Source organism: Oncorhynchus masou, chromosome 32, assembly GCF_036934945.1.
Source record: "Oncorhynchus masou masou isolate Uvic2021 chromosome 32, UVic_Omas_1.1, whole genome shotgun sequence".
Lineage (NCBI taxonomy): Eukaryota > Metazoa > Chordata > Actinopteri > Salmoniformes > Salmonidae > Oncorhynchus > Oncorhynchus masou.
This window is the reverse complement of record NC_088243.1, coordinates 34,172,894-34,285,335: the sequence shown is the minus strand read 5'-3', so window position 1 is coordinate 34,285,335 and position 112,442 is coordinate 34,172,894. Positions and strand designations below refer to the sequence as shown.

The 112,442-nt window shown below is 43.0% G+C and overlaps 3 protein-coding genes across 8 annotated transcripts; 2 read left to right on the top strand and 1 right to left on the bottom strand.

Moving 5' to 3' along the window:
• Positions 1-6,279: 6,279 nt before the first annotated feature.
• LOC135525994 (glutaminyl-peptide cyclotransferase-like) lies at positions 6,280-14,479 on the bottom strand. The gene is made up of 7 exons (XM_064953997.1): positions 14,307-14,479; positions 11,745-11,891; positions 11,276-11,557; positions 10,584-10,751; positions 7,615-7,714; positions 7,382-7,498; positions 6,280-7,298 (listed from the first exon to the last, which is right to left on the bottom strand). The coding sequence occupies exons 1-7, from the start codon at positions 14,421-14,423 to the stop codon at positions 7,120-7,122; spliced, it is 1,110 nt and encodes a 369-aa protein (XP_064810069.1). The 5' UTR covers positions 14,424-14,479; the 3' UTR covers positions 6,280-7,119.
• Positions 13,727-25,999, top strand: LOC135525995 (adenylyltransferase and sulfurtransferase MOCS3-like). Its single transcript, XM_064953998.1, has 6 exons — positions 13,727-13,941; positions 15,833-15,888; positions 24,447-24,817; positions 24,972-25,080; positions 25,161-25,226; positions 25,570-25,999. Exons 3-6 carry the CDS (start codon positions 24,698-24,700, stop codon positions 25,701-25,703), a joined length of 429 nt encoding a protein of 142 aa, XP_064810070.1. The 5' UTR covers positions 13,727-13,941; positions 15,833-15,888; positions 24,447-24,697; the 3' UTR covers positions 25,704-25,999.
• Positions 26,000-27,011: 1,012 nt separating this feature from the next.
• On the top strand, positions 27,012-97,363 carry LOC135525993 (serine/threonine-protein kinase D3-like). 6 transcript variants are annotated; one of them, XR_010453233.1, is made up of 21 exons: positions 27,012-27,103; positions 27,322-27,429; positions 28,093-29,446; positions 30,022-30,784; positions 71,039-71,177; positions 74,962-75,093; positions 77,971-78,134; positions 78,906-79,098; positions 79,234-79,311; positions 79,412-79,592; positions 81,526-81,727; positions 87,796-88,072; positions 90,340-90,395; positions 90,824-90,896; positions 91,064-91,170; positions 91,301-91,462; positions 92,177-92,275; positions 92,396-92,663; positions 93,104-93,189; positions 93,369-95,471; positions 95,732-97,363. XR_010453233.1 is itself a non-coding variant. In XM_064953994.1 (20 exons), exons 4-20 carry the CDS (start codon positions 30,476-30,478, stop codon positions 93,540-93,542), a joined length of 2,700 nt encoding a protein of 899 aa, XP_064810066.1. In that variant the 5' UTR covers positions 27,012-27,103; positions 27,322-27,429; positions 28,093-28,432; positions 30,022-30,475; the 3' UTR covers positions 93,543-97,363. The 6 variants fall into 6 exon arrangements, 5 of the variants coding, with proteins under 5 accessions (XP_064810066.1, XP_064810067.1, XP_064810063.1 ...); XM_064953994.1 differs by having other exon boundaries at positions 28,093-28,432; positions 93,369-97,363; XM_064953995.1 differs by having other exon boundaries at positions 78,909-79,098; positions 93,369-97,363.
• The last annotated feature ends 15,079 nt before the right edge of the window (positions 97,364-112,442 follow it).

Here is a 112,442-nt window from a genome sequence, read left to right as displayed (position 1 = left end):
GGGCACTGTTTTCCCACAATTCTATTAACGATGGTGAGGGCAGGTGTTCGGCAGGCAGGAGCGAAGGACACTGTCTACCGATGTTGCTCCCGTTAGCTAGCAAGAGGCCTCCGGTGGAGAGGGGTGAAAGAAAACTCAGAAAATACTATTATTTATTTTGATTTATTATTTTATTTATTTTTATTGGGGGGGGGGTGTTCATGCAGGAACCAATGGGGTGCTCGAGGAGAGGGGGGTTATTCCCACATGCAGGAACACCCCGAATTGCGGGCTGCGGTTGTACATTATTGAATAATGTTGGCAAGGGCCATGTCTGGGACATAGGTATCAAATCCATAAGGGATTGTGGGTAATTGATGACTGATTGATTGATTGATTTACAAATAATAATGAGTAGTTATTTTTGGTGCAAGGTGATTTGTAGTCGGCAGCTGCCTGCTCTTTCGGCTTGCTAAGCCCACAGACAGTAGCAGGCCTATGCTATAATAAAGTGTTGCATTCACAAAAGTTTGAAAATAATAACATTCTTGAATTTTGTTTACCGTGTGTTTCTGTCTCTGCAGATTCATATATTATGAGTGATGTCGTCTATGTTATTTTTTTAACAAGATAAATATTATAGACTATGTTTCATCACACCACAACTATTCGGCTGCGTCCCAATTCTGATATTTTCTTCACTAATTGGTCTTTTGACCAATCAGATCAACTCCGATAAAGATCTGTTGTGAAAAGATCTGATGTGATTGGTCAAAAGACCAATTAGTGGGACAAAATATCAGTGTTAGGTTGCCTGTGTAAACACAGCCTTCGTAGCCTACACTTTAACCTAACTAGCAGGCTAAAAGAAAATGCCTGAGTGGAGTTCCCACATCTGGTTTTCAGTGGAAAATGAAGCTAGATTGAATTAGCTGTATCCCTGAAAACATTATACTCCTGGTTGTGCCTACACTTTGATCAGATTCATTCTTATCAGGCCTATCATTGGTTACAACTCATGGCTGCGCTCTGTTGGTGAGCTATTACTCTGCAGGCAATTATAAGCCACTCACTTCTGAATTGTCCTACAAGTTATGCTTTGCTTATTATAACAATGAGGACTTCTTGTCACATTGGAAAGCTACTTTTATAATAGCAAAGTTGTGATTGGATCTGGGATGTTTGTGATTGGATCTGTGGCAGTGTAACGGATGTGAAACGGCTAGCTAGTTAGCGTTGCGCGCTAAATAGCGTTTCAATCGGTGACATCACTTGCTCTGGGACCTTGAAGTAGTAGTTCCCCTTGCTCTGCAAGGGCCGCGGCTTTTGTGGAGCGATGGGTAACGATGCTTCGTGGTTGACTGTTGTTGATGTGTGCAGAGAGTTCCATGTTCGAGCGAGTGGACGGTCTAAAGTTATACTGTTACATTGATGCTGTTGACCCGGATCACTGGTTGCTGTGGAAAAGGAGGAAGGTCAAAAGGGGGGTGAGTGTAACGGATGTGAAACGGCTGGCTTAGTTAGCGGTGCACGCTAAATAGCGTTTCAATCGGTGACGTCACTTGCTCTGAGACCTTGAAGTAGTAGTTCCCCTTGCTCTGCAAGGGCCGCGGCTTTTGTGGAGCGATGGGTAACGAGGCTTCGTGGGTGACTGTTGTTGATGTGTGCAGAGGGTCCCTGGTTCGCGCCCGGGTATGGGCGAGGGGACGGTCTAAAGTTATACTGTTACAGCAGCTTCATTAGATAGTATCCGCAAAACACCAGTCTCATCGTCAACAGTGAAGAGGCGACCCCGGGATGCTGGCCTTCTAGGCAGAGTTGCAAAGAAAAAGCCATATCTCAGACTGGCCAATAAAAATAAAAGAGTAAGATGGGCAAAAGAACACAGACACTGGATAGAGGAACTCTGCCTAGAAGGCCAGCATCACAGAGTCGCCTCGTCACTGTTGATGTTGAGACTGGTGTTTTGCAGGTACCATTTAATGAAGCTGCCAGTTGAGGATTTGTGAAGCGACTGTTTCTCAAACTATACAGTCTAATGTACTTGTCCAGTTGTGCACCGGGGCCTCCCACTCCTCTTTCTATTCTGGTTAGCGACAGTTTGCGCTGTTCTGTGAAGGGAGTAGAACACAGCGTTGTACGAGATCTTCAGTTTCTTGGCAATTTCTCGCATGGAATTGCCTTCATTTCTCAGAACATAGATTAGACTGACGAGTTTCAGAAGAAAGGTCTTTGTTTCTGGCCATTTTGAGTCTGTAATCGAACCCACAAATGCTATTCCTCCAGATACACAACGAGTCTAAAGAAGGACAGTTTTATTGCTTCTTTAATCAGAACATCTGTTTTTAGCTGTGCTAACATAATTGCAAAAGGGTTTTCTAATGCCTTTTAAAATGATAAACTTGGATTAGCTAACACAATGTGCCATTGGAACACAGGAGTGATGGTTGCTGATAATGGGCCTCTGTATGCCTATGTAGATATTCCATTGGGAATCAGCCGTTTCCAGCTACAATAGTCATTTACAACATTAGCAATGTCTACACTGTATTTTTGATCAATTTGATGTTTTTTTTTTTTTTTTTAAATGTGCTTTTATCTCAGCACATGAAACCAACACTTTACGTGTTGCGTTTTAATTTTTGTTCAGTATATTTCAGGTTCAGAGTGAAGACCCAAAGCTGACTACGTTAGGTTAAACTATGCTTGGTGTGACAGTTTACAAAGACAACTGTATTATATTGTGTATTTCCTGACCGTTTTTGACCTGTTTTGTGAAATGCCAGAACTTCATGTCACTCTATTTTCCATAGGGGTGAAAATGTTGTACCATTCAGTAATTCATAAAGTATGGTGTGGTATCTGTGTTTTCAGTAAATGGTCTTTGTTCCTACAGGTAGCCATAGTGAGTAACCAATAGCAATAAGGCCTAAGCAACAGATGGCTTCTCATACAAACCCAATATATTTTCCTTAACCCCCTCCCTCTCTCTAAAACACATTTTGCTAGGGAGAGTCTCCTACTAACCCTCCTCTGCACAGCTGGAAGGTACAAGCTACACTTTAATCATCAGCTTAAATTACACCTGAGCACATATCACTTTGCTGCCGGGCAATAAAATACTAAAAACCACAATACTATTCTACTGTATTATTCTGCTTTTTCTCCTCCTTCCTGTTTGAACATGCTGCTCATTATGCCTGCTAAACTGAACAACAGGGACTAGAGAAGCAAGGGTGCGTGTCAATGCTCTTCCCTCAAGTTAGAGGGAATGAAAGATGGAGGCTCCCGGGTGACGCAGCGGTCTAAGACACTGCATCTCAGTGCTAGAGGTGTCACTACAGACCCCGGTTTGATTCCAAGCTGTATCACAACCTGCCGTGATTGGGAGTCCCATAGGGCTGTGCACAATTGGTCCAGTTTCGTCCAGGTTAGGATTTGGCCGGGAAAGGCCGTCATTATAAATAAGAATTTGTTCTTAACTGACTTGCCTAGTTAAATAAAATAGAAAATAAATAAAGGTCTGGATCACAGATTTAAACACACTATTCTGACCACCTGCACAACATACCAGGAAAGGGTTTGTTTATGACTAGGAGATACAAAGACAGAGACAGGATTTTGGAGGAATTTGAGAGGTTACCCAGACCTAGTCTGGTGATTTTGACCTGTTTGACTGTAACTACCTGTAAACTTGCCTGGCAGGGAGTTCTCTGTTTGATCAGGGCACTAACAAGTGAGGGGGAGGGGACAAAGACAAAGAAAATATGAAAACAATAGGGACCAGAGAAAGAATCCTGATATACGGATCCCTTTGAATAACCCCACCGCCCCCCCACCCACCACAAACAGGAATCATTCATTCACAATAACAAGGCTAAGTTGGGCTGTGATGAGGAGGTGGATCAAGGGAGCAATCAGTCACATCACGGCATGCTAGTTATATTTGTGGACACCCCACACCCACGGTAAACAAAGCCACTGTGGGGGTGTTGTGGAGTATAACTTGCTGAGACATGATGGGAACAATTAGTGTGTGAGAGAACACAGGCACGAATCTCCAAGGGAGGCCAAGGAGAGTGAATTCTGTAATATCACAGGAATAGGATGAAGGCCAGGAGATGTTGAAGAAGGGTGAACTCTTCATTCAAGGTGTCTGGGGTGAGAGTGAGGCATCCACAAATGAAAGTGTTTGTACTGTATTATGTTGCTAAGTAAAAAATAATATCACAAACTATTGTATAACAAAACTATGTTAAGATCCAGAGACGGGGATAATACTTCACTTCAGAATGTAAAGTAGAGTTTATGTTTGATGATATTTAGGTTATGATGACAACATGCCACAGATAGTGATATGAGTGCTTGACAAATGGGGTCTTAACAGTTAGTACACCATTTAATCTCTCCCATGGCACAGTATATGTCCTCTAGTGTTGCTAGGCATCATAAATATGTCTGAATGCACTGAAAGGGGGAGTCTGTAGCCTACTGCAGCTCCACATTCCTTCCCAAGGGAATGTGGTAAATCCAGAGGATTTGGGAAGCGTGGAATTCAGGAGAGGTCCTGATGGGATTACTGCATTATGGGATTGTTGTATGGAGGAGGCCTGGGGGGAGAGCAGGCCCCTCGGCTACATTGTAGTGGCTGAGGGAGGTGAAGGGGGACATGGGGTGAGGAGGTGGGGATGAGGAACGGTGAGGGGGGGGGGACGCACGATTCACACGGAGCACAAAGCTAATCTGAGAGTTGGACCGAACTGAGGAGAAAAAAGAGTTGTCATCTCTTCCTGTTTGTGAACAGGATTTCAATAGGAGCGTGTGCTTCGTCCTGTACAGCATAGGCCACCTACAGTTGAAGCCGGAAGTTTACATACACCTTTGCCAAATACATTTAAACTCAGTTTTTCACAATTCCTGACATTTCATTTAACCACTTTATTTTAAGAATGTGAAATGTCAGAATAATAGTAAAGAGTGATTTATTTCAGCTTTTATTTCATTCATCACATTCCCAGTGGGTCAGAAGTTTACATACACTCAATTACTATTTGGCAGCATTGCCTTTAAATTGTTTAACTTGGGTCAAACGTTTCGGGAAACCTTCCACAAGCTTCCCACAATAAGTTGGGTGAATTTTGTCCCATTCCTCCTGACAGAGCTGGTGTAACTGAGTTAGGTTTGTGGGCCTCCTTGTTTGCACACACTTTTTCAGTTCTTCCCACATATTTTCTATAGGATTGAGGTCAGGGCTTTGTGATGGCCACTCCAATACCTTGACTTTGTTGTCCTTAAGCCATTTTGCCACAACTTTGGAAGTATGCTTGGGGTCATTGTCCATTTGGAAGACCCATTTGCAACCAAGCTTTAACTTCTTGACTGATGTCTTGAGATATTGCTTCAATATATCCACATAATTTTCCCCTCTAATGATGCCATCTATTTTGTGAAGTGCACCAGTCTCTCCTGCAGCAAAGCACCCCCACAACATGATGCTGCCACCCCCATGGTTCACTGTTGGGATGGTGTTCTTCGGCTTGCAAGCCACCCCCTTTTTCCTCCAAACATAATGATGGGTCATTATGGCCAAACAGTTCTATTTTTGTTTCATCAGACCAGAGGACATTTCTTCAAAAGTACGATCTTTGTCCCCATGTGCAGTTGCAAACCATAGTCTGGCTTTTTTATGGCAGTTTTGGAGCAGTGGCTTCTTCATTGATGAGTAGCCTTTCAGATTTTGTCGATATAGGACTCGTTTTATTGTGGATATAGATACTTTTGTACCTGCTTCCTCCAGCATCTTCACAAGGTCATTTGCTGTTGTCCTGGAATTGATTTGCACTTTTTGCACCAAAGTACGTTGATCTCTAGGAGACAAAACACATCTCCTTCCTGAGAGGTATGACGGCTGCATGGTCCCATGGTGTTTATACTTGCGCACTATTGTTTGTACAGATGAACTTGGTACTTGAAGGCATTTCAAAATTGCTCCCAAGGATGAACCAGACCAAATAATCTGTCTATAAACAATTGTTGGAAAAATTACTTGTCATGTACAAAGTAGATGTCCGAACTGACTTGCCAAAACTATAGTTAACAAGAAATTTGTGAAGAGGTTGAAAAAAGAGTTTTAATGACTCCAACCTAAGTGTATGTAAACTTCCGACTTCAACTGTCTGCTCACTGCTCTGACCTGCTGTCACACAAACAATGTCAACCGCTTTCGTTTCACTCTACTGGCAGCGACGACCAAAGCAAAAAACAAGATCTTCAAAGGTCAACAGGACGTGTGGAGAGGCATTATTCTTATTTTTTGGATCAACATTTATTTCTGACTCTCTAAGGTAGTATACATTTGGCAGTGTGTATTATTCCAAGATTAGCATCAACATGTGGTGAATATTGTCATAAAAACACAGCAGGCTTTTCAACTTAAATTTCCATCTGACTGAGTAGGGTATAAGGATCACGTATTAACAATACAAATATAGATAATATCTCCTGACCTCAGCAAGTTTTTCTATGCTAATATAAAGTGGACAGTGTAATGCCATGTACGTTCAGATACAGAGAGCGAGGGCCCCATCAGTTGTTTGTGTGATATAGAATTACAAGGCTTCTAGGAATGACGTCAGGCTCTGTACATTAATGCACCGACATGAGCCACTGTCTCCTGCCACAGCTGTTCCAAACCCCCTCCAATTAATATCGAAATGATCACCATCCCTCTGGAATGCAGGGGTAGAGGCCTCTTTGTATTGCCTATTATCAGCTTGGATTATCAGATAGAAGGCAGACTGTAATGTACCAGTATTAAAACAGAAATAACACAATAGCAAGTCATAAGCCACAAGGTATGGAGCTAGTAATCAATGTTTATCTTGTTAATCTATCTGCATCTCTCTCTCTCTTCCTCCTGGCTAGTGGGGCACATACATTAGCACAAAGCATGGCTCCTCAGAAAGAGAAGGGGAAGTAGGGACATAGAGAGAGCACTGTGGAAGCAGACACACAGAAGATCCTTTAGGGAAGTCTGCAGGCAAGGGACAGAGTATTGATAGGGCTGTGTGTGTGTGTGTTTGTGTGTGAAGAGAGAGCTGTGTTAAGGGGCCCCAATAGAACCAGGGAAGCCCTAACATTTTAGGGGGCATTTTGGGGATTCAGGGCTTGAGGTGTCATGTTGAGGTACTCCAGCACGAACACCTGCAGGATCTTGTTGAGGTTCTCGATGGTGGAGCGGTCCAGGTTCTGCTCGTTGTCATCAAATGTGTGCCACACAGAGGGGAAAGGGGTGGGGATGAGATGGAGGACACGCACACCTGAGAAGAAACCAGAATACAAAGCTCATTAGTACCCTACAGAACACAGCCAAGCTTATGTCAGACCCAGTGTGTTAGTTTACCTCTGTTGAGGAATGGCATGTGGTCATCCTGCACTGGACCCACAGGCATACCGGGCCAGAAGTACTGTACATCGTTTGGATGGTCCTTCAGGTGGCCCGTGTTGTGCAAACGACGCTCTGAAAAGAGAAGGAACATTCAATATAGTGCAAAGGGCTTAGCTAATATAAGAGAGCGAGAGACAGCCAGAGCGAGCGAGGCTGATAGAATAACAGAGAACAGAGTGAGTGCTCACCGATGTTCTGCATTCTGGTGAGCCACCGGGCAGTGTTGGGGAACTGGTTGCCAAAGCGTGGGCTGGGGCCTCCAATCAAGTCTAAGAGCAAAAACAGGTCCTGGAGGAGAGGGAGAAAGAAGGGAAGAGGATGGTGAGGAGAGGAAGAAATTGAAGACAAAGGATCCCCTCAGGTCAGTGTGTGAGAGGGTCCACCAGCCAGGTCTCATGGGAAAGTAATTCTCCAAAGCCTGGAGATAACTCCCTAAAAGTCCACTACCTCGAAGCTTTGAAATGAAGGATGACATCATGCTTTCCACCACGTGAAACACTACCAGGACCGGTATTATGGGTGGGCTTAGGGGGCCGGCCCTCTAGTACCTCCTTGCCTGTCCAAATTAATTATTGATAATTTATTTGACCAAGACGAGCTCTGATAGAAAGACTCATCAATCTCTGATAAAACATCCGAGCGAGCAAAAACAGTGCCCCTCTCTGTATTAGTCTGATATTTCTTAATTTCTTCCTTTTTACTTTTTGGATTATGTGTGTATTGTTTTGTATTGCTAGGTATTTTTGTATTGCTAGGTATTGCTGTATTGCTAGGTATTGCTGTATTGTTTTGTATTACTGTATTGTTTTGTATTATTAGGTATTGCTATATGGTTTTGTATTGCTGTATTGCTGTATTGTTTTGTATTCCTGTATTGCTGTTTTGTATTGCTGTATTGTTTTGTATCGCTAGGTATTGCTGTATTGTTTTGTATTGCTAGATATTACTGTATTGTTTTTTATTCCTAGGTATTGCTGTATTGTTTTGCTAGGGATTGCTGTATTTCTAGGTATTACTGTTTTTGTTTTGTATTACTGTATTGCTATGTGTTACTGTATTGTTTTGTATTGCTGTATTGCTAGGTATTACTGTATTGCTGTATTGCTGTATTGTTTTGTATTGCTGTATTGCTGTATTGTTTTGTATTACTGTATTGTTTTGTATTGCTAGGTATTGCTGTATTATTGTATTGCTGTATTGCTATTTTGTATTGCTAGGTATTGCTGTATTGTTTTTTTATTGCTAGGTATTGTTGTATTGTATTACTGTATTGTATTGCTAGGGTTTGCTGTGCTGTATTGTTTTGTATTGCTAGGTATTACTGTATTGTTTTGTATTACTGTATTGTTTTGTATTATTAGGTATTGCTATATGGTTTTGTATTGCTGTATTGCTAGGTATTGATGTTTTGTATTGCTAGGTATTGCTGTATTGTTTTGTATTCCTATATTGCTAGGTATTGCTGTTTTGTATTGCTGTATTGTTTTGTATCGCTAGGTATTGCTGTATTGTTTTGTATTGCTAGATATTACTGTATTGTTTTTTATTCCTAGGTATTGCTGTATTGTTTTGTATTGCTGTATTGTATTGCTAGGGATTTCTGTATTTCTAGGTATTACTGTTTTTGTTTTGTATTACTGTATTGCTATGTGTTACTGTATTGTTTTGTATTGCTGTATTGCTGTATTGTTTTGTATTGCTGTATTGTTTTGTATTACTGTATTGTTTTGTATTGCTAGGTATTGCTGTATTGTTTTTTATTGCTAGGTATTGCTGTTTTGTATTGCTAGGTATTGTTGTATTGTCTTGTATTACTGTATTGTATTGCTAGGGTTTGCTGTGCTGTATTGTTTTGTATTGCTAGTTATTACTGTATTGCTGTATTATTTTTTATTAATAGGTATTGCTGTTTTGTATTGCTAGGTATTGCTGTATTGTTTTGTATTGCTAGGTATTATTGTATTGCTGTATTGTTTTGTATTGCTAGCTATTGCTGTTTTTTATTGCTAGGTATTGCTGTATTGTTTTGTATTGCTGTATTTTTTATTAATAGGTATTGCTGTATTGTTTTGTATTGCTGTATTGCTAGGTATTACAGTATTGTTTTGTATTGCAGTATTGTTTTTTATTGCTAGGTATTACTGTTTTGTATTGCAGTATTGTTTTCTATTGCTGTATTGCTAGGTAATGCCATATTGTTTTGTATTACTGTATTACTGTATTGCTAGGTATCGCTGTATTGTTGGAGCTAGAAACACAAGCATTTCGTTGCACCTGCGATAACATCAGCAAATCTGTGTTTGACCACTAGTCTGTGTATTTGATTTGTATGTGTAGCCCATGTATCCGGCATGTTGTACTCTTTTTGGCCAGACAGCATCAGATACATGGGCTACATACAGTAAGACTCAGGGAACTGTTTTTCTCGCTTGGATGCTTCTCCAGTGAGATTGTTTCAGCCACTTGTGAATTTAAGGAAAGTTGGTGAGTTCAGTGTCACTGTCTGTAGTGTCAGATGAACATGTTCTCTGTTATGGAATTATTTTGGAAGAACGTGCGAAGGTAACCTAGTGAAGTGATTGAAGTGATTTGTTTGACAGTCAGACGAATACATCATGACTGGTTGTGTTCATGCCACATTAAAAGGTAATATATTTGTATAGTTAAATTATGTCTTTACCCCCCCCCCCCCAAGTCAGAAAATGCCCATCCAACTGACTCATTCTGGCGCTAGTCCTGAACACTGGCACCATGCCAAATTCATGGCCCCTCTCTAAAACACACACATACCTCACTGCGGGACTATGAGCCTCTCTGAGACAGTCTCCTTTATCTCTTCCCTGACAGGAAAGGTGCTCTACTTGTTTAAACAACAGTAGTACTAGCTCTCCATAGCTAGGATACGGCAAGAATACCGAATAACACATCTTATATTTCTTTGACATAATGTTATTGTAGATGGCATGATAAATGTCCGAATATATTCCACTACTCAAGCCTCCCTAATGGTTGCTTGTCAAGGCTGAAAGATGTTTATGAATCAAACATATGAAGGACAGATGCTTTAAGATGGCACTGCAACTGGGTGAATATTAGGTCCCCATGTGCTGAATTGGCTGAATTGGTGCTTAGTTGTTTGAATATATGCCTGACATACAATGCCATGCAGTTGGTTGGTGTCTGTGGCTCCAGGTGGGTGTGCTGTGTTCTCCATCGTCTGGGCCAGGTGGCGGGAGCCGTACAGGGAGTCTGTAGAGGTCCACTGGAACAGAGCCTCCTCTCCATCAAAGAACAACAGCTGGAGAGACAGATTGGGATTGGATCCCTGGTAGGGGATGAGCAGGAGAGAGACAGAGAGAGAAAAGAGAAGTGGTGGCCAGAAAGTGAAAGAGATGTTTATTAGTCACTGCAAACAGTACTTGGGGAACTACTGGTTTGAACTTTTAGCTTTGCTGCCACCTATTGGTTTAAACAAAACAATGCTATGAAGAAATCGGTATTCAGTTTGTCAATTCAGGGTGGCCTTTGTCACTGTCTGTAGTGTCAGATAAACAGGTCCCCTAGCCTGACCCTATGGCTGCCCCTGTCACTCAGGACCCATCCCCTCAGATTGAGGTCAGCTGACCCATGGAGCAGGACAGCACAAACAGCAATGTGAGGAGGCTCTGTGACGGCTATGTCCATCTCTTTTCATCTCTCATCTCTCAATTCTTTGTTGATCTTGGCTACAGGTGTGTAAAAACTTTGAGTGGGTTTTTACAAACTTTTCTGATCTAATATTGCTTATCAAACATAAATTATTGTACAGACTAAAGTGGACACATGAGAAAATTGTAAACCTTTCCCCACCTTCAGAGTCTTCAGCTCCTGGTCCAGAGCCCGTACCAGCTCCAACATCATGGCACAGGGCACAGCTGAGTCCGTGGCACCCAGGAACTCACGCCCATGCCACTGGGGAGGGTAGTACTTGGAGTCATAGTGGCACGCCAGCACCAGATGACGCTTGGCGGAAGGGTTGAGGGTAGCGATGATGTTGTTGAAGGTCATGGGACCGTAAGGGGTGTGTGACTCAAACTTGTCCTCCTTAACATCCCAGCCTGCCCTCAGAGAACCCAGAGTGCTCTTGATGTGCTAGTGGGAGACAGACATGTTGCACAATTAAATAGACAAAGCATTGGGAAACGTTTATCCTGGTAACTGACTAAAAAGAAGTGACTAAACCCCTCTCCTACATACACTGACGAGTCTAATCACGCCAATGACATAAGTAGACCGCACACAGTCGATTGTTCATGCTGTCAGCCATGGGGATACCGACCTGTTGCGCTGCCAGGCTGCCTGCAGAGTTGGGGTACCGTGTCACTAGCAGAGGCCTGAGGTCCCTCTGCCACATCTGGTTCAGGTCTGTGTGTGACAGGACCCTGGTGATGTCACTGGAGCTGAGGGTGCTGGGCTTGTGGCTGATCTAGACAGACAAGTGGAGAAGAGAGAAGAAAGCACAAGATAATCAGGATTAGGGGTGCTCTGACAACCATGAGGACAGGAACAAGTGGCTTTTCTTCATTACCACCTGTTTAGTTGAGACAGAGGCCCTGGCAGAGAGGCTGTCATTGAAAGAGGCACCAAGGATGCTCCTCATTAATCACAATCAGTTCAGCCGAGGTAGATTAGTTCAACCTCTCAGAAAGCGATTAACAAAGACAGCCATGCAGGGAAAATAAGACCATGGCTAATCACTACGACCTTGTTCCAATATCTACAGTGTGCAAATGGAAATATACAGTTTAAAACACTGTGAAAGAACATTGAGCTACAGTTGCAACTTGCACATCTTTAAAATAGAGAAAGGGAAACTCTCTAGTGATGCATTCAAATTGAGGAACAGGCTAGGCAGGAAATACACATGACGCATAGATCATCACAGTCTCTTAATATACTGTCGCTTTCTAGAGTTCAGGATATAGGCTACTGTATGGTTTCAAACTCTCGGTTTACACCTTGCTATACAATCATTTGTATAGTTTGTCTGGCTGATGTCTACCAAGACAAGCTACAATACAACACAATATTTGCTTTATTGGTCCATTTCAACAGAGATTGTTTTTTGTTTTTTGTTGCTGTCACAGTACCCAAGTTACATCATTAGACAAGGTTAACCAATCGTTGAAAACCCCAAGGTTACCCAACAATTGAAAAATCCAAAGTGATGCAAGTGAGCTAGTTTATTCTTGTTTCCATATAGGAATGATACACTCTGTGTCTCTGTGTACATTTATGGTTTGACAAGACTGTTCATGACTGATTTGACCAGATTGTGTATGCCTGTAGTGAACTCAAGCTCCTTTGCCGCGAGACATTTCAGGAGACGAGAAGCAATCACAGATCCAGGAAACATGATTGAAGCTTTAAAATAAACTGGCAGGTTACTACAGCTGCAGCTTGTGTGAAAGGTATGCTAGCAGGCAGCTCAGAAATATGAAGGGTGCTTGTTAATACATTTCCCCTGCCTCTCACAGGTAGCCTCCCATAGATAAATGAAAGATCTTTATACCTTGGAAGAGAAAGCATATCACAATTATTTTGTAAGCTTGATGATGAGGGAGAAAAACAAACAAGTCCACAAAATAAGCCTTCATAGCATTCTAGGAAGAAACCCATGGACACAAGGTATTGATCATATTCCGTTCCACCTGCCCCGATCGCTTTTGTTTGGTCTCAAAGTTCACCTGCCTCTTGTGCAGTGATCCTCTGTTGTCCTGGTAACTGGGACTGAGCGCCAGGACAGTAAGTGGTAGAAAAGATGGGGAATAAGAGAATAACACCACCATTTCAACAGCCTTCCCCTGTAGCCTGAACTGTGCTATGAAGATCAGCAGCTCTCTATGGTTTCACTGTATAATTTGCATGTGGTGATCTGGCTGAGGAGATGGATCTGTGTTATGAAACTGATGTCTGGGTTCTCTGGGGCTCAGACTGAAAGGTCAACATCAACATGAACAGAGCATGGTCTTTCTTCTCTCTCCATTTAGCAGGTTCCATTGCAAAAGGTAATAACAGTGTGGGCTAATAACATATTAACACATGGTCTATTAACCAATGAAAAACAGTAATACACTGGTTATGAACCTGGTGATAATATTTCAATTGGTCACAATCATGTTTTGTTATAGGATTACCTGTTGAAACATGCCCTGCATAGGCCTACTCTTGTCATTTCTCTGCCAACCATCCCCATGGTTTGATCACAGAGACCTAAAGACAACACTGTGGGGATACAGTATTGCAATATCTCTTTCTGAGAAAGGGTTAAAAGGGGCTCCACTTTAGATCTATAAATATCAAGATCTACAATTGGTGGATCAATGATGACTGTGCTGCTATAGCAACAAGACAAAGAGAAGCGAGGATGAACAACATGGGACCTGAATGGCCAAGCACCCTTTATATCAAAGGAATTACACATCTCTTGGAAATGAAGTGTAGGCCTCTTAAGGATGCATTAAATGCCATTTGAGGTGAGAGTTGTAAAAAGCAAACTGTGGTTTATTGTTATTTTTGAATGGATTCTATTATTTAAATTACAAACCTGTGAAAATAAATGCTTTACAATATTATTTAATATATATAAATTGAAATGCAAACATTCTAAAGACTGCCTGTCTACTACCATCTCTCCTTAGTCATTCATTGCCTTTTTGCCCACCTGTCTCTTTAGAAAATTACAACTTTGTGACATATTCTAAATAAATGTAGGCTATATCAATCATATATGTTATGCAATAGAAAGGAGGAATTTAGTAATAACTTTTTTTGTTTTAATAAAAGCAACAAGAACATGCACACAATCGTTGAACCGTGTACTGTAATATTTTTAGCCTACCTTATCTTGTGTCCATGGGACCTGTGCTCTCTGTCCATTGATATTATCGATAAATGTTGCACAAATGCTCACTACATAAAATAAATGTATACGCAGACTGGAGCGACGTTCAGTCATCGCGGCGGTTTCTCTCACTGAACATTCAAAGCTTCTCCTCAGTGTAATCTCGGATCATGTGAAAAACATGAGGGAGGACCAGAGGCATTTTACAGGCGTCACTGTTTTTTTGTGTTTTTTTTATCCCAAGGCGCCACAGAGCAGAGGGTCTATTTATGTGAAATTGCCTTTTTGGTTACATGTTTGATTTGTTGTGAAGGCTTCAATTCGATTTAGCTGATAACATATTAGATCAGAAAAGCTTGCATCTATAAATGTATCTGCATTTTATGAGGCATGGTAATCAAGCAATACAAGTAAACGATTGTAAGTTCAAATGTAAGCATAGCCTTTCCAAGTGAATTCATAATTTACATTTGAGATATTTCAATTAGCCTACTTTCCTATAGTAAAGTAATCAAACTGTGGGAACTGAACTGCGCAGCGACAACAGCGTAATGCAGTGCCTTGATCTCCCGCTTGATTTGATGTGGCGCGGGAATAGACTACTGTCATTGGGAAAGCATCCCCAACTGGTCTCATCTCAAGTGGGTCTCTTCTGTAGACCGGGAAGTGCCGAGTCCCGACTTCTACAAATGACAACAAACATTAATCATTAAAACAGTTGCAATCAGTACGATTGTGGCGTTATTTCGCTAATTGTGTAACAGTTTTGTATCTCACGTGTCTTATCGTATTGCAGCTATTTTGGAAGAGATTTATGGAAAAACAGATCGTTGCATTGAAGGATAAATTGGCACAATTAGGAAAGGTATGTCTCTCTTTACATTGATTGAATACCAGTACGCTAGTTAGCTGTTGCCTAGTGCTTGCTGTGGCTATCAGCAGACAAAGTTACAATGTGGGGTTGGGTTTGAGCATAGAGATAGATGGAGGACTCTAGTGCAAAAAAAATCGTTTTAGCATGGGCAGCGCCTTTGAGGACTTACTCAATTTTAAAGTAGTCAACTGGGTGGGTAGTAAGGATGTGACAAATGGAAAATGTTGCGTAATGTTGAAACAGCTGTTTTTTTAAATAATTGTTTTCCTGTTAAGGAAAAGATTTCCACAAATTTACATTACAGAATAATAGTCCTATAACATATGTATGACCGCTAGGGCTGGGCAATGGGCTGGGCAATGAAGTTATATCTACCGCAACCCATTACAGATATAGACCGCAGCTACAGTAACATGTTTATAGTGACAATTGGTAACTTTTTTTTAAAGTAACAGAATTCTGCTAGGGCAAAACATTTAGTTTTTTTTCCTAACAACAATAAACATCGCTGATTGATGTGTTGCTGTGCTTTTTTTATGGTATGGTAGCTAGATATGTTTTATTTCTACTAAATGTCTTGGTAAGTCACAGTATTTAACTAACTTTAAAGTACACTGAACAAAACATAAACACAACCATTTTGCAACAGCAGATTTCTTCATCTGAAGAGGAGGTGTGGCATGGATCGGACCAAAACGCAGCGTGGTAAGTGTCCATATCGTTTATTAAAAACATAAACTGAACACTAAGAACTACAAAACAATAAATGTGAACATGAACGAAAACCAAACCGAAACAGTCCCGTGTGGTGACAAACACAGACATGGAAACAAACACCTGAAAACCAACATTAAAACCCAGGCTACCTAAATATGGTTCTCAATCAGGGACAATGATAAACAGCTGCCTCTGATTGAGAACCATATCAGGCCAAACATACAATTGGAAAAACATAGAAACACACACAGACTGCCCACCCCAACTCACGAACTGACCATACTAAATAAAGACAAAACAAAGGAAATAAAGGTCAGAATGTGACAGTACCCCCCCCCCCCCCCCCCAATGGTGCGGACTCCGGCCGCAAAACCTGAACCTATAGGGTAGGGTCTGGGTTGGCATCTGTCCGCGATGGCGGTTCTGGCGCGGGACGTGGACCCCACTTCACCAAAGTTCTGGTGCGCCTCTTTGCCTGCCTACGTGGCCTCTTTAAAGCGGCGGCCCTCGCCACCGAACTAGGACTGGCAACCCTACTAAAGGGCCCACTGGACTAAGGGGCAGCTCCGGACTGAGGGGCAGCTCAGGACTGGCTGGCGGCTCTGGCTGGCTGGCGGCTCTGGCAGGTCCTGGCCGGCTGACGGCTCAGGACAGACTGGCGGCTCTGGCAGCTCAGGACAGACTGGCGGCTCTGGCAGCTCAGGACAGACTGGCGGCTCTGGCAGCTCAGGACAGACTGGCCGCTCTGGCAGCGCAGGATAGACGGGAGACTCTGGCAGCGCAGGACAGACGGGAGACTCTGGCAGCGCAGGACAGACGGGAGACTCTGGCAGCGCTGGACAGACGGGAGACTCTGGCAGCGCTGGAGAGGAGGAAGGCTCTGGCAGCGCTGGACAGGCGGGAGACCCTGTAGGCAGAAGACGGAGAGACAGCCTGGTGCGGGGGGCTGCCACCGGAGTGCTGGTGCGTGGAGGTGGCACTGGATAGACCGGAACGTGCAGGCGCAGTGGAGCTCTTGAGCACCAAGCCTGCCCAACCTTACCTGGTTGAATGCTCCCCGTAGCCTGACCAGTGCGGCGAGGTGGAATAGGCCGCACTGGGCTGTGCTGGCGAACCGGGGACACCATGCGTAAGGCTGGTGCCATGTATGCCGGCCCAAGGAGACACACTGGAGACCAGTTTCGTAGAGCCGGCTTCATGGCACCTGGCTCGTTGCCCACTCGACCCGGCCGATACGAGGAGCTGGAATGTACCGTACCGGGCTATGCACCCGCACCGGGGACACCGTGCGCTCCACAGCATAACACGGTGCCTGCCCGTTCTCTCTCGCTTTCCGGTAAGCACAGGAAGTTGGCGCAGGTCTCCTACCTGGCTTCGCCACACTCCCCGTGTGCCCACCCCCCAAATACATTTTTGGGGCTGCCTCTCGGGCTTCCTACCGCGCCGCCGTGCTGACTCCATTCGCCAGTATCCCTCCTCACACTGCTCCAGAGAATCCCAGGCGGGCTCCGGCGCTCTCCCTGGGTCGACTGCCCACCTGTCTATCTCCTCCCAAGTAGTGAAACAGTCCAGATCTCGCTCCCATGTCCAGAAATCCTGACATCGCTGCTGCTGCTGCCCATCACCACACCGCTTGGTCCTTTTGTGGTGGGTGTTTCTGTAACGGCAGATTTCCTCCTCTTCGTCTGAAGTGACAGATGGAAACAAACCCCCACAAACCAACATTGAAACCCAGGCTACCTAAATATGGTTCTCAATCAGGGACAACGATAAACAGCTGCCTCTGAGAACCATATCAGGCCAAACATAGAAATGGAAAAACATAGAATACACAGACTGCCCACCCCAACTCACGCCCTGACCATACTAAATAAAGACAAATCAAAGGAAATAAAGGTCAGAACGTGACAAATTTTAAGGTTTCTTCTGAGTTACAGTTCATATAAGAATATATGAATTTCACATAACTGTGAATACAAATATGCATCTGTTGGTCACAGATACCTTAACAAAAAGCTTGGTATGTGTATCTGAAAACCAGTCAGTATCTGATGTGACAACCATTTGCCTCATGCAGCGCGTCATCTACTTCACATAGAGTTGATCAAGCTGTTGATTATGGCATGTGGAATGTTGTTCCACTCCTCTTCAATGGCTGTGCGAAGTTGCTGGATATTGGCGGGAACTGGAACACGCTGTCGATCATGTCGATCCAGAGCATCCCAAACATGCGCAATGGGTGACATGTCTGGTGAGTTGGCCTCTAAAATGACGTTACAGGCGGCTTATGGTAGAGAAATAAACATTAAATTATCTGGCAACAGTTCTGGTGAACATTTCTACAGTCAGCATACCAATTGCACACTCCCTTAAACATGAGACATCTGTGGCGTTGTGTGACACAACTGCACATTTTAGTGTCCTTCACATTCAATTCCATTATGTCTGAAAGGCGTAATCGATAAAGGCTACCGGTAGTCTACTGTGATTTAATATTATGAGGAAAAAATGAAGATTAGGCTACCCCGTGCTCGCAAGACTGACCCAAAGATGCCTCTGTGTCCCGGCGACATCGGTGCCATGAATAGGCTATTATAGCAGTAAATCGCCAGCCTTGGCTTTATACCTGTTGAAACAACACACTCCAGGTGGCAGTAAGCACACTGTCAGTTTGTTTTCCAAATCATAGAAGTAGTAGAAGAAAATTGACTACTAGATCGCCTTAAATTCGCTGCCCGTATTCAGATGCCACAAGGGATAGATAAAAAAAAAAGAGTCCTCTATCATTCTCTATGGATTAGAGTTAACAAAACCAGATTTGGAAGGAGAGCCTCGCAAGACTCGTTTACCTACAATTCAATTGACTTTATAGCACTTGTCAATTTAACATTTGGTTATGAAGTGACATTTCACATTGTCTATAATAACCACAACTATTATTCTGAACCACTAAATACACCATACATGCTCTCTCCATTCTTTCTCCACTAAAATCCGAGCCGTTTGACAGCAGTGGCGGAACAAGAGTTTTATACAGGGGGTGGCTAAGGCTACTTCGGGGGGTTCATAGACCATGACAGAAAATGTGTGTGTAACCCTAACCTGACATCTAAGGAGCATGAATGAATCCTATGATTCCTATGATTCACTTAACCTGGAGTTCTTCAATGTGGCAGATAGTGTGGTCCAAAAGGGTTACTTCACTGGAATTCTTTAACATACTATGAATAGTCAGTGTCTCTACCTCGGAACTGCAGCTCAATTTCTCACTCACTCACTCACTCACTCACTCACTCACTCACTCACTCACTCACTCACTCACTCACTCACTCACTCACACACTCACACACACACACTGTACTCACATACTGGAGAGACTTGGGTCACTCTGTTTTGATGAGTATATAATCTGGGTCTATAAGTGTTGAACGTCCAACATATTTTCAGAAAATAAAGCTCACGCACCAAGGAGATGAGATAGCATTTGTGTGTTACATAAATTTACAAAAAGTACATTTACCAAAAAAACACACTGCAATTTGACATACCAGGTATCAAGCAGAAATGGACTTGAAATGGACAAACTTACAGTATCATATTTATGCTCATATATATTATGTGAACTATTAGCAAAGAAACATTTTGGAATTGTCCTAAGGTGGGTTTTTAATCAGTTCCAAAGCTGAGAAGCTTCTCTCGCAAGAAACACTGCTGACTGGTGTAACAACAGAAATCTTACAAAGTCTAAATAGTTCATGGAAGACCTCTTTTTATAAGGTTCTAGAAACACAACAAAGTCAAGGAGAGTAGACGGTCAGTCCCTTCAACTTTTCTCTCCCCTATCAAGAAGCCGCCTGGTTTGATGAGCATCATGTTTGAGGTCATCTAAATCCGACTCAAAGGTCTGAGCAAAGGCAAGCAGAGACTCTTCATTCAAGAATGTTGTAGTCTTTGGGGTGAGAGACTGGACCCCTTGCATTATCTCGCAATTCTTCTTTGAAAAACGCCTCGGCAGCTCGGCTGTGAGACTGTCAAGCACCTGATAAAAGATAGCTCTTTGGAAGCTCTCACCATCACTTTGGTCACTATTTTTCTGTCCTACAGTGCTCATCAATGAGTCGTGAAATCTTACGCTTGTTTTAGGCTCTTTTACACACTGTTTGTACACTTATTTTGCAGTGCTCTGCAATCTCTTCAACCTCTTTCCATAGATCTCCAAAATAACCCTCACTTCTGTAGTCCTGTAATGTGTCTGTAAGGGCACCTACTAGGTCCACAGCCCTTGCTAGGTCAAGAGAGCTTGATTGGAGCATGTCAGAAAGACATTTGGCATCACCAAGCACTTTACAAAAAGCCCTATGAAATGTAAATCTATCTGAGAAAGAAGGCCCCTTGCCTCCACTGATCTATCACCACTATTTTCAAGTGTGATATCCTGTAGCACTCTCAAAACTTCTGGAAGCCTGTCCCTCAGATTACGGCATACCATGTATCTGCATGCCCACCTTACATCCGTAAGTCTCTGTAGTTCCCTGGGCTGCTGCTGTGGATACGGCTCTTTCTGAACTGCAAGCCACTTGAGATGAACGTACGAGCCAGATACAACGTTATAAAGCTTCTGCAGGAGAGCAAAACAATTAACTGCCTCAGGCACTGATTTTACAGATTCAAACAATGTGCATTACAGTGCATATAAAATGCAAATCTTGCACTGTTTTCAATCCGTGCAGACACACCAGAATGCTTTCCGCTCATGACGGATGCACCATCATAGCCTTGCCCCACAAGATTATTTCTGTAGTCCAGACCATGTTTTTCAAGGCAATCATTTTTGTGAGACCTGCTACATCTAAGCTTTCAGCTGACTGAAAGTGTAAAAAGCTTTTGTGGATGGCCCCGTTGTAATAGTACCTCACAACTAAATATATGTGTTCTTTTACTTCTCTTATTATTTCTCTTTGTACCATCTCAGCTAAGCCCCCAAGAACTTTGTTATTGTTTTGGTGGCTTGTGTACTTAGCATTGCCAAATGCATTCATCTTTTTCTCTATGAGAGGGTCATGCTTTGCTATTTCTTCTAAGATTGTCAAAAAATGACCCTTGCTGTGAGAGTCATCAGACTCTCGATGACCTGTCTGTGCTATGTTTTGACTGGCAGTTAATAGGAGCACATCTGCAGTTGTTTTAATGTAAAGTACAGTTTTCCTCCACTTTCTTTTTCCGGTTCTCATTTATGACGACATCTAACATTGATGAGTTGCTGTCAATAGCCCTTTTATGCTGATTCCAAGCATATTTAGCATTGATATGATGCTCTGCCTTTCGAATGGAGCTTAAACCCAGAATCTTTAAACGGCGCCTTTTTCCAGTTACAAAAACCTGACTGTGATGTGAAAGCAGATTCAGGTGTATTGGGCAGAGAGAACCTGACTGTGATGTGAAGGCAGATTCAGGTGTATTGGGCAGAGAAACCTGACTGTGATGTGAAGGCAGATTCAGGTGTATTGGGCAGAGAAACCTGACTGTGATGTGAAGGCAGATTCAGGTGTATTGGGCAGAGAAACCTGACTGATGTGAAAGCAGATTCAGGTGTATTGGGCAGAGAAACCTGACTGTGATGTGAAGGCAGATTCAGGTGTATTGGGCAGAGAAACCTGACTGTGATGTGAAGGCAGATTCAGGTGTATTGGGCAGAGAAACCTGACTGTGATGTGAAGGCAGATTCAGGTGTATTGGGCAGAGAAACCTGACTGTGATGTGAAGGCAGATTCAGGTGTATTGGGCAGAAAAACCTGACTGTGATGTGAAGGCAGATTCAGGTGTATTGGGCAGAAAAACCTGACTGTGATGTGAAGGCAGATTCAGGTGTATTGGGCAGAGAAACCTGACTGTGATGTGAAGGCAGATTCAGGTGTATTGGGCAGAAAAACCGGACTGTGATGTGAAGGCAGATTCAGGTGTATTGGGCAGAGAAAAATGCCTACAGGCGAAACAATAAGTAGAATCTTGATTTACAGAATATTCAAGCCATGAATTGTCTTTATACCAGGGGCTGTTGAAAGCCCTTTTCCTAGTACCATGCTGACTTCTGGGAAATGTTTTCAAACACGGCTGTACAGGACCCTCTTCTCTGGATCTTGAAATGTCTGAAATACACGTTAAATAATGTGTTATCTCTATGGAAATGTATTATTAAGGGATTCACAAGGTTAGATACTAACAGCTGCTAACTAAAATGTGTAGTTTAAAGTATAGGCCTGGCCCACCATTGGGTCCTTTTGGAACAGAAGTCTAATATATCCCCTTTCCTTTTCATGTTTAATTGATCCTATGCAAAAATAAGACAGTCTATGGTTACATCTAAGCATCCAATTACCCACATTTTAGTCCAATCTCAATCTTAATTTCAAATCCTCATTGTCATAACTGTACCTTAAAATCAACTAGCAGCCTAAGTTACTAGTTAGATCATGGCTCGCCCTACTCTGCAGTAAGTAACTTAGCTAGCTTAGCTAGCTACTTGCACAGAAGTAGACATAATGTTAGGCTAAATTGGGAACTGATCTCTTATCTGTTAATTGAGGCAAAGGTCTAATGTTAACTTACACAGCGACTCAACTTTTGTAAAAGTTGATCAGGAAACCTAAACCCGATGCTAAACCTTAAAACTTACTTCAAATATGATGTTTTCACCAATTGCGAAAAAAGTTCATAGAGCTGTGGAAATATTCTAAAAAAAAATTCTGTATGTTCTTCTTATTCTTCTGTATCTCGCAACGAACGTTAATTTTCTCTCTTCCTCGATTTGAAAAAATGCGCCGTTGAACGTCAAAATAAATGCTTCTTTCAACAAAAGGTGAAATGAGATGTCAATCAGCATCAAACTGCCAGTAGCGAATTACATTTTGGGGTGCCACCCGGTGTGGCCAATCAGATGTCAGGGGTGTCCAGTGCCACCCCGGACACCCCTCTGGCTCCGCCCCTGTTTGAGAGGTCTACAGCTGCAGGAGAAAGTGACAACACCTCCACCTCTGAAACCCAAGGCAGTCCTGTCCAATGAAGACATCATGCGCTACAGCAGACAGCTTCTGCTGCCAGAGCTGGGTGTACAAGGTAACAATGGCAGCTTTCACCCAATCTCTGAAATAAGGGTGTTCATTTAGTGTGACATTATTGAACACATCCTTGACTCTCTGCAGGCAGGCCAGCTGAATCTCTCCCAGACATCAGTGCTGGTTGTAGGGTGTGGAGGACTAGGCTGCCCCCTGGCACAGTATCTAGCTGCAGCAGGAATTGGTAGGTAGATCCCGTGTGGCTCAGTTGGTAGAGCATGGTGCTTGCAACACCTGGGGTTGTGGGTTCTGCCCATGCTGTCAGAAGGTATAGGAGGCTACTGGGGCCTGCACAGGCTGATGCAGTACTGTGAATAAACTATACATCATAGCTATAGCCACTAGGTGGTGCCATTTACCCAAACAGCAACGGCTTGCTCTCAGATCAAATCAAAATGTATTTGTCACATGCTTTGTAAACAACAGGTGTAGACTAACAGTGAAATGCTTATTCACGGATCCTTTTTCAACAATGCAGAGTTAAAGATAGAGAAGAAAAAATAGAAACAGTGACAGGAGGAATGAATACACAGTGAATAACAATAACGAGTAAAAATAACATGGCTATGTACAGGGAGTACCAGAACCGAGTCGTTGTGCAGGGTTACTAGGTCATTGAGGTAGCTATGTACATATAGCTAGGGTTAAAGTGACAAGGCAACAGGATAGATAATAGACTGAGCTGTTGCAGCAGTATATGTGGGGTAGCAGTGTGTGTTGTGTGTGGTGTCAGTATGCATGTGTGCACATTGTGTGTGGGTGTGTATGGTGTGTGTTTGGGTGTCAGTGTAAATATGTCTGAGTAGAGTCCAGTGTGTGTGCATAGTCAGTGCAAGAGAGTTTGTGCAAAAAAAGGGTCAATGCAGGTATTCCGGGTAGCCATTTCATGAGCTATTTAGCAGTCTTATTTAGCAGTCTTATGACAAACTATAGTCCCCCCTCTTTTTTTGTTAGAGTGAATGGTAACGCAATTGAATGTTGAAGGGAAAATATGCAGTTACTACATCCATTTTGGGATTTATAAATGAATGATATGTACCCATTGATTCTTAAATAATATAACGTATAAATGCCTCTTAGTTCAACTGTCGTCCCGTATCAGAACCCAAAATATAAGCTTGTAAACGTAAAGAAACACTATATAGCCTCAAAACATAGCTCTGTCTATGAATTTAAGAGTGGTTACATTTCTCCAGCCCCATCCCTCAGCTTTTTACCAAAACAAGGGTGGAGAAAACACTTTGTTATTGTTTCAACGGTTCATTGCTCCTTTCAGGCTTTAGGTATTCAGAGGAAAATAACATTAGCCAGCCAATATTCTGTTCAATACTTTCTTACGCTCCAAAATGAGTTAGATATAAGGGGTGGGATGGGTGAGCGTCATTTGGTTTTAATGTGAATGGCCTTGTGTCTGTCCTTGTTATGTGTGTACAGGTTGAACTCCACTGTAGAATGCATTCCCTACCACCTCCAGCTCTCTCCAGAGAACAGCTTCCAGCTCATCCAACAGTATCCTCCCTCTCCGCTTTGAGCCTTATATTATCTTACAGGAAGTAAATTAGAGACTCTACTATCTGTCACACAGGTTTACTGTGTAATTACATCCAAGAGTCAAACAATTAGCATAACACTGACTTTCAGAAGAAAAAATCACCGCATTTGTACTCCTTGACATTATCCACCTCATGTACGATATTGTGGCTGACTGTTCAGACAATGTTCCCACCTGCTATCTGATAAATGATGCCTGTGTCCTCAGTGGCAAGTGCCTAGTATCTGCCAGTGCCCTGAGAATGGAGGGCCAGGTAAGGATCTAGTTACATTTAAGTCTCCACATTTAAGACCCCGCATGCATACTAGATTTACATAAATGTCTGACAAATGACTGACTAGTAAATTACATATGTTTATTGCTACTCATCCTTTGAGCATAAGAACCCCTGTTGTCTGTGTCTGTAGTTGACAGTGTATAACTACCGTGGAGGCCCCTGCTACAGGTGTTTGTACCCAAAGCCTCCACTCCCGGAGAAAGTGACCAACTGCTCTGACGGAGGGGTACTAGGAGTAGGTGAGTCCTCTTCTGATTCATGTCTTCACCCTTTGACAGAGAAAGGAATTGATTGTTGACGTCTCACTCTTTTGTCTCAGTACCAGGGATCATGGGATGCTGCTTCAAAGCGTTGGAGGTCCTGAAGATCGCCTCAGGACAGGACTGTATCTTTCCCAGTGAAAGCTCCCTGAGTCATTCCACAGCCCCACTACAGCTTATCTACTGTACAATGGAACGTCACATTATGCTTAGTCATGGTGCTGACTGGATGAATGAAGGTCTGAATGAGTCAGTGTAGCATGGGAAGGAAGGGGTGTTTTTCTTCATGACCATGCCCATCTGATAAAGCTAGACTAAAAGAGAGGGAATTCTGTAGATTTGCTGGACCTTTGAGGTATGTTTCTGAATATACAAAGACAATTTTAAATCAGTGAAGTGGGTCATGCTGTGAATCATAGTGATGTGTGCCAGTCAGACAGGAGCCCCTTCCTTGACTCAGTGTGACAGCTTCCTGTGGCCAACAGCTGTTGATGTTTGACGCCCAGGATGCCAAGTTCCGGTCCATCAGGCTGCGGACCAAGCAGGCCAGCTGTGCTGTGTGGAGAGAGAACCCCCACTGTCACACACTTAGTGGACTATGAGAAGTTCTGTGGGTCTACTGCCACAGATAAGGTCAGGGGTTACTGAAAAGAGGGCACTGTGGGCAAAGCATTGGTCTTGCATATTCATTGTTAAGGGGTTAGCATTTTAAAGTAAAGGGGATTTTAAATTACGTCTGAATTGGCAAACGTGTTATCACTCACCTTTAAACCCCTTAGTAAATACACATAGCGCACGGAATGTAGAGCCAGGAAAATGTGCTCATTATCTATAATTCAGATAAATAGCAGAGATATACGCTGTATGTCAAAGGAGTTTTCTGTACTTTACTGGAATAAAAAAGCTAAATAACATTCCCATTTTCCATTAATTATAGGAAAATGTTGTTTAAGTGATGGCTTTGAATATATTTACCTAATATTTTCTGGGTTTTCTTTCAGTGTCAAATGCTAAACCTTCTCTCCAAAGACCAGAGGGTATCCGTGCAGGAAGAGTATAGTCCGTGACTTTCTGTTTTTTGACGATTATTGCATGATTACCAATGCTTGACTTGGGCCAAATCTCAAATTCTTTACTGCTTGAGCTCCTGTTTCACTTATAGAATATTAGCTCAAAAGTATTGTTGAGCTCCTGTTTCTCTTATAGAATATTAGCTCAAAAGTATTGTTGAGCTCCTGTTTCTCGTATAGAATACTAGCTCAAAACTATTGTTGAGCTCCTGTTTCTCTTATAGAATATTAGCTCAAAAGTATTGTTGAGCTCCTGCACCTAAATGGAAACAGTACCAGCACCCAAAATGAGTATTGTCGCCTATTTCAGTCCAAGTCAAGGACTGATGATTACACTTGATTTTCTGTGATTCGTGTGCATTCATAAACCCAGATTAAATCTAAATGCTGACCCAACCCTAAATGGGAAATGACTAAAACGCGATTGTACGTATTCTACGGAAAATAATAACCTCTTTTTTTTTTTGGCGCTGACAGAAATGATTGTTTGGATTTCTGCTAAATTACAGCTTTCAAAAGAATTTAGCCATTAAGAGAAAGTAGATGAAGATTGTAATTGATTGGCCTATAATAGTGATTGTGCAAGGCCTGGAGTCGGAAACAGTTTTATTTCCTATAATTGAAATAATGTGACAAAACGTTAAGCTTACTCCACCCAACTCAACAAAAAAAGGCAACCAGTTGCACTATGCATGTAGTGCAACTGGTTGCAACAGAAAACTAGCAACTTCCATTCTGATGTCGCAGACCTTTAAACCTGACACTGTCATTAACAATGTGAAGTGTTGTAGGTGACCACTGACAAACATTTAGAATTTCTCCTTTCTATTGCCAGGAGTATAAAGCTATAGTGGACAACACGGCTGTTCATCTCCTGCTGAACGTACGCCCTCTAGTGGAGGTGGATATATGTTACCTGCCCACCTCCCTCAGTATCCTTCTGCTGGCTGAATGCCCTCCGGGCATTGTACTCCATTAACTCTATACAATTAGCAAGATATGGAGTTAGTTAGGAGGATATTAAAACTTCTTTCATATTAATTACATCTGTCATCACTGTGCTTTCATAGCTGTTCTGATCTAAATTAGTAATCAAGTAATTGTCCTCAATTCAATGGTAAAATGGTTTATTTCCTTATATCATTGCTAGACATTCATCTTTCCTGTTTAGAGAACAGCAACAGTGAACACATCCATGTGCTGAAGGAGAGAATTGGCCAAGTGAAAGAGCAGATGTCGAGTGCATCCCAGGTCCCAGGTACCATGACTGATCTGGTCTCCATCTAGCTCCGCAGGTCACAACAAGCGGAGGCTCTTCAATGGCTAGGCTTATGGAGTGGCTCCATATTCACTGAACAAACAGGAGTCATTTGAGTGCTAATTAAGTCTGTGTAGCCTTGTCCTGCGAGGGTGTTCACTTATTTTGGACAGCCAATGACGGGAGTTGATGGAGTTGCTAGGTGATCCTTTTTCCAACACACAAATATACCGTCATCGGCCTCTTTTTATAGAATATTCATCTTGGTCTTTATTTCAGCAGAGTGTATTTCCAGCAAACCTGTGTATATTTAGCTATTAATGAGCTATTTTAATGGCCAATTTCTGGGAAACACTTTGTTATGTAAACAGTTGACACAGTTTAGTTGAACTGGTACACATGACACCCTTTTATGTTTCAACAGTGAAAGAAGTGAAAGAAGTCCTATCATGTTCATAACACACCTAATAGTGAATTTGAATTAAAATACCATGCAATAGCTCTGCTTCTGGCCAAGCATCAAACAAAGAATATTCCCTACACATTTTATTCATTCAACTCACGTAGTCTCGCATAGCCAGCCAGACGTCGTAATCTTGTGAGAAGCCAGGAAGTGGAAGCTGCTACTACTCATTTTGATTCGTTTGTGTTTCCCTGCTGCAGTTTATGTGATCTGTAAGCTGGGTAATGACTCCCAGAAGGCAGTTCAGGTCTTGGAGAGAATGTCAGGTTCTGAGGTGGACTGTGTCACTGCGAAGAACATCTGTGGGGGACTGATGGCCTGGGCCCAGAAGATAGACCCCTCTTTCCCTCAGTATTGACTCAACATCACAGGTTCTACATCGAGGTTTCATCACGGAAAGCTTAAAGATCATGTAGGTTTTTCTGAGAGTGTGAGATATCATTGGTCCCGTATTTCAATCTGTTTCAAGAGGAAATTCACGCCAGTCGGTCATTCAGATATAATGTCCATACAGTCCTCTTCCTCCACCAGCCCTGCCTTGTAAGTAGTGTATCATGTAATCAAAACAACCGTTTTTCTGCCTTAACTTGTTTTATGTATTCTGGTTGCATTGGGTATTGCCTCCCTGACAGACAATTCTTAGATGAATTAGTTACATCTCACTGGTGAAAAGTGAAAGAAATCGTTTCAAATGTTGTACAAGAACAAACAAAACATTGTAATCCATTGTCATAACCTTGTTCCTGTTCCAGATTGTTCTATTTGTATAGCCCCAATGTATTGTTGAGGGCATACAGGGTAATATAGTACTTCATTATGTATTTCGAGTTATTTGGGAACATTGATATATGAAATATGTGTTAGAGTTATTACACATCTATACATCCATAATGTGTTGTCATTTCCATATTTGGATAAGAAATAATATGCTGATGTATACCACCACCCTCTCTAAAAGATTAGACGCAACAGTGCAAGGGATAGAGGATGATGGCATTTTTTTCTACGTTGCTGGCAACTGATTTTCAGAACTGAAGCAATAGAGGTCGGGTAACTACTGTTTTTTTTCTCTCCAGCATAACCCGAATAACGGAAAGATAGATGAAAGAGGCATGCGCAATGTAAAGATAACTTTTTCGAGACGCCATTGCCTGTGAGATTGTAGTTTAAAGATTTATCCTCACCGATAGAAACCCAAAGCACCAAATAGGTAATAGAACTTCAAGCCCCAGGAACCGTTCTCTCCTCCTTTTCTCTCAGAAACAGTGGGAGTAGTCACAGCTGGAAGGATAATAAGATGCGCATGAATCTGGCAACCACGAATAGACGACAAGAGAAAGTTTCAAAAAAGTAGAGAACTCGGTTGTGAGTCTTAGCACGCTTTTAGACAGTTCTGCTAATGCATATGTTACATTGTTGCTCATTTGTATGATTTAGCGAAAAGGCGAATGAGCTTGAATATTTTTTCTGTGTGATTCGATTGTTGGAGTTTTTGGAGAAGTTCCTGCTGTCCACTGGCCATGAATCCAACGACGTCTTTTGAAGAAAGTGGAGGTAATGATGTGTTAGACATATTTTATGGACGATTTGAATATTTAGGGTAATTCAATGGATAATGAACAATATTTCAACAAGCTTTTATTATGCAAAAACAGGGCTTGTATAACTTGTGTTGCTGGCATTCGTGGACATGAGGTCGTCTTCTGCCAGCAATTCAATCGAAAGTGGGATGGTCCAGATGTTGAGAAGCCTTGATTCCAGATGTTGGTTGTGCATGATGAATAGATAAATAGAAAACATTCCGTAATGTATGGTAAACTACACCATGTCTCTAATTTGTCAGATGAAGTTATTGAACATGATGCATTTTTGTACTTGCTTACAATATAATCGAAGTTTACAATTACAATTATTTGATGTGTTTATTGTATCCAAACCTGATCGTGTTTATTCCTCATGAATTGCATCACTTATTGTTAGTGCATAGCCTACTTCGAAAAGTGTAAACAGCTTTGAGGTCATGATTTGTTTCGCTGATTTTTTTCAGTTTGGTCAAATCTACTACATCTACAAACCTAAACATATTCTATTCTACCACCATTAAATGTACTGTATCTGTTTTGTGACAGGTTTCCTGTGGCCAGGGCAGATATGTGACTCTAGTACTGTGAGGGGACACCATTCAAGAACATGAAGTTTGGAATGGTGACCGCCTCTTGCAGTGAGCGTTGGGGAATCAATCTCGGAGCATCCACAGTATCTCAGCAGTGCAAACTGCACACATCTCTTGCCCTAGAGAGAGAGCTGAGGCCATTTAGTGGAATCATCAGGCTTTGTCCGTGAATTGATTGCCAGGCATGTGAGCAGTCAGTGGGGATGAACGTTTGACTATTGCTATTGGCTAACACTGCTCGTGATACTTTGAAGACCTTGCATTTCATATCTCCTAGAATGAGGATTGAATGTTTCTTCAGACCTGTGTATGTTCTTAGTAGTTTGGTGGAGCCTGATTTAAAAAGGCATCACTGACAGTTACAATACTTTACATTTTGCATCATCATCTCTGCCATTGGAAGAAACCCAATGTCTGCCTGCAGCAGCTCAGCTCCTCCGTCCTTTCCCAAAACCTACCTCCACTCACAAATCCCAGCTGTGCCTCTGACCCCCTCACCATCGCCGAGCCCCCCGGGACCCCTCTACAGCCGCCTGTCCAACGGGAGTCACGGGAGTCACACTCACAGCGCTCCCAGCCCCACTAACTCCCGCAGCTCCTTCCATGGAGTGTCCTTCCTCCTCCAGATTGGCTTGACCAGAGAGATGGTGAACCTGGAGAACCATGACCTGTCGCTGTCTGCTGTCAAAGACCTGGTCTGCTCTATAGTCGACCAAAAGGTAATTACACAACCCTTTCTTGTTATAACACTTGACCCAGTACAGCTAATGCATAATGACATACTGAATATCTATAAGGATATCGATAGAGTGAAATGCAATAAGTAGGCCTGAGCAAAAGAAAGAACATTCACTGTAAACCTAAAAGCTTAGTTGTCTTTTTATAAACTCTATTCAAAGTTTCAATAAAGATTGGAAAGTCCACTGGAAAGTCCACCAAGCATACTGCTCAACAAATCAGTTGCATATTTCGGCACTGAGCAAATTTCAGGTCTGCTGAGTGCAAACTTGAGCAGTGTGAAAATGCTGTGCAACTTCCAGCATGTGTTTTACTATGAACACTGATGCTGTACCCGCTTTAAGTTACAGCTTCAGACAGTGGTCAAGTAGGCTACTGTGGCTATTTGATCGTAATGTAGGCTTACCAGAGTGGCCTGCCATCAAAAACAATGGAGCAAATGCATCCCATAACATTTTAACATGGAAATAGCTGTTATCATTCAACCTACAGTAGCAGCCAATGTGTGTGATTTGATTTGTGGTGTTCAATATAGTTTAAAAAAAAACATGCAGGGCTTGACATTAACCTGTTTATCCACTTGTCCTTCAGACAAGGTGGTGACTGAAAATGTTATGTTTGATCCAAGAAACCACTTTACAAAATAAAATGACAGAGAATCAGACAAATTATGCTCCCCTCTGCCTATTGGCTTCTTAGCTTATTCAAGCCTATCTGAAAATACAACACTGCTCCTTTAAGAAAGAAAGCTGTTTACCTGATTCACTTTTCAAAGATGTCTAGAAATGTACACATAGAAATGTACATGTTTTCTGCTCTTGCAGGAAGCAATCATTCCCCCATTGCTGACTACAAATGATCTATAACTGGGCTAATATCTCACTAACTAGCATAAGATATGAACAAATGTGCACACTTGGCTACATTCAGCTCTCGCTTTCATCTCAAAACAAGCACTTCTACTCATGACCGCTCATTCTGTAAACACAGTCCAGTTCAAAGTGAATGGCACATATGGCAATGGTCTATTTGCATATTATCCTACTGCAGCTCTGATTGGTTTTGCCATACCGGTCTGTGTAGAGTACAGGCTGAGTATAGCCTGTCAATGCAATAAAATCATACTCCAAAGCATTCTGCCTTCAACAAAATTGTATGTTGCATTGAAAGTGGCTAATATTGCGTTGATTCGATCACTATTCCCACAGTAAAGGGAAACGTTGATAATGTTGATAGCTAAGGGGGGAAACTGTCAAGTTGAGTGACGTTCAATCTCGTGTTTCTCTGCGCAGGCTGATATTTCTTCTATGGGGCAGTCCCGGGAGCACGCAGCTTAGTTAAAATTAACTCTTCAAAACAGCGAGACAGTTATATTGCAGGCAGGGTTGGCCATTTCTGTGCCATTCTTGTCTGTTTACACTTTTTGTGACATTATTTTTGTTGTTGTTGCAGACATCTGTGTCTTGTGCACAGAATGAGTTTTAAGCACCATAGCAGCATGCTCGGCAGCAGTGAGGCTTCTCCAGTTGGCGTGCACGGTCTAGTAGCATCAGCTATTTACATTGTGGTGTACTCTCACTGGCGACAGTAACACTGAACCACTCAGTGGTTTATTCCTCTCAAAGTCATCCACGATGTAATTCATATGCCAGGTTATTTTCCATGACAATTGTGGCTGTCGGTAATGACTTTGGGTTATGGCTCCTGCATAAGAAGAGGCATTGAACAACTGAAAGATAGACTGCATCAATCAACAGTGGTTGCCTATGTACCACTGGCTAGAAAGATGCAAAGGCAAGTTTGGAAAATCAAGAGCAATCCAGTGGAACCAAATATAGTTGGCTGACTCCATTTGTTTGTTCTTTAAATTGTATTGGTGGCAAGCAGACTGTCTCTGTCCATTATAGGGTTGCCATTACCATGCATTGGTCTGTTTTTGAACTCTTAGCAATCTAGAGATTGAGTTGGTCCATAAAGAACATTCTCAGGACTGGCCATTTGTTCAAAGAGTGCGTCCTTGTGTCCTCCTTGTGCTTCTTTACACATCAGTGAAGAGAATAACATACAGTATGAAGGTCCTTGCCTCAGACTACAGGCGACAGATCCACATTCAGATGTTCACAGCCAACTGATACCATACATTAGACTGCTTATTAGATCCTGAACGTTTAGATAATAGTTTTTTCAGCTTATGAAACGTAATAAGTTCTATGGCCATGGACTCAATCTTACTCTCTCTTATCACTCAGTGCCATTTTGTGTGTGTGTGTGTTTTTGTGTGTGTGTGTGTGTGTGTGTGGGGTTCTCCTGGGTTTGTGCCGTTCTATCTGATGGATGGGGGTAGGCCTTACTGTCGTTATGGGTGGATGTTCTTATCACAGATTCCTGTTTTAATGAAATGACATTCACACGTTCACCTTTTGTGTCACCGTCTTTCATCCATAAGGAAGATTACTCTATTTGTGTCCATCATTAATCAGCGACTGAGTGAGGGGATGAGATTGTAGAACTCATTCCGTCGTGTCTAGTGGATGAAAGGAAGGGAGTGGGGGGAGCAAAGGGATCAGGTATTTTGGAGAAATGGGTGAGACATTTTTCTCTGTGCATCCTGGCTGGCCCACATAGTCTCAGTATAGATACTTAGTTCACTTCTCGTCTCTCCTTACTCATCACCTCTATAATGCAAATACTCTGTAACCTTTTCCTCTCAAGAGAATCATTGTTCTTAGAAAGTGGAGTAGCGTCGAGCTACGCTGAACTGACACGTTCCATTCAGTACAACGGAGCAGGTGATCACTCCAAGGAACATACCTTTCAACCAGTAGAAAGGCCTGAAATCCAGAGATCTACCAGGGCCAATTCAGAGTGCATTTCCTGTGTCCTTTACTGTAATGTAGGCCAAGTTCACAGTCCTCCAGGCCAGTGTAATGTTGTTGTTCTTTATGGGGTCTGCTGATACTGGTCTGCAGAGCATCTGATCACTGATGATATTTTCGTAGGTCTTGTAACGTATTGGCAAGGTTGCTCGAGTCAGCTACAAGAGCTAAAGAAAGTGTTGCAAATATGATATGAAGAAAGTTCTTTTAGAAAATCAACACAGTCAGTTTGCCTTAACCTTAGATAGGCGAGTTATTACTTTAAAATCAGCTACTTACATTAACATCTGCTGAATAGGCACTGTACTTTGTTACAAATGATACAATGGTTATATAGTCTGCAATGTGTTGATATGGCTAGTGGTTGTTCTATATTGCTGCTTTTATAGCAGGTCACAGTATTCTCTGTCTGATGAAACCCACCCATATGGCTTTGAAATCAGTGGAAAATATCACTGCTCTTTTCGGTCCATCAAGTCCATCCTCACTGAACTGAAGTATGCATGACTATTGTTAAACCTTTTATTAAAGCAGCAGCTGGATTTGCCTCTGTAGCTTTTCCAGCAAACAAACTCTGACCCCATCTCTGCCTTTCTAGATTCCTTCCAGTCAGCAGTAGAGAGCCCAGGGTTTCTGTGTCAGTGGTGAGCGGACAGGGAAAATGTTTCAGACGCTAATATCTCAGTAGATAGTCTGGACAGAACCTTGCCCCTGTGTGCTATTATTTCCCACACTGAGCAACTGTGTAGTTGGTAAGCGATCCACCAGTCAGTCACTGGGCCAGGCAACAAACATGGAGCAACATTAGTCAGAAGTATATGCTGTTTGAGCAGTTGTTTCCTTTTAAATGTTTTTGAAACGGAGTAGTTTTAGATTTGAATTTGCGCTGTCTTTGGCCTCGTCCTGGATTGACAGAGTCGTTTCTCTCCCTTGTTTCCACTGAATACGTACATGGGCTTACATTGTTAACACAGCATTGACATTTTATCGCATGGCTGAACCCTCTTTTTGAATCCGACTATTCAGAGAATGCATTCAGTTATAACTGTGTATTCTATGGACTCCATACAGCTCATTCATCGTCCAACTGACTGCCAAACCACTGGGCCCCTTTGGGATGTGCATTGAATATGCCCTTATTCACTGATCCGAGGTCTGTTTTGTCTCTCTATGGTTAATATAGGTAACCGACCATTAAGGGAACTTTTACAGTATCCCGAAATGAGTAGGGTTGAGAACTTGGGATAACCTGATCCTCAATCTGATTCTAGATGTTAACTTCTTCTTCAAGTCTTCTGTGTGGCTGTAGCCCCCTCTGCTCCACTTCAGTCAATGCGATGATGACCCTTTGAGGGTATCGCCAGTTGGCGTGAGAGCACCATCCTTCACCCACCCAGACCAGGCAGGCTCCTCTGGGACTGTGACGTGACCCAACCTGAGGTGAACCAGGCTGCCCTGGTTAGACTCTCTATCTGTGGCTACCTGCCACCAGACTCTGGGTCTGTCTCTCAGTCTGGCTCCTTGGCCCTGGGTGTTTGGTTGGGTCTCTGTGCGTGATGAATGGGGTATAAACAGTGATAGCGTCAGCTTGTGGAGCTGCTTCCTGTTTGGTGTCGCCCAAGTCCTCCCGTGCAGCCAGAGAGGGAGCAACCGCGGGACAAAAGTTCATAACTTCCTGAGAATGACTTGTCTTTAGCAGCCAGCCGGCCCAGCCAACCAGCATTCCTCCGCTCCCCATCCAGGCATACTTGAAGGATGATGTTATGTTGTTGGGATGGGGTGCCATGACATTTAAATATAACAAATTCAACTATAACACTGGGTTTCTGGATTGCGTCAGACAAATTGTAGAGGATGGTGTAATGGTTATGGCACGCTCAACATGCCTTGATGTCCTGTCAATGCAGCATTAAATAGCAGGTGGGGATGTTTGGAGGCGAAGGTTGGAAATCCTAGCCTTGTCAGTTGAAAGTGTTTGATATAAAATGGAAGGTTTACAGAGAGGGTTTCGGCCTCCAAGTTAACGTTCCTCTCTAGCTGTTCGAGGGAGAGGATAAAGCTTGCAAGAAGGAAGGAAATTTGAAGTCCTTTTGGCATAGACAATAGGGGGAAAAACATCAAACCAAGGCAGTTTTATGAACATTCTACTTTAGCCCTTGTCCCTAAGATAGTCCTGCTCTGTTCTGAACATATTCGCCACAGCTGGATATACTGTACTGTGAAATGTGGCTGTCTGGCACAGTACAGCACACCCTTGCTTTCCTACTGGTTTGTTAGTGCAGTAGAATAACTCCCAGTTCCTGGTTGAGAGTAGCACAGCTGCCTGTGTAATTAGCTGAACAAAGGCCTTTTGAGAAGCAGACACTCAATAGGTCAAGCTGGACAACATGAAACAGTATGGTGAAAACAGAGGAATTTGGGTAATATTTTGAGCCTTTGAGTAATATTAAGCCGCGCGAAATAACGTGTCATGTAAAAACTAGAACTTAAACGAACAACAACGGATGATAAACAAGGGATTTTCACCTCTTTGACATATGGAACAGTACATGCATCCTCGTGATTTGATTTGCCACGCACAGCGTTTGTTTAGTTCAGCTTATGGCCCTTAAGTCGTCAACACACGTTAATAGTTTTAATTACCCCATATTCAATGAAAGAATTCATCAAAACGACAGGAGCAGAACTGATTTCTGCGAGAGAGCGAGAGAGATGAAAACAAAATTAGAACGAGAGAGTGCAGATGGAAACTGGAGAGGGCTCCTCTCCCACAGGCCATAACTAACTGGAACTCGCAGGATATAAATCACGTCCATCCACTCCTCCCCTCCCCCAGCCTGGACAGCCCAGCTCTGCTCAGCACACATCTGCATGTTCCTATGGAACAACCATATTTCACCCTGAGCACGGCTGGGCTGAGCTCTGGGCACTATGTGTTATATACACGGGGTAAGACACATCCCGGAAAGCACATTTGGTTGCTTCTGAGAAATAAAGTTCACCCTAGAGTCAAAACCTGTCCGTGTTATAAGTTATGGCAATTGCTTCTGAATGGAGACCGTTCCAGTATATATGATTTCAGGGTTCATTTTTCCAGCTTGCATGTTTTTCTTCGAGTTCATGTGCATATGCTTAACGTCATATTTCAATTTTCAATCTTTCTATGCCAGTGCAGGCAAAATGATGGTTGTATGAATGCTGCAACTGAGGGATACCTGTATCACTATAAGCTTTCACTTATGTCTGGAATAACCATGTGTGCAAGCAATCTATCAATTTTTCCAGTCCTGAGTCATTTGTGGGAATAGAGAGAGGGATAAAAACACTATAGTTAAGTGAACTGAGTAATGTCTCCCATCTGCAGTTCACATTTCTCCAGTCTCAATCTCCCCAATTGTAGAGTGGCATGGCAGAACAGAACACTCACCCACAAGAGTCACAAAATGACAGACTGGGGCATTGTGACTGGTCCTCCTTTGGGAGGGAGGACGGCTATGGCGGCAGGCCTGCATTAGTGCCTGGCTTGTGGTCTGCTGGCTAGCTTGCCTGCTGTATGCCCAATGGTGCCCTGCTGTGTGGTAGGAGCCAGACCCAGCCATAGAATTCACCACCACCCTATGGTTGGTTTGTCTCTGCGCTGGCAGCGTCAGTAGGCCACTGGGACGGATGCCCTTCACCATATTCTATGAATGTACAGCTCGAGATCATCTAGTCTTGCTCCAGTCTCTATTGCCACTGGTTGAATAGTTCTAAGTAGGGGTTCAACTCTGATTATATTGAAGGGACAGGTGTATAGATTTTCAAGCACACGCTGTACAGTAATCAACCTCAAACGACTTTATATTTACACCTATCCCTTTAGTACAGCCTATGTAAAGTGATTGGGGACAGATAAATTGTAGAGCGAGTAATTAAAGTAACATCCCCTCATAAATCTTACACCAGCGTGCAATATATTCCTGTTTATAGAAGGATGTCACATTTCCCTCATTGATTTGGCTGGCGGCTGCTCACTCACTCTTGGAGTTACAGGATACTTCCCCCCTCTGCACAGACAGGCATTCCACCTTGTCTGCACTCTCTGACCTGGCCCGCCTTAATGGATCGCTTAATGGATCGCAACCTTGACCAATGCTGAGGGCACTTGAAGAGACGTGGCCCAGTGCCAAGTTCACAGACTAACAGAGAGGGGATTCAGGTGTCCGGCCTGGTCCTATGTTGGTTGATTTGCCGTGCCTCTTTACAGTTAAACCCTAATGACATTACTGGTCTCAGAATGGAGGTCAGTGTTCACAGAAGTCGTGGAGACACAGTAGCAATGGGGGAAATGTTAGTTCTCAGAAACAATGTGATTTACCCCCATTAGGTTAATAGCAGCAGGTTGATACGAAACCATACGGAGCCTAGTGTTTTCTGTCAGACGGCAGCACCAGCGTTGGCGTAATCGGTCCCCGACGTGGCGGGCGGCAGGTTTGAAAATGCATTTGGAGGTGTTTTTTCAGAACTGTATTCCTCCCCTGTTTGTCAGCTCACTGAGTGATTTACCAGGCTGGTAGTAAGGTGGCAGAGGAAGTGCAACGGCCTCGATAACAAGCAACACGAAACCCGTAACCCATTGAGAACCTAAAGGACACAATGCTTTTATGGTGACATTGAGCAACAATGGATCTGATCTGATCTCATAGTGGTTGGGAAAGCTACTGTATTTCAGCATCTCTGGTCGCCGTGTTCTTTTAACTTGTATTGTGTTTACTTTTGTCTCAGCCACAAGTTTAAAAAAAGTCAGTTGGTGTGACGTCTGTCACCATGTTTCCCCAGCCAATACATACTCTTAACTTAAGTCCCTCTCCAGAGCCTCTCCCTGTTTCCACAGCAGGCTCTGTCTTCGCCTGCTTCTCAATCAGCTGCCTGTGGTTAGTGGAGAAATACAGTGTGTTCAGTGGCCCATTTCGTCTGTGTGGTTCTGGCTCTGTCCAAAACGATTCTCTGTCCACTGCAGTGGCGTGTATTCCTGTCTGTATCTGTGTGTCTGTCTCTGTGAGTGAAGGTTATCATGAGCAAAGTGGGTTTTTACAACATGTTGACCTAATTTTACCTACAGTGTGTGCATGTATTCTGTGTCCTGTTTAGACTACTATTTATTTCAGCGTTTAGAATGATAAGCAGTGAAGATGGTCAGCAATGATATGGAGTCATGGTCACCTCGTCTACTGTCAAACCCTACAGCTCTTTATACTAGCAGAGCACAGAGATAAACTCTGGATCACCAGCAATATCCTTTTACCTAAATCAAAAGCTTCACATGATTATTTAATCTGTGTTCGGAATCAGATCCACCTGGCCAGCACTAGTCCCCTGCCATTCCGAGACAGAGAGGAGAGAGTTTTCCTAGTATATCTTCAAGGCACACTGGGCTGCAGAAGCATCACCAAGGGCCCATAACTCAAAGCCCAGGGCCTAGCAGAGCTGCTTAGATCACACTGCTCTCTTCCCCTCTTCCTGAGAGGTCGCGGCTCCTGTGACTCAGCCTTCTTCCTCTCCTCCCCTCCTATCAGCCCCCGGACACATTCACTTTCTCACTCACACACTCACAAGACAACCAGGGGAAGAGAGCCAGTCTCTCTCATCTCTAAAGAATGGACCGGGGCTCTCAGCTTTCAGACAGCTCTCGTTAAGGACTCGTTAAGGAGCTGGCCACCAAGTAGTGACCTCATCTCCACTATCTCCTCTCCACTGAGGACTGGACTGGAGCACTTGATCCACTTGAGGACACGAAGGAGTAGTGTTGAGTTGTTTTGAGTCTGAATCCACACAATACTCAAAAGGGCAGTAATAGATCACAGTGCAGGCTAAAGGTTTGAAGAGTCTCCAATTAGAGCAGTACGACCACCGTGAACAGGAAGAGAGGGTCCATTTCAGGCTGAGAAGTATCATAGTATCATAGTATCATTATCACAAATGCAAATGAAGTAATAGGAGTATTCCCCCATGGTTTGTCCTGCTAGTGGAAGTAGGTCTATGCTGACAGGTGTATGTGCTCTCTTCATGAGTACACTGTTCTGTGGTTTGGGGAGAGGCCTAGACTTAAACTCAGTGGTTAGCACTGGGATTTCACCTTGTCAGCACTTGGTATCTCAGTACGGGTTTTTCGAGGTAAGGGCCCCACACCAGCACTGAATTAGTTACATATGACGGTTTGGCATGCTTTCAAGCTCTGTTCTTTTCATCTCACAGTGGACTGAACCTATAAGGTTGTGGTGTTCACACTTTTCTTGAAACATAGTGAAAATGAGTAGAAGAAGGAGCTAGTGTAATAGCGCTCTGCAAAGTTGGTCAGACAATAAGTTACTCTGTCAGTATGGTGACCCTTGTCCACAGACAGAGTGGAATGTGCAAGTTCTGCCTTTTTGTTCCAAATCCTGTCCTGAGCAGATAAATGGGAAACGTTTTAGCAGAGGAAGCTTTTTTGCCTCATAGTCTTTCCACTAACACAGTCTACTTTATTGTGTCACTGATGAATTCAAAACTTTTCCATTTTTCCATTGCCTTCTGCCATTGGATTACACAGTGATACATTTTCAGATGTATCTGAATCGTCATACCACGTGGAACTGAACTTATGGTCTTTTCTGAGCAAAAAGATAATAAAAAAATAAAAACATCAACACTCCCCAGCCACATAAATGTCATTTTCACTGCATCTTGTTGCACTGGGCTCAATTTGTTACCAAGATGGATTTTCTTCCGTTTATTGTTCCTGCTGTGAAAAGTGGCTACCAAGGCCTGTAGCGGAGCAAATATGAGCGAGAGACTGCGAGAGTAACAGATAAACACAGGGAGGGAGGGAGGGAGGGAGGGAGGGGGAGGGAGGGAGGGGAGGGAGGGAGGGAGGGAGGGAGGGAGGGAGGGAGGGAGGAGGGAGGGAGGGAGGGAGGGAGGGAGGGAGGGGCTGACAGAGAGAGTTGGTCTGTCCGGGAAGTAAAGCAGTAGTATGTGTGAAATGTGAACCATATGTGGACTATAGTGCTATGCAGATGGGCTGTGCAGTTGGCTGCTCCCAGTCTCTCTGCCTCTCTGCTCCAGCTGTAGTGTGTTTACCTTGGCTCCAGCCTGCAAAATAGGGAGCGATTAGTTTGATGTAATGCTCTCTCTCTCTCTCGCTTTCTCTCTCTCCCTCTCACCGCCCACTTGCTGCTGGGCTGGGCAGAAGGGAAGGCACATGCTCTGCAGACGCCTGGCCTCAGAGATTATAGGAGTAGTTTATTATATTACATAAGTGTGATTCTGCATATACTGTACAGTATAGAAGGCCTACTGTATGTGGGAAGAGCTGTGGAATGGACAGATGTATTTTCTATAAAAGCCCCAGGGAAGCAGCATGTATCTACTCTAGGCTACTGTACATTAGATGTCTCATGATTAGGGCTGTGGCAGTCACAACATTTTGTCAGCCATGATTGTCAAGCAAATAAACTGTTGGTAATTAACCGTTAATTAACATAAAAACAGTTAGCATCTCCTGGCTTCCACACTGTCGTGACTTGACTTTAACATTAATCAGAAGACTGTTATTTGTCTAATGAACTAACTATGTTTAATTGTTACCAGACTAAATTAATCAGGTAACAATTAACTCATTAGGTTCTGGGGCACCACGAGAGCAGTTCTTTAAAGAGTTACCATCTCCCGAATTAAACATTGAAGGTCTTTACCTATCACATCTATAAACAGTCAACTTATTAGTTATAACCTTGTATCATATCATCATTCTGAACAGTCGTAACCTCCTTGCATCTGAGTTTGAGTTTATTTTTATTTTTACAGGGAGAGTGCACATTAATCAACGTTTCAGTAAAAGTGCCGGTTTTAGCCAGCCGGCTAATTTTCAACCGCAGTCCCTGGGCAGGTTATTAAAAACAATTACAATATAGACAATAGCAACATAGAACAAGCAAGACATAGCAACATAGGACAAGCAAGACGTAGCATACAGACAGAGCAAAAAGCAGCAAGACAAAATTCATAAAAGCAACAAAGTGTTTCCACACCTCACAAGCTACAGACAACAGACAACATGGAAAGCGACAACACACAGCTAGGGACCATGTTCACAAATCTGATTGACCTTTAGCCATGTCTTCAAGCATTTTGTGAAAGTGTGATATGTGGTGCAGTTATGTGTGTCTGATGGCAGTGTATTCCAGACATGGGAAGCTCTCACAGAGAATGCAGATTTACTAAAGGTGCTTTTCCTTAGGGGAACTATACAGTCACCTCTCATGGCAGACCTTGTGGATCTGCTGCCATATGTCTGGGTTTTCTGTTTAACAAAAATATTGAGTGGAGGGGGAGCCAGGCCATTAAGGATCTTGAATACAAGACATGTGTCGGTGTATTGCACAAGATTTTCCCAACTTAAGAGCTCATGCTTTCTAAGGATGTGACAATGATGATGGCTATTGGGCTTCCTATCAAGCACTTTGAGAGCCTGTTTGTAGACAGACTGAATAGGTTTTAATGTTGTACAGCAAGCTTGGGCCCAACTAGTCAAGCAGTATGTTAAGTGGGGGAGTATCATAGAGTTGAAGTACAGTTTTGCTACCTCTGTAGTCAAACAATTTCGTATAAATCGGAAATTAGCTAGGTTGCATTTAGTTATTTGAATTACCTTTTTCACATGCTTTTTAAAAGAGAGGTTGGAATCAAGTATGATGCCAAGGTACTTAAAATCGGATACCACCTGGAGCTTCTCCCCTGACACATAGACATCTGGCTCAGTCTGCAAAAACCTGCAAAAACCAGAGCCTTACTTATGATTCAGTACTACACAAGTTGGTTTAATTACATATTTACTAGCTAATTAAATGGGAACACAAGGTAAACATACACACTTTGCACCAGTTATTGACTAGAGACTTAATATGCCGAAAACATTCAGAAACTACTCTCACCTACACAGTAACTAGTGGTGTAACGGACCGTAGTTGATCCGTGATTCGTACGCATCACCCCCCACGGTTCGGCACGCATGTGGACCGCGGATCAATTACAGAGTTTAACCATCATAGAGTGAAAAACGGTTTTGATGCAGCTGTTGCTTTTTAAAGTAATTATTCCCTAAATCTCTGCAGAGTTGCAGTGAAAAGATAAAGACAAGACAGATGTGTCTTGTTTTACTCTGAAGCCTGAAGGTTGATTTGATTCTTTTTTTTAAGCAGTTGTGTGTACTGTTCATGTGAACGGGGCCTGTTGAATCCCAATGAATCAATCCTGGACGCTCACATTGCAAAGAGCAAAGAAGAAAAGAGAGCAGTGACAGCCACGTCTAGCGGAGGAGCTGAAGAACTGGAAAAGCCTCCCGCTTCATTCACAGTTGAAGTCGGAAGTTTACATACACCTTAGCCAAATACATTTAAACTCAGTTTTTCACAATTCCTGACATTTAATTCTAGTAGGAATTCCCTGTCTTAGGTCAGTTAGGATCACCACTTTATTTTAAGAATGTGAAAAGTCAGAGTAATAGTAGATAGAATTATTTATTTCAAATTGTATTTATTTCATCACATTCCCAGTAGGCCAGACGTTTACATACACTCAATTAGTATTTGGTAGCATTGCCTTTAAATTGTTTAACTTGGGTCAAACGTTTGGGTAGCCTTCTACAAGCTTCCCACAATAAGTTGGATACATTTTGGCCCATTCCTCCTGACAGAGCTGGTGTAACTGAGTCAGGTTTGTAGGCCTCCTTGCTCGCACACGCTTTTTCAGTTGTGCCCACAAATTATCTATAGGATTGAGGTCAGGGCTTTGTGATGGCCACTCCAATACATTGACTTTGTTGTCCTTCAGCCATTTTGCCACAACATTGGAAGTATTCTTAGGGTCATTGTCCATTTGGAAGACCAATTGCAACCAAGCTTTAACTTCCTGACTGATGTCTTGAGATGTTGATTCAATATATCCATGTCATTTTCCCTCCATGATGCCATCTATTTTGTGAAGTGCACCAGTCCCTCCTGCAGCAAAGCACCCCCACAACATGATGTTGCCACCCCCGTGCCTTTGGCTTGCAAGCCTTCACCTTTTTCCTCCAAACGTAACAATGGTCATTATGGCCAAACAGTTATATTTTTGTTTCATCAGACCAGAGGACATTTCTCCAAAAAGTACGATCTTTGTCCCCATGTGCAGTTGCAAACCGTAGTCTGGCTTTTTTTATGCCAGTTTTGGAGCAGTGGCTTCTTTCTTGCTGAGGGGACTTTCAGGTTATGTTGTTACAGGGCAGGGCAGCAGTGTAGCCTAGTGGTTAGAGCATTGGACTAGTAACTGAAAGGTTGCAAGTTCAAATCCCTGAGCTGACAAGGTACAAAATCTGTCGTTCTGCCCCTGAACAGGCAGTTAACCCACTCTTCCTAGGCCATCATTGAAAATAAGAATTTGTTCTTAACTGACTTGCCTAGTAAAATAAAAACAGGCCTTGTTTTACTGTGGATATAGATACTCTTGTACCTGTTCCCTCCAGCATCTTCACAAGGTCCTTTGCTGTTGTTCTGGGATTGATTTGCACTATTCGCACCAAAGTAGGTTCATCTCTAGGAGACAGAACGCATCTCCTTCTTGAGCGGTATTTATTTATTTTATTTTATTTTTCACATTTATTTAACCAGGTAAGCTAGTTGAGAACAAGTTCTCATTTACAACTGCGACCTGGCCAAGATAAAGCAAAGCAGTGCGACACAAACAACAATACAGAGTTACACATGGAATAAACAAGCGTACAGTCAATAACACAATAGAAAAAAATAAAGTATATACAGTGTGTGCAAATGGCGTGAGGAGGTAGGCAATAAATAGGCCATAGTAGCGAAGTAATTACAATTTAGCAGATTAACACTGGAGTGATAAATGAGCAGATGATGATGTGCAAGTAGAGATACTGGTGTGCAAAAGAGCAGAAAGGTAAATAAAAGCAATATGGGGATGCGTAGATAGATTGGGTGGGCTATTTACAGATGGACTATGTATAGCTGCAGCGATCGGTTAGCTGCTCAGATAGCTGATGTTTAAAGTTATTGAGGGAAATATAAGTCTCCAGCTTCAGCTATTTTTGCAATTCGTTCCAGTCATTGGCAGCAGAGAACTGGAAGGAAAGGCGGCCAAAGCAGGTGTTGGCTTTGGGGTTGACCAGTGAGATATACCTGCTGGAGCGGTACGGTGGGATTCGATATGGTCGTAGATCTGTTTATTAACTTGGCTTTCAAAGACTTTAGAAAGGCATGGCAGGATGGATATAGGTCTGCAACAGTTTGGGTCTAGAGTGTCACCCCCTTTGAAGAGAGGGATTACCGCGGCGGCAGCTTTCCAATCTTTAGGGATCTCAGACGATACGAAAGAGAGGTTGAACAGGCTGGTAATAGGGGTTGCAACAATGGCGGTGGATAATTTTAGAAAGAGAGGGTCCAGATTGTCTAGCCTAGCTGATTTGTACGGATCCAGGTTTTGGCCCGGGGTTGGGGTAGCCAGCAGGAAAGCATGGCCAGCCATAGAAAAATGCTTATTGAATTTTTCGATTATCATAGATTTATTGGTGGTAACCGTGTTACCTCGCCTCATTGCAGTGGGCAGCTGGGAGGAGGTGCTCTTGTTCTCCATGGACTTTACAGTGTCCCAAAACGTTTTGGAGTTAGAGCTACAGGATGCAAATTTCTGTTTGAGAAAGCAAGCCTTTGCTTTCCTGACTGACTGCGTGTATTGGTTCCTGACTTCCCTGAACAGTTGCGGGGACTATTCGATGCTATTGCAGTCTGCCACAGGATGTTTTTGTGCTGGTCAAGGGCAGTCAGATCTGTAGTGAACCAAGGGCTATATCTGTTCTTAGTTCTACATTTTTTGAAAGGGACATGCTTATTTAAGATGGCGAGGAAATTACTTTTAAAGAACGATCAGGCATCCTCGACTGACGGGATGAGGTCAGTATCCTTTCAGGATACCCGGGCCAGGTCGATTAGAAAGGCCTGCTCGCAAAAGTGTTTTAGGGAGCGTTTGACAGTGATGAGGGGTGGTCGTTTGACCGCGGACCCATAGCGGATGCAGGCAACGAAGCAGTGATGGCTGAGATCCTGGTTGAAAACAGCAGAGGTGTATTTGGAGGGCAATTTATCTATGAGGGTGCCCATGTTTATGGATTTAGGGTTGTACCTGGTGGGTTCCTTGATGATTTGTGTGAGATTGAGGGCATCTAGCTTAGATTTTAGGACTACCGGGGTGTTAAGCATATCCCAGTTTAGGTCACCTAACAGAACGAACTCTGAAGATACATGAGCTGAGGGGGTCTATAACAGGCGGCACCAGTGAGAGACGTATTTACGTATGGTGTCCAGGGCACAGCTGGGAGCTGAGGGGGTCTATAACAGGCGGCACCAGTGAGAGACGTATTTACGTATGATGGCTGTGTGGTCCCATGGTGTTTATACTTGCATACTTTTGTTTGTACAGATGAACGTGATACCTTTAGGTGTTTGTAAATTGCTCCCAAGGATGAACCAGACTTGTGGAGGTCTACAATTATTTTTCTGAGGTCTTGGCTGATTTCTTTTGACTACCTTCATAGATCTACTGCATTGGATCCAAGGTTCAAGTCCCTGTCTCACCTAGATCCTGCTCTACACCGGAGGACATACAGTTATCTCACCACTGAGATTGTGGAGGTTAAAAAAAATAAGAGTGAATTACTTCAATAATAAATATACTGCAGTCAAAACTGGACTGGTTCTTAGTCTATGCCATTGCTATTAGAATCATACATTTTTGATTTGGAATAATAATGGCTTTTATTAAATGTTATTGCCACAAAAATAGTTCTATGAAATATTTAAAAAAAATGTTGTTAGTTTAATAGATCAAGTCAATTTTTTTCTGCAGGCATCTCGTCCACTAAATATTTTTTCCGGGGATACCTTTGCGAGCAAGGACACAGGCAAGACATTTGCCAACACCATCAAAGAGGAGTTGGCATCCTACAAGGCAGCAAGCAGCATTCCAGTGGATGGTGATCTACTGGCATGATGGGAAAGCAATTCGTGTAAATACCCTCACATTCCCAAGATGGCAAGATGCTACCTGGCTGTGCCTGGCACTTCAGTTCGCAGCGAGAGGGTGTTCTCCACGGTAGGGGACATAGTGACTGCAAAGAGGTCTACCCTCTCACCCAGACATCCTCATTTTTTTATAATTTGAAGTTATAAGCTCAGGTCTGCTTTGCTTTCTTTCTTTTCTTTACTTTGCAAAGTTATATTTGTCTCCCTTTCTTTTTACTGATCCTTAAAAATGATCCGATCTGTGACTCAAAACCGTGATCCGCACTGTGAGTTTTCTGATCCGTTGCACCACTAACAGTAACCATATACTTTGCACACAAACCGCTGCCCGCATTGAGTAAGAAATCATGAATGTATTTACGTGAAATGCCTGGGTTCACCGGGGATCTCTCGGTGAGTAGGGCAGCCTTGGAAAGGGGATTGGGCCTTTTCGTGGCACGCTTGTAAAGCTCTGATTGTCCGAAATGGTTCCGACAAGTCTTCTACTGTTGTCCTTCTTTGTAGTTGTTACTTGGTTACTTGTTGTGTAGTCCTGAACAGAACTACATAGTTTATTTTCTTTCCATTCGCTCTTGAAGATGCGTCTTTGAAGATAGACTTGCCAGCTGTATCAATGGTTTGAGCAGAGTAACAGGATGGACCTACTTAAATTTGCTTTCGAAGATACTTTACTTAGGACAGCTAGTCAGCCGTGCCAGTGATTGTCCGGGAGGTGAGTTTATTGTGTTGAGATTCAAAGTAGAAACCACTTTAAACATGCAGGTGCAGCTTCACGTTTTTCTGGCCTGGTGTGTTTTTGTCTTAACCCATCATTTATTCAGTTTGCTGGAAAGGAGCAGTTCTGGCAGGCTGGCACGCTCCCTGACCTCACTCCGGGCGGTAACTACTCACTGTGCAAAGTTAGGTCAAACAATTACCTCTTATAGCTTCTCAAATCACATCCCTCCCTTAACAAAAACACTTTCAGATTTTTTTCAATGCAGAGTATGGAAACTTCATATATGTAGTGGGTATACTTTCCAAGTTACAGTATTTAGCTCGCCTCTGACCATTCCCCACATTCTCTGTTAGAAATATTGTTCCAGTATTCGCTTTTGAACATGTTAGAGTTTCAGCGGGAAAAAGTCTGTTGAAACAAAGGATATTCCTTTAGTGAATCTTGAGAGTGCATGCCTGAATCTTCTCCCTTGATTTGCAACAGGGCGTGAGTTGTTAACCCCCACTATTTATTTTCTTCCCCCTCTGGGGTGAGAGGGGGTCTGATTTAAGTTATTCATTACAAACCTGATCTGACCTATTTTGGATTCTTGTGGACAGTCATGACAACATATACAGTGGGAAGAAAAAGTATGTGAACCCATTAGAATTACCTGGATTTCTGTATAAATTGGTCGAGATATTTGATCTGATCTTCATCTAAGTCACAACAATAGACAAAAACAGTCTGCTTAAACTAATAACACACAAACAATTATTTACAGTTTATTTACAGGTTGACCCTCCTTTGGCAGCAATAACCTCAAGCAAACGTTTTCTGTAGTTGCGGATCAGACCTGCAGAATGGTCAGGGGGAATTTGGGACCATTCCTATTTACAGAACTGTTTCAGTTCCACAATATTCTTGGGATGTCTGGTGTGAACCGCTCTTTTGAGGTCATGCCACAGCATCTCAATCGGGTTGAGGTCAGGACTGACTGGGCCCCTACAGGAGGCATATTTGTTCTGTTCAAGCCATTCTGTTGTTAATTTACTTCTGTCTTTTGGGTTGTTTTCCTGTTGCATCACCTAACTTCTGTTGAGCTTCAATTGGCGGACAGATAGCTTTACATTCTCCTGCAAAATGTCTTGATAAACTTGAATTCATTTTTCCATTGATGATAGCAAGCTGTCCAGGCCCTGAGGCAGCAAAGTAGCCCCAAACCATGATGCTCCCTCCACCATAGTTTACAGTCGGGATGAGGTTTGATGTTAGTGTGCTGTGCCTCTTTTTCTCCATACATAGTGTTGTGTTTTCCTTCCAAACAACTCAACTTTAGTTTCATCTGTCAACAGAATATTTTGCCAGTAGCAGGTGCTCTTTTGTGAACTTCAGATGTGCAGCAATGTTTTTTTTGGAGAGCAGTGGCTTCTTCCATGGTGTCCTCGCATGAACACCATTCTTATTTAGTGTTTTACGTATTGCAGACTCATCAACAGAGATGTTAGCATCTTCCAGAGATTTCTGTAAGTCTTTAGCTGACACTCTAGGATTGTTCTTAACCTCATTGAGCTTTCTGCGCTGTGCTCTTGCAGTCATCTTTGCAGGACGGCCACTCCTAGGGAGAGTAGTAACAGAGCTGAAATTTCTCTATTTATGCACAATTTGTCTTACCGTGGACTTTCTTTTAGAGATACTTTTGTAACCCTTTCCAGCTTTATACAAGGCAACAATTCTTAATCTCAGGTCTTCTGAGATCTCTTTTGTTCGAGGCATGGTTCACATCAGGGAATGTTTCTTGTGAATAGCAAACTCAAATTTTGCGAGTGTTTTTTATCGGGCGGAGCAGCTCTAACCAAAATCTCCAATCTCGTCTCATTGATTCGACTCTAGGTTAGTGGACTCCTGACTCCAATTAGCTTTTGGAGAAGTCATTAGCCAAGGGGTTCACATACTTTTTCCAACTTACACTGTGATTGTTTAAATGATCTATTCAATATAGACAAGAAAAATGCAATAATTTATGTGTTATTAGTTTAAGCAGACTGAGTTTGTCTATTATTGGGACTTAGATGAAGATCAGATCAAATTTTATGTCAAATTTATGCAGAAATCCAGGTAATTCCTAAGGGTTTTCATACATGTTCTTGCCACTGTAGCCGACAAGCCACTGATGCAGACATTTGGAACATGTACATTTGAAAACGTCTAATACATCCATGTAATATAGCCTACACCTACATCACAATAAATCCATTATTTCTTTTAGACAGGTCTAAAGAAACATGATATGAAGAAAATGTAGTCTACTTCGGAAGAACAGAATAGCATACTTTGTGTTGTCTTTGCTATCGGTCTGTGTGAGCACATGCGGCTATTCTGTATTAAGCGAATAACAAAGAAATAGGTAGTCCTATATGCTTCATTTTGGGTTATTACTGTAACTTCAGTTGTTCTACAAATGTTGGGATATATGTTTTGATTTTTAGTACATTTAAAAGCTGCACATTTCATGGTGGCATCCCTTTTGTGGCCGTAATGCACCTTAAAAAATCCATGCCTTTGTTGTGCCCTTCTCCCTGAGTGCACGCTCCAAAGCACTCTCCGTCACGTGATCGAGTCATTCTCACAGGCTACAAGTGAAGACAGACACATCGCGGATGCAACATGAAGTGTTTGATTAGATTTTCGATTACATTTGCATTGATCTCAGAGTGATTAGAGGGACACTAGAGTGCTGCGTACCAGGCAGTTTGTATGTTTGGTAGGCTATTAATGGCAATGAGCAGCATCAGAGCTTGGAGAAGCTGGCATTTGACTGCGTTCATGACTCGTGACCTGTGGTGTGGCGGTAATATGGTCACCGCAACAGCCCTACCCATGATTCCATTTAGCTTAGTGTTGCCTCCTTAGCGTCACAAACGAACACAAATCTCCTGAAGCATCAAGGAATTGTGGATGCTTGACCTTTTAGTACTCTGTTAACACTTTCCTCAGGGCCTCTAGCCTCCAGCTAGCAGCCAGTATGGATCAGTCATAAATACCATACTCCATCCTGAACAATGTGTGGTGGCAGAATCAAATACTCCAGAACAAATGGCTGCTCCCCATCATGGGTGGTGGGCTCACTGATCAATAACATTGTCAAGAGAGAGGGATGATTTTTGCCCTTTTTTCATAAAAGCACAATGAGTGTGTGTGTGTTTATTCTTCTACCACTCATACTACTACTACTACAACTACAACACCAACACCACAACCTCATAAGGCTGCTGAACAATTAATCAAATGGCCACCCGGACTATATATATTGACCCCCCCAGTATATAGCCTCGGTATATTGTTTTGTCTTACTTTTTATTAAATTTTTTACTTTACTTTAAATATTTTCTTAACTCTTTTTCTTGAACTGCGTTGGTGGTTAAGGGCTTGTAAGTAAGCATTTTACGTACTACACCTGTTATCGGCGCATGTGACAAATAACATTTTATTTTATTTGTGTTCTTTTTGTACATGATCAAAAGGCCTAGGGGAATTAGACAAGCTAATGATATGGTAAATTAGCAGTCATGGGAAACACTGAAAAACACATTATTGTCAACAAAACACTCCAAACACATTGGAATATAGCGTGGTTTTTAATGAACCCCATAGATCTGAACTAAGACGACTAAAACCAGCAGTCTACCAATAGAGAAGTTCGATTTTCAGTTCTGTCATTTTTATGCTTGTGGGTAAACCATACGTTTATGTTCTAAAATGAGCAGCTCATTCGTATTTCTTCCACCCTGCCAGCCTCCTCAAATTCCTCTTGAAAAGCTTTGTATAATGTCCAGTACACAATATCATAAAGTGTCAAATGTGTATTATACAATCTTCATTGCCAGGAAGAGGGTTTTGATACGAACAGCCTACTGTTGCTTACATGTAGTTTATGTTAGTGCTCTCTCTGCTATGTGGGGTATATGATGTTGCTGTTTCCAATTATATGAATCATGTAATGAAGACCAATGCAATCATTTCACTGGAGACAGACAGAGGGGAAACTTCATTTAATAATTAACACAGTTTTCCATTTCCACTAAATGTGCTTGATGTGACTCACACACACCAATTTCTTTCCTCAAGGCTATATCGAGCACAATGTGAGCTTTTCCTATGTGCAGCTTTTAGACCACATATTCAGTGCATTTCCCACTGATGTGTTCTCTAACATGTGCCACAAAGTTAAACAGCAGTTTTTTGCGTTTGATATCAAAACAATCTTCCTCTTTGTCATAGACTTTCATTCTCACATATTGTAGTGTCGTTCCGTTGCACTTAAACCACACAGTGCAGCTTAGCCCCTTTTCACATTTAACATTCAAGCTTTAACCCTCTGTGTCACATTCAGGAATTAAACCTTTAACTTGTAGTGGATCCTTCTCTGACCTATTGCTCCATGTATAATGCCTTACCACCGCCACATGACAACAGTGACACATCCGCAATCAGTGTCTTAAGGTCTGCTTCCTCTTTTGACTTCATCAAGACACTTTAGTTAACCAGGCAACTAAAACAACTGAATAACATCTTGTGCTTCCCGGTTAGTTGGTTGGTTGGTCTGGGATTGAAGGGCCAGGCTGTTCTTTGTGCTGATAAACAATGTCAGACACAGCTATGAATGGCTGCATTTATGGCCGAGAAAAACACCTCGTTTCACACTCCAGTCTTGTGATGGGCTTTATCGTCTGACTTCTGGCGCTCAGTACCTTGATGAACCTACAACACTGCACAATGTGATTTGAGTGTTTGCTTAAAGTAATAATATTCTACTATATAATTACTGTGGTTTTGACATGAATATGACCCAAACATATTGACCATATACGTCAGGAGGATCCAGATCGGTTATAGAGGCTTTCCTTTCACAGGAATCACCAGAACTCACTTTGCCGTACAATATTTTGCTGCTCGGTGGTAGAGTCCTAGTGGAGTAAGCAGTGAATATACAATATATTATTTGGACAGTGAAGCTCAAACTTTTCATTTGTCTCTATACTCCAGCATTTTGGATTTGAGATGAAAACGTGTTTTATATGAGGCGACAGTACAGGATGTGATCTTTTATTTGAGATTATTTTAATTAATGTCTATTTCACTGTTTCTTTTTTGTATCTAGTGCCCCCTATGAAGCTGTCATAAGTATTTACACAAAGTCACTTATAGTGTCAAAAGTGTCACATTTTTTTGTCCCATATTCCTAACACGCAATGACTACATCAAGCTTGTGACCCTACGAACTTGTTGAATGCATTTCCAGTTTGTTTTGGTTGTGTATCGACGTATGTTGTGCCCAATAGAAATGTATTCTGTCACTTTTGTTGTAAGCAGAAAAATATATTCATGCCGCTGTAACTTTCTCACTTGTCATTATTCAAGATTCATTCAAGATGACCCATAATCATGGTGGCATCCACGTGAATGTAGATGTTCAGAAGATATAAAAAATGATTTACAATCAAAGTGACACTACACTATTTACCATGAATATCTATTGGGCACAACATAATCCATAACACAACCAAAACAAACTGCAAATGCATCTAAAAAGTTTTATCTCGATTTCCAAAATGCTTGAGTATATAGCCAAATACAAATAAGTTCAGCATCACTGTCCAAATAAATACGTAGGGGAGTGTAGGTCATTTTATATGGTTTGTTTTAATGCTATCCTTGCATATCATCCTTCATATTACAGTGCTACAAAGCGATACCAGTTGCTTGTTGAAACATGGGGTTGATAAACAAAGCCTGTACTGTCCGCTGTCCATCACTGCAGACTTGGCCCAGAGCCATCCTCATAAAGGTGTCAGGCAGCCCGGGTCAGTGTAATCATGTGTCCATCTGTCAGACCCTGCCTGCTCTCTCTCCTCTCCGACAGGTTTTCCCTGTTTACCACCCTCCTCTCACACTGATGACTGATAGCCTTTGGCCTCCCACACAGACACACACATACCAGGGTTTTTTGGCGGTGTAGAGACATTTTGGCATTTGTTAACCAATTTCCTGCATTTCTCTATGGAGCTGAGAGAAATTTGTTCCGTTTTAAAACACATTTTTGTGCAATTCTACAATTTTTGCGATGGCGCTGAGAGAAAATATTGCCGCTGTAGAGCTAATTTCCTTGCAATTCTATGTATTTTGCCATTGCTAATGTTGTTTTGGGAATTTTTTATTCTCCCTGACTGTCTAGCTTTTATTTTGGTGATTGTTAGTTCTCAAAGATTATATTATTTAAAAAAAATATGCAGTGCCTTTTCCACATTTTGTGTTACAGCCTGCCTTTAACATTTATTCAATTGAGATTTTGTCACTGGCCTACACACATGGACTCACTCTATGTGCAATAATAGTGTTGTAACATTATTTTTGAATGACTACCTCATCTCTCATCTCGTCTCTCAGTCAAGCAGTGAATTTCAAACACAGATTAACTACAAAGACCAGGGAGGTTTTCCAATTGTCAAAATTGTTGAAATGACTATCATTATCACGCCCCAACCAACAGAGAATAAACAGCTCTCTATGGTCAGGGCGTGGCAGTACCCCCACCCCACCCCCAAAGGTGCATACTCCAACCGCAAAACCTCACTCAATATGGGAGGGTCCGGGTGGGCACCTACCGTCGGGGGGTGGCTCCGGTGCGGGGAGAAGTACCCACTCCGCTCGCAGATATGACGTCTTCCTCCATGGTGGCTCTGGTGTGGGGATTGTCGCCGGAGGAACCGGACCGTGTGTTGTCGCCGGAGGCACCGGACTATAGATCCTGAACGATCACACGCGCCTGAAAGGGAGTGCGGGGAGTTGGCTCTGGTCTGAAACATGGCTCCACCAATCACCCCGTTTCCCCCCCCCAAAAAACTGTCACGGGGGTACTACAGGAGGGCTTCTTAAAGAAAAGCTAACAGGTCTGTGAGAGACGGAATTCTTACTGGTTGGTAGGTGATCAAATACTTATGTCATACAATGAAATGCAAATTAATTACTTAAATATCATACAATGTGATTTTCTGCATTTTTGTTTTAGGTTCCGTCTCTCACAGTTGAAGTGTACCTATGATAAAAACGACAGACCTCTACATGCTTTTTAAGTAGGAAAACCTGCAAAATCGGCAGTTTATCAAATACTTATTCTCCCCACTGTACCACCCACCACTGCGGCCTGTATGCTCTAGTCGGCTGGCGCTCGCTACATATTCGTCGCCAGACCCACTGGCTCCAGGTCATCTATAAGTCTGCTTGGTGAAGCTCCGCCTTATCTCAGCTCACTGGTCACGATAACCACATACCCGTAGTACGTGCTCCAGCAGGTATATCTCACAGGTCATCCCCAAAGCCAATACCTCTTTGGCCGCCTTTCCTTCCAGTTCTCTGCTGCCAATGACTGGAATGAATTGCAAAAATCACTGAAGCTGGAGACTTATATTTCCCTCACTAACTTTAAACATCAGCTATCTGAGCAGCTAACCAATCGCTGCAGCTGTACATAGACCATCTGTAAATTGCCCTCCTAATCTACCTATCTCATCCCCATATTGTTTTTTACTTCTCTGCTCCTTTGCACACCAGTATTTCTACTTGCACATCACCATCTGCTCATCTATTACTCCAGTGTTAATTTGATAAACTGTAATTACTTCGCTACTATGGCCTATTCATTGCCTTACCTCCTCACGCCATTTGCACACACTGTATATAGACTCTTTTTAAAATGGTTTTATTGACTGTATGCTTGCTTGTATGCTTAAATTTATTCCATGTGTAACTCTGTGGTGTTGTTTGTGTCGCACTGCTTTGCTTTAAGCTTTATGCTTTGCTTTATCGTGGTCAGGTCACAGTTGTAAATGAGAACTTGTTCTAAACTAGCTTACATGGTTAAATAAAGGTGAAATAAAAAAACAAAATAAAAAGAATGCTTATTTATCTGTCTCTTCCATAGCAGGTGTAAAAGAAACACAGACCAGACAAGTAGATGCTCAATGGATTGTGGTCATTGCAGTTAATTACCATGTTTTATGTGCGAAATTATGTAGAATATTGGCCTGTTGGAATCTACAACTTCCTACTACATCACACAGTTCAGGTTGGATCTGATTTGTCTAGAGAAACTTTGCAATATGCACATTACGTTCTCAGAGGAGACCGAACTAAATCGAATCCAAATAATTGAACCAACTTCGCTCAATTAGCTATTTAAAAACAGAAAAATAACAGAAATGTAAGTTAATTGCTCAGCGCTACACAACAAAATGTGGAGTAAGTCAAAGTCAAGAGCTCTATGGCAGGGAGAGAGAGAGGTCATGAGCAGATGAGCTCCCACATTTTTCATTATGTTTAAAAAAAAAATAGCATTAGAGTGAGACAAACTTAGATTTTTTGGTAGGGACATATATAGGATGCTACCCTACACAACATAACCTTCAATCCAAATCAAAACTCCAAACCTACAACTTGATTTTGGCCTGAATTACCTGGAATGCTTCTTACATCCAAGGATTATTATTCCCAAACTATACAGCTTTGAGAAACCTGAAAACACCATCCAACCTGGAACTGAGACTGAACGCTAAGGCTACCAAGTTTGCAAGGACAAAGAGATACAACTACAATTACCCCCCCCCCATCTGAACTTACAATGGCTAGCCCCAAGTGGATTTATATGTATTTTTTTTTCTTGTGCATTTTGCTATATTGCTATTTACCTCATGACTCCTGCATGCTTTGTTGACTACAACCTTTCTTTACCCAACCGTGGGACAGACTATGTTTGTTCCCACATTCGGGACTTTGACTCTCTAACCACCTCTAGCCTGCTTTGTTGATGATATCTTCAAATGTGCATGTATACCCTGGCCTATCTAGCGCTAATCCAGCCAGCCCTAAATCTAGCCCTAATTGTGCTTGTGCTCTGATATCTGCTTCACTGATTTCTGCTCTCCTGGGTTTTCTGCACGTTAGAACACTAGAAGCTTATTACCTAAAATGTATCAATTGAAAGTGTGGGTTCACAGCTCCAATCCAGATGTGTTGGTCATTGCTGAGATGTGGTTGAGGAAGAGTGTTTTGAATACTGATGTTAACCTTTCTGGTTATAACCTTTTTCAGCAAGACAGATCTTCCGAAATTGGGGGAGTGGCAATCTCTACCAAGGATCACATTCAGTGCTTGGTTGTCTCTACCAAGTCTGTCCCCAATCAATTTTACTTGCTGGTTTTAAGCATTAAACTTTCAAATAGCTCTTTTTTGACTGTTGCTGGGTGCTATCGTCCTCCATCAGCACTGGCCTGTACCCTACCTGCCCGAAGCTCTCTCCTGACCCCTTACACCAAGTCTGAATTTTTCCTGCCAGGTGTCCTAAACTGGGACATGCTTAAACCACCTGACCAAGTCCTAAAGCAATGGGTGTCCTAAGTCCTAAAGCACCTCCCTAAATATTTCTCAGGTTTTTACCAATTTCAAGGTATGACTCCAAAAACTCAGGAAAGGCTACTCTCCTCAATGTTATCCTCACAAATAATCCTGATAGGTATCAGTCTGGTGTTTTCTGTAATGACCTTAGTGATCACTGTTTTACAGCCTGTGTTCGTAATGGCTGCTCAGTGAAACGACCTGTCCTGATTTGTCATAGACACTTGCTAAAAAACTTTACTGAGCAAGCCTTCCTTCGTGAACTGGCCTCTGTAAAAAAGGTATAGAATCAGCTTGATCCCCTCTGTCGAATATACATGGACCTTTAAAAAATATATATTTTCAGTGATATTGTTAGCAAACACCCCCATAAAGAAAATGCGAATTTAAAACAGGTTCAGCCCCTGGTTCAACTGTGATCTAGCAAAGTTACTTCACCTCGAGTTGCATTTGGAGAAACGCTCGGCACACGCATACTCAGGCTGACTGGCTCTCGTTCAGGCAAATGAGAAATAAGTGCTTTAAGGAGTTACTTTAAGGAGCAGTTCTCTCTCTGTGGGTCTAACCCCAAGAAGTTCTGGAAAACAGTTGAAGACATAGAGAACAAACCATCCTCCTCACAGCTGCCCATGCTGTCCCTTAAAGTTGATGATGTGGTTGTTGCTGACAAGAAGCACATGGCTGAGCTCTTTAATCACCACTTCATTAAGTCAGGATTCCTATTTGACTCAGCAATGCCTCCTTCCCTGTCCAACATTTCCTCATCTCCCACCCCTTCTAATGCGACTTTCCCCGATGCTTTTCCCTCTTTTTCCTCTGCCCCGCTAAAATGTTTCTCTCTGTAGGCAGTCACTGAGCCCGAGGTGCTAAAGGAGCTCCTGAAACTTGACCCCAAAAAAACATCTGGGTCAAATGGTTTAGACTCCTTCTTTAAGGTTGCTGCTCCTATCATCTCCAACCTTTTTAACGGTAGACCATTCCATTCTTGTGGGCCGACTAAGGAGTATTGGTGTCTCTGAGGGGTCTTTGGCCTGGTTTGCAAACTACCTCTCTCAAAGAATGTCTCAGTCACTGCCTGTCACCAAGGTAGTACCCCAAGGCTCAATCCTAGGCTTCTTCTCAATTTACATCAACAACATAGCTCAGGCAGTAGGATGCTCGCTCATCCATTTATATTCAGATGATAGTCTTATACTCACCTAGTCCCTCCCCGGATTTTGTGTTAAATGCTCTACCACAAAGCTTTCTTAGTGTCCAGCAAGCTTTCTATACCCTTAACCGTGTTCTGAACACCTCCAAAACAAAGGTCATGTGATTTGGTAAGAAGAATGCCCTTCTCTCCACAGGTGTGAATACTACCTCTGAGGGTTTAAGAAAACAAGCATCCCGTATTCACCTCTTCACTGTTGACATTGAGGCTGGTGTTTTGCGGGTACTATTTAATGAAGCTGCCAGTTGAGGACTTGTGAGGCGTCTGTTTCTCAAACTCGACACTCTTATGTGATTGTCCTCTTGCTCAGTTGTGCACTGGGGCCTCCCATTCTTCTTTCTATGCTGGTTAGGGCCAGTTTGCGCTGTTCTGTGAAGGAAGTAATACACAGCGTTGTACGAGATCTTCAGTTTCTTGGCAATTTCTCGCATGGAATAGACTTAATTTCTCAGAACAAGAATAGACTGATGAGTTTCAGAAGAAAGTGATTTGTTTCTGGCCATTTTGAGCCTGTAATTGAACTCACAAATGCTGATGCTCCAGATACTCAACTAGTCTGAAGAAGAACTGTCTTATTGCTTCTTTAATTATAACAACAGCTTTCAGCTGTGCTAACATAATTGCAAAAGGGTTTTCTCATGATCAAGTAGCCTTTTAAAATTATAAACTTGGATTAGCTAACTCAACATGCCATTGGAACACAGGAGTGATGGTTGCTGATAATGGGCCTCTGTACGCCTATGTAGATTTGCCTACCCGGTTAAATAAAGGTGAAATAAATATTCCCTAAATAAATCTGCCGTTTCCAGCTACAATAGTTATTTACAACATTAACAATGTCTAAACTGTATTTCTGATCAATTTGATGTTATTTTAACGTACAAAAATGTGGTTTTTTTTTTTTTTAAACAAGGACATTTCTACTTGAACCCAAACTTTTGAACGGTAGTGTATAAGAATAATTTTTTAATCCCAACCCCCGTCCCCGCAGGAGGCCTTTTGCCTTTTGGTAGGCCGTCATTGTAAATAAGAATTTGTTCTTAACTGACTTGCCTAGTTAAATAAAGGTTAAATAAAAATGTCATATTAAGTTCTGTGAATACTTTCTGAAGGCACTGTAGGTCCATTTAATGTAGTTTATAGTGTACTTTGCTGGTGACACTGTCAGTGATTTATTTAGAATTCAAGGCACACTTAACCAGCATGGGTACCACAGCATTCTGCAGCGATACGCCATCCCATCTGGTTTGCGCTTAGTGGGACTATCATTTGCTGTCATTAAGGCAAAGGGTGGCTTCTTTGAAGAATATCAATAATATTTTGATTTGTTTAACACTTTTTGTTTGGTTACTATGTGATTCCATATGTGTTATTTCATAGTTTTGATGTCTTAACTATTATTCTACAATGGTGAAAATACTAAAAAATAAAAACCCTAAATGAGTAGGTGTGTACAAACTTATGACTGCTACTGTATATATATTGGGATTTTTTAGTTTGGGTTTAGGCAACCTGAAATAAACACTTAGGCAGCCCGCCCAAGGATTTACATGGCAGAAATACCCCTCCTCCCCCCACCCACACACACACACACACACACAACCATACCTGCATACAGCATGCAATACATGTCCCATTTCCTTGGCTGAATTTGAAATAGTTGTGCTTTTAAAGGCATGAATAGAATGTGTTACTTTGTGGACCAGCCAAGATAGAGCATAGGTTTATCTGGTTTGTACTTGTTACTTTTACTGAATACTAGCAATGCTGTGTGTTATTCTTACTTTGAGCAGTCTTGGTGATTTATGACAACATAAATACTCAAATTCATTTGCATGTTAGATTCATTGTTATTTTTAAATGTGTTGCAGTTCGGCAAGAAGTAAATCTCTTTTCTCGGAGACAAACTGCAGCCTGAGACTAATGGTTTTGTTCATTCAAACCAGAACAGTTGTGTCAGACTCGATTTTCCATGTCTGTTCCTGGGCTATTTGTTTTTGGCACTCATTGAAATGTACCATATTTCACGTCTGCCCCATACATCCCTCTCTTTCTGCCTTTAATGGGATTTAGCATATCAATGGCAGATTAGTCAGTTTATCAAAAGCTTACCACGTCAAAGCTCTTTTCCACTCTGCTTTCCAGTCTGCCGCGCGGACCTCACACAGATTCGGCATACTGGTGTCTTTGGTGTGTGTGTGTGTGGTCGCGCTGCGTCTCTGTGCGGAGTGGGGCTGAATGGCTGTATGCTATTAGCGCCACAGTGTGTGTTGATTACAAAGGCCATGCTTAGTCACTATGGGACCTAACCCGAGCTGTGTGTCATTTCTTTAACCAGCCTGGATGCCACTCGGTTACATTAGTCATCTTTATTGCCTAACAACAACAAAGCAACGATAGAGCTTGCCAATGCAAGTGCCTCCCCGTGCAACCAATCACCAGGCTATTCCCCATTTTGGATCTACACTATTCAGTAACTTGCACAGCTTATTCTCTTCCCTCCTGTTTCCTCATACCCCCATGGTCTTTTCTAACATGGGCTTCCTCATACCAAGAATGGAGAGGTACAGCCCTTTCCCCAGTACTGAACTGTAGCCCTGAGCTGCATGCGGCTGCTCCCGTGCTGGAATGGGAACCACGTGCAGTGGAACGTGTTTTTTCCTCTCATTTAGTTTGGTGACATTTATGATTATGTTCAGTACAGTCATTGCCAACAGGAGGTGACTCCAGCTGACCAGGTCTTGGAGCAGTGCAGGAGGGGAAGTGGAGGGGGCTGGCCCCGGGCACCGGGTCTGGAGAGCAGGCATGTCAGACGTATGGAGGAAAACCTCACCCTGACATCTCACTTTGGACACAGGAAGAGCCATGCCATCAATCACTTTAAAGTATGACAGGGTTTAGGTTGGGCCTTTTGTTTTGGAAACATACAGCTGTGTAAAGGTATACTTTCTTGATGTTGTTTAGTCATATCTACATTATAAACCCCTGCAATCTTCCTCAATTTAATCCCAAAGTGCTGAATTCACCAAGTCTGAAGTGGGATCTTGTGGAAAGCAGGGCAGCTATCATAAGATCCCTATCCACTGAGATCTCCTCGCTCTCACAGTCTCCTATCAGCACCCTGTCGTCACAGCCATTGCCAACACACACAGAGCCTTTGCGGTCGCTTCTCCTCCTCTGGAATCGTATCTCTTTTCTCCCATAACTCCCTGCTCTCCACTGGACCCCAGCTTATCTCAGCTACATTAAAGCCAGGAGCAGTAGCCCTAACCCTGGGGTCATTGTTATGGTGTGTTTGAGCGCCCTCACTGTCCCTTACATTTGACTCCTCGGTCCTCCTTCCCACTAGTCTACAGTCCTAGTTCTGGCCATGGATGGATTAGCCTACTAGAGGTCGACCGATTAATCGGAATGGCCGATTTAATTAGGCCTGATTTTCAAGTTTTCATAACAATCGGTAATCGTCATTTTTGGACACCTATCATGGCCAATTACATTGCACTGGCTGACTACCTGTTATGCGAATGCACCAAGGAGCCAAGGTAAGGTGCTAGCTAGCATTAAATGTATCTTGTAAAAAACAATCAATCTTAACATAATCACTAGTTAAGTACACATGGTTGATGATATTACTAGTTTATCTAGCTTGTCCTGCGTTGCATATAATCGATGCGGTGCCTGATAATTTATAATGAAATCACAGCCTACTTCGTCAAACGGGTGATTTAACAAGCGCATTCACGAAAAAAGCAATGTCGTTGCACCAATGTGTACCTAACCATAAACAACAAAGCCTTTCTTAAAGTCAATACACAAGTATATATATTTAAACCTGCATATTTAGTTAATATTGCCTGCTAACATGAATGTCTTTTAACTAGGGAAATTGTGTCACTTCTCTTGCGTTCTGTGCAACAGAGTCAGTGTATATGCAGCAGTTTGGGCCGCCTGGCTCGTTGCGAATTGTGTGAAGACTATTTTTTCCGAACAAAGTCAGCCAACTTCGCCATATGGGGGATGATTTAACAAAAGCGCATTTGTGAAAAAAGCACAATCGTTACACGAATGTACCTAACCATAAACATCAATGCCTTTCTTAAAATCAATACACAGAAGTATATATATTTTTAAACCTGCATATTTAGTTAAAATAAAAATTGCCAGCACCTCTTCGCAATGCTTAAAGCAATGCGCTGTTTATGACTTCAAGTCTATCAACTCCCGAGATTAGGCTGGCAATACTAAAGTACCTATTAGAACATCCAATAGTCAAAGGCATATGAAATACAAATGGTATAGAGAGAAATAGTCCTATAATAACTACAACCTAAAACGTCTTACCTGGGAATATTGAAGACTCATGTTAAAATGAACCACCAGCTTTCATATGTTCTCATGTTCTGAGCAAGGAACTTAAATGTAAGCTTTTTTACATGGCACATATTGCACTTTTACTTTCTTCTCCAACACTGTTTTTGCATTATTTAATCCAAATTGAACACGTTTCATTATTTATTTGAGACTAAATTGATGTTATTGATGTATTATATTAAATTTAAATAAAAGTGTTCATTGTTCATTCAGTATTGTTGTAATTGTCATTACTATAAATATATATATATAAATCGTCCAATTCATCGGTATCAGCCTTTTTTGGTCCTCCAATAATCGGTATCGGCGTTGAATAATCATAATCGGTCGACCTCTAAAGTCTACACAGACCAAACGCATAGCGACACTTCAGTCTATGGACCTTCATCAGACTGAATCAGGCCTACAGGAGGAGATGCAGACTGGACTGCTGCGTTTGGTCTGGCTTTAGACCAGAAGCTACGGCTAGCCTCTCAGATTAGAGCCAGGGCCCTGGCCAGCTGGGAGCACTGGGGATGATGATGCAGTTATGTAAGGCAACAGCTAACAGACAGATCCTTTCATGTTCCATACACATTGGGGTTAAAGGAGGCCTTTTAAACACAGGAGTTTATCAGTGTTTACGTGATTTCATGGCCTTCAGCCGGGCTCTGCTCTGCTGCTCTAGGGACTTAACTGGAAGTGGATGGGGAGAGAGGATGACTAAACACATTGAATGAGCTGTTTAAGGGTGCGTGTATAACGATTTTATTTAAGGGTGAACCCAGTAGAGCAATTATGATTTATAGTCATTTAAAAGCAGTTTGCATAGTTTGTCAGTGTAGCCCCTACCTCTGTCCTCTTTCCTGGTGTCCTCTTTCCATGCAGCCGTGGCTCCACCACCCTGGAGATTAGCATTTTAGGAGCTCCAGGTGTTCCCCACTGCCGTACCATGTGCCTTCCCTGGTGTCCATGGGCCTCGTTGTGTTACGCCTCACATTGTTCCGTGGGCATTGTGTGTGACCCTGATAGGGAAGCAGCTGTGTTAGGTGGCCCTGCCAGAGCAGCCATCTTGGCAGCGAGACACAGCCCTGCACGGGCCCTCCACCAGGGGCCCGCTTTGATGAACTCCACACAGGATGGCCTCCTACATCCATCCAGGACCTTCTCTGGCGGTCTTCCTCCCTGACAGCCCCTATCAACCCCTTCCATCTGACGATGAAGGCTGGCTGGCTGGCTGGCAGAGCGGTTGGGGAAACACACTTCATCATTACATGAAGGGAGAGATGAGAGGAATGAAGAAAGGCATTGCTGCCCTTCACAGAAACTGGGCATCGTTTTCCTGCCAGGCTGAGGGCACGACCTCCCCTTTGAGGTAAGAAAGTGAGTGGGAGATCCATGGTTACAGTGTCATACAGCGTAGGCAGATTTAGCAAGAGACTAGAGGTCGACTGATTAATCAGAATGGCCGATTAATTAGGGCCGTTTTTAAGTTTTCATAACAATCGGAAATCTGTATTTTTGGGCGCCGATTTTGTCGATTTAAAAAAAATGTTTATACCTTTATTTAACTTTTTAACTGGGCAAGTCAGTTAAGAACACATTCTTATTTTCAATGACAGCCTAGGAACGTTGAGTTAACTGCCTTGTTCATGGGCAGAATGACAGATTGTCTCCTTGTCGGCTCAGGGTATCTTATCTTGCACTCTTACAGTTAACTAGTCCAATGCTATAACCACCTGCCTCTCATTGCACTCCACAAGGAGACTGCCTGTTACGCGAATGCAGTAGAAGCCAAGGTAAGTTGCTAGCTAGCATTAAACTTATCTTATAAAAAACAATAAATCAATCATAATCACTACTTATAACTACACATGGTTGATGATATTACTAGTTTATCTAGCGTGTCCTGCATTGCATATAAACAATGCAACGCTGGGGAATGATTTAACAAAAGCGCATTTGCAAAAAAAACACAATCGTTGGACGACTGTACCTAACCATAAACACCAATGCCTTTCTTAAAATCACTACATAGAAGTATATATTTTTAAACCTGCATATTTAGCTAAAAGAAATCCAGGTTAGCAGGCAATATTAACCAGGTGAAATTGTGTCACTTCTCTTGCGTTCATTGCACGCAGAGTCAGGGTATATGCAACAGTTTGGGCAGCCTGGCTCATTGCAAACTAATTTGCCAGAATTTTACGTAATTATGACATACATTGAAGGTTGTACAATGTAACAAGAATATATAGACTTAGGGATGCCACCCATTTAGATAAAATACAGAACGGTTCCGAATTTCACTGAAATAATAAACGTTTTGTTTTCGAAATGATAGTTTCCGTATTCGACCATATTTCTGTGTGTTATGTTATAATTAAGATTTGATAGAGCAGTCTGACTGAGCGATGGTAGGCAGCAGCAGGCTCGTAAGCATTCATTCAAACAGCACTTTTGTGCGTTTTGCCAGCAGCTCTTCGCACGCACAGCGCTGTTTATGACATCAAGCCTATCAGCCTAATGGCTGGTGTAACTGATGTGAAATGGCTAGTTATTTAGCGGGGTGCGCGTTAATAGCGTTTCAAACGTCACTTGCTCCGAGACTTGGAGTAGTTATTCCCCTTGCAGCTTTTGTGGAGCGATGGGTAACGCTGCTTCGAGTGTAGCTGTTGTCGATGTGTTCCTGGTTCGAGCCCAGATAGGGGCGAGGAGATGGACGGAAGCTATACTGTTACACAGGCAATAATATAGTGCCTATAAGAACATCCAATAGTCAAAGGTATACGAAATACAAATAGTATAGAGAGAAATAGTCCTATAAATACTATATTAACTACAACCTAAAACCTCTTACCTTGGAATATTGAAGTCTCATGTTAAAAGGAACCACCAACTTTCATATGTTCTCATGTTCTGAGCAAGGAACTCAAACGTTAGCTTTTTTACATGGCACATATTGCACTTTTACTTCTCCAACACTTTGTTTTTACATTATTTAAACCAAATTGAACATGTTTCATTATTTATTTAAAGGCTAAATAGATTTTTATTGATGTATTATTAAGTTAAAATAAGTGTTCATTCAGTATTGTTGTAATTGTCATTATTACAAATAAATAAATAAAAATCAGCCGATTTAATCGGTATTGGCTTTTTTGGTCCTCCAATAATCGGTATCGGCGTTGAAAAATCATAATCGGTCGACCTCTACAAGAGACAGGCTACTTTTTCAGGATACAGAACTGCATGTCCAGTGGAAATGTTGGATTTAAATGTCCTACTTTGATACATGAAATCACAATGGATTTTGCATTTGTGTGTATGAACAGAAGATGTACTGTAGGCAGATGTGTGTGAGCCTGTGTGGGTGTGCGCAAGCCAGGGATTTAGTGAGTGTGTGTGTGCATGTATGTGTGCATAACCTGTGTGTGTTTAACGTCTGTTTTGACATGAGCAATGGAAGGTGTGTGGAAGCTGTGGGTCTGGGAGCAGGAAGTGGCTCAGTATTGACTTCGCTCACTTCCTGCCCGTGTTGCAGGAGGCTGCTGCTCCTCTGTCACTCCTTTCGGGATGTTTTCCGCTCCTCCTCCTTCCTCCTCTCCTCTGTTTCTCTCACTATAAGTATGCTGGCCTGGGCCATTACCTCATCCGAGAGTCCAGAGCATGACCCACCCCAGCCCGGCACTGACTGACTGCCTGGCTGCCTGGAGGTTACATCACAGCTACTGGATAATACCGTTGAAGCGAGCGCACCTCAGACTGCCTGCTGAGAACCAAGGCTACTCACTCACTCAGTGTCAACGAGTAGGACAGTTCTGTCTTTTCTAGGGCAATTTCACAGCAACAGAATGACTCTGAAACTCAGATTTTTCACATTAAAAGTATACCAAACAAATACCATTGATTGCAAAGTTAAACAAGCCACACTCCTCTATGCACAAGGACTACTTTTGACAATTTCCACTGACAATTGTACAAAAACACATTTACTCAAAGAACTGTGCAGATGTAAAGTTTAGTAACAGAATGATGGTAAAATCTCCCTTTTTGTGTGACCATATCTGCTCCGAATAAAGATTCATAGATGTCTGCAGAAACAATGGGCTGTAAAGCTATGATATGGCACCTTGAGATTGAAAAATATGTATTTTGGTTGTTGAACTACAGTAAGTGAAGTGGATTAACACCCGGGAACAGAATGATGGTAACAGAATGACATCATGGGTCGCTGATCTGTACAACAGTCGTGGCCAAAAGTTTTGAGAATGACACAAATATTAATTTTCAAGTCTGCTGCTTCAGTGTCTTTAGATATTTTTGGCAGATGTTACTATTGAGTACTGAAGTATAATTACAAGCATTTCATAAGTGTCAAAGGCTTTTATTGACAATTACATGAAGTTGATGCAAAGAATCAATATTTGCAGTGTTGACCCTTCTTTTTCAAGACCACTGCAATCTGCCCTGGTATGCTGTCAATTAACTTCTGAGCCACGTCCTGACTTATTTCTGACTGATGGCAGCCCATTATTGCATAATCAATGCTTGGAGTTTTGTGTTTTTTTGTTTGTCCACCCGCCTCTTGAGGATTGACCACAAATTCTCAATGGGATTAAGGTCTGGGGAGTTTCCTGGTCAGGGACCCAATATCAATGTTTTGTTCCCCGAGCCACTTAGTTATCACTTTTGCCTAATGGCAAGGTGCTCCATCATAGATGGAGATGCACTCACACCTGCCTGCTGCCATTCCTGAGAAAGCTCTGGACTGGTGGTGCCCCGATCCCGCAGCTGAATCAAATTTAGTGGAAATGCAGTGGAAATGTTTTTTGGGGGTTCAGTTCATTTGCATGGAAAATAGGGACTTTGCAATTAATTGCAATTGCAATTCATCTGATCACTCTTCATAACATTCTGGAGTATATGCAAATTGCCATCATACAAACTTGAGGCAGCAGACTTGCCACGACTGTATACAGAAATGCATAATTAAAGTCATTCTCTTCATAGTAATGTATCCTGAATAGGTACACAAAGGTAGAAATACCTTAATATCCTCCTTTGCATGTTTAGGTATTATTCTACACAATGGCTATTATTCTAATGAGCTCCGCCCCCTAACAAGACCAAATTTGGTTGGTCCGAACTGGACCAAATCTGTACCCATCATAGACATCTATGTTTCACAAGTTTGGACCTCAGTACAGCACCGTAGAGCACAGCAGAGTCGATTAGAGTTCAGTACTGTAAAGTATAGTACAGTACTGTGCTGAATTGTACTGACATACTCTACTTTTATTTTCTTTACGGTACTGTACTGTACTGTACTGTCCAAACTTGTGAAAGAGACATCTATGATTGGTTTAGATCAGTGGTTCTTAACCTGGGTTCGATCGAACCCCAGGGGTTCGGTGAGTCAGTCTCAGGGGTTTGGCGGAGGTCAAGACACACATCCGACTCATACGATTCGTGATGACACGCCCCGCTTGGCCATCATTGGCCGCAGGTGATCACGCTACATTGCTTGGCCTATCTGTGCTGCAGGGAATTTGGTGCGCTCAGTAGTCGACTTGTGACTGTCGTGATGGTACGTCTTGTGATTTCTTTCTTAATATTTTAATCCCTTCATACTTACTATGTCGAGCAAAAAATGAAAGGGGTCGGACGAATATGTACAATATGGATTCACATGTATAACGGAACGTGATGGGAGTCAGTGTCCTAACTGCATGATTTGCAATGCCAAGTTGAGCAATTCTTGTCTAGCACCGGCAAAACTAAGAGAACACTTCCTTAAGCTGCATGGAGATGGAAAATACAAGAACACAACGCTCGCTGAATTCAAGGTGAAGAGAGCCAGATTCGATGAAAAGGCTACTCTGCCTGTTCTCGGCTTTGTACCCATCAACAACAACAACTAAGGCAGCCGATGTGAAGAAACTTGTGGATGACTTCTTCAAAGACAACAATCTTTCGTGGGATATGGTTTCTGCAGTTTGTTCGGACGGAGCTCCAGTCATGCTGGGAAGAAAGTCTGGTTTTGGTGCGCTAGTGAAAGCCGATGCATCACCCGTCATTGTTACGCATTGTATTCTGCACAGGCATGCGTTGGCAACAAAAACCTTACCTCCAAAACTGGCAGAAGTATTAAAAATTGTAGTGGAATGCGTGAACTATGTGCGAACTAGTGCTCTGAGGCACCGCATCTTCAGTGAGCTGTGTAAAGAAATGGGCTCTGAATTCGGGGTACTTCTGTACCATTCTAACGTTCGGTGGTGTCCCGGGGACAGGTGCTGAATCGTGTTTTTGCCGTGCGTGTGGAATTAGCCCTGTTTTTGCAAGAGCACCAACATTGTCATGCAGATTGCTTCAAAAAGTCTGAGTTCATTCTCATTTTAGCGTACATGGCTGATATCTTCGCAGCTCTCAATCATCTCAATCAAAAGATGCAGGGCGGTGGAGTCAACATCATCATCAAGCGGAGGAAAACCTGAAGGCTTTTCAAAAAATACGACAAACAGAGAACGATAACTTCGCAAACTTTCCCCTGCTGGACGACTGTGTAAATAAGATCGAAGATGTATCTGGAATCGGAGACATTTCTGTACCCGCGGAACTGAAGCAAGCAATTGCCACGCACTTAGATGAGCTTACAAAGTCTCTCGACGGATACTTCCCTACAAGAGAGTCATATCCAGCATGGGTGAGACAGCCGTTCACATTTAGTGTTGAGACAACAGATGTCAATGATGAATACCTCGATGAAGTCATTGAAATTCAGCAGAGCCAGGTTCAACAGCAACTCTTCAGAACAACAACGCTTTCGACGTTTTGGTGTCAACAAATGGTAACGTACCCTGTTATTGCTAAGAAAGCTCTGGAGATTTTCATACCGTTTGTTACAACATATCTTTGCGAGCAATCCTTTTCGAGGATGCTGGACATAAAAACGAAGAAAATGAACGGACTTTGTTGTGAAAATGACATGAGTGGCACTTGCCAAGGTGAAGCCGTGCATTTCTGAACTGGTCTCTGAAAGGCAACAGCAGAAGTCACACTCATTTGCAGTAAATATTCATTATTATGTTTTTGTTTGTGTGAAAATCATGTTTTGATGATTTTGTTCTTTGAACACAGTGATGTTGATGCACGGGTTCATTTTGTGCACCAGTAAAATATATACCTATGTTTTGAACATATTTTATTTTTCCAATTAAGAAGGGTTCGGTGAATGTGCATATGAAACTGGTGGGGTTCAGTACCTCCAACAAGGTTAAGAACCACTGGTTTAGATATACTCTTAGATTTTAAACTTGTGAAACAGACGTCTATGATTGGTTTAGATATAGACTCTTAGATGTTAAACCTGTGAAACAGACATCTATGATTGGTTTAGATATAGACTCTTAGATGTTAAACCTGTGAAACAGACATCTATGATTGGTTTAGATATAGACTCTTAGATGTTAAACCTGTGAAACAGACGTCTATGATTGGTTTAGATATAGACTCTTAGATGTTAAACCTGTGAAACAGACGTCTATGATTGGTTTAGATATAGACTCTTAGATTTTAAACTTGTGAAACAGACGTCTATGATTGGTTTAGATATAGACTCTTAGTTTTTAAACTTGTGAAACAGACAATTAGTGATAGTCAGTAACTATTCCACACCACCAACTAGAAAAGTTATTACAGTGTTACTACAATGGCTATGTCAGTATGATTTTGATAACTTTTCCATTATCAATAGCATACCCCTAATGGGCACATTTTGAGCTCAATAGAGCAAAATGAATAGCATTCTGCCTACATTAATTGCTGTATGGAAAACAATGGCATGCTGTATTGAATGGCGATTTGAGTGGTATCTCTTTCTGCTGTTTTCAGTGCAGTCCACTGTTGCAGTGTTTCAGGGGAATAAAGGTGTTTGAATGTGAGCTCTTTTCCGGAGCCAGTGGATTTTCTTCCATCCTCCACGTTGACTGCTGACGTGAGCCACAGGAAGTAGTTAACGGGAGCAGGAGTGTGTGTGTGACTCGTTGTGGCTAGGGTGAATTAAACAGCTGTGTTTCAAGCGCACTCTCTCGCTCTCTCTCTCTGCGGTGATATTGAGCCTGATGTTCATTCCACACACATCCACTGTGACTTCGCCCCCGTTCTGTCCCTACACCACTGGCCTGCTGGCTCTGGCTATGATGACTGAATGAAGGCAGCCATTACTCCATGAATCAGAGAAGCTCTATACAATATAAACTCCTCCTCATCAGATGGGGGCCCACCACAAATTAGTAGCGCTTGTCTAGGAAATATGACAAACCACACTGAACATAATCATAAATGTCACCAAACCAAATGAGTGGAAAAAAGAAGAGCAAACAACTGTTGAATGAATATGGTGACAGGGCCTTGATCAGCTGATGCCAATATCAAAAAGTGTATATGAGTTATTGTGTGTATACTGTCGGTTGAGTTGTAAATTAGGAGTGTTCCCACCCAATGTCTTCTGCACATAGTGGATACTCACAACTATTCTTCTTCTTCCTCCCCAGTTCCCAGAGTGTGGCTTCTTTGGCATGTATGACAAAATCCTGCTCTTCCGCCATGACTTGAACTCTGAGAACATCCTCCAGAGGCTGACGTCAGCAGAGGATATCCACGAGGGAGATCTGATAGAGGTGGTGCTCTCTGGTGAGTAGTACTGATCTGAGTTCAGCTCTAAGGGTTTTATTAACTTTTTAACTTGTTCTGTAGGCTATCTGTACTAATTCAGTAAGGCTTCTCTAAATCAAATCTGTGTGCCGTACAGTACTGTTTCACTCCATTCTAAAGCGCACCTCCAGAGACACAGGTGGCTAGTTTCCCCTCTCTTTTCCTGTCACATGTGATTTCAGTTTCCTGCTGACTATTAAGTGTAACAAACACTGTCTTGTAAAAGGATTCTGTTCAATCCGTCTCTATTGGGAAGCACCTGGACTGGACATCCCTCTCTCCCTGGTGTAGAACTAGAAGCATTGTCTGCATGGATCCAGACATAATATAACTCTGGTCCCAGATCGATCTGATCTGCTGGTGTATATCAGTGAGCCCCAGGCGAGTGTATTCATGAGACCACTGGTTTCCTCTGTCTCCTTCCCTCTGGGTTCAGACGGTTGACAGGTGTCAGCCTCAGTGCCGCACCTGGATGACTGTGTGAGGTCAGAGTAATTCCACATCCGCAAGCTCTACACCGACACTGCTACTTTGTCTTAGCCTTGTAGTTGGCCTACATCTGCTGAGGAGATCGACGTGTATCAAACTGGTGCAATACAATCTCAAAAATGTGTTGCTGTTCTAATCTGGCAGACTGAAAACACAAATTTTCTAATTATACTATTTATCGTTCCCTTAGTTGCTTCTCATTTAAATTAATACTTTAAACACACCATTCATTCCGGTGAATTCTTTGAGACCTGTTGTTCAGTTATGTGACTGAGAGAGACAAACAGCTCAGTGGTTTGGTCTAAAACCTCCCTCACTGTTAGAGGCCAGAGCTGATTTCTCTTGGCGCTGGACTCAAAGGGCCTGGCTTGTTTTCTCTGCAGTAAGTGATTGTAGTGGACCAACTGAGTATAAACATGCTGGTCTGTGCAGGGCGGCTCTGAAAAGAGTGGACAGGTCATCCCTAACCAGGGGGTTGGACATGGAGAGAGGGCTGTTTGCTCCAAGAAGCCCACTCACTGTTTGTTTCCCACTCAGTTTCCCTCTTATTTTTACAGGATATGACATAAAAAAAATGGATGTATACGCATGTGAAAATTATATTTATTTTATAGATCTTTTAGTCTGTGAAGAATGCTACAAACAATAACCTTTTGAATTATGTCTGATGGACACTTGTGAAGACTGATTAGTCAAAAATGAAAACAAACAGACATCACATTGATTTCAGGCCTGCTGCTTGTGAAAAACTCTTTATTGGCTCAATCTTCTGTGGGGATTGATGCAAAATATCTCAAACTCCATTTCATAAAGTTGAGGCCGTTCAAGGAAAATGAAGTGTTTGAAAAGCCCATGAATACCTTCTTTCATGTGTTTGTGCCAGGAAGCTATGAACAGTGTGATGGCATGTGATTTTTTTAAAGTTCTTTCTCCACTTTGAAGTTCTGGTTCTCCAAAGACATTTTTTGTTTCAGATGTCTCATACCTTAGCTCAGGGGATCTCAAAGTGTGGTGTGCAGGGGGTCCGTGGCCAGATAAATAAATATATACAGTATATCAAAATGTTTAACCATATTAGCTAAAGTAACGTTCTAGTCAACATAGATAATAGAACTAATGTGTTAGTTAACCTGCTACAGTCATGTAGTAACGTTATAGTGTATAGTCAGTAAGCAGTTACACCGGCGGTCCCCAGGGGCAATAAATGAATAAAACCAAAAGCTAACCTTGACTTGGAAGAGTTCCAGTGTTGTGTTGGATAGTCATAGCCAGCCAGCTAGCATAGCATCCCTCTGGTGTTTGAATAACTAAACAAGTCAGCTGCATTTGCTAGCTAAGTAAGTGAAACTGAAAGTGAAAAAAAGACACTCTTTCTCCTGCTTCTCCTTTATTTTTGAAGAAATTCATTTGTTCAAAACTGTTAAACTGTTGTCTTTCTCTCTCTTTGAGTCAACTACCAAAACACATTTTATGCAATGCAGTGCTAGCTAGCTGTAACTTATGCTTTCGGGACTAGATACAATATCTGATCCTTTGATTGGGTGGACAACCGTTTATGCTGCAAGAGCTCTGATAGGTTGGAGGAAGTTTTTATTTATTTAACTTTTATTGAACTAGACAAGTCAGTTAAGAACATATTCTTATTTACAATAAAGGACTACCCGGGCCAAACCCAGACAACGCTGGGCCAATTGTGCGCCGCCTTATGGGACTCCCAATCACAGCTGGTTGTGATATAGCCTGGCATCGAACCAGGGTCTGTAGAGACTCCTCTAGCACTGAGATGCAGTGCCTTAGACCGCTGTGCCACTCGGGAGACGTCCTCTGGAAATTATCATAATTACTGTGTAAGTCTATTGGAAGGGGGTGAGAACCAAGAGCCTCCTAGGTTTTGTATTGAAGTCAATGTACAAAGAGGAGGACGGAAGCTAGCTGTCCTCCAGCTACACCATTGTGCTACCCTACAGAGTGCTGTTGAGGCTACTATAGACCTTTATTTCAAAACAGTGTTTTAATCAATTATTTGGTGACTTGAATATATTTAGTGTAGTTTTATCTAAAAAGGATAACTTTTTTAAGGTTGTAAAATGTTTATTTTTATGAAGTTTCCTGAGGCGCATGGTCCTCCTTTTCCTCCTCTGAGGAGCCTCCACTGATAAAGTTAATGAAATATATATTATTCATATGGAGTTGGTGTGTGTCCATATGTATCTTGTCATGTCAACAGCTACAGAGAATGCCCCTGGTGCAGCTTGCATGGGATGCTGGGATTTCATCTTGATCTTATTAGAGAACTGAACCTGAAAAAAACACCCATGAACTCACTGAAACACAAAACCCCACACAAATAGTTAGTGACATCACACAGGGTTTTTCACCTAAATTCTGGTATAAAAGACTCCCTTGTTGGTCAGTGGTAACACCACAACAGCATAAATGATTGCAAAAGAATTGTGACAAAGAGACTTCTCTGTATAGATTATATTGATTTGGACCTGCTCTGCTACTTCTCACTGCCAGTTCTGGCCCTTAGGGGATGCAATTGCACAGGTTTGGTAGCAAATATCTATCTCTTATTCACATCTTGGATGAGTCACTCCTGTGAACTAACTGTCCCTTCCAAGAATGACCTCATAAAGTCCCTCTAACACAAACCACAACAGCTATGAACTCAACCATACTATGAACTCATCTCAATAACCCATTATCATTATGTGATCCTGCTCTGTTGAATGTCTGTCTGTCTGGTCTTTAGTGTGCTCTGTAATGCCAGATCACTCTGAAACAGATAACGGTGAGACAACCTAATTTCTGCTGTACTGACCCCTGCTGTAAGGAGGCTGTTGTAGCACTGTGTTGTTAATGGGATGGTATAGCACTGGCCCTAGTGAGAAAAACCATGACCTCGGAACAGAACATATTTTCCCTCTGGCGTCTCCCGCTGTTCCTGAGTGCCTCCCATATGAGCTTATAGGGTACTTCCCAGGTCAGACTGTCAGATACGGATGTGTTGACTCCACCGTGTGAACAGTTTGTTCCCTGGATCTGAGTTCTAGCTAGTTCTATGCGCACAGACATACCAGATCATCTGACTATTAACGGATGACAAAACAGCATCACATTCCTTTGCATTACAATGTACACTAAACATATTCACTTAATTCCTTTTCTTCTTTTTGTCATTTTCAGTCTTTGGTTCCTGTGTTTGAAGTTTATTTGCTTTCCTTTAGTTTTGTTTGCCATGTTTTTGTTTTAAGTTGTCTCTGGATTGCAGCTTTAGCCACAGTAGGGGACTTCCAGATCCGGCCTCATGCTCTATATGTCCACTCCTACAAAGCGCCCACCTTCTGTGACTACTGTGGGGAGATGCTATGGGGCCTCGTCCGCCAGGGGCTCAAATGTGAAGGTAAGCACACACACACACACACACACACACACACACACACACACACACACACACACACACACACACACACACACACACACACACACACACACACACACACACACACACACACACACACACACACACACACACACACAGGAGACTGCTGAGGGGAGGACGGCTTATAATAATGGCTGGAATGGAGTGAATGGAATGGTACCAGACACATGGAAACCATGTGTTTGATGTCTTTGATACCATTCCATTGATTCCGTTCCATCCATTACTATGAGCTCATCCTCCCTAATTAAGGTGCCACCAGCCGCCTGTGGCACACACTCACACAAGCTGTCTTTCACATGAAAGCCGGGGGGAAATGTGAACCTAAGCCCAAGGTGTCAAATTTTTACCTGACTCATACACTCACGCACGCACAAATCAAACAGGCCCTTCTCTTGGTCCAGTGTGAAGGGGTACATTAAGGCTGGTAGGGCCGTGCAGCAGGAAGCCTCAGTGGAGTGTGTGACTTCCCCCCATTACTAAAGCAGGCCTTTGAAGAGCCGGCCTCTTTGAATGGAGCCCAGTGTACTGATGCCAAGCGTTGGACTCAGCCTTCAAAGGCTCCTTAGTGCTGCTCTACCCTCTCAGATGGATCCAGCCTGTCCATCAGTAGAGCACAACCTTTCCCAGGGCCAGGAATGCAACAGACACTCAGATTGGAGGAAAGAATTGGACTGTTATAGCTAGTTAAATTACATTGAAATGTGGAAATGTGGAATGTAGAATTGCATGTAGTTTGTTATCAGTGGATCAGATCTATTTTATTCCCAGCTATTTTCATGCCACTAAAAATCCTTTAAAGCTTTCTCCAAGGAAGAATGTGATCCATTGACTGCATGTAGAGCCCTCTTGTGGACATTTAAGAGAATGGTGGGAAGAATCAAATTGATGCTTCCATACTGTACTAACGTACTGATTTTCCTTCTTGAGACAGATTATTCCAAATCAAATCAAATTTGATTTGTCACATACACATGGTGAGCAGATGTTAATGCGAGGGTAGCGAAATGCTTGTGCTTCTAGTTCCGACAATGCAGTAATAACCAACGAGTAATCTAACCCAACAAGTGTAAAGGGATGAAGAATATGTACATAAAGAAATATGAATGAATGATGGTACAGAACGGCATAGGCAAGATGCAGTAGATGGTATTGAGTACAGTATATACATATGAGATGAGTAATGTAGGGTATGTAAACATTATATTAAGTGGCATTGTTTAAAGTGGCTAGTGATACATGTATTACATAATGATGGCAAGATGCAGTAGGTGTTATAGAGTACAGTATATACCTATGAGATGAGTAATGTAGGGTATGTAAACATTATATTAAGTGGCATTGTTTAAAGTGGTTAGTGATAAAAAAATACATGTATGGCAGCAGCCACTTAATGTTAGTGGTGGCTGTTTAACAGTCTGATGGACTTGATAGAAGCTGTTTTTCAGTCTATCGGCCCCTGCTTTGATGCACCTGTACTGACCTCGCCTTCTGGATGATAGCTGGGTGAACAGGCAGTGGCTCGGGTGGTTGTTGTCCTTGATGATCTTTATGGCCTTCCTGTGACATTGGGTGGTGTAGGTGTCCTGAAGGGCAGGTAGTTTTCTCCTGGTGATGTGTTGTGCAGACCTCACTACCCTCTGGAGAGCCTTACGGTTGTGGGCGGAGCAGTTGCCGTACCAGGCGGTGATACAGCCCAACAGGAGGCTCTCGGTTGTGCATCTGTAAAAGTCTGTGAGTGCTTTTGGTGACAAGCAGAATTTCTTCAGCCTCCTGAGGTTGAAGAGCCGCTGCTGTGCCTTCTTCACCACGCTGTCTGTGTGGGTGGATGAATTCAGTTTGTCCGTGATGTGTACGCCGAGGAACTTAAAACGTTCTACTCTCTCCACTACTGTCCCGTTGATGTGGATATGGGGGTGCTCCCTCTGCTGTTTCCTGAAGTCCACAATCATCTCCTTTGTTTTGTTGACGTTGAGTGTGAGGTTATTTTCCTGACACCACACTCCGAGGGCCCTCACCTCCTCCCTGTAGGCCGTCTCATTGTTGTTGGTAATCAAGCCTACCACTGTAGTGTCGTCTACAAACTTGATGATTGAGTTGGAGGCGTGCATGGCCACACAGTCGTGGGTGAACAGGGAGTACAGGAGGGCTCAGAACGCACCCTTGTGGGGCCCCAGTGTTGAGGATCAGCGGGGTGGAGATGTTGTTACCTACCCTCACCACCTGGGGGCGGCCCGTCAGGAAGTCCAGTACCCAGTTGCACAGGGCGAGGTCGAGATCCAGGGTCACAAGCTTGATGACGAGCTTGGAGGGTAGTGTGGTGTTAAATGCTGAGCTGTAGTCGATGAACAGCATTCTCACATATGTATTTCTCTTGTCCAGATGGGTTAGGACAGTGTGCAGTGTGGTTGCGATTGCATCGTCTGTGGACCTATTTGGGCGGTAAGCAAATTGGAGTGGGTCTAGGGTGTCAGGTAGGGTGGAGGTGTTATGGTCCTTGACTAGTCTCTCAAAGCACTTCATGATGACGGAAGTGAGTGCTACGGGGCGGTAGTCGTTTAGCTCAGTTAACTTAGCTTTCTTGGGAACAGGAACAATGGTGGCCCTCTTGAAGCATGTGGGAACAGCAGGACGTGTCTTAAGGTGTCTCAATATGTCTTCACAAATATCTCAAGACATGTATATGGCTATGAAGTGTTGCATGGCTGAGTTTATCAAGCCCCAATGCCGACATCCAAAGAAACAGTCTGTTTGTGTTTGTTGCGTGTAGCATGTTCTGTACAGGATGTGTGTTATTCTTCATGTGTTTAGTGACCCCTGTGTCCTGTGTACTTCCAGGTTGTGGGCTGAACTACCACAAGCGCTGTGTCTTCAAGATCCCCAACAACTGCAGTGGGGTGAGGAAGAGACGTCTATCCAACGTGTCCCCGCCGGGCCCCTCGCTCTCAGTCCCCCGGCCCCTCCCTGGTCCCACAGAACATGCTGTGGTCGTCCTGGAGGAGGTAAGACCTACGCTTCCATTGGTTGAGAGAGATGTCCTGTGGTAAAGATACATTCTGTACCATGTAAAGAGCTTTGAGACCCAGTCAAAGGGTATATGTAAATGCATTTCCTTATAAAGTTACACCCTTGCACAGTTTATTGCTTACAAAGGGAAAATGGTGTATCTCAACGTCCCTTATGAATGTACTGTAGAGTTTTAATCTACAATACAGTTACTAACCAGTTCTAGTTACTTTCTTATATGTTCAATGTGATTGTAATCTAACTGTTATTCTGATTGAGACACATTTGTCAGTTGGCAAAACATCAACTACTAGGTGTAATTGTCTAAGTTCGTCTGCCAAATCTCTTGAAATATCTTATTGTGAAACACGACAGCAAATTGAATTGAATAAACTAGGATTATGAAACTTGTTTGTATGAGGCGAGCTGGATGGAGGCTAGCTGGATGGAGGCTCGCTGAATGGAATATTCTCAATGGTTGACCAGTGCTTATGAAAGGTCAATGCAAATTCAGTTAGACTAATGAAATGAAACACTTGTTAATTCTAGCCCATGTTTGTGTATTTTGTACTGTGTTGCTGTCTCGCTCATTGAACGGACACGCCATCCCTCCCCTCCTTCCCTCTTTTGCTATGTCCTTCCTTCCTCACTCCCCCTTAACCTTGGCTCACATACTTGTTCCATCTGCCCCTCCTTCCCTCTCTCCTTCCTTCCTTCCTTCCTTCCTTCCTTCCACCTCCTCCTCTCCTTCCCTCTGTCCCCTGCAGCAGCGCTCCCACCAGGAGGCAGGGAAGAGGATCCTGTCGTGGAGTGGCCGGCCCATCTGGATGGAGAAGATGGTGCTGGGGCGAGTCAAGGTGCCTCACACCTTCGCCATCCACACCTACACCCGGCCAACCATTTGTCAGTACTGCAAACGTCTGCTCAAGGGCCTGTTCCGCCAGGGCATGCAGTGCAAAGGTAATATCCTACCTTCCTTTGTCTCTGTTTCTCTGTATACCCCTCGGTCATTATCTGCCTGGACCGCTTTACCTTAATGCCGCTAGAGCTCCAGATTGTGCTATTAAATCAGTGTTTTCTATACTTTCTTTTCAGATTGTAAATTCAATTGCCATAAGCGGTGTGCATCAAAGGTACCAAGAGACTGCTTGGGCGAGGTTTCCTTCAATGGAGGTAGTTTCTGTTTACCTGTTTTATTTCACGTTGATATTATGCCTATGTCATGAGTCATACAGTAGCTGAGTAGCACATCTGTCGTTGTGTGTGTCCACAGAGCCTGCCAGCCCAGGGCCTGACTCTGACAGTACCATGGAGGTGGATAGTAGTGATGTGGAGAGCACCAGAGGACTACTGGATGACTCTGAGGAACCTTCAACCCCAGAACACAAGATGTTCTACATAGACTCTCCTTTCCTGGACCGCGAGAAGGACGAGGAGCCCATCAAGACCATCAGGTGTTTACGTTAACTTGTAGAGTAATAGTTGTGTACACAAAGACAGTTGAAGTTGGATGTTTACATACACTTAGGTTGGAGTCATTAAAACACGTTTTTTAACCGCTCCCCAAATTTCTTATTAACTATCTATAGTTTTGGTTAGTCGGTTAGGACATCTACTTTGTGCATGACACAAGTAATTTTTCCAACAATTGTTTACAGACAGATTATTTAACTTATAATTCACTGTATCACAATTCCAGTGGGTCAGAAGTTTACATACACTAAGTTGACTGTGCCTTTAAACAGCTTGGAAAATTCCAGAAAATGATGTCATGGCTTTAGAAGCTTCTGATAGGTTAATTGACAGGCGGCAGTTAGCCTGGACTAGTAACCGAATCCCCGAGCTGAGAAGTTAAACATCTGTTGTTCAGCCCCTAAACAAGGCAGTTAACCCACTGTTCCTAGGCTGTCATTGAAAATATGAATTTGTTCTTAACTGACTTGCCTAGTTAAATAAAGGTAAAATAAAAAATAAAATAAAAACTTGAGTCAATTGGAGGTGTACCAGTAGATGTATTTCAAGGCCTACCTTCAAACTCAGTGCCTCTTTTATTGACATCATGGGAAAGTCAAAAGAAATCAGCCAAGACCTCAGAAAATAATTGCTTGGGAGCAATTTCCAAATGCCTGAAGGTACCACGTTCATCTGTACAAACAGTAGTCCGCAAGTATAAACACCATGGGACCACGCAGCCATCATACCGCTCAGGAAGGAGACGCGCTCTGTCTCCTAGATATGAACGTAATTTGGTGAGAAATATGCAAATCAATCCCAGAACAACAGCAAAGGACCTTGTGAAGATGCTGGAGGAAACAGGTACAAAAGTATCTATATCCACAGTAAAACGAGTCCTATATTGACATAACCTGAAAGGCCGCTCAGCAAGGAAGAAGCCACTGCTCCAAAACCGGCATAGAAAAGCAAGACTATGGTTTGCAACTGCACATGGGGACAAAGATCGTACTTTTTGGAGAATGTCCTCTAGTCTGATGAAACAAAAATATAACTGTTTGGCCATAATGACCATTGTTATGTTAGGAGGAAAAAGGGGGAGGCTTGCAAGCCAAAGAACACTATCCCAACCGTGAAACACAGGGGTGGCAGTGTCATGTTGTGGGGGTGCTTTGCAGCAGGAGGGACTGGTGCACTTCACAAAATAGATGGCATCATGAGGGAGGACAATTATGTGGATATATTTAAGCAACATCTCAAGACATCAATCAGGAAGTTAAAGCTTGGTTGCAAATGGGTCTTCCAAATGGACAATGACCCCAAGCATACTTGCAAAATGGCTTAAGGACAACAAAATCAAGGTATTGGAGTGACCATCACAAGGCCCTGACCTCAATCCCATAGAAAATTTGTGGGCAGAACTGAAAAAGCGTGTGTGAGCAAGGAGGCCTACAAACCTGACTCAGTTACACCAGCTCTGTCAGGAGGAATGGGTCAAAATTTACTCAAATTATTATGGGAAGCTTGTGGAAGGCTACCCGAAATGTTTTACCCTCGTTAAACAATTTAAAGCCAATGCTACCAAATACTATTTGAGTGTATGTAAACTTCTGACCCACTGGGAATGTGATGAAATAAATAAAAGCTGAAATAAATCATTCTGTCTTCTATTATTTTGACATTTCACACACTTAAAATAAAGTGGTGATCCTAACTGACCTAAGACAGGGAATTTTTACTTGTATTCAATGTCAGGAATTTTGAAAAACTGAGTTTAAATATATTTGGCTAAGGTGTATGTAAACTTCCGACTTCAACTGTATCTATCTATCTAACTTCTTCCTTGCTTCCTTTCCATTTTTGCTCAGGTCCAGGTTGCTGCTAAGTACTTTGTGACAAATGTTTTAATAAAAATAGCTGTGTGTGTGTGTCCAGCCCATCCACCAGCAGTAACATCCCTCTGATGCGGGTGGTCCAGTCCATCAAACAGACCAAGAGGAGGAGCTCCACCATGGTGAGGGAGGGCTGGATGGTCCACTACACCAGCAGAGATAACCTGAGGAAGAGACACTACTGGAGGCTGGACACCAAGAGCCTCAGCCTGTTCCAGAACGACACTGGAGCCAAGTTTTATAAGGTGAGAGAGTAAGATGGTGCCGGAGAAGAAGGCAGACATTTTGCGTGCCCCCAACCGATTGTGTTTTTTGTTTGCTGATTTGTATTGTTTGTAACATATCTTTTTACTTATTTTGTACGTAAAGTTGTTGCTGCCATCTCTTATGACCGAGAATAACTTCTGGACATCAGGACTGCGATTACTCACCATGGACTGGCAGAATCCTTTTTTTCATTAACGAGTCTGACGAGGCCGACACGAACGATATGCTGCTTTCTCGCGAACAGGCCCGGATCCCCGTGATTTGCGTGAAGAGGAGGCAGAGAAAAAAGGGCCGGAGGGCGGGCTGCCTTCTGAGAATTCGTAGGCGATCGAATAAACCTCCACTTCCTTCCATTCTGCAAGCAAACGTGCAATCTTTGGACAATAAAATGGATGACCAACTGGGAAGATTGAACTACCAACTAGACATTCAAAACCGTAATATCTAATGCTTCACAGAGACGTGGCTGAACAATGACACTATCAACATACAGCTGGCTGGTTATACGCTGTACCGGCAGGATAGAACAGCGGTGTCTGGTAAGACAAGGGGCGGCCGGCTATATATATTTGTAAGTAACAGCTGGTGCACAATATCTAAGGAAGTCTCGAGCTATTGCTCCCCTGAGGTAGAGTATCTCATGATAAACTGTAGAACATACTACCTACCTTGAGAGTTTTCATCTGTATTTTTCGTAGGTGGCGCTCCTAGTAGCCGGGGACTTTAATGCAGGGAAACTTAAATCCATTTTACCAAATTTCTATCAGCATGTTAAATGTAAAACCAGAGGGAAACTCTGGACCACCTTTACTCCATACACCGAGACGCATACAAAACTCCCTCGCCCTCCCTTTGGCAAATCTGATCATAATTCTATCCTCCTGATTCCTGCTTACAAGCTAAAATTAAAGCAGGAAGCACCCGTGTCTAGATCAATAAAAAGTGGTCAAATGAAGCAGATGCAGGGGCCTCCCGGGCACAGTGGTTAAGGGCGCTGTACCTTCGTCTCTCCTGAGCCCGTACGGGAGTTGTAGCAATGAGACAAGATAGTAGCTGCTAAAACAATTGGATACCACAAAAATTGGTGAGAAAAAGGGGTAAAATCCAACAACAAAAAAACACACAACAAAAAAAATGAAGCAGATGCTAAGCTACAGGACTGTTTTGCAAGCACAGACTGGAATATGTTCCGGGATTCCTCCAATGGCATTGGGAAGTACACCACATCAGTCATTGGCTTCATCATAAGTGCATCGATGACGTTGTCCCCACAGTGACTGTACATACGTGCCCCAACCAGAGCCATGGATTACAGGCAACATCTGCGCTGAGCTAAAGGCTAGCGGGACTCTAACCCAGAAGCTTATAAGAAATCCCGCAATGCCCTCCAACGAACAATCAAACAGGGAAAGCGTCAATACAGGACTAAGATCGAATCGTACCACACTGGCTCTGACGCTCGTCGGATGTGGCAGAGCTTGCAAACCATTACAGACTCCAAAGGGAAGCATAGCCAAGAGCTGCCCAGTGATACGAGCCTACAAGACGAGCTAAACTACTTCTATGCTCCCTTCCAGGCAAATAACACTGAAACATGCATGAGCGCACCAGCTGTTCTGGAAAACTGTGTGATCACACTCTCCGCAGCCGATGTGAGTAAGATATTTACAAGACGGATTACCAGGACGTGTATTGCGAGCATGTGCTGACCAACTGGCAAGTGTCTTCCCTGACATTTTCAAACTCTCCCTGTTTGAGTCTGTAATACCAACATGTTTTAAGCAGACCACCATAGTGCCTGTGCACAAGAACACAAAGGTAACCTGCCTAAACAACTACCGACCCGTAGCACTCACGTCTGTATTCATGAAGTGCTTTGAAAAGCTGGTCATGGCTCACATCAACACCCTTATCCCAGAAACCCTAGACTCACTACAATTTACATATCGCCCCAACAGATCCACAGATGATGCAATCTCTATTGCACTCCACACTGCTCTTTCCCACCTGGACAAAAGGAACATGTGTGAGAATGCTATTCATTAACTACAGCTCAGTGTTCAACACCATAGTGCCCTCAAAGCTCATCAATAAACTAAGGACCCTGGGACTGAACACCTCCCTCTGCAAATGGATCCTGGACTTCCTGATGGGCCGCCCCAAGATGGTAAAGGTAGGTAACAACACATCCACCACACTAATCCTCAACACAGGGGCCCCTCAGGGGTGTGTGCTCAGTCCCCTCCTGTACTTCCTGTTCACTCATAACTACACGGCCAGGCACGACTCCCAACACCATCATTAAGTGTGCTGATGACACAACAGTGGTAAGCCTGATCACCGACAACAACGAGACAGCCTATAGGGAATATGTGAGAGATCTGGCGGTCTGGTGGCAGGACAACAATCTATCCCACAACGTGATCAAGACAAAGGAGATGATTGTGGATTACAGGAAAAAGAGGACTGAGCACGCCCCCATTCTCATCAACTGGACTGCAGTGGAGCAGGTTGAGAGCTTCAAGTTCCTTGGTGTACACATCACCAACAAACTAACATGACCCAAGCACACCAAGACAGTCGTGAAGAGGGCACGACAAAACCTATTCCCCTTCAGGAGACTGAAAATATTTGGCATGGGTCTTCAGATCCTCAAAAGGTTCTACAGCTGCACCATCGAGAGAATTGCACCACTGGTTGCACCACTGCCTGGTATGGGTACTCCTCGGCCTCCGACTGCAAAGCACTACAGAGGGTAGTACAAATGGCCCAGTACATCACTGGGGCCAAGCTTCCTGCCATCCAGGACCTCTGTACCAGGTGGTGTCAGAAGAAGGCCCTAAAAATTGTCAAAGCATCCAGCCACCCTAGTCATAGACTATTATCTGCTACCGCATGGCAAGCGGTACCGAAGTGCCAAGTCTAGGTCCAAGAGGCTTCTAAATAGCTTCTACCCCCTCTTGAACACCTATTCAAATGGCTACCCAGACTATTTGCATTGCCCCCCCCTCCTCTTTTGCACCGCTGCAACACTCTGTTGTTATCATGTATGCATAGTCACTTTAATAACTTTACCTGCATGTACGTATTACCTCAACTAACCGGTGCCCCCGCACATGGACTCTGTACTGATGCACCCCTGTATATAGTCTCGCTATTGTTATTTTGCTGCTGCTCTTTAATTACTTGTTACTTTTATTTCTTATTCTTATCCATTTGTTTTAACTGCATTGTTGGTTAGAGGCTTGTAAATAAGCATTTCACTGTAAGGTCTACCTGTTGTATTCAGCATTTCACTGTAAGGTCTACCTACACCTGTTGTATTCAGCATTTCACTGTAAGGTCTACCTACACCTGTTGTATTCGGCGCATGTGACTAATAACATTTGATTTGATTTGGGAAATTAACTTTGTTTGATTTGAACACCACAGAACAACTATTGCCTGACATAGACAGAGGCATGATGGAATGAAATGGAGAGTCTGAATTTACATTGAACTTTCTTACAATCTATTAAAAATATCACAGAACAACATAACCACAGACCATTCATTGACATTTATCTGAGTCTATACAGTGTCTACAACCCAATGAATGGTTTCAACCAAACACTGAATTTCCCCTAAATAAATTGACCAGTTTTTTTTTGTTTCTGATATTTCAAGATGTGTTTTATTGTCTGGTGTGTACAGTGTGTAAAAGATCCTGCTGAATGTAAGGGTGTCAGTGGTGGTGTGAATAAGACTGGGGGCTGCTGTGTTGTAAACTACAGTGAGGTCAGTGACACAGAGAAAATCCCCCAGCCTGCCTCGTGTGGTTTCACAAGCAGTCCACTGACATTTCTGTGTGGCTGCAAAGTGAAAGGGCTTTATGCTTCTGTCTGTAGCCACATTGTTTGTCATCAGCAGTATTTTACTCTGAAAATGTTAAGGGTTTTTGCTGGGGAAATCTGATAAACAAATGAGATGTCCAACACATTATTAAAATACATTGTAACTTGTTGCATCATCCATATCAGATATCCTCTTTCAAATGCCTTACCAAACCATCACAATAAACCTTTCTTGTCCAGTTCAAATACATTTGACACACAAAGTGAACTGTGTAATTATGATTTCTATAACTCCAGCTTCAGAGAGTGTGTGTGACAGTTCCATGGTGACACCAGTGGTGGAGGCAGTCTTTACCATGCCACAGGGGCTTAATAGCTGTTTAATTAGACACTGGGGACTGAGGTATCCAGGCAGGCAGGCCTCGTTCCCTCTGTGTAAAGGCTTCCACATGTTCAGTACAGCCTTGCAACTGGGAGCCTGTTCCAGCCTCTGTACCATATGGCTGTTTCACTTTGACACCTCCCCCGATTGCAGCGAGAGATGTGAAGGAGTGTGACAGTGTTTCTGTTGCTACAGTTTCTAGCTACGTGTGTTTGTATGATCGCCTGATCCCCCACATTGGGGCTGCCATTTTCAACAAGTTTAATAGGTATTTTCTACTCTGAGGTCCACTCTCCCAGTGGTAAACTAGCTGTAACTGACACACCCTCCATCATCCCAGCAGTGACAACAGTGGACAGGAAAGGCTGTTTTACATGATCGTTTACTTTCAACTTGGCACTCAGCTCAGCGCGCAGTACTTAAAGACGCTCAGGAGACTAATTGAAGATTTGCTGTTTGTGAATGGGTTCTTTCTTATTCTTCTGTCAAATATTGTCACATGGGTCGTTCTGTCTTATATGTTGTTGCGAGTGTGTGTACAGATTGGGCCAGTGGTGACATTAGGTTATCCAATGTAGCCTCTGACTCCTGGGCGTTTCCACCCACTGTCTCTCAATACAATTCAATGTACTTTATTGACATGGAAAGTAAAACACTTACGTTGTCAAAGTAAACATATAACAGCGATGGTCAATGGTTGCTCATTCTCTCTCTCACTCTCTCTCTCTCTCTCCTGTTCTTCTCAGCCCCTAGCCCACTGTCGAGTGTCTGTCCCCTCCTCTCCTCTCTCTACCTCCAGTCATCTGATTAGTGGTGTTGGTTGTGTGGCGACGCATCAGATGGCTGCCCCTGATCTACATTTGGAAGTCATATAGGCTTCTTTTTTGAAGACGAGACCCCTGTACTTGTGGTTTCCAAAACCCTTTTATGGGGGTAAGGGGGCTTCACTGAGATTACCCAACCCTTCTCCCCTCCCAATCCCTGAGGTTTTTGGTGTCCGATGGTAGTCGCCCTGTCTCACATCTTGGTGGCTGGCAGCGAGGCCTATCATGCCCAGATAGGGGTCTGGTGTCCTTCCTTGTAATCATGGGGCCTCTTCTCTTCAATGGGCCCGGGCCTGGGTCATGTGTGCCGGCCCTGCTAACCACAACCACTTCATCTGACACTCTGTGGTGAGCCACGCTCAGGGGACCCAAAGGGGAGGAGGATGGTGAGACGAGGCACTACAGGGACTCCTATTGGCTCAGGACTTCCTCCTTCTTCTTTGATTTGCATTTGACAGTGAGACTGGAGGGAAGGGGGACTTTTAAAGTGTGCTCAAACTGCCCTTTGCACCACATATCTTCTAAGGGGCTGTCAGATAAAGGCTATGCACTAGGCAGGGGCTGTGGATACACTACACTGTGGAAAGGGACTAGGACCCGCTTTGAATGACTCTTTCTGATACGCGTGCTAAGCTGAGGGAGATTTTTCAGCGCTTACCTCTGACTTTACCCGGGGATTTGGTGTCTGCTTCTGTCTGATCTGACTGTCTATCTTGTGAGTAATTGATTCAGTGAATCTTATATTTCTCTGTTTTTCTCTTGTCTTTGAGTATTCACTGGACTAGTCTTTTCTGTGTATCATGGTTGTATTCGTGGTTTTATTTGTCTTCTGTGCCTCTCTCTCCCCAATCACTAGCGGTGATGTCGTGGCTTTCTTTGTTTTTGTCTGTTATGATCCTGATCTTGCTCTTTCTCTCTTTCTTTCTTTCTCTCTCTTTCGCTCTCCCTCTCTTTCTTTCTCTCTCTCTCTTTCTTTCTCTCTCTTGCCCCTCCCTCCTGGCCCCCAGGAGATCCCTCTCTCAGAGATCCTGCAGGTGGAACAGTCGAGGGACCTCAGTAGCCTAGCCCAGGGCAGCAACCCACACTGCTTTGAAATCATCACCTCCACCATGGTCTACTACGTTGGAGAGAACAACGGGGGCCAATACCACAGCCCCACACTGACAGCCTCAGGCGTGGGAATGGAGGTGGCCCAGGGCTGGGAGAAGGCCATCCGTCAGGCCCTGATGCCTGCCACACCCCAGCCCAGTGTGGCCACCGCAGCCAGGCAAGGGAAGGACCACAGTGAGTACAGTACCGTTCTCTACTGTTAACATGGTAGACATGTGGCTATGGCTATTGGAAGTTGTACTGACTGGCTATTGCTCTGGTTTAGGCTACTGATCATAGAGTGTATACGGTAGTTATTTCGATTAGAGGTAGCACTGACATGCATTTGACATATTGTAGCTATTGGCACGAGCACTGGAAAGGTGGTATGAGATTAGTTTATGTGAGCAGTGGAAATAGTACTATTTGTGCCCATAAAATGGGTCATTGCCGATATTGGTCATTTAGTGGTTTGATATATTACATGAGTGTGAAGTGGGTCAGGAGAGACCCTGCTTGAATCCCCAAGTTTTTTGAGTTTTATTAATTACACCTTTATTTAACTAGGCAAGTCAGTTAAGAACAAATTCTTATTTACAATGACGGCCTACCCCGGCCAAACCATAACCCGGACGACGCTGGGCCAATTGTGCGCCGCCCTATGGGACTCCCAATCACGGCCGGTTGTGATACAGCCTGGAATCGAACCAGAGTCTGTAGTGACGCCTCTAGCACTGAGATGCAGTGCTTTAGACCCCTGCACCACTCGGGAGCCCTGAGTTAAGGTCAAGTGAGGTGATGTTCTGGAGTGAGAAAGCAGTCAGTCTTGTTTTGAGATAACAAAAAAAGGCATCATCAGAAATGACTGTGCCTTCAGACACAGCAAAGCCTTGAATTGTGAAGCCATGGTTGACCTTTTACCTCCTGTGATTCTAATCATAAGATAATAAGATAAGATGTACTTTGTTGTTCATTAACGTACAAAGAACGCAAATGTGTCTTTTTGCTCCCAACCCTCTGAGAAACACACTCATAGCACGAAGGGCTGGAAGCAATGGGTCAGCGCCCCGGAGCAATTATAGGATATTAAGTGCCTTGCTCAAGGGCACAACAACAGGCGGTGGTATCTAGGATGATGCCAGCAACCCTCCGGTTGTCGGCTCACTCCGCACCAGATTATCCCGTCTGAGCTGAGATTTGAACACTAGGCTTCCTGCCACCCAATCAAATTGATCATCATTATTATAATGACGGTGATGATCAACTAGATACAGTGGCGGGGCGTTTTTTGGTTGGATTGGATGGTTGGGTGTAATTATAATAAATTGTACAAAAAATACAATATTTTCAAACCTTGATTAAGGTGAGATATATATTTTTCTTTTTGTGGGAATACTTGGGACCACATTTCCTATATTGAACAAATGTTTAGCTCAATTCCTGGTGATTCTGGAGTATTTTTATTTATTTATTTGAACTACCCCCCATTCCAATTCTTTTTGTTCATGATTAACTTTAACATTTTTACTAAAAACTTTGGGGCGACCAAAATAACCAAGTTGCGGGTTTGCCTGTTGCAGACGCCTGTCTTAAAAGCTATAGAGCCAAGGTGGCACATTCAACTGGTCGCTCTCCTGTGGTGCAACACCTGAAACCTGACATAGATTCAGTGGATTATCTGTGTGTGTTAAAATGTGCGCTCCTCTTCCATCGCATCCAATACACTAATGCACATTCTAATAATGAAGATGGCCGAATCAGACGAATCCCTTTCGGTTATGAAATTAACACACTTCTGGTTCAGTGCTCACCATCACCATAGCAGGTTCTAATGTTTTTGAATCATTTCTGTTAGAGTAGATATGAGATTAAATGAGTGCCATTGCCTGCCATCTCATGTATTATATATCCCCAGAGGCCATTTGTCTGGCTGTACCTACTGGTGCAAAGCATATGGTGAGGGTGGCAATGCCAAACAGATGAGACCCACTACATCACTACCCCTCAATATCCAACCACTCTGAAATGACAACAAGGGCTTGTGCCCTATAGTCCTACAATATGGTCCTTCGCCAATGAATAAGTACAGGTGGGCATACTTTGTTGTCCATAGAGAAGATGAAAGCAGAGACTCTGTTATTTGATTATACAATTATGTTTTATTGTTTGGCAAGAGATGACTTGGGAGCCTCATGACTGAATATTGGCCTCAGGAGGCACCCATAACCTTAACTATGAAATGTAACACATAGTTATGCTGTTCAAAAAACAAATCTTTCCCAATCAATTATACAGGGTCATTATTGTTTATGTAATGTTACAGCTGTGATAGGCTTGAAGGTCATGAAAAAAATGTGAGAAATGCATCTCTGTTTTGGATTCATTGGGAATGCAATGGGTCCTTTATGCATTTGTAATGTACAGTTGTGTAAAGTAAACACTGCATTGGTTTTCCCCTCTAGAACAAGAGGTGTCTATCAGTATATCTGTGTCCAACTGCCAAATACAGGAGAATGTGGTGAGTGTGGTCACTTTTTCAGATCATCTTGCTCAATTTCTCAGTTGTGTTTGTGTGTGTTCAATCTTGCTCAATTTCTCAGCTGTATATATATGTGTGTGCACGTGTGTGCAGTCGTAAAAAAACTAATCTGATACTTCTGTATTCTTCATGGACCATTAAACATTGTCCATTGTAAAAAAATCTATATTTAAAGCAAATTAAGGAAGGCACTCATACACTTATGGGAAAGGGGGATTCTCATACATACTGTACTTGTGCATTGAGTGAAAGTGACCCATTTGTCATATCAATGACCATACCAATACAACAGCATCTATCCAACAATGATATAGCAGAATACATGCACAGTTTAATGTATATTAGCACTAGTAATAACCTTTAAGATAATAAACTGCAATAATACAGAAGTGTTTCCCTCTCTGTAGGATATCAGCTCTGTGTACCAGATCTTCTCTGATGAGGTGCTAGGATCTGGACAGTTTGGGATTGTGTATGGAGGTGTGTGCCTGGATATCCATGTTTTGTTGTATTGCAACAAAACATAATGTATTCTCTCAAACCAAAACACACACCCACTTTATGCCCGGTACTCACATCTATCTTTATGATACTATACAGTATACAATTTAAGTACATGTTGACTCATTATTTATTTCTATTGGCAGGGAAACACAGAAAGACTGGAAGAGATGTGGCAATCAAGGTGATTGACAAGATGAGGTTTCCTACCAAGCAGGAGAGCCAACTGAGGAATGAAGTGGCCATTCTCCAGGTAACACATAGACCCTCATGCTGTACCAGTCAGATGTATACAGTAGTCATTCTTGCTGATTTTCAAACAGTGAAACTGTAACGTGGTACAGTATGGAGTGCTGAAGCTAAAGGTTTGTTCCATCGTTTAGAACCTTCACCATCCTGGTATCGTCAATCTGGAGTGTATGTTCGAGACGCCTGAGAGGGTGTTTGTTGTCATGGAGAAACTCCATGGAGACATGCTGGAGATGATCCTGTCCAGTGAGAAGAGCAAGCTCCCAGAACGCATCACCAAGTTCCTGGTCACACAGGTCTGTCTTTCTCTCTAACTTCCGTCCCCTCTATTTCTCTGTCCTTCCTCATCTTTCCCCCACTTTCTCTCGTCCTCCCTCCCCCTCTCTCTTGTGGTGTGGTAGTCTATATAAGCAGTAATAGACTCAGCCCTGGGCCTGTTTGTTCTTGTGGTGTATGGATACGGGGGGATTGTTTACGGAACAGGCTGGTCTGGATGGCATCATGGCCGTGTCCCTCCTGCTGGATTACAGCCTGCGGTGCAGTAGTGGTGCGCTGTTCTGCCGTGCTGCCTGGTCTCTGGTCTGTGGGCTGATTAGAAAAGAGGGGCACCGGGGCCAAACGGGAGCGGGTTCGTTAGGCATGGAGCTGCACGTGAAAATGAACAGCAGCAGGTCCGGCTCTGATGTGGTTTAACAGGACTTTGTCAGGAGTTGGGCAGCAGCATGGAGTTGTTGGAGTTGCATGCAGCGCAAGCAGCGCAAGCAGCTACGGTTGATGATTCCACTACAGCAGAGAGGAGACAGTGATGAGGTCATGTGTCCATATGGAAACTAGGAAGGTGACCACCCTAGAAATAGCTTAGTGAACTACTAAAATAGTTATGCAGCTCTCATTATCCATTACATTATATTCTGTGAGGGAGTCCATACTGTTATATGAGGAGATCATTGTGTGGTATTATGTGGTCTGATCTCGCTAACCCATGAGGGTTGGGCTATTTTCTGTAACAGATCCTGGTGGCTTTGAGACATCTGCATTTCAAGAACATCGTCCACTGTGATTTGAAGCCCGAGAACGTGCTGCTGGCCTCAGCAGAACCCTTCCCACAGGTAACCAACATGCACCATCTCACCTGTCAGACAAGTTTGCTATCTTCCTAGCAAAATATTGCTTGTATGTGTATGGGGGAGACAATGTAGCATTCTGCTGGGTGTTGTGTGTCCCGGCAGGTTAAACTGTGTGACTTTGGCTTTGCCCGTATCATCGGTGAGAAGTCGTTCAGGCGTTCGGTGGTGGGTACCCCGGCCTACCTGGCCCCAGAGGTGCTGCGAAGTAAGGGCTACAACCGCTCCCTGGACATGTGGTCTGTGGGGGTCATCGTTTACGTCAGCCTCAGCGGGACATTCCCCTTCAACGAGGACGAGGACATTAACGACCAGATCCAGAACGCTGCCTTCATGTACCCACCCCAGCCATGGAAGGAGATCTCTGCAGACGGTAGGAAGAAAGACCTGCTTGAATAATATTCAAATGCATGAATGCTAAGGAAGACAATTGAGGACAAACATCTCTGTAAAGCGTACAGAGCAACTAATGAGTCCAGTCATACAGCTAAAGAAGTAGACCAATGGCGTGATACGACAAGCAGTCATTTGAGGCAACTGGAAGTTATTTTGTCTTAGTTATCACTTGTATACCAGGTTGCACTATGGTTTTTCATATCCACTAGTGTAGGTGTATGTGGGGGATATTTATTTGGGGCAGCTCGGGAGAGTTGTCAGTGATTCATGTAAACCACACACAACAGAAAAGTCAAAGAACCGCAGGGTCTGAAAACCACGCTGGTAGATCCAGACGTGTGGGTAGAGAGACAGCACTGATGTTTATTGTCTACCTCTCACTTTGAGACTAACATGAAGTCTCTATTCCTCTCACAGCTACAGATCTCATTAACAACCTCCTACAAGTGAAGATGAGGAAGCGGTACAGTGTGGACAAGTCCCTCAGCCATCCTTGGCTACAGGTATTATAATAGCTTAATTATACTGTAAGCAGTGCACAGGCACATCTAACAAAACATTCACACACATTTCATGATGTGACCTAGCACAAGGCAGACATTGTATTGGATCCCTGCTGTAACTCCTGCTTCCCTCGCCCCCTCTCACTCCCTCTGCCCCTCTCTCTTTCTCTCTCTCTCAGGACTACCAGACGTGGCTGGACCTCAGGGAGTTTGAGACACGGCGTGGCGAGCGTTACATCACCCACGAGAGTGACGATGTGCGCTGGGAGGAGCATGCAGACGAGCATAGCCTGGTCCACCCTAAACACTTCATTATGGCGCCCAACCTGGATGATATGGAGGAGGGCCCCTAGTGGCCAGGAGGCCAGGTTACAGGTGTGGCCAAGAGGAAAACATCAGGAACCTCTGCAGGTTGTTGACCTTTGGAAGCATTCCCTCTAAAACTGGTTGGGAAAGGGTCAGACACCCCTGTGCAGGGACTGTGTGACAGGGGATTCTGACCCAAGACTCTGTGGTCAGACATACTGCCACAGGGAGCAGACAGGTGGCTCTGGGGAGGCCCCTGTTCCTTTAGGACACCGCAGTGGAACCAAAAACTTTGGGAGAAAGACATTTCTTTTTTTTTCTTTTTTTTTTTCCTTATCTTGTAGAATCATTCCAGCTCAACTTCATTGGTCCTTTTGGGAAAAACATCATTATTATAAACCAAAGGACAATTAAAGTTGAAGGGATATAATTTCCTTAACATTAGGAGTGAGTAATGGTATGCCATTCTACCTGTGAATGGCTTACAGATTAGTGAGCTTAAAGGGCACTTATCACAAGGGATTTGTATCCACAGAAAGATTGGAATGCGTAGGTATTTGCAAACACAACTTTGTGCTTATTCCAAGACAGTTTTGAAACCATGTCCTTTCACAGTATGAAACTGGAGCTATCATTTGCATGCAGATGTTGTACTTTACTAATGGGAGGTAGATTTTTTGCACTATGCTACCATCAAGCCTAACAATTCAAAAAGTTAAAGCTGCTACATCAGGTTCCCTAGAGAGAATGACAGAATGACAGAAAGGGTTGACTACAACATAACTTAAAGTTTGTGCTAAGAGCTTGATACAATAATGCCTAGGTGAGTAGCATAGAGATTGTGGAAATGGCTACAATGCAAAGCCTTTAGTAGAGCACCTGTCATAAACAGTGAGCAAGTAAATCAAAAGGCGCAGGGTCCAAAGACTGAATCCAGCTTATTGATGTTATTAATCTTCAATTTCCCTGTCTTCTCATGACCAATAACTCATCTGTTTTTCTAATGGCTGTCTTATCATTGTGGTTCACTCTACTTCGTTGTCTAGAAAGTGGCTTGACTATTGTACATTCCAAGCAGGGTTCGAGCCAAACCTGGTGATGGGGCCACTACCCCTCAAGGTATTACAGTAGCTATCTACAGTTGAAGTCGGACGTTTACATACACTGAGGTTGGAGTCATTAAAACTCGTTTTTCAACCACTCCACAAATTTCTTGTTAACAAACTATAGTTTTGGCTAGTCGGTGAGGACACCTACTTTGTGCATGATACAAGTAATTTTTCCAGCAATTGTTTACAGACAGATTATTTCACTTATAATTCACTGTATCACAATTCCAGTGGGTCAGAAGTTTACATACACTAAGTTGACTGTGCCTTTAAACAGCTTGGAAAATTATGGCATGGCTTTAGAAGCTTCTGATAGGCTAATTGACATAATTTGTGTCAATTGGAGGTGTACCTGTGGGTGTATTTCAAGGCCTACCTTCAAACTCAGTGCCTCTGCTTGACATCATAGGAAAATCAAATGAAATCAGCCAAGACCTCAGAAAATAAAATTGTAGACCTCCACAAGTCTGGTTCATCCTTGGGAGCAATTTACAAACGCCTGAAGTTACCACATTCATCTGTACAAACAATAGTACGCAACTTCATGAGGAAGTTACCTCTCTTTCCATTGCTTTTCTACAGACAAATGAATTCTCCGGTTGGGACATTTATTGAACATTTATGATAAAAACATCCTAAAGATTGATTCAATACATGGTTTGATTTGTTTCTACGACCAGTAATATAACTTTTTTGAATTTTCTTCTAACATTTCCGCTGGACTTGCCCGCGCCTCGTGAGTTTCTATTTGTTTACTAAACGCCCTAACAAAAGGAGAAATTTGGACATAAATGATGGACTTTATGGAACAAATCAAACATTTATTGTGGAACTGGGATTCCTGCGAGTGCATTCTGATCATCAAAGGTAAGTGAATATTTAAAATGCTATTTCTGACTTATGTTGACTCCAACATGGCGGATATATTCTTGGGTTGTGTATGTCGTCTGGGACTGTACTCAGATTATTGCATGGTTTGCTTTTTCCGTAAAGCTTTTTTGAAATCTGACACAGCGGTTGCATTAAGGAGAAGTATATCTTTAAATCTGTGAATAACACTTGTATCTTTTATTAATGTTTATTATGAGCATTTCTGTGATTTGATGTGTGTCTGTGCAAATTCACAGGATGTTTTGGAGGCAAAGCCAAATGTAAACTGAGGTTTTTGGATATAAATATGAACTTGATCGAATAAAACATACATCTATTGTGTAACATGTTGTCCCGGGAGTGTCATCTGATGAAGACTATCAAAGGTTAGTGATTCATTTTATCAATATTTCTGCTTTTTGTGACTCCTCTCTTTGCTTGGAAAATCGCTGTATGCTTTCTGTGACTAGTTGCTGACCTAACATAATGATATGTTCTGTTTTCGCTGAAAGGTTTTTTTGAAAAATCGGACACTGTGGTTGGATGAACAAGAATCGTATCATTAAAATGGTGCCTAATACTTGTATGTTTGAGAAAATTGAATTATGAGATTTCTGTTGACTGAATTTGGCACCCTGCAATTTCATTGGCTATTGACGAACGGAACCCCAGTCCTAGACAGGTTAAGGACAACAAAGTCAAGGTATTGGAGTGGCCATCACAAAGCCCTGACCTCAATCCCATCGAAAACTTGTGTGCAGAACTGAAAAAGTGTGTGCGAGCAATGAGGCCTACAAACCTGACTCGGTTACACCAGCTCTGTCAGGAGGAATGGGTCAAAATTCACCCAACTTATTGTGGGAAACTTGAGGAAGGCTACCCAAAACATTTTACCCTCGTTAAACAATTTAAAGGCAATGCTACCAAATAATAATTGTGTATGTAGACTTCTGACCCACTGGGAATGTGATGAAATAAATAAAAGCTGAAATAAATAATTCTCTCTACTATTATTCTGACATTTCACATTCTTAAAATAAAATGGTGATCCTAACTGACCTAAGACAGGGATTTTTTTACTTGGATTAAATGGCAGGAATTGTGAAAAACTGAGTTTAAATGTATTTGGCTAAGGTGTATGTAAACTTCCAACTTCAACTGTATGTGAAAGAGGCTTGGTTATACCAACAACAATGATCTCAATACAGGAGCTCATCATGGGACCAAGCCTTCATTACAAGGGCTCCATATTGGCATGAGGAACGCTTATACCAAGCATGGGTTCAAGGTATACACCATTGCCCTATTTTTTTCCATTTGAATTAGTGAAGCAAATTGAGAGACGAGAAACACATTTTACTCTTTGAGTGTCTGACAGTGTATGGAAAGAATAGCCTATACAAAACATGTTTGTACTGTGTTTTTCTACAAAATTTTCAAGATTGTTTCATTTCTTTACTTTAGTTTATTTTGAATATCACAGTTAAAACACCCTTACTTCTGGAATATTTAAAGTGCACTTGGCTGTTCGTGTCTCTAACATTCCTGTACTGCTTTTAAGTACTGTATGTGTCCTCCAAGGTTACCAAAAGATGTTACACCTAACATTCGGTTATGATGAAAATTAACTACATTTCAATGCCTGTGTCCAGGGACTGGGACAGTCTAGGGACTGTGTTCAAACAGTCCCTAGACAAACATGTAGCCTAAAGCCTATGGTGTTGGAATGGGTTCAGGCCCTAACAGCGTTATTTTGGGAGAATGTAGGTGGATCTTTTCCCCATTCTCCTGTTCCTGTCCGTGTTGCCGCTGGATTGGCAGGTGTCAGTGTTTTTGTATATTTTAGTACATACAAATTTAATAAAAAAACTCTACTTCTTTTACATGCCTATTGAGTCTCAGTTTCTGTGTGTCATAAAACTAGATTTGTCTAACACTCAAATCCAAATTCTCAGTTTGACTTTACAGCGTGATTTAATCGCTTTGACCTCAACTGCCATAAGCTGAAGCAAACTTGTGCAAGCAGGGGCCAGATATGCAGCCTTGCTAGCATCACACACCCAAGAAGACCCATCATCAACCTCACTTCCAGTTTAAAGGTGTAGCTCAGTTCCATTTAAAGGTGTAGCTCAGTTTTTAAAGGTGTAGTTGCATTTTAAGTGTCGCTTAGTATAAAGATGTAGCTCAGTTGCATTTTAAAGGTGTCACTCAGTTTAAAGGTGTAGCTCAGATCCAGTTTAAAGGTGTAGCTCATGTTCATGTAGCTAGAGACTGATGGCTGATATGTAATTTGAATAAAGGTTTAACTCATTCTGTAAATCCATGCTTTACAGTAGGATGATAGTTTATATAAATGTCTTTAAGAAATCAATTGTACCTGATAACACTTTACTGGTCAAACACATTAGCAGTTAACAAATTGCCAAGAGATGTAGTATACGTAGCTCAGGAAATGATGCTATTTTTGTTACATTTCTGTTATATTTCTCAACAAATATGTACTGTATATTGTACTATGGACACAGGAGGCTGCTGAGGGGAGAACGGTTCATAATAATGGCCCGAACGGCGCAAATGGAATGACATCAAACATGGTGAAAAATCTTCTTACAGATTCAAAGGAATCCACTCTAGTTAAATGGCCTGTGGGACAAAAGAAAAATAATTAGCATTACTGTTACTTCAGCCATATGCTATGTTAAAGGCCCAGTGTCGACAAAAACGTGATTTTCATATACAGTGGGGCAAAAAAGTATTTAGACGTCCACCAATTGTGCAAGTTCTCCCATTTAAAAAGATGAGAGGCCTGTAATTTCCATCATAGGTACATTTCAACTATGATTGAGAAAAATAATCCAGAAAATCACATTGTAGGATTTTTTATGAATTTATTTGCAAATTATGGTGGAAAATAAGTATTTGGTCACCTACAAACAAGAAAGATTTCTGGCTCTAACAGACCTGTAACTTCTTAAGAGGCTTGTCTGTCCTCCACTCGTTACCTGTATTAATGGCACCTGTTTGAACTTGTTATCAGTATAAAAGACACCTGTCCACAACCTCAAACAGTCACACTCCAAACTCCACTATGGCCAAGACCAAAGAGCTGTCAAAGGACACCAGAAACAAAATTGTAGACCTGCACCAGGCTGGGAAGACTGAATTTGCAACAGGTAAGCAGCTTGGTTTGAAGAAATCAACTGTGGGAGCAATTATTAGGAAATGGAAGACATACAAGACCACTGATAATCTCCCTCGATCTGGGGCTCCACGCAAGATCTCACCCCGTGGGGTCAAAATGATCACAAGAACGGTGAGCAAAAATCCCAGAACCACACGGGGGGGACCTAGTGAATGACCTGCAGAGAGCTGGGACCAAAGTAACAAAGCCTACCATCAGTAACACACTACGCCAGGGACTCAAATCCTGCAGTGCCAGACGAGTCCCCCTGCTTAAGCCAGTACATGTCCAGGCCCATCTGAAGTTTGCGAGATAGCATTTGGATGATCCAGAAGAAGATTGGGAGAATGTCATATGGTCAGATGAAACCAAAATAGAACTTTTTGGTGAAAACTAAACTCGTCGTGTTTGGAGGACAAAGAATGCTGAGTTGCATCCAAAGAACAACATACCTACTGAGAAGCATGGGGGTGGAAACATCATGCTTTGGGGCTGTTTTTCTGCAAAGGGATCAGGACGACTGATCCGTGTAAAGGAAAGAATGAATGGGCCCATGTATCGTGAGATTTTGAGTGAAAACCTCCTTCCATCAGCGAGGGCATTGAAGATGAAACGTGACTGGGTCTTTCAGCATGACAATGATCCCAAACACACCGCCCGGGCAACGAAGGAGTGGCTTCGTAAGAAGCATTTCAAGGTCCTGGAGTGGCCTAGCCAGTCTCCAGATCTCAACCCCATAGAAAATCTTTGGAGGGAGTTGAAAGTCCGTGTTGCCCAGCAACAGCCCCAAATCATCACTGCTCTAGAGGAGATCTGCATGGAGGAATGGGCCAAAATACCAGCAACAGTGTGTGTTAAACCTTGTGAAGACTTACAGAAAACGTTTGACCTCTGTCATTGCCAACAAAGGGTATATAACAAAGTATTGAGATAAACTTTTGTTATTGACCAAATACTTATTTTCCACCATAATTTGCAAATAAATTCATAAAAAATCCTACAATGTGATTTTCTGGATTTTTTTCCCCCTCATTTTGTCTGTCATAGTTGAAGTGTACCTATGATGAAAATTACAGGCCTCATCTTTTGTGGGAGAACTTGCACAATTGGTGCTGACTAAATACTTTTTTGCCCCACTGTATACAGTACCAGTCGAAAGTTTGGACACCTACTCATTCAAGGGGGTTTCTTTATTTTTACAATTTTCTACATTGTAGAATAATAGTGAAGACGTCAAAACTATGAAATAACACATTGAATCATGTACTAACCAACAAAAGTATTAAACAAATCTAAATATATTTTATATTCTTCAAAGTAGCCACCCTTTGCATGCTCTTGGCATTCTCTCAACCAGCTTCATGAGGAATGCTTTTCCAACAGTCTTGAAGGAGTTCCCACATGCTGAGCACTTGTTGGCTGCTTTTCCTTCACTCTGCGGTCGTTGAGCAGATAAAAGTGCAAGACTGTAGGTTTACCTGAGGCACGGTGGGTAAAGTGAATCTGTCACACTGATATATTAAAGCATACCCAAATTTAGAATGCACTTCAAGCCAATCAGAATCGAATATTTAACAATACTGTAGTGTAATGCATGGTTAGATGATATGTCACAATCATTTGTGTCCCAAGTTACAGTAAACATGGGGTTAGAATAGAATACAGCAGAATAAAACAGAATATAATGCAGTAGAATAGAACAGAATGTGTGTGTGTGTGTGTGTGTGTGTGTGTGTGTGTGTGTGTGTGTGTGTGTGTGAGTGAGTGAGTGAGGGAGGACTTAATTTCTCCATTATAATGGCACCACATGTCAAATCCCATTTTCAGCATGGATGTAATTGTTGAACCACAGAGCATTTGGAGCAGCAGCCTGTGTAGTGCCTACCACAGGGGAGTAAAGAGATGAGGGGGAGAGACAATAGGCACAGTGTAGATCATCTAAGAGTAGAGTCACTTTACCAGGAAGTTAAAATAGCCAGTCAGCCAGCCATAGTTTACCAAGTGCCTTGAGGTCTCAAATGTCTCTGAAGGCTCCAAAATTATCATTGGCAGAGTTTGCAATCACAACAGGCTCACTGTAACTCAATCATCTAATTGCTACTGGTGAGCCTCCCCCTCCTCTCAAGCTGACGAGCTCTTTGATAAAGCTCTTGACTATCAGCTCCACTGAAATCGCTTCAAGATGTGGGCAGCAAGATGAGGCTCACTGACCCTGTTCACCCTGACACAACAATGCTAACAGATTTTATTAGACATTAGGAACCATGTACTACACAACTCTCCAAAGGTAGCCTAGAGGTACACATCAGCAGAGAAACCCATGGCTATACGCTCTGAACTTTTTCCTATGGGGTCAAAACAGGATAACTTATTTTATTTGACTGCTAAGAGAATACATTTTGATTGAGTTGTATATCATTCTGGTGCATCACGTATAAACATGTCCTTCTGGCTTCCCAGGTGGCGCAGTGGTCTAGCTCTGCTGTGCCACCAGAGGCTCTGTCGCAGCCGGCTGCGACCGGGAATCCCATGGGGTGATGCACAATTGGCCCAGTGTCGTCCGGGTTAGGGAGGGTGTGACCGGCAGGGATATCCTTGTCTCATCGTGCACTAGCGACTCCTGTGACAGGCAGGGCGCAGTGCACGCTGACCTGGTCGCTAGGTGTACGGTGTTTCCTCCGACACATTGGTGCGGCTGGCTTCCGGGTTGGATGTGGGCTGTGTTAAGAAGCAGTGCGGCTTGGTTGGGTTGTGTTTCGGAGGACGCATGGCTCTCGACCTTCGCCTCTCCCGAGTCTGTATGGGAGTTGCAGCGATGAGACAAGACAGTAACTACTAACAATTGGGGAGGAAAAGGGGTAAAAGTAAAATAATAAAAAAAACATTCTGTTGTCTCAGAATCTAATTGAGCTAGGGAACATTCAGATAAGATTTATCTGAACAGTATACAACATTAGAGGCAACTAAACACTAAGCTCCACAAAGAGACTATGTGTAATGCAAGATGTTTAGTCAGAGTGATGTTGGGGTTCCTCTTCTTGGTTTCTCTCATCAGCTACCACCCTCAGAAGAAGTTCGAATTGTTCTCATATTGCATGTGAATGGGTTCCGTTCCATCTGGGGGGACAAACAGAATGAACCTTTCTAGCGCAGGGGTTCCTCTAGCAGAACACCTCGACAACATTCCGCTGAAAAGGCAGCGCACGAAATTCAAATGTTTTTTTTAAATATTTAACTTTCACACATTAACAAGTCCAATACAGCAAATGAAAGATAAACATCTTGTTAATCTACCCATCGTGTCCGATTTCAAAAATGCTTTACAGCTAAAGCACAACATATGATTATGTTAGATCACCGCCAAGTCGAAAAAACATACAGACATTTTTCTAGCCAAAGATAGGAGTCTTAATCACTGACCTTTGATGATCTTCAGCAGATGACACTCATAGGACATCATGTTACACAATACATGTATGTTTTGTTCGATGATGTGCATATTTATATCCAAAAATCTCAGTTTACATTGGCGCGTTACGTGCGGTAATGTTTTGACTCCAAAACATCCAGTGATTTTGCAGAAATACTAATAATAAACATTGATAAAAGACACTAGTGTTATTCACATAATTAAAGATAGACTTCTCCTTAATGCAACCGCTGTGTCAGATTTCAAAAAAACTTTACGGAAAAAGCATAATCTGAGAATGGCGCTCAGAACCCAAAACAGCCAGAGGAATAGCCGCCATTTTGGAATCAACAAAGGTAGAAACAACACCATAAACATTCACTTACCTTTGATGATCTTCATCAGAAGGCACACCCAGGAATCCCAGTTCGACAGAAAATGACTGATTTGTTCCATAAAGTTCCATCATTTATGTCCAAATAGCCACTTGTTGTTAGCGTGTTCAGCCCAGTAATCCATCTTCATGAGGTGCGAGCATTTAATCCAGACAAAAACTCGAAAGGTTCCGTTACAGTCCTTTAGAAACATGTCAAACGATGTATGGAATCACTCGTTAGGATGTTTTTAACATAAAACAATAATGTTCCAACCGGAGAATTCCTTTTGTCTTCAGAAAAAGCACTGGAACGCGGAGTAACTCTGTCAGGAGCGTCCGTCATGAGACCGAGGCACTATGCCAGACCACTGACTCAAACAGGTCTCATGAGCCCCTCCTTCATAGTAGAATCCTCATTCAAGTTTCAAAAGACGGTTGACATCTAGTGGTGGAAGCCCTAGGAAGTGCAACCTCATCCATATCTCAATGTGTACTCGGTAGGTCAAGCTTTGAAAACTACAAACCTCAGATGTCCCACTTCCTGGTTGGATTTTTCTCAGGTTTTCACCTGCCATATGAGTTCTGTTATACTCACAGACATAATTCAAACAGTTTTAGAAACGTCAGAGTGTTTTCTATCCAATGCTAATAATAATATGCATATATTAGCATCTGGGACATAGTAGGAGGCAGTTCACTCTGGGCACGCTATTCATCCAAAAGTGAAAATGCTGCCCCCTATCCCAAAAAGGTTCAATTGTACTGTTCAGCTAATATTACATTGTAAAATATAAATTCATACATGGTAGGTAAAGTAACTGAAAGCCACCCTACCTGTCATAATTGATAAACACAAAGTTAATTTCACAAATCAAATCAAATCAGATTTTATTAGTCACATGCGCCAAATACAACAGATATTACAGTGAAATGCTTACTTACGAGCCCCTAACGTACAATGCAATTTAAAAAATATGGATAAGAATAAGAAATGAATGTAATTAAAGAGCAGCAGTAAAATAACAATAATAAGACTATATACAGGGGGGTACCAGTACAGTGTCAATATGCGGGGGCACAGGTTGAGATTGAGGTAATAGTTGAGGTAATTTGAGGTAATATGTACATACATGTAGGTAGAGTTAGTAAAGTGACTATGCATAGATGATTACAACAGAGAGATGCAGCGGTGTAAAAGAGGGTGAGGGGGGCATTGCAAATAGTCTGGGTAGCCATTTGATTAGGTGTTCAGGAGTCTTATGGCTTAGGGGTAGAAGCTGTTTAGAAGCCTCTTGGACCTAAACTTGGCGCTCTGGTACCGCTCTGTTCTTTCGGCACCGACAGAGATGGCCGCCTCGCTTCGCGTTCCTAGGAAACCATGCAGTTTTTTGTTTTTTTGACGTGTTATTTCTTACATTAGTACCCCAGGTCATCTTAGGTTTCATTACATACAGTCGAGAAGAACTACTGTATATAAGATCAGCGTCAACTCACCATCAGTACGACCAAGAATATGTTTTTCGCGACGCGGATCCTGTGTTCTGCCTTACAAACAGGACAACGGAATGGATCGCTTGCAGCGACCCAAAAAAACGACTCCGAAAAAGAGGGAAACGAGGCGGTCTTCTGGACAAACTACGGAGACAGGCACAACATGCACCACTCCCTAGCATTCTTCTTGCTAATGTCCAGTCTCTTGACAACAAGGTTGATGAAATCCGAGCAAGGGTAGCATTCCAGAGGGACATCAGAGACTGTAACGTTCTGTGCTTCACAGAAACATGGCTCACTGGAGAGACGCTATCCGAAGCGGTGCAGCCAACGGGTTTCTCCACGCATATGCCTTATGGCTAACGAGACATGGTGCGATGAAAGAAACATACAGGAACTCAAATCCTTCTGTTCACCTGATTTAGAATTCCTCACAATCAAATGTAGACCGCATTATCTACCAAGAGAATTCTCTTCGATTATAATCACAGCCGTATATATCCCCCCCAAGCAGACACATCGATGGCTCTGAACAAACTTTATTTAACTCTTTGCAAACTGGAAACCATTTATCCGGAGGCTGCATTCATTGTTGCTGGGGATTTTAACAAGGCTAATCTGAAAACAAGACTCCCTAAATTTTATCAGCATATCGATTGCGCAACCAGGGGTGGAAAAACCTTGGATCACTGTTACTCTAACTTCCGCAACGCATATAAGGCCCTGCCCCGCCCCCCTTTCGGAAAAGCTGACCACGACTCCATTTTGCTGATACCTGCCTACAAACAAAAACTAAAACAAGAAGCTCCCACACTGAGGTCTGTCCAACGCTGGTCCGACCAAGCTGACTCCACACTCCAAGACTGCTTCCATCACGTGGACTGGGACATGTTTCGTATTGCGTCAGATAACAACATTGAAACGAATACGCTGATTTGGTGTGCAAAAGTTCATTAGAACGTGCGTTGAAGATGTCGTTCCCATAGCAACAATTAAAACATTCCCTAACCAGAAACCGTGGATTGATGGCAGCATTCAAGCCAAGGAATATGCAATGAAATCTTTTCCCTTTTTAAAGCTGTGAAACTGAAAGCGCAAACCACTGCTTTTAATCAGGGCAAGTTGTCTGGTAACATGACCGAGTACAAACAGTGCAGCTATTCCCTCCGCAAGGCTATCAAACAAGCTAAGCGTCAGTACAGAAAGTTAATTTTTTGCGACGAGCTACTGCTCGGTGCGTCACAAAGTAGAATCTCAATTCAACGGCTCAGACACAAGAGGCATGTGGCAGGGTCTACAGTCAATCACGGACTACAGGAAGAAATCCAGCCCAGTCACGGACCAGGATGTTTTGCTCCCAGGCAGACTAAATAACTTTTTTGCCAGCTTTGAGGACAATACAGTGCCACTGACACGGCCTGCAACGGAAACATGCGGTCTCTCCTTCACTGCAGCCGAGGTGAGTAAAACATTTAAATGTGTTAACCCTCGCAAGGCTGCAGGCCCAGACGGCATCCCCAGCCGCGCCCTCAGAGCATGCGCAGACCAGCTGGCTGGTGTGTTTACGGACATATTCAATCAATCCCTATACCAGTCTGCTGTTCCCACATGCTTCAAGAGGGCCACCATTGTTCCTGTTCCCAAGAAAGCTAAGGTAACTGAGCTAAACGACTACCGCCCCGATGGACTCACTTCCGTCATCATGAAGTGCTTTGAGAGACTAGTCAAGGACCATATCACCTCCACCCTACCTGACACCCTAGACCCACTCCAATTTGCTTACCGCCCAAATAGGTCCACAGACGATGCAATCTCAACCACACTGTACACTGCCCTAACCCATCTGGACAAGAGGAATACCTATGTGAGAATGCTGTTCATCGACTACAGCTCGGCATTAAACACCATAGTACCCTCCAAGCTCGTCATCAAGCTCGAGACCCTGGGTCTCGACCCCGCCCTGTGCAACTGGGTACTGGACTTCCTGACGGACGGCCCCCAGGTGGTGAGGGTAGGTAACAACATCTCCTCCCTGATGTTCCTCAACACTGGGGCCCCACAAGGGTGCGTTCTGAGCCCTCTCCTGTACTCCCTGTTCACCCACGACTGCGTGGCCACGCACGCCTCCAACTCAATCATCAAGTTTGTGGACGACACAACAGTGGTAGGCTTGATTACCAACAACGACGAGACGGCCTACATGGGGGAGGTGAGGGCCCTCGGAATGTGGTGTCAGGAAAATAACCTCACACTCAACGTCAACAAAACTAAGGAGATGATTGTGGACTTCAGGAAACAGCAGAGGGAACACCCCGCTATCCACATCGATGGAACAGTAGTGGAGAGAGTAGCAAGTTTTAAGTTCCTCGGCATACACATCACAGACAAACTGAATTGGTCCACTCACACAGACAGCATCGTGAAGAAGGCGCAGCAGCGCCTCTTCAACCTCAGGAGGCTGAAGAAATTCGGCTTGTCACCAAAAGCACTCACAAACTTCTACAGATGCACAATCGAGAGCATCCTGGCGGGCTGTATCACCACCTGGTACGGCAACTGCTCCGCCCTCAACCGCAAGGCTCTCCAGAGGGTAGTGAGGTCTGCACAACGCATAACCGGGGGCAAACTACCTGCCCTCCAGGACACCTACACCACCTGATGTTACAGGAAGGCCATAAAGATCATCAAGGACATCAACCACCCGAGCCACTGCCTGTTCACCCCGCTATCATCCAGAAGGCGAGGTCAGTACAGGTGCATCAAAGCTGGGACCGAGAGACTGAAAAACAGCTTCTATCTCAAGGCCATCAGACTGTTAAACAGCCACCACTAACATTGAGTGGCTGCTGCCAACACACGACACTGACTCAACTCCAGCCACTTTAATAATGGGAATTGATGGGAAATGATGTAAATATATCACTAGCCACTTTAAACAATGCTACCTTATATAATGTTTACATATCCTACATTATTCATCTCATATGCATACGTATATACTGTACTCTATATCATCGACTGCATCCTTATGTAATAAATGTTTTACTAGCCACTTTAACTATGCCACTTTGTTTACATACTCATCTCATATGTATATACTGTACTCGATACCATCTACTGTATCTTGCCTATGCTGCTCTGTACCATCACTCATTCATATATCCTTATGTACATATTCTTTATCCCCTTACACTGTGTATAAGACAGTAGTTTAGGAATTGTTAGTTAGATTACTTGTTGGTTATTACTGCATTGTCGGAACTAGAAGCACAAGCATTTCGCTACACTCGCATTAACATCTGCTAACCATGTGTATGTGACAAATAAAATTTGATTTTGATTTTTGATTTTTTGATTTTGAGTAGCAGAAATAACAGTCTATGTCTAGGGTGGCTGGAGTCTTTGACAATTTTTAGGGTCTTCCTCTGACACTGCCTGGTATAGAGGTCCTGTTCGTACTACCCTCTGTAGTGCCTTGCGGTCGGAGGCAGAGCAGTTGCCATACCAGGCAGTGATGCAACCAGTCAGGATGCTCTCGATGGTGCAGCTGTAGAACCTTTTAAGGATCTGATGCCAAATATTTTCAGTCTCCTGAGGGGGAATAGGTTTTGTCATACCCACTTCACAAATGTCTTGGTGTGCTTGGACCATGTTATTTTTTTGGTGATGAGGACACCAAGGAACTTGAAGCTCTCAACCTGCTCCACTGCAGTCCCGACGATGAGAATGGAGGCGTGCTCTATCCTCTTTTTCCTGTAGTCCACAATCATCTGCTTTGTCTTGATCACTTTGAGGGAGAGGTTGTTGTCCTGGCACCACACGGCCAGGTCTCTGACCTCCTCCCTATAGGCTGTCTCGTCGTTGCCGGTGACTATGTCCACTACTGTTGTGTCATCGGCAACCTTAATGATGGTGTTGGAGTCGTGCCTGGCCGTGCAGTCATGAGTGAACAGGGTGTATAGGAGGGGACTGAGCACGCACCTCTGAGGGGCCCCTGTGTTGAGGATCAGCGTGGTGCATGTGTTGTTACCTACCCTTACGACCTTGGGGCGGCCCGTCAGGAAGTCCAGGATCCAGTTGCAGAGCGAGGTGTTTTGTTTCAGGGTCCTTAGCTTATTGAGGGCACTATGGTGTTGAACACTGAGCTGTAGTCAATGAATAGCATTCTCACATAGGTGTTCCTTTTGTCCAGGTAGGAAAGGGCCGTGTGTAGTGCAATAGAAATTGCATCATCTGTGGATCTGTTGGGGCGATATGCAAATTGGAGTGGGTCTAGGGTTTCTGGGATAATGGTGTTGATGTGAGCCATGACCAGCCTTTCAAAGCACTTCATGGCTCCAGACGTGAGTGCTTCGGGTCGGTAGTCATTTAGGCAGATTACCTTAGTGTTCTTGGGCACAGGGACTATGGTGGTCTGCTTAAAACATGTTGGTATTACAGACTCGGACAGGGAGAGGTTGAAAATGTCAGTGAAGACACTTGCCAGTTGGTCAGCGCATGCTCACCATAATAATCCATCTGGCCCTGCGACCTTAAAGGTCTTACTCACATCGGCTGCGGAGAGCGTGATCACACAGTCTTCCAGAACAGCTGATTCTCTCATGCATGTTTCAGTGTTATTTGCCTTGAAGCGAGCATAGAAGTAATCTGGTAGGCTCGTGTCACTGGGCAGCTCGCGGCGGTGCTTCCCTTTGGAGTCTGTAATGGTTTGCAAGCCCTGCCACATCCGACGAGCGTCAGAGCCGGTGTAGGACGATTCAATCTTAGTCCTGTATTGACACTTTTCCTGTTTGATGGTTCGTCGGAGTGCATAGCGGGATATCTTATAAGCTTCCGGGTTAGAGTCCCGCTCCTTGAAAGCGGCAGCTCTAGCCTTTAGCTCAGTGTAGATGTTGCCTGTAATCCATGGTTTCTGGTTAGGGTTTGTACGTACGGTCACTGTGGGTACGACGTCATCGATGCACTTATTGATGAAGCCAATGACTGATGTGGTGTACTCCTCAATGCCATTGGAGGAATCCCGGAACATATTCCAGTCTGTGCTAGCAAAACAGTCCTGTAGCTTAGCGTCTGCTTCATCTGACCACTTTTTATTGATCTCGTCACTGGTGCTTCCTGCTTTAATTTTTGCTTGTAAGCAGGAATCAGGAGGATAGAATTATGGTCAGATTTGCCAAATGGAGGACGAGGGAGAGCTTTGAATGTGTCTCTGTGTGTGGAGTAAAGGTGGTCCAGAGTTTTTTCCCTCTGGTTGCACATTTAACATGCAGATAGAAATTTGGTGCAACGGATTTAAGTTTCCCTGCATTAAAGTCCCCGGCTACTTGGAGTGCCGCCTCTGGGTGAGCGTTTTTCTTGTTTGCTTATGGCGGAATACAGCTAATTCAATGCTGTCTTAGTGCCAGCCTCTGACTGTGGTGGTATGTAAACAGCTACGAAAAATACAAATGAAAACTCTCTAGGTAGATAGTGTGGTCTACAGCTTATCATGAGACACTCTACCTCAGGCGAGCAATAGCTCGAGACTTCCTTAGATATCGTGCACCAGCTGTTATTTACAAAAATACACAGTCCTCCGCCCCTTGTCTTACCAGACGCCGCTGTTCTATCCTGCCGGTGCAGCATGTAACCAGCCAATACTTTTGACAGGGCCCTGGTCAAAAGAAGTGCACTATAACGGCAATAGCGTCATATTTGTGAATCAGACAAAGGGATGCAGGGGACATTTTCCATGTTTACCTGTGTGCCTCATCTCCAATCTCCATTGTGGAGAAGCCCTAAAGTTTGCCTGGAGACAGCAATTAAAGTTTACATAGGCTGAGTTGTAGATCACACACCAAGATAAAGGTAGTGGTTATCCAGGAAAATGAGATATGACATAATGAGACGTAACAACAATAGAGTTCAGCATACTTGACAGTCCTAAGCAAACAGCTGGAGGCAGGGCTTTCTCCTAGAGCTCAATTTTTATGGAATGGTCTGCTTACCCATGTGAGAGACACAGACTCGGTCTCCACCTTTAAGTCTTTATTGAAGACTCATCTCTTCGGTAGGTTCTATGATTGAGTGTAGTCTGGCCCAGGAGTGTGAAGGTGAACGGAAAGGCACTGGAGCAACGAACCGCCCTTGCTGTCTCTGCCTAGCCGGTTCCCCTCTCTCCACTGGTATCCTATTACAGGGGCTGAGTCACTGGCTTACTGGTGCTCTTCCATGCAGTCCCTAGGAGGGGTTTGTCACTTGAGTGGGTTGAGTCACTGACGTGGTCTTCCTGTCTGGGTTGGTGCCCCCCCTTGGGTTGTGCCGTGGCGGAGATCTTTGTGTGCTATATTCGGCCTTGTCTCAGGATGGTAAGTTGGTGGTTGAAGATATCCCTCTAGTTGTGTGGGGGCTGTGATTTGGCAAAGTGGGCGGGGTTATATCCTGCCTGTTTGGCCCTGTCCGGGGATATCATCGGATGGGGTCACCTCCTGTCTCAGGGGCGAGGGTCAGTCTGTTATATCTGGAGTATTTCTCCAGTGTCCTGTGTGAATTTAAGTATGCTCTCTCTAATCCTCTTTCTATCTTTCTTTCTCTCTCTCGGGGGACCTGAGCCCTAGCACCATGCCTCAGGACTGTCGAAACGTTGGTATTAAATTTTTGCATCTGAGCTCCTAGAGTGTGCGGCTCTCTTTTATTTCTATGCCTCAGGACTACCTGGCATGATGACTCCTTGCTGTCCCCAGTCCACCTGGCCGTGATGCTGCTCCAGTTTCAACTGTTCTACCTGCGGCTATGGAACCCTGACCTGTTCACCGGACGTGCTACCTGTCCCAGATCTGCTGTTTTCAACTCTCTAGAGACAGCAGGAGCGGTAGAGATACTCTCAATGATCGGCTATGAAAAGCCAACTAACATTTACTCCTGAGGTGCTGACCTGTTGCACCCTCAACAACTACTGTGATAACTATTATTTGACCATGCTGGTAATTTATGAACATTTGAACATATTGGCCATGTTCTGTTATGATCTCCACCCGGCACAGCCAGAAGCCCCTCTCATAGCCTGGTTCCTCTCTAGGTTTCTTCCTAGGTTTTGGCCTTTCTAGGGAGTTTTTCCTAGCCACCGTGCTTCTACACTTGCATTGCTTGCTGTTTGGGGTTTTAGGCTGGGTTTCTGTACAGCACTTTGAGATATCAGCTGATGTAAGAAGGGCTATATAAATACATTTGATTTGATTTGGATTTGATTTGAAAGGAAGAGACAATGGAGTTCAGGCTACTTGACCGGAAGAGATAATGGAGTTCAGCTTCCTTGACAGGAAGAGATAATAGAGTTCAGCTTCCTTGACAGGAAGAGATAATAGAGTTCAGCTTCCTTGACAGGAAGAGATAAGAGTTCAGCTTCCTTGACAGGAAGAGATAATAGAGTTCAGCTTCCTTGACAGGAAGAGATAAGAGTTCAGCTTCCTTGACAGGAAGAGATAATAGAGTTCAGCTTCCTTGACAGGAAGAGATAATAGAGTTCAGCATACCTGACAGGAAGAGATAATAGAGTTCAGCCTACTTGACAGGAAGAAACAATAGAGTTCAGACTACTTGATGGGAAGAGATATTAGAGTTCAGCATACCTGACCGGAAGAGACAATAGAGTTCAGCCTACTTGACGGGAAGAGATAATAGAGTTCAGCCTACTTGACAGGAAGAAACAATAGAGTTCAGACTACTTGATGGGAAGAGATATTAGAGTTCAGCATACCTGACAGGAAGAGACAATAGAGTTCAGCCTACTTGACGGGAAGAGATAATAGAGTTCAGCCTACTTCACAGGAAGAAACAATAGAGTTCAGACTACTTGATGGGAAGAGATATTAGAGTTCAGCATACCTGACAGGAAGAGACAATAGAGTTCAGCCTACTTGACGGGAAGAGATAATAGAGTTCAGCCTACTTGACAGGAAGAAACAATAGAGTTATTAGAGAGATATTAGAGATATTAGAGTTCAGTATAACTGATAGGAAGAGATAAGAGTTCAGCATACTTGACAGGAAGGGATGTTGCCTAAAATTAACAGGGAAAGGTGGCAAATTGCCTGAGTGAATTTACAAATGCACCATGGGAATAAATAGATGACTTTCTCCTAATGCAATCTCAAATCTCAGTGTGTTGTTCAAATATTCCTCCAAAATGAATGCATTTCATTGCTACATTTTTTCGCTCCAGCCTCCATCACCTGACCAAAATGACGTACACTAATGGAGAATCCCAATTGGGCAAAAGTCTGTCCTCTCATCAACTCCTCCGTCCTCCTCTCCTCAGTAACTAGTAACCTGGATACCGATAAGTAGTCGAGTGGTCAAGGAGAGCGTAAATTCATTAGTAGGTGAACAAAGGAGTGTCCTCTCCTCGATAGCCTCCTCGCACCGAATAAGCACAAGAGTATCCTCTCGGCTCTCTATCTCAGAATCGTTTTGAAATCCACCATATCTCCTTTGAATCCTTTTATCTTGCACAACTAGTTTAATTAGTGTTTA

Bases quoted from the DNA above. Each gene is read 5' to 3' on its own strand.
- LOC135525995 (XM_064953998.1), top strand. From the start codon at position 24,698: ATGTACGATATTGTGGCTGACTGTTCAGACAATGTTCCCACCTGCTAT. The intron at 24,818-24,971 runs GTAAGGATCTAG...CTGTGTCTGTAG, and splicing joins CCCTGAGAATGGAGGGCCAG to TTGACAGTGTATAACTACCG. The intron at 25,081-25,160 runs GTGAGTCCTCTT...CTTTTGTCTCAG, and splicing joins CGGAGGGGTACTAGGAGTAG to TACCAGGGATCATGGGATGC.
- LOC135525994 (XM_064953997.1), bottom strand. From the start codon at position 14,423: ATGACTGAACGTCGCTCCAGTCTGCGTATACATTTATTTTATGTAGTG. The intron at 10,752-11,275 runs GTGGGGAAAGGT...ATCCCCTACCAG, and splicing joins AGGAGCTGAAGACTCTGAAG to GGATCCAATCCCAATCTGTC. The intron at 7,499-7,614 runs GTGAGCACTCAC...TTCTCTTTTCAG, and splicing joins CACCAGAATGCAGAACATCG to AGCGTCGTTTGCACAACACG.
- LOC135525993 (XM_064953994.1), top strand. From the start codon at position 30,476: ATGTCTGCCTGCAGCAGCTCAGCTCCTCCGTCCTTTCCCAAAACCTAC. The intron at 90,396-90,823 runs GTGAGTGTGGTC...CCCTCTCTGTAG, and splicing joins GCCAAATACAGGAGAATGTG to GATATCAGCTCTGTGTACCA. The intron at 92,664-93,103 runs GTAGGAAGAAAG...TTCCTCTCACAG, and splicing joins GAAGGAGATCTCTGCAGACG to CTACAGATCTCATTAACAAC.